General features: G+C 44.7%; 1 protein-coding gene across 1 annotated transcript; it reads right to left on the bottom strand.

Moving 5' to 3' along the window:
* Window positions 1–28323: 28323 nt before the first annotated feature.
* Window positions 28324–83417, bottom strand: LOC124545616 (L-dopachrome tautomerase yellow-f2-like; the record flags this gene model as incomplete). The annotated part of the gene is made up of 5 exons (XM_047124564.1): window positions 28324–28800; window positions 38104–38344; window positions 46415–46774; window positions 52266–52518; window positions 83204–83417. Coding segments are annotated over 5 exons (1287 nt in total), but the record flags the coding sequence as incomplete, so codon positions are not given.
* Window positions 83418–144179: the final 60762 nt, after the last annotated feature.

Here is a 144179-nt window from a genome sequence, read left to right as displayed (position 1 = left end):
TTTCACTGTCACTAATAAACTGTAGAACGCGGTCAGCTGAGCGCGTGTCATCTGCTAAAATCGACGATAGATCAGGCGATAGCTGTAGACGGGAGCGTAACGGATTAAAATAGGGGCATTCAATTAAAAGGTGTCTGACCGTCCACAGCTGAGAGCAGTGGGGACAGAGTGGGGGAGGATCACCGCTTAAAAGATGTCGATGACTAAAAAGACAGTGCCCTATCCGGAGTCGAGCTAAAATTACCTCCTCCCGACGACGCGTTCGGGAGGAAGAGGTCCAAGCGCAAGGAACGGCTTTCACTTCCCGCAATTTATTGTGGGGAAGTGTTGACCAATGCGCATGCCATAAATGAGTAACTTGGCGACATAAACCGCTCCGTAGATCGGTAAACGGAAGAGACTGAAGAGCTGGCCGAGGAAGAGAGACTGCAGCCTTGGCCGCTATATCGGCCGCCTCATTTCCACAGATACCAGCGTGTCCCGGGAGCCAGAGGAACGCCACTGAGACGCCCCCCAGGTGGAGCAAGCGCAGACAGTCCTGAATCCGGTGGACCAGAGGGTGCACAGGGTAAAGAGCTTGGAGACTTAGGAGAGAGCTGAGAGAATCTGAGCAGATTACGTACTGTATCCGCTGATGGCGGCGGATGTAGTGGACAGCCTGGAGAACAGCGTAAAGCTCTGCAGTATAAACCGAACACTGGTCGGGAAGCCGAAAGTGATTTGGGGTGTCGCCAACAATATAGGCACTCCCTACACCTAACGATGTTTTCGAGCCATCGGTGTAAATAAATGTGGCTTCCGTCATTTGTGCACATAGAGCAGCAAATGCCCGACGGTAAACAAGTGTAGGGGGTACCATCTTTGGGAAATTGACATAGGTCTCTGAGCAAGTCGATCCGGGGACGGTGCCAAGGCGGTGCTGTACCCCAAGTTGTCAAGAAGGTTTTAGGAAAGCGGAAGGAAAGAGAATGGAGCAGTTGACGGAAGCGGACTCCCGGGGGTAGTAGGGAGGAGGAGCGGCCTGCATACCCGACATCAAAGGAGGCGTCGAAAAAAAGGTTATGGGCTGGATTAGCAGGCATGGAAGACAGATGGCTAGCATAACGACTCAGAAGGACTGCCCGCCGATTGGACAGCGGAGGTTCAGCAGTCTCAGCATAAAGGCTTTCCACAGGGCTGGTGTAAAAAGCTCCAGACACTAAACGTAATCCACGGTGGTGGATAGAGTCGAGACGCCGAAGAATAGACGGCCGAGCAGAGGAGTAGACTATGCTTCCATAATCCAATTTCGAGCGCACTAAGGCGCGATAGAGGCGGAGAAGGACCACCCGGTCCGCTCCCCAAGAGGTACCATTCAGGACACGGAGGGTGTTAAGGGAACGCAGACAGCGAGCCGAAAGATAGGAAACGTGGGAGGACCAGCACAGTTTTCTGTCAAACATAAGACCCAAGAATTTAGCGACGTCGGAAAACGGAAGGTTGACAGGACCTAGATGTAAGGAGGGCGGAAGAAACTCCTTACGTCGCCAAAAATTAACACAAACGGTCTTACTGGGTGAGAAACGGAAGCCGGTTTCGATGCTCCACGAGTAGAGGCGATCGAGACATCCTTGAAGACGTCTTTCAAGAAGGCTGGTCCTTTGAGAACTGTAGTAGATCGCAAAATCGTCCACAAAGAGGGAGCCCGAGACATCAGGAAGGAGACAATCCATAATTGGATTAATGGCGATGGCAAACAGTACAACACTCAGCACGGAGCCCTGGGGTACCCCGTTTTCTTGGGAGAAAGTACGGGAGAGAGTAGTGTTCACCCGCACCCTAAATGTGCGCTCTGCCATAAATTCGCGAAGAAAAAGGGGCAGCCGGCCTCGAAAGCCCCAAGAGAACAGTGTGCGGAGGATGCCTGTCCTCCAACAGGTATCGTACGCTCTCTCCAGATCAAAAAATATTGCTACCGTTTGGCGTTTCCGGAGAAAATTGTTCATGATATAAGTGGAGAGAGCAACAAGATGGTCAACAGCAGAACGATGCTTTCGGAATCCGCATTGGGCTGGTGTTAAAAGACTGCGGGACTCCAGCCACCAAGCTAAACGGTAATTCACCATACGCTCCAAAACCTTACAGACACTACTCGTGAGAGAAATGGGGCGATAGCTAGAGGGGAGATGTTTGTCCTTTCCAGGTTTCGGAACGGGAACGACAATAGCTTCCCGCCATCGCCTGGGAAAGGTACTGTCGGTCCAAATTCGATTATAAAGGCGAAGGAGGTGACGCAGGCTATGGGTTGATAAATGCAGCAACATTTGGACATGGATACCATCCGGTCCTGGGGCGGAGGAGCGAGAAGTAGAGAGTGCATGTTGGAGTTCGCGCATGGAGAAAACAGTATTGTAGCTTTCGCGATTTTGAGAGGAGAAAGCAAGATGCCGCACTTCTGCTGCACGTTTCTTCGGGAGAAACGCTGGCGGGTAATTTGAAGAGCTCGAAATCTCAGCAAAGTGCTGACCCAATGAGTTAGAAATTGCGACGGGGTCCACTAAGGTATCATGCGCGACAGTGAGCCCAGAGACCGGGGAGAAACTAGGCGCGCCTGAGAACCGTCGAAGCCGACTCCAAACTTCCGAGGAGGGAGTGAAGTTGTTAAATGAGCTAGTAAAGAATTTCCTGCTTGCCTTCTTGCTATCGCGGATGACGCGACGGCATCGCGCACGGAGCTGCTTATATCGGATACAGTTGGCCAAAGTTGGATGGTGACGGAAAATGCGAAGAGCACGTCGCCGCTCACGTATTGCGTCACGGCAGGCCTCGTTCCACCAAGGAACTGGAGGGCGCCGGGGCAATTCGGAGGTGCGTGGTATTGAACGTTCCGCAGCTGTGAGAATAACGTCGGTAAAATGTGTGACCTCATCGTCGACGCTGGGAAAGCGACGGTCATCGAATGTCGCTAGAGACGAAAAAAGTGTCCAATCGGCTTGGGCAAACTTCCAGCGTCGCGAGCGCATATATGGCAGTTGAGGCTGCAGTCGAAGAACACATGGAAAGTGGTCACTCGAGTGAGTATCATCAAGGGCGAACCATTCGAAGCGCCGAGCTAGCGGAACAGTACCGACCGCAAGGTCCAAATGGGATAAATTTGCCGTGGAGGCAGACAAAAATGTAGGGACCCCAGTGTTGAGGCAGACTAGATCCGCTTGGTGGAAGACGTCTAGCAATAGTGAGCCACGTGGACAAGGATGTGGAGATCCCCAAAGCGGGTGGTGGGCATTGAAGTCCCCAACCAGCAAATAGGGGGGTGGAAGCTGATCAAGAAGATGAAGGAGATCAGCTCGTGCCATTGGTGTAGACGATGGAATGTATACCGTACAAAGAGAGAACGTGTATCCAGAAAGGGAAAGACGGACGGCGACAGCTTGGAAGGAAGTGTTTAAGGGGATTGGGTGATAATGGAGAGTATCATGGAGCAGAATCATGAGTCCTCCATGGGCTGGAGTGCCTTCAACTGAGGGGAGGTCATATCGGACGGACTGAAAATGAGGGAGAACAAAGCGGTCATGGGGACGCAGCTTTGTTTCCTGAAGACAGAAGATGACCGGCGAGTAGGATCGTAAGAGGATCGACAATTCCTCCCGATTGGCGCGAATGCCGCGGATATTCCAGTGGATAATGGACATAGGGTGAACAGAAAATGGAGGAACGGCACCAAGGGTGCTGTCAACTCAACGACTGCTCAGAGCTTGCGACCGACAGCATGGAATGGCATTCAGTCGAAGGCAGAAGATCCTGATCCATAGGTTGGTCAGGAGCAGCTCCTGCCACCAACGATCGGCCAGTTGACCGGCCACCAACAGTGCGCCTCGGCGACACAGAAGATGGCCGAGGGCGATTTCCGCCAGGTGGTGCTGTAGATGGGACACGCCTTGGCGGAGAAGGAGAGGAACTGTGTTTCTTCGTAGCCTTCTTGGAGGTATGTTTAGATGAAGGAGGAACCGATGGTTGTGAAGTTGCAGTACGTAAAAACTCTTCACGAGAATGCTCTTTTTTTGTAGACTTGGCGTCTGACTTTTGGGCTCGAGATTTAGCAGAACCCGACGAAGGGTGAGCCATAGAGTGGGCAGGCGAAAGAGGTGAGGTTGAACGGGCGATCTTTGCGCTGGCCGATCTGACGACTGTGGTACTAAATGTGAGGTCGCAAGTCTGCGTGGCCGCCTCCTTTGTTGGCCGAGAAGAAGCAAGGACAGCGCTGTATTTTCCTTTCTGAGGCACGGTGGGCTGTCGACTGGCGAGTAACTTTCGAGCAGCAAAGGTCGACACCTTTTCCTTCACTCTTATTTCCTGGATCAGCTTTTCGTCCTTAAAAACAGGGCAATCTCGAGAGGAAGCAGCGTGGTCACCCATACAGTTGATACAGCGAGGGGATGGAGGAGGACAAGCACCCTCATGGGCATTCCTGCCACACGTAACACATTTGGCCGGATTGGAACAGGACTGGCTGGTGTGATTAAACCGCTGACATCGATAGCAACGCGTAGGGTTTGGGACATAAGGGCGAACGGAAATTATCTCATAGCCTGCTTTGATTTTTGATGGGAGTTGAACTTTGTCAAAAGTCAAGAAGACAGTGCGGGTTGGAATGATGTTCGAGTCAACCCTTTTCATAACCCGATGAACAGCGGTGACGCCCTGGTCAGACAGGTAGTGCTGAATTTCTTCGTCAGACAATCCATCGAGGGAGCGTGTATAAACGACTCCACGCGAGGAATTTAAGGTATGGTGCGGTTCCACCCGGACAGGGAAGGTGTGGAGCAGAGAAGTACGCAGCAATTTTTGAGCCTGGAGGGCACTGTGTGTTTCTAACAACAGGGTACCATTCCGTAATCTGGAACAAGACTTTACAGGACCCGCAATTGCGTCGACACCTTTCTGAATAATGAAAGGGTTGACCGTGGAAAAGTCGTGACCTTCGTCAGACCGAGAAACAACAAGGAACTGTGGCAACGATGGAACAACCGTCTGTGGCTGAGACTCAGTGAACTTACGTTTGTGAGCAGACATAGTGGAAGGTGAGGAAACCATTGCGGAAGAATCCCCCATGATTACCGGCGTCTCCGATGGCGCGCTCCTCCCTTGTGGGGGCCCTCACCGAGGGCACACCCGCCTTAGGTGATTGTTCACACCTCAGGTCACACCTCCCGACATACGGACGGAGGGACCAATCGGCACTTTCGGAAGGTATCAGCTCGGGTAATCACCCCTCCCTGGGCCTGGCCTTTACCAGGGGGTACGTACGTGTCCTACCTGTCTACCCGGGGCGGGGAATTACGCGTTACCCCGTCACCGGCTACGCATGGAAGTGCGTGGGTCGGCCTTCAGACACGCACAGGGAGGAAGAAAGAGAAAGGGAAAGGAAAGAAGAGGGGGTCTCAAACGCCGCAGCGGAGAAAAGGGTAAAGAGAAGAGGTAAGGAAAGGAGATGGACAAAGGAAGGAAGAAGACATACAAGCAAGGAAGAAGAAGAATGCGGTACATTTACAAGCGTCCGTCTCCGGACGTAGGCGCAAACCATACTCCCAGAGGGGGAGAAAGGGAAGGAAAGAGCCAGAGGTGAGGGGGGGGGGTGAAGACAGGGGATGGGGAAGGATGCGGAAAGGGAAGGTATGCAGCCCGGAAAGGAAGGAAGGCCACATTAGCTCGGGGCCCCGTGCTCGCTACGCACATATCCACAAAAGAGTTGTGGATCCCCTGGGGGGATTTTCTTTCTTTGTGTGTGAGGAATGTTTCCTGAAAGTTTGGCCGTACCTTTTTGTAACACCCTGTATATTAAGAACAATAATGGACCCAAGACTGAACCCTGTGGGACACTATTCTTGATACCTCCCCTGTTAGAGGACTCTGCTGATTTTTGCAGACTATCTGTACCGTTAATTTCAACCTTCTGCATTCTTCCAGTTAAGTATGAATTAAACCATTTGTGCACTGTCCCACTCATACCACAATACTCAAGCTTATCTAGAAGAATTTCATGATTCACGCAGTCAAAAGCCTTTGAGAGATCACAAAATATCCCAATGAGTGATGTTCGGTTATTCAAAGCATTTAATATTTGAGCAGTGAAAGCATATATAGCATTTTCTGTTGAGAAGCCTGTCTGAAAACCAAACTGGCATTTTGTTGGTAATTCATTTTTACAAATATGTGATATTACTCTTGAATACATTACTTTTTCAAGAAATTTGGATAAAGCTGCGAGAAGTGAGATTGGGCAGTAGTTGTTAACATCAGACCTATCCCCCCCCCCCCCCCCGTTTTTTGTCAATGGATTAACAATAGTGGATATCAGTCTATCTGGGAAAATGCCCTGTTTCAATGAGCTATTATGTATGTGGCTGAGACTCCAACTTATTTGTTAGCAACAAGCTTTTACTTCTCTGTTAGAAATGCCAACAATTCCATGTGAGTGAATTTATTATTTTACTAATTTCAGTAGGAGAGGTGGGTTGAATTTCAATTTTTATCTAATTGCATAGTTACTGCCTCTTCCATACACTGCCTTGCATTTTCTAATAAATAACTGGATCATATTTTCACTACAACCCTTAAAAATTATTATTAAAAATGTTTTCTACTTCTGATTTCCTGTTAGCAAACTTTTCATTGTGTATGACAGAAATACAGTTTTCTTGTGCTCTCAGTTGCCCTGTTTCCCTTTCCACAATATTCCAAGCTTTTTAATTTTATTATCATATGTGCTAATCTAAGGTATAATGCACATACTTTTCGACTTTTTAATAACTTTCCATAACACAGTGCAGTAGTTTTTATAATGTTTCACTGTTTTGGGATCATCACTCCTTGTAACTATAAGATACATTTCCCTTTTCTGTTTACAAGATATTTTTATCCCTTTAATATGCCATGGCTTTTTAGATGATTTCTTACAATTATATTTCACTGTTTTCTTAGGGAAACTGTTTTCAAATATACTCGCAAAGGTCTCATGAAATACGTTAAATTTTAAATTAGCATAATGTTCCCTGTACACCTAATCCCAGTCTAAATGTTGCATGCTTTCCCTAAAAATTTGAATTGTTAAATGGTTAATTGAATGCATTATTTTGGAGGACTGTTTTGCATTATTATATGGAGCTATGTCATATACTGTAGCTAGCTGTGCATCATGATCATAGAAACCATTCTTAACAGGAAAAGTTTTTATTTGATTAAATTTATCTTGGTCTACGAAAACATTATTTATTAATGTGCTGCTTTCCTATACCACCTGATTAGGAAAATCAATAACTGATGTCAAATTGAAAGAACCAAGTTATACTTAAAGGTCAATGTTTCTATGGGAATCTTTCAGAAAATCTAGATTGAAATCCCCACAAACAATAATTTGGTTTCCTCTGTCTGAGAGATAGCACAACAAAGAATCGAAGTTCTTAAAAAATAGTTGGAAATTTCACGATAGAGACCTATCCACGGCTACAATTATAAAAGTACCAGGAGGAGGAGATCAGTGTTTAACGTCCCATCGACAACGAGGTCATTAGAGAGTGAACACAATCTCGGATTAGGAAAGCATAGGGAAGGAAATCGGCGGTGCCATTTTAAAGGAACCATCCCCGTATTTGCCTGAAGCGACTTAGGGAAATCACGGAAAACCTGAATCAGGATGGCCATATACAGGTTTGAACTGTCATCCTTCCGAATGCAAGTCCAGTGTGCTGACCACTGCACCACCTCGCTTTGTGGTTCACCGAGACAAATGGGAAGTGGCCTCTTGAGAGAGACAGGAAGCGAGTCCGGAATTTCCCGATTGACAGAACGTCGCTATTTGAAGCTTTGTTTGGAGATTATGAGATAAAAGCAGTCGATGTCCAGTCTGTTGTCAGTGTTATTTATTAAAGTTATCTTATAGTCTGGCTATTGAGCGCTTTTGAAATTTGCGGTGGCGCCGTGACGATTGGCATACATGCAGGAGACCCCCGTCGGTGGCTACTTTACCACACTTCATTTCATTATGTCATGTGGTAAGCAGGGGGTGGGGGAGGGATGCAGACGTGATCTCTACCCAGGTGGGGGAACCCTTTTGGGAATTCTATAATGCTTTAAAAACCCAATCATTTCTTCAAATATCCCGTCTATCAATTTATTGTTTCCGATAGTGGTATTGCGAGCGCACACACCTCTCCAACCCCTTTGCATATTGTTTAATGACGTAACACCCAACTGAGCTGAAATTTAAAATTTTCAGCTACCCTTGATGTAATTTATTTCCTACCAATTGACCTAACTGTGACAGTATCCACCGATAGGAGGCAAGGGAAAGAGAATCCAGAATACACGAAATGTATTCGTAATTGCGAATACGGTCAACTATCAGCTGTGTAATGGAATGACGACAGTGAAATTTGTGACGGCCGGGGACTGGAACCCGGATTGCCCTCTTATCGCAAGCGGTCGCCTTACCATTAGGCAACCCGTGCAAGATTCACAGCCAGCCTCATACTTCCATATATCGGCAACCATATGTCTACAATCTTTGCTCGTACATCCATTATGTTTATTCCCGCACAGGCGGGGTACTTTACTTGAAAGTCGCTTGTCCGGTGTCGGCAGATAACTACGACATTGCATTGTAATTCGGAACAACACAGACACTGCAATATCGGATGACTAAAATGTCGACATTGGCTACATTAGATTTATTATTTTAGAGATATAATATCAAACTAATTATAAATTTAAATTTATTATGGCAGATCAGTGTTGTGTCGCATGATCATGCTGGGCATCACGTTGTAGATACTGTTCATGTGACACATCAGTTCTTACAGTGTGCCACTGAAGATGGGCGTCTGGCCTCATACCGGCCTAACATAAATTTAAAAGAAATTCTCTGCAGCCGATCTTTATATTTTACTCATAAAAAATGATGTTCGTTACCTTCTCATTATCTGTTGTTTCGAACACGTTAGATGGGAGAGATACAGAAATCTTCAGCATGTATTGCTGTTTAATGGCAGAACTGGTTGCATAAACTTTGGTTGGTACTGCAGAGAAGACGAGAATACAACAATAGGTACTCACACAAATTCATGTGCTAATTTTTGTTGTGTTAATTGTACTTACCCACGGAGAGGGAGATCTGTCCCGTAAGCATACTTTCAATCCTATTGTTTGTTTCTTAGGTGTTGGTGGGTGTAGTGAGTGGGGTATTACAATGAAACTGTTTACGAGTGTTAGATCACTATACTTACTTATTTATGTGTATACCAGTGCTATCTTTATTTTTCTTACCATCGGTCCGTGCACCTGTCGTGCACGGTACAATATATCCCGAAAAACCGCGCACGGAAATGCGACTTTTCAGGGGGTCGTATCTTGGGTCCCATTGATCACAGAGATAATGATGCAAGTGTTTAGGACAGCCCTTGGCCTAGTTACCATCTGTGTATCCATCGGAAGAATGACATACTGTAGCTACCCCGCAGTACACGATCAAAACTTAAACGTTACACTCTTCCTCCAGCCCAGGTAATTTGAGCAAATCAGTTGCTCCTTTTGCATTAGATGTTGTTCAGGCTAGACATTAGGCAGCTTATAAAAACACCATTTGTTCAGTGGTGGTTTCTGAGAAAACCTCGAAAAACCATGATTTTTGGGCACGAAAAGCACCAATTGTGGGGATAGTCACTTCTATAATTTACATTCGTGGCAAACTGTCGATACTTTTACCGTATGTTTTTAACAAGCTGCGACATTGTCGCGAATAAAACAGTGACCCGTATATACAATAAGTTACCTTTAATTTACGTCTGACGTCACAACCTTTTTGTTAACAAATTGCCGGTTTCGGTCTATAATGACCATCATCACATCTGTTTTATGAAAACAAAGTACTAATGTACTTCAGCCATAGTGGCATCGTCAAACGTTAAATGCAAAATCAGCACCAGCATCGTCAAATATACCGGGTGATCAAAAAGTCAGTATAAATTTGAAAACTGAATAAATCACGGAATAATGTAGACAGAGAGGTACAAAATGACACACATGCTTGGAATGACATGGGGTTTTATTAGAACCAAAAAAATACAATCGTTCAAAAATGTCCGACAGATGGCTCTTCATCTGATCAGAATAGCAATAATTAGCACAACAAAGTAAGACAAACCAAAGATGATATTCTTTTCAGCGAATGCTCAATATGTCCACCATCATTCCTCAACAATAGCTGTAGTCGAGGAATAATGTTGTGAACAGCACTGTAAAGCATGTCCGGAGTTATGCTGAGGCATTGGCGTCGGATATTGTCTTTCAGCATCCCTAGAGATGCACTTGCGACTTCAGGTAACCCCAAAGCCAATAATCGCACGGACTGAGGTCTGGGGACCTGGGAGGCCAAGCATGACGAAAGTGGCGGCTGAGCACACGATCATAACCAAACGACGCGCGATCTTTCACGCGTCTAGCAATATTTTTTTTTTTTGGTTCTAATAAAACCCCATGTCATTCCAAGCATGTGTGTCAATTTTTACCTCTCTATCTACATTATTCCGTGGTTTATTCAGTTTTCAAATTTATACTGACTTTTTGATCACCCGGTGTATAAATAACATCATGTGCACGAGTCATGTTGTCAGCAGCACTACTGTTTTGAACAGGAGTTCTAGTGACAAAATCACTCGTGCATTTAACATTTGACGATGCCACTAGGGCTGCATGACATTAGGACTTTGTTTTTATAAAACAGATCTGATGGTGATCATTATAGACCGAAACCGGTAATCTGTTAACAAAACGTTTGTGGCCATAGACGTAAATTAAAGGAAACTTATTGTATGTTTTTAAGATAATATTCTCGGGTAACTCTGAAACTTTTTTCTTTATCATTATCTATTGTCGTGATCCAGAGGTTCGAAGTTACCGTACTTATGAACGTAATATCCGATCTGAGACGTAAATGTAGTTCCTAACCGCCACAATGAACACGTGGCAAGGGTCATGAGATCTCCAAACTGCGATTTATTCAGCATTATTTATCAATATAACTTAATGACGCGCTGTCTGTGTATAAGGGCTCTTCAGGCCTATACAAATATGCTCAAAATGCTACTGTAGTGATAAAATAAGGGTTAACAATAGATCTTAACGTGCCTGAAAAGTACTTAAAATGACTGCCAAAATTTATGTAAAAATGAAAAGACTGCGAATTCAGTAAAATATTTCTAATAACATTTTAACTCTTTTAGGATACAATGCATTAAAGCCAGGAGTTTCGATAAATTGTAGTCGGTGAGCAAAGTATCCAGAAAAAAAGTAAAATAAACAATTTTGTATTGACCTTATATCATAAAGGCAACGGCCTTGCCGCAGTGAATACACCGGTTCCCGTCAGATCACCGATGTTAAGCGCTGTCGGGAGTGGCCGGCACTTGGATGGGTGACTATCCAGGCCGCCATGTGTTGTTGCCACTTTTCGGGGTGCACTCAGCCTCGTGATGCCAATTGGGGAGCTACTCGACCGAATAGTAACGACTCCGGTCATAGATAACCATCATAACGATCGGGAGAGCGGTGTGCTGACCACGCGCCCCTCCTATCCGCATCCTCAGCTGATGATGACACGGCGGTCGGATGGTCCCGATGGACCACTTGTGGCCTGAAGACAGAGTGCTTATATCATAAACTGGCGTCCAACATTAAAGCAACAAAAGGAAAGTTTACAAGATTGCGTTTGTTTTGTTACATAATAGTATACACAACTGATAATAAAGTAGAAACAATGTAAAGAATATGAAACTTCCTGGCAGATTAAAACTGTGTGCACCGACCGAGACTCGAACTCGGGACCTTTGCCTTTCGCGGGCAAGTGCTCTACCAGCGAGCACTTGCCCGCGAAAGGCAAAGGTCCCGGGTTCGAGTCTCGGTCGGTGCACACTGTTTTAATCTGGCAGGAAGTTTCATATCAGCGCACACTCCGCTGCAGAGTGAAAATCTCATTCTGGAATGTAAAGAATACAGAACGAAATTAGCTGCAACATACATAACGGTGCACAAAAATGATGTTCTTTTTTTTTCAACTTAACAGGTTTGCACACATATTCTGACAACTGGTTAATGTGCCCAGAATGGGATGTGGCCGTATCTGGCACCAATACAGGCCTGACGTCGATGGGACATGCCTGAATGATGTCATCAATCTCATGCTGACACGGTAAACCCCATTCTTCCTGCAGAGCTGCTCACAAGTCTTGGAAAGTGGTTGGTAGATGTTGACGTTATGCAGCCTGCCTCCTCAGTGCATACCAGACATGCTCTATGGGATTCAAATTGGGAGAGCGAGCAGGCCACACCATGCGTGCAGTATCTTCCGATTCCATGGAAACATCAACCGCACGTGCTCTACGAGGTCGAGCTTACTCGTCCATCAATAAGAAGTCTGGGCCCACAGCACATCGCAACAACCGTGCATGAGATCCCAAGATCTCCTCACGGTACCTGACAGCATTCCATGATGTGTTCAGGTGGTCAGCATAATCCCTGTCCACACAAATAGGGATCCTCCTCGATATCGGCCTCTGTCTACAATGTTAGGGTCCTGGAGCCGTGTTCACATGCCCTCCAGATGCGAATCCGTCGAGAATCGCTCTCCAGACCTAATCGGGACTCATCTGCGAAAAGAACATTGCCCCATCGTCCAGTCGTCCAGATGTCATGTTGACGACTGTAGAAGTTCCCTTCTATGTACACACGCCAGAGGTAAACAGACAGCAGGCCACTCTGCTGAAGCCTTCTGTGCACCGTTTACATCGATACAACACGTGCAGGGGATGCTCTGAGGTCAGATGGCAGTTGCAGTGTAGTAGTAAGACAAATAACGGTCCACTCTTTCTGAAGTCACACGCGGTCGGTCCTGTTCTGGTCTCCAAGATACAGTTCCGGTCTCTATAAACTGTCACCTCATACGAGAAAAAACAGAACGATTCACATTAAGCCATAGGGCCACATGAGTTTGTCACTCTCCTGTTTCCATTTTTCCTATGACCCTTCACAGTAGAGGTAGCGCAGGCATCTTCTCTGTGCCATATTGCACAGTCTGTGACCGTGTACACAGCGATTGTGGATGTGGGACTACCATGCAAACACTCCCTTCTTGCTGGCGTTGTTGTCCGTTGATCGGAATGCTATATTCCGTGCAGAACACGACCGTAACGCCATCTGTCGACAATTTGTATGATTATATCGTGAATTAGGCACATACGGGGAAATAGCAGTTTTGCTGCTTTAATCTTGGACATCAGTGTATGTACTTATATGTTTATATGTGGCAAAGTATATACATGTCTGTAAGTTCACAAATAACCTGTCAAAACTTTACTGACCTATGGAATCAGTTTTATACAAGCAACACTATCTATGGTAGCAGGAAAAATAAGAGAACCAGTGGAAAAAGGGTCTTGTCAGAGCACAGAATAGGCAAATAGGTTCCTCTTTAAAAGACTTACAGAAAAGTGGTGAGCCGCCCTAAAATGTTTGACATGTGAACGTATCAGGATTCGGTCTTTTTTAACACGGAACATTCTAAATGCTTTTACGCAGTCTTTCGTTGTAGTCACGCCTTCATACTCAGCAGCTTCGTCTCACTGTCACTGTCCGTATGTGTCTCTCTCCCACTGCTTACATTTCCTCCCATTTATTTCCAATATTTCCAACTGCCAGTGCCTCCTCTACCACGACACTGTCTCCACCATACCTCAGCGCTCAAAAATTCTAGGGGGGAGGGGGGGATGGGAGGGAATCCCCTATATCCACGTGTTTAAGCTTTTGGTCCAAAATGCTTCCACCCCTACACCTGTGTGTTAAAGTTCGTTGGCCTAGGAAGATTCAAACCCCCCAAGCCTATGTACAGTCTCCTCTCATCTGTATTTTTCATTTCCACTATCTCTTCTCTCATTTGCTCCCATTGCTCGTGTCTCCAGCCATTTCTCTTTCTCTTTTACTGCCACTTTCTCACTGGTCAACAATACCTCTTCCCTCTTTGTCCCCCACTATCATTTTCAGCCATCTCTCTTTCTCTTTCTTTTGGGTTGAAAGAATATAGTAGAGAGTGACGGTGGAAGAGAGAGGAGAAAGTACCTATGGGAGAGAAAGAGAGAGGAGACAATGGAAATGAGAAATACAGTTGAGTGGAGACGATACCTGGGCTTGAGAGGCCTGGACCCGCCCAGATCGGCGAACTTTGAGACGTAGGTGTAGGAGGGGGCGCATTTTTAAATATGTGTGTAGAAGGAAAAAAGTTGGACAACCTGGAAGTTTTGAACGCCGAGGTAGGGTGGAGACAGTGGCAGTGGGAAAGAAAGACAAAAGGAGTCAATGTAAGTGATAGAGGAGACAGCGGCAATGGGAAATACTGGAAATCAAAGGGAGGAAAAGAAAGCAGTGGGGGAGAGGCATATATAGACAGTGGCAGTGGGGTAGACTGGAAATCAAAGGGAGAAAAAGGAAGCAATGAGAGAGAGAGAGATATATAGACAGTGGCGGTGAGAGGGAGATGGTGAGTATGAAGGCTTAACTGCAACGAAAGACTGCGTAACATGATTTACAACGTTGTGTTTTAAAAGAGTGCGAATATGATTGGATGCCAAAATTTTTGGTGAGGAAAGAGAAATGAGGATTGAGACAGTTAGTTTCCCGCTTTCAGAATGAGATTTTCACTCTTCATCGGAGTGTGCGCTGATATGAAACTTCCTGGCGGATTAAAACTGTTTGCCGGACCAAGACTCGAACTTGGGACCTTTGCCTTTCACAGGCAAGTGCTCTACCATCTTTTTTTATTGTCAGATTGACTTAGTATTTTCATGAAAATCAGACAACCATAGTCAAATCATCATTTGATATCAGCTACAAAAAGAAAATCAACAAATTAGTTCAAGCACAAACAATTATTAAATTCTGAATGGGAAGTCTAACCCATTATCCCACCCTTCTTGTCAATTTTTTTTTTTGGTATATATGTGGAAGAGAAAAAGTGACAAGACAAAGCTACATGGGAGGGGACTCAACCTCAGGGAAGAAACAGGGATCACAGGGGTGCTTAACCAACACCCTGACGGTTAAACACAAGAAAAAGCATATTCGCAAAAAGCTTTCGGTATCGTGGCAACCGCTGTCATTTTCAATGCGCAGTTGTCAGATGATGGTGAAAAACGCGGTGATCTGGGTCATTCCCGCCTTCAACGACATAGTGAACATGGTAACCCAAGAGTCAGACAATCGTGTTCGTTTTCCTTTGAGGAAAAAAGGATATGTCTTGGAGAATGTCGTCTGGGAAAGCGGTTTCAGGCCCTCGAGTATGGAAAGCTAACTGACGGCGGACCCAGAGCCAATGATCCCGTCCACAAGCAACAAGCCTGTGAAGTAAGGTGTCAGTTTGACGACATTCCTCACACTGATCAGTCGGACGAAGGCCAATACGAAAAAGACGATCACCAGTAAGTATCAGACGGTGAATGACCTTATATCACGTTGAAGCAATCTCCATCGGCAATGTAGGAAGACTAAGATGAGACCAGACCGTTTTCCAAGACGTTGACGGGAAAGCAAGTTCAACGGAAAAAATGGGACATGGTGCACCCCAACGGGGTGATAGCATGTTGGTATTAATATGCGTTATAGAAAGTATATCAGCACCTAGGATACCGATAATTAGAAAGTATTCACGAATGTGCCGCAATTTACGATTAATCCGTCCAAAATCAACAGGAGGGGTCAGACAGACCGGCCGGAGGCGGAAACGTAAACGAGAGGTAACTGAATGCGGAGCCCGCGTACAGGTTAAAACATTGCGACAGGCAAATAAGATGGATGTCTTCATTTTGATATCGGAAAGACCCAATCCTCCACTACTTTATACCGGACACGAAAGATATGGTGGTGCCACAGGAATCGACCAGACAGCTGTTTCAGTCTGCGGGCCATTATCGCGGGAAGCGGGAAGACCTGCGCAACGTGACATACTTTACTGAAGACATAGGTTCCTAAAGCCCGTATCTTGTGAAAGAGGCTAAGGGAACGGCGTTCATGTTAAAGGATCGCCATGTGAACACGAATCTTAACCTCACGCCAATTTAGTGTAGTAATTTTGATCGGATTGCGATCCACTAAGATCCCTAAGGTCTTATGGCGATTGACGACCGCCGCCCAATGAATCACGACATGATCGAAGCCTCTCATCGGTAGGAACGTGCATTTACGGTCATTGATGCGAGCACCAGCAAGACGACAAAATGGATCGAAGGTATCCTTAAGCCTCTGTATGTCCTCGACATGTCATACTAAAACCATGACGTCATCGGCGCATGCACGGACCGAAAAAAGTTCCCCCAATATAGTCCAGCCACGTAATTGCATGGCGAGGTGGCGAAATAAGGGCTCCAAGAACAAGACAAAAAGGGACATGGATAAGGGGTTTCCCTGGGGTAAACCCTGTCTGATCGATATCCGGGGGTAGTGTGAGCGTTCACAATCACCGCACTGATACAGACTCATATTCACCTACTCTACGGTGATTAATCGTCCTTAGAACAAGAAGCATAGTAGAGACAAAATAGGAAGCTCGCATATCTCTGTTAAACAGTTCAGCAATATGATAGGTACGATAAGCAATAATGTCTCTATCGTAAGAAGCCTCAAGTCCCTCAACTGTAGACACTGTCTCCTGGGTAACGTACAATTGCTACAGTCACCCATCCATTGCCAGCTCTATTCTGATCATTATTTTGTAGAGTGAAATTAAACACTCCTCCACAAAAAACAGAAGGGCCATGCAGAAACACCTGCCCATTAACGCTATTAACTTTCATATCAATATTGTCAATAGCTTTATAAACTGTCTGGCGTGAACGCCTCCTCCTCATGTTGTAGCGCGACGAGTTAAGACCTGTCGAGCATCATTATTAAAGCTGACAGCGGTGAGCACTCTCTTTAAAAAATCATGGCTGACACGATCAAACGCTTCTTGGAAATCAAGAAAAAGCAAAGCCCCTCGGATATTAGCTGCAGCCGCCACCGAAATTACATCGCGACATTTGAGAACAGAAGTCAGTATCGTGCGCTCAGGCACACTGCTTTGGTAGCCGGCAATAATGGTATCGAGCAGCTTAGAGAGACGGATATTAATTGCTCGAGCGACAATTTTATAATCGAAGTTAAGGAGAGTAATAGGACGGAGGGCATCAATCGCAGGTCGACCTGTAGATTTCGGGAGGATGGTCAGTTTGCCTTCTTGAAAAGAAGCAGGAAGGGAGACTCCCGCATCACTTCATTTACCATTGACGCTGTCACCAATGAGTGGCCAAAATTGAACACAAAACTCCTGAGGAACACCATCTAATCCAGGCGACTTGCGGGACTGAGATCCTGTAACAACATCCTATATATCAGCCTTGTGAAAGGGACGCAGAAAGGCGTCATTTAACTGAGGAGTGACGACGCGAAGCAGCAAGGATGTTAAGTCGTCGAGAGAGTTTTCAGCCGGGACAATGGTATCTTACAGATCAGTAAAATGCTTGTAAATAAAGTCGGAAATGTCGCGGTGAGAGATGAACATGTGGCCGTCAGCGGTTGTGAGGGGAGGCAAGGCACACACGTTTCCGGCGCGCCCGTAAAAGGGCTAGATGGTATAGTGACGTCATGTCGTCTTGTAAAAGGGAGCGTGGTTGAGACCTCGTCCGCAGTCTCTCCATTTGAATGCATTTAAGGCGCAGCAATTTGGATTTGATCCGCTGTAGATCAGTAATGTAGGGGAGCAGTACAGTTGATGTAAGACTGAGTAGAAAAATTCTTGCGTTCGTCGATCGTCTACCACCTTCGCAGCTCCAAAACGCATGAAAGCCTGACGTATTTGTGGTTTAACATAAAGTGTCCACCATGTCACAACAGACGAGTACTGGTCCATAGTACGAGAACAACGACCCCATACGTTCACCAGGACGATACCAAGAGAGGTATCTTGCAAATAGGCTTTATTGAGCATGCAGGGATGACGAAACTATTTTACCGGTTGCCGCTCGTAATTAAAAGTGACGGCTACGGCGCAATGATCAGTAAAAGAGGCTGGTATCACATCAACATCCAGAAGTTGCCCACACAAGGAATCGGGAAGGTAAAAGCGATCGAGTCGACTGATAGACGTAGGAGTAAAGTATGTATGTCGCACAAGGATAGCGAGAAACCCACACGTCACGCAGGCTCAAGGAGCGCACTAGGTCTTTACTGAAATTAAAATTAGGAGATCGATCCACAGGCCGTAGAACACAACTGATGTCCCCACCTAAGATAATCTTTGTCGGGAATTTACGAAGCAGGTAAATGATTTCTTCTTTATAGAAACTCGAACGTGCGGTAGTACGACTTGTGCCAGAAGAGGCATAAAGGAGTAAATTGAGATCACAAAACGGGCACCCGGCCCCCCATCCACTGTCGAGTACTTCGAAATTCAGGGCAGTGCCCGTGGAAAGTTCGGAAGCTACATTAAAAAGGGTTAACCCAGGAATAGAAAAGTGGTCGAATAAGACTTCCTGTAAAAAAACATCTGCCCCAGATTGATATATAAACTGTCGCAAAGCGGCAAGTACATATTCTGTTAATATTCAGAGTAAGAAATGTGTATACCTGCATGGAATTTCAACCGAGAAGGAAGAACAAAGAACGGTAGAGATCCGTCAGTTGACGGAGCAACATATAAGTAACCATACCAGAATCAATCGCCGAACCAGATAGAGAAGAACTACGAAACACAACCCTCATCTTCCCACTGTTTTTTCTTCGGCCGTGAAGCTGCTCTCCGTGGCTGTTTACGGATTCTACTGCGGCTCCGCGGCGCCTACGCTGCCGCGTTCGGACGCGAGGGACCATCATTTAGGTATTCCGTTTCAGATTGCAAGGGAGAGGCCTTTACATCCCACTCGTCCGCAGACATGAGCTCACGGCGGGACGGTTAGTGAATAAAAACGGAATCCACTGGCTCTTGAGAATCAATCAGTTGTTTCACGGGGGAAGGCTGTGACCAAGAGGGGGCGACAGAGGTCGCAGAAGGAGGATAGGAAACAGAGTCTAAAGGAGAAGTGTCCGAGAGCACCGGAGAAGACACGTGGGAACCGAAAGCAGGTTCCTTCACGGGCGTCTCCGAAGGGGCGGCCTCGACAACAGGAACAACGCCAGATAAGGTGTCTGGGATCTTCTGCACAGGCGTGAAAGCACCTGTTCTCATCCACGGTTTCAGACTGAGAAAGGGGGTCCTTTACTGCAAACCATCTGCCGCATTATCCTGTGTTCGGCGACGCTTGTTGTGAGAAATCATGGCGGGCACATCGGAATTAACGGCGTCAACATCCTGACGCAAGGACAGCGGGAGAAAATCACGGGCGTTGTCGGTCAACGGATCACTGCGTCCCTTAGTAACAGGGAGCGGAAATACGGAAGCGTCCGATCCCGCCCGTCTGGTTTGACCCATGACGGCACAAATATGGCGGAAACGACCATAAACCACGATTCCAATATGGCGCATATAAAGTCGGTACGTACACATTATGAGGTCGAAAATACATCGAAAAACACACACTTTCCACAAAAAGCCTAATGACACTAACGGGACAAGCGCGGGAAATGGGGTGTTTTTGGGTGGGGACAAACTAAATATAAACAAATTTAGACACCCACTCCCATACAAAACCACACAAAACGACGAAAAAATCCGACATCACAAAACTCTCCAAATACCACTAAACACATGATCATCTGGAATCGGACACTTCCCTTGACCTATATAGCTCAACAGCAGCTCCCGATCCCATAAATTAGGATCAAACACTTCCCTTGGCCTATATAGCTGAAAAATATCTCCCGATACCAATATCAACATACACAGCCACACATTGGGATCGAACACTTCTCGTGACCTGCGCACTGTTAATTTTATCAGTCATATCCATTCCAGAACAAAAACAACAACCGATTAATTTTACTACAATTACCACACGATATGCAGCGAACAACACTAAATTAACCATCACACAAAATCGTTAACTCACTGAAACGAATTCCACTACAAACACAGCCGACACTCGAACAATTCTGGATAATGAGCAAAAGCAAACTGAGCCCATTACAACACACAAACGAAAACCCTGAACATACCACCAGAGAGCACAACAAACCACAACACGACGACATCTACAAACACGCCACACTCACAAACCAAACTCCGCGCCGTCATGACGTCACACACAACACCCTTACGTCACGGGTCAAAACCGACGCCTGGGATCGGACGCCTCTGTCGACCCTTTAATATCACCACATGCCACGGACAATTAGTACTGAAATGAGCGGTTTGATTACAATAATAACATGTGCCTTCTTTGCCACTGTACGTAATATGGACCCTATAACCAAATACCTATAGATAAGAAGGAATATGTTTTGACCACCATTTCCACCGACCGAATACCACTATAGAACTGAAAGCGGTGCTGAGCGGAACAGCATTCCTTTCGAATATTACGTATTTCCCCATAAGGAAGCAAAACGGGCCTCAGAAAATTGTCCTACACCTCGGGCGGAGGGTTAAACACCCTGACATTCGTATATATCACTTCTGCACTTACCAAGAGAACCATACTAGTGGAAACATCACGGTGCGTAAAGGGTACCTGAGAACCGTGACGAGAAAGTATCTTATCAACCTAGAGCGAGTCAAGAAACAACAAAAAACACATATAATTCGCTGTCAAAATATGCAGTATGCACCTGATCAGCAGCGACTTAATTGTATCGACTAACCAGTCATGTATCTCCAAAGAACCGGGCTGGATGTGACGCGTGGGTTTGTCGAAAGTGAAGCTGACAGTAACTGCACGCGGAATTTTCGTAGGAACCGTGGTGGATATCACGGCGCGAGACGACGCCGCGACAGGAAGGGCCGCACGAACACCAAACACTAGCCGACAACCAGCGATGCGACGCGCACGGAGACCAACACGACACTAAACGGACACGAGGGAAACACGCAGCGCTACGGTAGAGGCGGAACTAAGAGCACAACCTAGTCGTCCGACGCGCGAAGCGCGAATGTGATACACCGAGAGCTACCCAAGCAAGACTCACGACCCGTCCTCACAGCTTCAATTCCGCGAGTACCTCGTCTCCTACATTCCAAACTGCACAGAAACTCTTCTGCGAACCTTGCTGAACTAGCACTCCTGGAAGAAAGGATATTACGGAGGCGTGGTGTCTCGGTCCGGAACACAGTTTTAATCTGCTAGGCAGTTTCATATCAGCGTACACTCCGCTGCAGAGTGAAAATCTCATTCTGGGAACATCCCCCAGGCTGTGGCTAAGCCATGTCTCTGCAGTACCCTTTCTTCCAAGAGTGCTAGTTCAGTAAGGTTCGAAGAACAGCTTCTGTGAAGTTTGCAAAGTAGGAGACGAGGTACTGGCAGAATTGAAGCTGTGCTTGGGTAGCTCAGATGGTAGAGCACTCGTCCCCGAAAGGCAAAGGTCCCGAGTCCGAGTCTAGGTCCGTCACATAGTTTTAATCTGCCAGGAAGTTTCAGTTTCCCACTTGCGTGCTGCTTATATAAAACGAATTCAATAGGTGAGAGTCTTTTAAAGAGGAACATATTCGTCTTTTCTGTTCTGTGACATGAGAATTTTTCCGCTCGTATACAGGGCGAACATTAATAAAACCGACAAACTGCAGGGCCGCATTCCTGTCCAGAAATGAAGGAAGAAAGCCCTGCGAACATATGTCCAGAATGCATCGTTGCCATGATAGGTTTCTCTGACCACGTGCCGTGTATTCTTTGTGTGTTACGGCCTGTGTGATCGAAGCAGCGTACTGTAAGCAGCGGAAAGGTCCGGTATTCACGTTGGGAACAAGCCGAGATTGTGTACAGCCAAGCAGACGGAAACGGTCTAGAGGCAGCATGGCTATGCGAAAACAAAACGTGCAAGTAGGCGTACACTAGATTTGGAGGACCAGGTTCTGCAAAATATTGATACGATTCCTAGTACAAGCTTCAGACAAGTGGCCCGCTAACATGGTGTAAGCCAAAGTACGTTATGTCTATCCTGCCTGACAACCGCTACTATCCCTATCATCTGCAATCCCATGGAGGTCACTTTGAACATCTGTAATGACGTGGATGCGATGCAGCTTGTGGTGTCACCGCCAGACACCACACTTGCTAGGTGGTAGCTTAAATCAGTCGCGGTCCATTTAGTACATGTCGGACCCGCGTGTCGCCACTGTGTGATCGCAGACCTAGCGCCACCACAAGGCAGGTCTCGAGATACGATATAGCACTCGCCCCAGTTGTACGGACGACATTGCTAGCGACAATACGGACGAAGCCTTCCTCTCATTTGCCGAGAGACAGTTAGAATAGCCTTCTGCTGAGTCCATGGCTACGACCTAGCAAGGCGCCATTAGCCTTACCTAGTTTGAGAGTTATCGTATAAATGTCTCAAGAAGAACGTTGTAAACCAACAAAGATTAAAAGTTAAGTATATTCCAAAGCTACGTATTTTCTTTATAGCAGTCATAACGTATCCTGTTCCAGAATTGACGCCAGTCGGCGTGTGTGTACGCGTGCCTTTCTTTCAGCTCCCTTCCCAGTGTGGCGTAGCAAGCTTGTTACGCCACAACAGATTGGCGGCGAGAGAAGTGTTCTTTCTGATTGCTTACATTTATTTGTGTCATGGCTTCGCCACAATCTCCAGATGTACTGTCCGAATTTTATCGCTTGCAGAATCAGCAGACGCAGGCGTTATTGGATGCCCTTGGACAGCTCGTCCAGGGTCAACATGCCATTCAAACCGATGCGGCAGCCGCCGCTTCACCGCTACCGCAGCCACAACTCGCAGTTGCACCGCCTTTTAGGCACTACGATCCAGCACAAGAATCGTGGCCAGAATGGTCCCGACAGTTTGGCTTTCATCTAGCCGCCTACAGAATTCAAGGTAATGAGCGGCAGCCGTTTTTGCTTCCTTGTGTCGGTGTGTCCACCCACCATGTGATAGTGAAATTGTTTCCCCGACGCGACGTAGCAACTCTGTCCTACGAAGAAATTTTGTCTGCTTTAGATGCCTATTTCAAAGAAACAATTAATGTAGTTGCAAAAAGGTATACTTTCTTTCGTACAAAATGTACGGCCGGTCAAACTAATAGGGAGTGGGTAGCAACATTGCAAGGACTTACTAGGGACTGTGCCTTTGAATGTGACTGTGGCCTTTCTTATTCAGATACAATGGTGCGTGATGCAATAGCACAGAACGTTTCTGATGTTCGCATTCGGGAGCAAATTTTGAAATTAGTTAATCCCTCCCTTCAACAAGTGATAGACATATTGGATAGGCAAGACACACTTGACTGTGCTCAGGAATCTTTTGAAACTTCGCCAGCCGTGTGTAACATTAACCGGCCCACTGGACGCGCTGCGCGGCCCGGTAACCTGCCCTCGTGCACTTCGACGCAGTTGCCGCCGCGCTCTAAACCAGGTGTGCCGCGCCAGCACACAAATGCAGTGAAATCATGCCCGCGGTGTGCTACTAGACATTTGCGTGAACATTGCCCGTCACGCCAAACTATTTGCTTTTTCTGCAATAGGAAAGGACATGTTCAAAGTGTTTGCCAGAAAAAGCTCCGATCAGACAATCACAACCATTCCAGGCCCTTTGCTTCACGCCGGAATCGAACCAAGGACACTCAGGCTCGTGGACCTTCGCCCATGGACATTCATGTAGTTAATTCCACTTCGTCCAGTGACACTTTCTCTAACAGTGACTGTGTTCGTCCCACAAACAGCGTGCGTCGACGTCGCCGGAAATCACGTCAATTAGCAAGTGATTCTGTACAAGTGTCTGTTCAAATTGCCCAAAACAGTCGCTCTTGTCGTCAGCAGGACAATAAACTTTTTGTAGATTTGGACTTTACTGGCAAGGTCATACCATTCCAGCTCGATACCGGAGCTGCAGTTTCATTGCTCTATCACGACACGTACAAACAACTGGGCAACCCTCCATTGCGTGCCGCAAATGTTCAGTTAAAAAGTTATTCAGGACAGCCGATCCCTGTGTTAGGACAGTGCACTCTTCTTGCAACATACCAGGGACAAACAAAACTTGTGTCATTTTACGTTCTTCGTTCTTCTTCTGCAGTGAACTTGTTTGGTTTAGATTTATTTCAGTTGTTTAACATGTCTATTGTAAATCAGGTCCTATCAGTGAATCAAACTGTGCCTTCAGACAGTGTTTCTCGACTGTGTGACGAATTTGCAGACATTTTTGCACCGGGCTTAGGTTGCGCTAAAAACTATGAAGCACATTTGGAACTGAAAGTCAACGCGCAACCGAAATTTTTCAGAGCGCACAATGTTCCCCACGCATTGCGTGATGAGGTCGCAAGAACATTAAACAATCTAGAATCACAGGGTGTAATTGAACGTGTGCAAGCTTCTCTCTGGGCCTCACCCTTAGTAATTTTGCCAAAACATTCCGGAAAATTGAGACTTTGCGTGGACTTCAAGGCCACAGTGAATCCACAACTAGTGACTGCTACTTTTCCTTTGTCCCACCCGGAAGATCTTTTTGCTAAACTGTGCCCGGGAAAATATTTTTAAGAGTTGGACCTAGCCGATACGTACTTGCAAATACCGGTGGACGACGAATCCCAGCGCGTATTGGTGGTTAACACGCATCTTGGATTGTACAGGTTCAAAAGACTGCCGTTTGTGTGTGCATCCGCCCCTGCATTGTTTCAGCAATATTTACAAACTATTTGTGAGTCGGTCCCTACTGCAGCAAAGTATCTGGACGATATAGTGATCTCCGGACAGACAGAAGAAGATCATCTTGCGAACCTACGAACATTATTTCAGGTCTTGTGACAAAATGGTCTTCGCTTGCGGAAGGACAAATGTGTGTTGTTTGCTCGTGACTTACCATACCTGGGACATGTCATTAATGCCCAAGGCATACATCCGAGTCCAGAGCACCTCCGTGCCATACAAGAATTGCCTTCGCCACAAAATATGAAGCAGCTACAGAGTGTGTTGGGTAAAATTAACTATTATCATAAATTTGTGCTGCGCGCTTCTTCCATTTCAGCTCCGCTTCATCGCTTACGCTGTAAAGGTGTTCCGTTCGTCTGGACGACGGAATGCGAACGCGCCTTTCGCCAGTTGAAATCAGGGTTGCTTTCTAATACTTGCCTCACGCCTTTCAATCCCCAGAAACCCCTTTTGTTGATGGTAGATGCATCGGATTTCGGGATCGGTGCTGTGCTTGTGCACAAAGTTGGCTCCCATGATCGCCCTATTGCCTTTGCGTCCAAATTGCTCTCGTCTGCACAAAGAAATTATTCCCAGATAGAGAAGGAAGCTTTGGCTCTCGTGTTTGGTGTTACTAAGTTCCATGATTTCTTGTATGGTCGTCACTTTACCATCATCACAGACCACAAACCTTTGACATCGCTTTTGCATCCGACCAAGCCTGTACCTCCACGTACAGCGCAGAAATTCATTCGCTGGTCTATTTTCCTCTCGCAGTACCGCTACGATATCTTGCATCGGTCCACTGCTAAGCACGGAAACGCCGATGCATTGTCCCGTTTGCCTGTTGCTGAGGATAAAGCATTCGATTCTTCCGAACTTGCTTGCATGTTCATTGATTCGGAAACCGATGAAGTGGTCGAATCGTTTCCAATTGATTTTCATCGTGTAGCTACAGCCACAGCTGCTGACCCTGTCCTTGCTACCGTTTTGCGTTTTGTTGCTACGCAATGGCCTTTGTCAAAGTCTCGGATCGAGGATCCGTTGGTTCGCAAATTTTTTGCTCACAAGGAGAGACTTTTTGTTCGACGTGGTGTTTTGTTGTTGCGTTCTGATAATGATCAGTCCAGAGTCGTGGTCCCACGTTCGTTACAGTCCTCTGTCTTATGGCTTCTTCACCAAGGACATTGGGGTATAGTGTGAACGAAACAACTTGCTCATCAGCACTGTACTTGGTTCGGAATCGATGCTGCGATTACGAATATGTGTTCTTCTTGCATGGCGTGTGCCGAACAACAATCCGCACCGCCACGGAAAGTCTTTGCATGGCCAAAAGCCACTTCCCCTTGGCAATGCTTGCACATCGATTTTGCTGGTCCATTCTGGAATGCTCGATGGTTGGTTCTGGTAGATGCCTTCAGTAATTTTCCTTTTGTTGTCCGGATGTCTTCCACGATGTCCTCTGCCACCATCCAAGCGTTGTCTGCTATCTTTTGCATTGAAGGTCTTCCGCAGACTATTGTTTCCGACAATGGCCCACAATTCATGTCCGCAGAATTTCAGTCATTCTGCCAGGCCCATGGTATTCAACATCTGACATCCGCGCCGTTTTCGCCTCAGTCGAACGGTGCCGCTGAAAGATTGGTCCGGACTTTCAAGTCACAGATGTTGAAGTTGAAAGAGTCGCATTCTCGGGAGGACGCGTTGTTGCTCTTTTTGTCTTCGTATCGCTCTCAGCCCCAAGAAGGTCGCTCGCCGGCTGAGTTGCTCCACGGTCGTCCTCATAGAACCTTGATGTCTTTGCTGCACCCGCCGCATCAGGTTCCTGTGCAGCGGCAGACTCCTGCTTTTGCTCCAGGCGACGTTGTATTCTATCGCAACTATCGAGGTTCACGGCGTTTGCTCGCAGGGCGCATTCTTCGCTGCCTCGGCCGCGCGATGTATTTGGTTTTGGGGGCCTCTGGTGAGGTGCGTCGGCATCTCAATCAGCTGCGCCTCTGTCGTCGCACGGGTTCTGCCGCTCCCCGTCTGCTTTCAGCGACGGTGCCGTCTGGTCAGCGCCCTGGGGACCCATCTACTGGCTCGCCTCATCCCCAGGTGTTACCGACGATGCCTTCCATTTTGCCCCATGGCGACGCGCCGCCGCAGCCGCCGCCGCCGCCGCCTGTTCTCCCGCCGGCGCCGCCAAGCGCCTCCCTGGGTCACGCGGCGCCGATCGCTTCCCGTGACCAGCTGTCCTCCGCCATGGAACTCTTGCCCGCTCCGGACCACATGATGTCATCGCGCGTCGGATACCCCGACGCAATGGAGGTCGACCCTTCGGCCCCTCCTGTCTCTTTCCGGGCGCATATGCCGCATGTTGACGTGCACCCTGGACTAGGTTTTCAGGCGTTTCCTAGCTCCCCTCGGACCGAATGGCCGGGTGCGGGTGGCACAGCCTCGCCTGTTGTTAGGCTCCCCACCTCATCGCATACGTCAACATGGGGTCCTCCCCACAGCGGGCGGAAGCCTTATCTCACGACCGTTCGCCGATTTGCGGGGGAGGAATGTGGTGTCGCCGCCAGACACCACACTTGCTAGGTGGTAGCTTAAATCGGCCGCGGTCCATTTAGTACATGTCGGACCCGCGTGTCGCCACTGTGTGATCGCAGACCTAGCGCCACCACAAGGCAGGTCTCGAGATACGATATAGCACTCGCCCCAGTTGTACGGACGACATTGCTAGCGACAATACGGACGAAGCCTTCCTCTCATTTGCCGAGAGACAGTTAGAATAGCCTTCTGCTGAGTCCATGGCTACGACCTAGCAAGGCGCCATTAGCCTTACCTAGTTTGAGAGTTATCGTATAAATGTCTCAAGAAGAACGTTGTAAACCAACAAAGATTAAAAGTTAAGTATATTCCAAAGCTACGTATTTTCTTTATAGCAGTCATAACGTATCCTGTTCCAGAACTGACGCCAGTCGGCGTGTGTGTACGCGTGCCTTTCTTTTGGCTCCCTTCCCAGTGTGGCGTAGCAAGCTTGTTACGCCACAACACAGCTCTGTTCTGTCTTCCAGTACGATAAGTTCTCGTTGCATGCCCTCCGTCCATCTCCAGACACATTGTCATAGGACCTTTTTTCCACCAGTTCCAATTAGAAATCCGTCGCTGCGGTTTGACAGTTTTGTTAGTGTTCGCCCTGTATGTTATTGTACCAATTTTTTTTATGACTGTTATGCTTCTGATATTGACATTTAAGATAAATTATATTGCTTACAAAATAAATATACTGAAGAGAGAGTAGAAAATGGTCGTGGGTGACGAAAGGATTTGGAGTTTACAGCTGTGAGATAGTGATGAAAAACCGCAACGTTTCGTCGAGTGTTGTATTCATCATCTTCTGGCGAAGACTTCAGTAGTATACGCTGGAAGTGTCTAAATACAAAGATTGTGGGTATCAGTTTAGGAGACCAATAGCAAGAGAAAAGCAGACAAAGATAGGCGATTAATAGCAAATATTTATAATCCACGGATGGGTGATAAAATGCTGAAGTGGTGATAGTATCTGATGATGATGAGTATGACATAACAAAACAAAGATAATGGTGACAAACAAGCTCAGTCGTCTCTACTCTGACACTGCAGGCAGATGTGGCATCAATGCACATTACACGAAAAAAAACCATACAAATTGTTCCGAAACTATCCTGGTCCTCTCGTCCATCGACAGACTTTCCAGCTTCCCGCACATTGATCTCGGCGCCTATCCAAAAGGCACGCTGATTAGGCTTAGACGTGCGGCGGGCGTCGGCGGCAGCTGCCATCTGTGGGCCGGGCGGTAAGGCTCGCAGACGGTGCCTCTGATGACGTCAGAGACGCGGCCCGTGAAGACGTGGTAGTTGTACGCCTTGCTGTCGACTTCGCCGTACAGCAGCACCGGCAGCACGTTGTTCACGAACCACAGGTCCCCGCGGGCGTCCACCTGCAACCAGGAGGATACGATGCAATTCTGTCTGTACAAATAGAGCCCTGACCACTGAAGAATAAGAGAACTTCATTTTGATAAGATGTGTTTCTGGTTTCCTCCTTCTTCAGGTTGCTTAATGTAATAACATACACTCTAAAAAAAAAAAAATTAAAAAATACCGACAAGGATAAGAGACAAGGGAAATGTCGTTACCAGGGCATAAAATCTTTGCGAATTTCATTCCGTGTTCTCAGCTGGTTCAAATGGCTCTGAGCACTATGGGACTTAACTGTTGAGGTCATCAGTCCCCAAGACTTAGAACTACTTAAACCTAACTAACCTAAGGACATCACACACATCCATGCCCGAGGCAGGATTCGAACCTGCGACCGTAGTAGCAGCGCGGTTCCGGACTGAAGCGCCTAGTACCGCACGGTCACAACGGCCGGCGCTGGACAGTAACTGTGCCTCGCAGACAGATGGGTGATCAACATATGTAGGTGTCAGAATTTGAGGGAGGACGTGTAGTTGCGCTCAAAGTAACCAGATGAATAATCGGCGGATCGCTCGATATTTGAATAGGAACGATGCCACTATTCGCCAATTTTGGCAGAAATGGGTCAACCACAGTGTCAAGAAGAAAGCGGTCGACCTAGAGAGACGACAGAAGGTGATGACCGACCAACAGCCAGAAGATGGAGTTGCATTCATTGAATCGTCGGAGAGTCTCTCAGAGACCCAGGTTCACCTTTACCATCGATCCTACGTGCAACTGGTGCTTGATTGACCACAAGGACCATTAATAGGCAGTTCACAGAAAGGGGGCTGACCTCATGGTGACCCTTGCGCCAACTACCATTGACATCAGTACTCTAACAAGACCATTTGCAGTCGTGTAGGGCACTTTCGGCCTGAAATCTCATTGACTGCAACTGAAATGTCTTCAGTGAAGAATCCCGTTTCGTAGTTTGCCCCGATGACTAGCGAAGACGTGCCTAGAGACGCCCTGGACAGCGGTGGGATACCAACCCGACTGCCGCCCAACATATGGTCCTACAACCAGGAGTGATGGTCTGGGGTGCCATTTCATTTCATAGCAGGACCCCTTTGGTTGTCATCTGCGGCATCCTTACACGTACGTCGACGATATTCTACGCCGCTTTTGTTGCCCTTCATGGCAACCCATCCTGGGCTTACATTTGAGCAAGATAATGCCTGCCCACACAAGGTGAGATTTTCAGCTGTTTGTCTTCGTGCTTGCCAAACCGTACATTTGCCAGCAGGGTCGTCGGATTTCTCTCCAATTGAGACGTTTGAGCGTTAATCATGGGCGGAGCCTTCTAACCTGCTCGGAATCTTGACGATCTAACGTGCCAATTGGACAGAGTTTGGCACTCCCTCAGGAGGACATACAACAACTCTATCAATCAAGGCTAAGCCGAACAACTACTTGCATAAGGGCCAGAGACCAGAAATGGAGACGGCCAGGATGGCCGAACGGTTCTAGGCGCTACAGTCTGGAACCGCGCGACCGTTACGGTCGCAGGTTCGAATCCTGCCTCGGGCATGGATGTGTGTGATGTCCTTAGGTTGGATAGGTTTAATTAGTTCTAAGTTCTAGGGGACTGATGACCTCAGAAGTTAAGTTCCATAGTGCTCAGAGCATTTGAACCATTTTGAACCAGAAGTGGACCAACGCATTATTGACTTGCTCCATTTGTGAAGCACTTCTTCTTGAATAAATTATCCAATTTTTTTCTGAAATTGTAATAATTTGTTTCTATGTACGTGAACATAACATTTACCGATATCCTTCCCATTCGGATGATTCCTTCGTGGTGTGTCGGTTACTGTTCAAAACATGTTCAAATGTGTGTGAATTCCTGAGGGACCAAACTGCTGAGGTCATCAGTCCCTAGACTTACACACTACTTAAACTAACTTTAACTTATGCTTAGAACAACACTCAGATCCATGCCCGAGGGAGGACTCGAATCTCCGGCGGCAGAGTCGGTTTCCGTCTTAGAGTGTTTTCGTAACTGCTTTGCTGACTTAAAGATGAATTAACAATATTTTATGACTTAAATAACTTCTTTAGTCATCATGTACAGAGACTGGCACAGTATGGATGTAGGTGTAGACATTATTTGTGTCATATTCATATGGATTTTAAAACCAATTTTTCTCCTTTTATTATGGTTGAAGTGTGCTTTGTTTAATGCTGCTGTCAACAGTTCTTTCACGAATATTAATCACTTTATACATGATGCTACACACACACTTTTACAAGGTGTTGTTTTTGCCCTTGAGAAGTGGCAGGGCGTAGGCACTCTCCGGCTTGCAAATGCAATGTGCGTTGCCTGTAATCCAGTCCTCTGTTTCGTGTGGAAAGGGGAAGTGTTAGCAAAATTAAGGTTCCTGATTCGCTTCCTAAACATCTGTCTCAGGTCAGAGACGCTCATTCTTCAGATTTTCTTGTTGGAATTCACTCTATCAATTTCCTGGGCTAGGCAATATGGAGAGTGCTCTTGTAGTGTTGCAGTGAATTGCCTATGAAAAATAAGCCTTAAGCACAGTTTCAAGAAAACTACCAAATGGCTGGCAAAGTCTGGGTTTCTGGTTTAAAAAATCCTAAAATAAGCTTAATAAAACCATCAAGCAAATATCAACCGAGATATGGACTTCAGGACAGCTGAAGTTGACTGCTTTTTTCCCAACTTCAACACCACTTTCGGAAAACATGCTGTGTATGTATTTTGATACATATTAAGACAGTGAAATATGTTACTTTCTGGGAACAGAAATTTTACTCTATTTGCATTGCATACTGCTGGTATTATCCTGCAATACTGGCGATGTTAGTATTCAATATTTTTCGATTTTTCTTGTACGGGTATAAGTCTAACATTCCTATGTCAAACAGCGTGTCATAGATTTTTTCATAGAAAAGAGAGATTAAAAAAAGAAAAAGCTCTTAAGATGACAGATGTCGGTATTCTTCCGGTCTCCCATACTGTAATCAACAAAGTAACCATATCCACTGAAGCGCCAAATAAACTGGTATAGACATGCATATTCAAATACAGAGCTATGTAAACAGGCAGAATACGGTCGGCAACTCCTATATAAGACAAATGTGTGGTGCAGTTGTTAGACCGGATACTGCTGCTACAATGCCAGGTTATCAAGATTTAAGTGCGTTTGAACTTGGTGTTATAGTCGGCACACGAGCGATGGCATTTCCGAGATAACGATGAAGTAGGGACTTTCCCGTAGGATCATTTGACGAGTGTACCTTGAATATCAGGAATCTGGAAAAACATCAAATCTCCGACATCGCTGCGGCCGGAAAAAGGTCCTGCTAGAACGGGACCAACGACGACTGAAGAGAATTGTTCAGCGTGATACCCAAATTGTGCAGTTTTCAATGCTGAACCATCAACAAGTGTCAACGTGCGAACCAATCAACGAAACATCATCGATATGGGCTTTCGGAGCCAAAGGCCCACTCCTGTACCCTTGATGACTGCATGACACAAAGCTTTACGCCTCGCCTGGGCCTGTCAACACTGACGTTGGACTGTTGATGACTGGAAACATGTTGCCTGGTCGGACGAGTCTCGTTTCAAATTGCATCGAAAGGATTGACGTGTACGGGTATGAACACATCCTCATCAATCCAAGGACCCTCCATGCCAGCAGTGGACTGTTAAAGCTGGTGGAGACTCCGTATTGATGTGGAACAGGTTCAGTTGGAGTGATACGGGACCCCTGATACGACTCTGACGGGTGACACGTACGTAAGTATCCTGTCTGATCACCAGCATACATTCATATCCGTTGTTAATTTTGACGGCTTTTGGAAGTTCCAGCAGGACAATGCGGCACCCCACACGTACAGAATTGCTAAAGGATGGCTCCAGGACCACTCTTCCGAGTTTAAATGCTTCCGCTGGCCACCAGACTCCCCAGACATAAACATTATTGAGCATATCTGGGATGCCTTGCAATGTGCTGTTCAGAAGAGATCTCCATCCCCTCATACCTTTAATGGACAGCCCTGCACAATTCATGGTTTCAATTTCCTCCAGCACTGCTTCATAAATTAGTCGAGTCCATGCCACGTCGTGTTGCGGCACTTCTGCGTGCTCGCGGGGGCCCTATACGCTATTAGGTAGGTGTACCAGTTCTTTGGCTCTTCAGTGTATATGTTCTGTGATACCGAGGTCCACATAATTTAATGGCAGTCTTTCAGTGTTTAAAAAAATGATCAGAAGGCCGTCATTTTGTGTAAACTAGTTTACCTATGATATGTTACATGTGCAGAACATAAAAGTAGTTTGATACAGTACGGGACATTAGAATATGTAGAGAGACTGCTATGAAAACTTTTAGCCGAGTGTTTCTACTTGACCATTACGAAAATCGGACGAAAATTTCAACTTGTTTCTGTGACGGTCTTGCATACTCACGGTTCCCGCTTATCTTCAGAAAAAAGAAACAGCCGTAAGTCTTTGTTAGTCAGAGAATTTCGAAAGGCTTTTCGAGCCGCCTAATGCCTTGTCCTATCAAGGCATCGCTCCTTCACAGCGTAAGAGCTGTTTCTCAGGTGTACCTCTTTAAAATGGAAGGCCAGCGACGAAATGCGCGTATCATGAAGGCATGAGACAAGGATGTAGTGGTTTGCCCCTGTTGTTCTGTCCCCGCATCGAAGAAGCGAAGACACACAAATCAAGGAGAAGTGGGTTTAAAGTGGAAGGAGATTAGCGAGAAACTTAACATCGACATTGGGGACCACATAGTTGATGGCGTGAAGGAATTCTACTACCTTTGTAAGGAATATTGCAAATGATGAAAGACGCAAGGAGGGCATAAAAAGCAGACTAGCATAGGAAAATGAGGGCATTCATTCGTAAGAGATGTCTACTAGGATCAAACGTCGGCCTTAATTTGAGGAAGAAATTTCGAGGAATCCATTGTTTAGACAAATTCAGGAAAAGAGGAAAAGAAGAGGATCGAAGTGTTTGAGATGTAATGAAACAGAAGGAAGTTGAAAATTAAGTGTACTGATAAGGTAGGAAATGAAGAGGTTTTCTGCAAAATCGGCGAAGAGAGGAACATGTGGAAAGCTTCGACAAGAAGAATAGACGGTACAATACGACATAAGACGTCAAGGAACAACGTTTATGGTACTAGAGGGAGCTATAGAGCAAAAACGGTATGTGAAGGCAGAGACTGGAATATATCCAACAAATAATTGAGGATGTAGGGTGCTAGTACTGAGGCGAAGAGACTGGTACAGGAGAGGAACTCTCGTTTTGAAGTGTACCGCATCAAACCAGTCAGAAGGCTGGTGACAAAAACAGGAAGACAGAAATTTCTGTGCAGCAATACAGTGGTTAAGTGACTTCAAGACAGCTACTACAAAAAAGGCACATCGTCTGGCAATGAACTCAACCTTATCCCCGTTGCTATCAGAAATTTTCGTGGGGAAGTAGGTGGCTGATTTTCTTAAAAGTGAACCAGTGGCAAAACACGTTGTGTATAGGTAAAGATATTCCGATGACATTCTTTTAATGGAGAAGTGTTCCATCAGACAACTCCAGAAGTTTCTGGAAAATATGAACCAGTAGCATACTAACATCCCGGGTTCCCGGGTTCGATTCCCGGCGGGGTCAGGGATTTTCTCTGCCTCGTGATGACTGGGTGTTGTGTGCTGTCCTTAGGTTGGTTAGGTTTAAGTAGTTCTAAGTTCTAGGGGACTGATGACCATAGATGTTAAGTCCCATAGTGCTCAGAGCCATTTGGACCATACTAACATAAAGTCAGGAGATTCCGCCACTAATTCTCTATATATCAACTAACAGACAGAAAATAGCAACTATAAGTTTAAAGTCTACCGGAAATACTCCTTCACTGACACATTCATCCAAACTTCCTCTCAACATCCAACAGCCTACAAACATGCAGCATTCTATCATAGGGATCACCGTCTCTTTGCTGTCCACTTATCCTCAGAAGACTATGACGAGGAACGTAGTATAACAAATCATTTGCTAGAAGTAATGAATCTGAATCCAAAATTATTGAGAACATTGTGAATAAAAAACTGAAGAAGCAAGCCAGATACCTACCGTACCCAGTGAACAACGTACAAGGATCGAAAAGGAAGTGGTGCCGTTTATCCTCTACAGATGAAACGTCTAAAAGGCCAAGCAACATTTTCAAGGCAAAGGGTTTCTCTCTGTTTCCATATGTCCGACAGCCATTAGGTACATCTTGCTTCAGTTCAAAAGATAAACATCCGGTCATAATGAAAAGAGGGATTTACAAGTTCATCTGCAAGTGGTATACTGGAGAGACTTGGATGTCGATGTGTACTAGGCTCAAAGAACACCACAGAAGCTGGAGATTAAAGAAATCAGATTCAGCCTTTGCCGAACAGTGCTTAAACCAAAATCACAAAAACATAATAGATGTAGAAGTCCTACACGCGGAGGGAAATGTCGCAAGGCTCACTCAATTCGAAATCTTAGAAATTAAAAAAAAAAAATTATCTTTTCCCGCAATTGCTATTGAACGAGCAGATTTTATTCAGTTTCTCATCCCTTTTAGAAAATGTTACATCTACATAGGAGCAAAACGTGGATGTCTTCATTCACGAGTAGATAACGACACAAATGTCCTTATTCCACTGTATGTTGTCCATAGTTATTATAAATGATTTCCTAATGGATGTGGTAGAAAAGAAATGTTACTGTGTCAAGACTTTCAACAGAGATAACATTTATAATTTAAGTCAGGAATCCATGAAAGTATTATAAGGGAAGATGATACTAAGGACTTAAGCTGTAAGTTGCTTTGAAGTCGGGGACGCCACGCTATATGCCGCAAAAAATTAGCAGACCGCTGTTTATGATTGCTTTTTGTTCTTAACTTCTGTCGTGTGCACAGAACAGTTGCTTCAAATAGAAAGTCTTGCAGTGCTTTAGCGAATAACATACCGTCGACAAGGCATTTTAAGACATTGTTAAAAGCATATTTGATCGAATAATACGATGCATTTCACCTTAACGTAACTTTCTCCTTTTTATACGTTTGGAATGACCAAGAAGAGAAGTGAACGATATGAAAAGGCTTCCCTTAATACGGGCAGGCGAAACTGATGTTTGGTTTATTTTACCCTCCCGAAAATGCTGAGAACTTATATTGCTATGTTTGGACGGTTTCCAGTGTTTCCTTCTCACAGCGTTCACCGAGAGAGCTTTTCGAGTAGACTGATAGGAAGTCAAATGACAGAACTAAAACTTCTACAGTAAAAGTGAACAGTGCAATCAAATTTCATGGAACGGCATGTAAAAGAAAATCTCTCTTCAATGAGCCCACTTACGACTGAAATTGATTCATTTACAAAATTAGAGTGTAATCAGGATGATTAGTATAACCGTAAATGACGCAAGTTGGCGTTTCTGATAAAAATATTTCAACAGAAGCTAAAGTTTAGGGCAGCTAACATGGCGGGCGTCGGCTTCAAGTTTGTGACATCATAACGGCTCTCTTTAATCTAATAGAAGCCAAGAATCAATAGCTGGCCGCTGTGGCCGAGTGGTTCTAGGCGCTTCAGTCTGGAACCGCGCTGCTGCTACGGTCGCAGGCTCGAATCCCACCTTGGGCTTGGGGTTGGGTTGTTTGGAGGAGAGACCAACAGCGGGGTCATCGGTCTCATCGGATTAGGGAAGGAAGTCGGCCGTACCCTTTCAAAGGAACCGTCCCGCCATTTGCCTGGAGCGATTTAGGGAAAGCACGGAAAAGCTAAATCAGGATTTATTGCCAGGCACTTACAAAATGTAACAGACCTACTAAGGATATTGCCTACACTATGCTTGTCCGTCCTCTTTTAGAATACTGCTGCGCGGTGTGGGATCCTTACCAGATAGGACTGACGGAGTACATCGAAAAAGTTCAAAGAAAGGCGGCACGTTTTGTATTATCGTGAAATTTGGAAGAGAGTGTCACAGAAATTATACAGGATTTGGGTTCAAAAATGGTTCAAATGGCTCTGAGCACTATGGGACTTAACTACTGTGGTCATCAGTCCCCTAGAACTTAGAACTACTTAAACCTAACTAACCTAAGGACATCACACACATCCAAGCCCGAGGCAGGATTCGAACCTGTGACCGTAGCAGTCGCGCGGTTCCGGACTGCGCGCCTAGAACCGCTAGACCACCGCGGCCGGCGACAGGATTTGGGCTGGACATCATTGAAAGAAAGGCGTTTTTCGTTGCGACGGAATCTTCTCACGAAATTCCAATCACCAACTTTCTCCCCCGAATACGAAAGTATTTTGTTGACACCGACCTAAATAGAGAGGAACGATCACCACGATAAAATAAGGGAAAGCAGAGCTCGTACGGAAAGATATAGGTGTTCATTCTTTCCGCGCGCTATACGAGATTGGAATGAAAGAGAATTGTGAAGGTGGTTCGATGAATCCTCTGCCAGGCACTTAAGTGTGTTTCCCAGAGTATCCATGTAGATGTAGATGAGCCGTCGTCCTCCAGAATGCGAGTCTAGTGTGCTATCCACTGCGCCACCTCGCTCGGTACCTTGGGCTTGGATGTGTGTGATGTCCTTAAGTTAGTTTGGTTTAACTAGTTGTAAGTCTAGGGCCAGATGACCTCAGATGTTAAGTCCCATAGCGCTTAGAGCCATTTGAACCAAGAATCAATAGATTAAGAAAGTTTGCACTTTTATCCTTGTTTGGTCGCCATCTTTGGGATCAGTTGTGTAGTAGGAAACGAACTTATAACTCGAAATCTAATTCGTGCAATAATAATAAAGCTCCTGAAATAAGTCTAAATGTTTCGTAATAATAAAATTATAAACAGCCGACCAGTTGCAATGGATAAAGAAATTTTTTACCTAGGTTTCGACAAATATAAATTTGTCTTCTTCAGAAGGTAGCAACTTTACATTAGTAAGGACTAATGTACCATCGCCGTTTTTACAATTGTCGGGATAGTTCCATCTGTCAAAAATAAAATACAGCCCTAGAATTAGGGTTTGTCACGTAAATATAAAATAGCTCATGGATCCTGCAGAGCTCACAACCGAGCTCATATTTGTTTAAAATATTAAAATATCTAAATACTTCGTTTAATTATTAGAATTTTACCTCACTTGTTTTGTATTTTTCCAAGTAACTAGCATTTTTGCTGTTATTGATTTTTATTGAACATTGTGTATGTGAAGCAACTTTGTGAAGACGCTGCTAAACAATTGCGGCAAGCAGGAGCGCAGGTGCCGGTTAGTTACCTTGATGTCGCTGGGGTAGACGAAGGAGCGACCGTCGTCAGGGGCGACGACGCCTATGGTGGCAGGGGACATGGGGAGGCCGGTGCGCGAGTTCCAGCAGGTGACGCGGTGGTTGTTCACCTCCATCTGGAAGAGCACGCCCGTCTCCTCGTCCAGGAAGCTGCCAGTCGACTGGCCGCTGGGCCCGCGCGATCCCACTGCCCGGAAGGAGCGGAACCAGGGCGTCGTGCCAGCCGCGGTCCTGCAAACGCCGGCCATTCTGAAGTACTCTCATGGCTGCGACATCCGTACCAGGTCGGGTTGACAGAGGAGATAGAGAAGATCCAAAGAAGAGCGGCGCGTTTCGTCACAGGGTTATTGGTAAGCGTGACAGCGTTACGGAGATGTTTAGCAAACTCAAGTGGCAGATTCTTCAAGACAGGCGCTCTGCATCGCAGTGTAGCTTGCTGTCCAGGTTTCGAGAGGGTGTGTTTCTGGATGAGTTATCGAATATATTGCTTCCCCCTACTTATACTTCCGAGAAGATCACGAATGTAAAATTAGAGAGATTCGAGCGCGCACGGAGGCTTTCCGGCAGTCGTTCTTCCCGCAAACCATACGCGTGTGGAACAGCAAGTGCCCTCCGCCACACACCGTTGGGTGGCTTGCGGAGTATAAATGTAGATGTAGGTGTAGTTTCGGTGCATAACCATCTGACACAAAGCTTACAGGACAATTGGGATAGCCACCAGCATGCCACTGTTTAACACCCAGCTGAGGGCCGATGACGGTGGCGAAGTTCAGAGATTTTCATATACATCTGTACTCCGCAAGCTATTTTATGGTACGTCGCAGAGGGCACGTTGTCTACCACTGTCGCTTCCCCCTTTGCTGTTCCAGTTGCGGGTGGTACGCGGGAAGAAAGATTGTTGTTAAGTCTCTACTTTTACCTTCACGGTCTCTTCGCGAGATATATGGAGAAGGAACAACTACGCTGAGTGATTCTTCCAGGAATGTGCGCTCTCGGAACTTGAACAGCAAACCACACCACGCTGCAGAACACCTCTCTGGTAGCACCTGCCATTACAGTTGGCTGAGCAGTTTCGTGACGCTTTCGTGCTTACTGAATGAACCTATGACAAAACGCGCTGCTCTTCTTTGAGTCTTCTTTATTTCCTCTATCAGTTTGTACACATGAAAAAAAGTTTTGCATCACCCCGGTTCTAGGCGTTACAGCCTAGGGCATGGATATGTGTGATGTCCTTAGGTTAGTTAGGTTTAAATGGTTCCAAGTTCTAGGGGACTGATGACCTCAGAAGTTAAGTCCCATAGTGCTCAGAGCCATTTGAACCACTTTTTTTTCACCCCGGTTCCAAGAACTCCTGAAGATAGACGTTGACAGTGAATATTGTATCACAGACACAGAGCCTTTGGCTATTCAGAGATGTCACTAAACCCACCCAAAGACTTAAACAACCATGGATGAGGAGCGCCTATTAGACGGAGGGGGTCCGACAGCCGATCAATTCCAGTCATTCCACCAGGAAGGAGGTACACAGCTCGTGTCGTCTGTAGTTCAACCATGCCTAGACGGTCAATACCGCAGTTCGATCGCGCCCGTATTGTTACTTTGTGCCAGGCGTCTCTGAGTAAACCAAAGTGAAGCCCGCCCGGTTGGCCGTGCGGTCTAATGCACGGCTTTCAGGGCGGGAAGGAGCGCCTGGTCCCCGGCACGAATCCGCCCGGCGGATTTGTGTCGAGGTCCGGTGACCCGGCCAGTCTGTGGATGGTTTTTAGGCGGTTTTCCATCTGCCTCGGCGAATGTGGGCTGGTCCCCCTTATTCCGCCTCAGTTACACTATGTCGGCGATTGCTGCGCAAACAAGTTCTCCACGCACGCGTACACCACCACTACTCTACCACGCAAAGATAGGAGTTACACTCGTCTGGTGTGAGGCGTTCCCTGGGGAGTCCACCGGGGGCCGAACCGCACAATAACGCTGGGTTCGGTGTGGGGCGGCGGAAGGGGTGAAGTGGACGGCGGTAGTCGTCGTGGGGTTGTGGTGCGGCAGCGGCGGGGACGTTTCTAGGTCCCCGGTTAACATACAATACAACACGATAGAAACCAAAGCGATGTTGTTCGGACGTGGAGGAGATACAGAGAGACAGGAACTGTCTATGACATGCCTCGCTCAGGCCGCCCAAAGGCTACTACTGCAGTGGATGACTGCTACCTACGGATTATGGCTCGGAAGAACCCTGACAGCAACGCCATCATGTTTAATAATTCTATTCGGGCAGTTACAGGACATCGTGTTACGACTCAAACTGTGTGCAATTTTTTGCATGATACGCAGCTTCACTTCCGACATCCATGGCGAGGCCCATCTTTGTAACTACGACACCATGCAGCGCTTTACAGATGGGCCCAACAACATGCCGAATGGACCACTCAGAATTGGCATCACGTTCTCTACACCGATGAGTGTCGCATATGCCTTCAACCAGACAATAGTCTGAGACGTGATTGAAGGCAACCAGGTCAGGCTGAACGCCTTATACACACTGTCCAGCGAGTGCAAGGTTTCCTGCTGTTTTGGGGTGGCATTATATGGGGCCGACGTACGCCGCTGGTGGTCATGGAAGGCATCGTAACGGCTGTACGATACGTGAATGCCGTCTTCCGACCGATAGTGCAACCACATCGGCAGCATATTGGCAAGGCATTCGTCTTCATGGACGAAAATTCGCGACCCCATCGTCCACATCTCGTGAATGACTTCCTTCGGGATAACGAAATTGCTCGTCTAGAGAGGCCAGAATGTTCTCCAGACATGACCCTATCGAACATGCCTCGGATAGAATGAAAATGGCTCTTTATGGACGACGCTTACCACACCAACTCAATCGCCGTTGAGGAGTGGGACAATGTGGACCAGTACCTTGATGAACTTGTGGATAGTATGACACGACGAATGCAGGCATGCATCGATACAAGAGGACGTACTGCTGAGTATTAGAGGTACCGGAGTTTACAGCAATCTGGACCACCACCTCTTAAGGTCTCGCTATATGGTGGTACTACATGCAATGTGTGGTTCTCATGAGCAATAAAAATGGCGGAAATGGTGTTTATGTTGATCTCGATTCCAATTTTCTGTACAGGTTCCGTAACTCTTGGAACCGCGGTGATGCATAACTTTTTTTGTTGTGTGTAGTATGGATCTCGGAACGACGAGCAACAGTCAACAATTATTTGAACGAAGGTTTAGTAAATTCTCTCCTTCGTAGCGGCAACCCCTGCCCCAAGCGTCGATATACTATACGTCTCTCTTGAACCGTATCGTTCACCACAGTTCCTGTTTTTCACTTGGTCTTCTCGTGTTTGGAGTTTCCGAGCTTTCCTAGAGGGCAACCCCTGCCCCAAGCGTCGATCCTCTGCAGGTCTCCCTTGAACCGTATCGTTCACCACAGTTCCTGTTTTTCCCTTGGCTTACTCGTGTTTGGAGGGAGGAGGCGCAGTGTGCCGTGCTGAGGGCGGACGAGGCAGGTGAGACGAGTGTTTCGCCCTGGACGACCGTTCTGCAGGGCTTTTTTTTTTTTTTTCGTTCATGGGCTGGGGAAGCTATAAAGTCCGCCTGCGGCTGCCAATAACCTTCAGAAGGTGGTGTCGTCACTGAAAGTAAGATTTTTCATCTAGTTAGTGCAACGGTCGTCGTCTGGCGGGGCCAATCTCCCGGTGTTGTGGGAGCTATTAATAACTGTGTGGCAACGTTTCTCTGTTTTGAGTTTGTGATTGTAAATTGCCTTACGTGTGTGTTACTGCCCCCTTGCATGATCGTACATTTGAACATCATGCTGAATTAAAGGCGCACGTTGTAAAGAAACAAAAAAAAAGAAAATTTTTTTTGGCTGTGGACCTTGTGCAAGCCGCTGTTTTCCCATCGACGGCGTAGCTCACTGTTTGAATAAGCACATTGTAAAATGTTAAGTAACCTTGTACTGTTGGTTGTTTGGGTTCATAATATTTTGTACACTTTTATAGGGTAATGTTTATATCGTCAAAACATTTATAATTTTTTTATTGTTGTTGCCCTTTTCCTGTTCCCATTTTACACCCAAAGATTACTTGCAGTGCAAATGTCCTGACCGTCTGACTCATTATCGCCCAGCCCAAGCCGCTAAGGATAGAAACCAGAAATTTGGAGAGGGTGTTGATATCATACTGTAGGTGTCGTTTAACAAAGGATTTTTTGAAATTTCACCCTTTAGGGGTAAATTAGGAGATGAAAGGCTTTTTGAAAATATGGCGCTATTAACGTAATTTTGAAACTAGATCGACGAAAATTGGTATTTGATCTCTGAAGAAAGATGTATTTCAGCGTTTTTGGAAATTTAACCCTCTGTGGGTGTGAAATGGTGGGCGAAAGTCTTTTGTGAAAATAGATCGTTATTAAAGAAGAATTGAAATATTGTTAAAGATACAACAATGAAAATTGATATTTAAATTCTCTGTTCAATTCGCCAGGAAAATTTTAGAATTCACATTTAAATTCTCGGTTGCAGATAAAAAAAATGTTTAAGCGTTTTTGGAAATTCAAGCCTTAAGGGGGTGAAATAGGGGATGAAAATGTTTACCAAAATGTGACATTACGAAAGCATTTTGTAGCTAAACCCAAGAACACTTGTATTTGGAGTCTCAGTAATACATAAAAAAACACGTGTTTCACTGTTTTTGGAAATTCACCCCCTTATGGCAGTGAACAGGCGATGAAAGTTTTTATGGAAGTATTCCGTTATAGAAGCATTTTTGAAGCTAAACCTATGAAAACTTGGCTCCTCTGTTAGAAATAAAAAAGTTTGTTTCACTGTTTTTATAAAATAAACCCATAGGAGGGTGCAGCAGGGTCTCACTGATTCACTGACATATCAGTGCCCAGCGAAAACTGCTATGAATATAAACTTAAAATTTGAAGAGGGTGTACGTAACTACTTGAAAGTAATCTGGATATTTAAGAAATTCTCTGTAACGATTTCAGAAAAAAATGGAATATTTCATAAATGAAATGTCAATAAATTCGTTTCTCCACGGTGTAGAGCTATATTTCCCGTAAAAAGTTCAATTTACGCGATATTTAACGGTTAAGAAACAATTCTGAAATGACTTTTTTTAAACCGTGAAATATTTTGTGAAATGATTTGTCTACAAGTAATCAATGAAACGGACTAGAGAAACGCTTGACGTGTCATAGAATGGTGCTCGAAATTTTGGGGTGTGAAATAAGCAATGCAACACTTTTTTCCTCAGCTAATTTTGGTTGAAAAACCCGAAATTTGTCGTGGGATATCGTGGAATATTCCCTCTTCAGCCCGTAAGGTTTCATAATGTTGCAATAGGTGGCGGCGCTACGGGTAGCCTACAAAATGGCGTCTGTGACAGAGGTGCTTTCCAAGCACAGATCTGTCAATGAGTTTCTTTTGGCAGAAAACGAGAACATCGCAGATATGCCTAGGCACCTGAAGAATGTGTATGGAGACCTGGCAGTGAACAAAGCCACGGTGAGTCGTTGGACGAGACCCCTGTCTTCATCGCAGCGAGATAACCCATCTGATCTCCCTCGTGCCGGCCGGCTGACACAGCTGTGACTCCTGCAACGTTGGAACGTGCGGACACTCTCATTCGAGTTGATCCACGGATCACAATCAAACACCACTCGCTGCACAATTGGACGTCTCTGTTGGTAGGGCTGACACATTTGTCTTCTAGTTGGGGCACTCAAAGATCGGTGCCCTCTCCGTCCCTCAACAGAATGCGATAGAGAGCAATGGACAACCATTTGTGCTAAACTGCTTGCACGTTACAACGCTAATTGTGAGAATTTTTTGGTGACCATTATCACCGGCGATGAAAACATGGGTTCATAATATCGAACCGAAAACAAAACGGCAATCCATAGGGTGCCGCCACACTACCTCTCTCCCGAAAAAGAATTCAAAACCACACCCTCTGGTGGTAAAGCCATGCCGGCGAGCTTTTGGAATTCTGAAGGGGTTATTCTATTTGATGCGCTCCGTCATGGTACAACGCTAAACTTTGAAGTCTGTTGAAGTGAAAGTGAAGAAACGATTTCAGCGTGTTCGTCGCCAGAAAAGTTCAAACGAACTGCTCCTTCTCCATGGCAGCGCAAGCCCCCGCACAAATATAGGCCCTCGAGAGGAGCTCACGAAACTTCATTGGACTCGTCTTCCTTATCCGTCCTACAGCCCAGATCTCACACCTTTCTGTTTGGGCCAATGCACTCTGCAGGAAGAAGTACATGGATGATAGGAAGGTTATTGATGAAGCAAGACGTTGGCTTCGATGTCGATTATTAGAGTGGTACCGTGTGGCATAGGAGCCCTCCCCGGAAGGTGAAAAATACGGTTTTGCATCCAAAGGAGTGGGGAGATAATGTGGTGTATTGGAATCCTAAATAAAAGGAACCGCTTGCATTACTTACTGAACGCCCCTCTTATGTACAGCAAATGAGGTGCCACTAGCTGGCAGCGGTGGCCCGAGCGGTTCTAGGCGCTTCAGTCCGGAACCGTGCGACTGATACGGTCGCAGGTTAGAATCCTGCCTCGGGCATGGATGTGTGTGATATCCCTAGGTTAGTTGGCTTTGAGTAGTTCTAAGTTCTAGGGGACTGATGACCTCAGATGTTAAGTCCCATAGAGCTCAGAGCCATTTAAACCATTTTTTGAGGTGCCACTTGAAAATTTAAACTTCAGTGTTAGAATCACGAATAGTATTAGGGGATCTTTGTCGGTGTTGCATCATTCAAATGTTTCTGTAACCTAGCCATTACAATTGCTACACCAAGAAGAAATGCAGATAATAAACTGGTATTCATCGGACAAATATATTATACTAGAACTGACATGTGATTACGTTTTCACGCGATTTTGGTGCATAGATCCTGATAAATCAGTACCCAGAACAACCACCTCTGGCCGTAATAACGGCCTTGATACTCCTGGTCATTGAGTCAAACAGATCTTGGATGGCGTGTACAGGTACAGGTGCACATGCAGTTTCAACACGATACCGCAGTTCATCAAGAGTGGCGTATTTTGACGAGCCAGTTGCTCGCCCACCATCGATCAGACGTTTTCAGTTGGTGAGATATCAGGAGAATGTGTTGACCAGGGCAGCAGTCGAACATTTTCTGTATCAAGAAAGGCCCGTACAGGACCTGAAACATGCGGTCGTGCATTATCCTGCTGAAATGTAGGGTTTCGCAGGGATCGAATGAAGGGTAGGACCACGGGTCGTAACACATCTGAAATGTAACGTCCACTGCTCAAAGTGCCGTCAATGCGAACAAGAGGTGACCGTGACGTGTAACCAATGGCACCCCATACCACCACGCCGGGTGATACGCCAGTATGGCGATGACGAATACACGCTTCCAATGTGCGTTCACCGCGATGTCGCCAAACACGGATGCGACCATCATGATTCTGTAAACAGAACCTGGATTTATCCGAAAAAGTGACGTTTTGCCATTCATGCATCCAGGTTCGTCGTTGAGTACACCATCGCAGTTGCTCCTCTCTGTGATGCAGCGTCAAGGGTAGCCGCAGCCGAGGTCTCCGAGCTGATAGTCCATGCTGCTGCAAACGTCGTCGAACTGTTCGTGCAAATGGTTGTTGTCTTGCAAGCGTCCCCATCTGTTGATTCAGGGATCGAGACGTGGCTGCACGATCCGTTACAGCCATGCGGATAAGATTCCTGTCATCTCGACTGCTAGTGATACGAGGCCGTTGGGATCCAGCACGGCGTTCCGTATTACCCTCCTGAACTCACCGATTTCATTTTCTGCTAACAGTCACTGGATCTCGACCAACTCGAGCAACAATGTCGCGATTCGATAAACCGCAATCGCGATAGGCTACCATCCGACCTTTATCAATGTCGGAAACGTGATGGTACGCATTTCTCCTCCTTACGCAAGGAATCACAACAACGTTTCACCAGGCAACGCCGGCCAACTGCAGTTTGTGTATGAGAAATCGGTTGGAAGCTTTCCTCATGTCAGCACGTTGTAAGTGTCACCACCGGCGCCAACCTTGTGTGAATGCTCTGAAAAGCTAATCGTTTGCGTATCACAGCATCTTCTTCCTGTCGATTAAATTTCGCGTCTGTAGCACGTCATCTTCGTGGTGTAGCAATTTTAATGGCCAGTAGTGTATGTTATTTCTTGCTTTCAGACAATTCGTTTCTCAAATCGTTTCGCCATTTTTAATGTCTCTCGAAACACGTAATGGACTGTGGGGCAGAGTGAACCAACCTGTTGCGCAGGAGTCTGGTGGAGACGGCATACTCGGTGGTGGCGGACAGCGCGTGGAAGTAGAGGGTGCGGAAGCCGCCGTCCGCGGGGTCTGGCGCCGACAGCGCCGCCGAGAAGACGCCGTCCGTCCACTGGAAGTCCAGCCCGGCGATGCGGTAGTCGCCGTGCTGCGGCTCGAAGAAGAAGAAGTGGTGCTGCACGCGGAACGACGACATGCGCGCCAGGTCGAACACCACCATGGCGTAGGATCCCAGGTCCGGCAGGTAGGCGAACGCCTCGGCGCACCTGTCCGCCGTCACGTCCACCGCGATGTGCGCGAAGAACGAGTTCGGTCGGTAGTCCGCCTCCTTCAGGTAGTAGCTGCGGGCACACGGCCGCGCGTCGGCACGTAAGGCAGTGCAGGTCCACAGTATCTGCAATATCTAAATCGATAAATGTAGGGTAATTTACTTGCGATTGTACAGACTACCACTGTCAGGGACACCAAAAGACTTATAATATCAAGTTTGTTTGTGTGGCCATCCTCCGCAGCAAGCATATAAATACTGCGACATAAAAGTTTTCTGGATTTGGTACCGCGTCGTAATGTAAAAAACTACTGCTGCTATAGAAAAACCAACGTTTCGGCCACGATTGCAGCGGCCTTCTTCTGGGTCTAATGGTGCGTTCTAGCTATGCAGTGTCCTTCATATTTTATTGTTAATGTTCACTGCGCATGGAATTACATCATAATTTTAAAAAGGTAGATAGTTTCATTGGTCACTTAAGGAAGAAGGAGAGGGAACTTTATTTTTCCAGGTGGTTATTTTAATAGGTTATTACTAAAATAAAGTTCCCTCTCCTTCTTCCTTAAGTGACCAATGCAACTATTTACCTTTTTAAAATTATGATGTAATTCCATGCGCAGTGAACATTAACAACAAAATATAAAGGACACTGCACAGCTGGAACGCACCATTAGACCCAGAAGAAGGCCGCTTCAATCGTGGCCGAAAACGTTGGTTTTTCTATAGCAGCAGTAGTTTTTTACATTATGACGCGGTACGAAACCTAGAAAACTTTTATGTCGAGTGACTCTGGCCGCGGAAGCCTACGCAATTATATAAATACTTGTTTTGCAGGCCGTGCAGTTCTAGGCGCTGCAGTCTCGAACCGCGCGACCGCTACGGTCGCAGGTTCGAATCCTGCCTCGGGCATGGATGTGTATTATGTCCTTAGGTTAGTTAGGTTTAATTAGTTCTAAGTTCTAGACAACTGATGACCTCAGAAGTCGCATAGTGCTCAGAGCCATTTTGAACTTGTTTTGCAAATCAAATTGCCTTTTCCTGCTGCTAGTTACATTATATCTCCCATACGCTTTTCGCCTTCTCCTGTTCTAAGGTATCATCAGCGGGATCTATAACGATACAGTCTTGTTAGTTATAGATTATAAAACAGTTCAGTTCGCGATTTTTTGTAAAAAAAGTAATTACTTACGATTTGCTGATTTGCGTTTCCTCACATCTGGTCTGGAGGTCGCACTACCACTTTTATCAAATGGGTCTGAGCACTATCTACATCTACATCTACATCCATACTCCGCAAGCCACCTGACGGTGTGTTGCGGAGGGTACCTTGAGTACCTCTATCGGTTCTCCCTTCTATTCCAGTCTCGTATTGTTCGTGAAAAGAAGGATTGTCGGTATGCTTCTGTGTGGGCTCTAATCTCTCTGATTTTATCCTCATGGTCTCTTCGCGAGATATACGTAGGAGGGAGCAATATGCTGCTTGACTCTTTGGTGAGCGTATGTTCCCGAAACTTCAACAAAAGCCCGTACCGAGCTACTGAGCGTCTCTCCTGCAGAGTCTTCCACTGGAGTTTATCTATCATCTCCGTAACGCTTTCGCGATTACTAAATGACCCTGTAACTAAGCGCGCTGCTCTCCGTTGGATCTTCTCTATCTCTTCTATCAACCCTATCTGGTACGGATCCCACAATGCTCAGCAGTATTCAAGCAGTGGGAGAACAAGCGTACTGTAACCTACTTACTTTGTTTTCGGATTGCATTTCCTTATGATTCTTCCAATGAATCTCAGTCTGGCATCTGCTTTACCAACGATCAGCTTTATATGATCATTCCATTTTAAATCACTCCTAATGCGTACTCCCAGATAATTTATGGAATTAACTGCTTCCAGTTGCTGACCTGTTATATTGCAGCTAAATGATAAGGGATGTATCTTTCTATGTATTCGCAGCACATAACACTATGGGACTTAAGACCTGAGGTCTTCAGTCCCCTAGAACGTAGAACTACTTAAACCTAACTAACCTAAGGACATCGACACACATCCATGCCCGAGGCAGGATTTGAACCTGCGACCGTAGCGGTCGCGTGGTTCCAGACTGAAGCGCATAGAACCGCTCGGCCACACTGGCCGGCCACTTTTATCACTGCCATATATTCACATCTTGGTGTTCTCGCCATCCACACACTGTTCGTCATGTTTCTCACCACACAGCGCGCATCTTATTTGTAGGTCCGTGTGTTTTAGTGTGCATGTCCTTGTGTCATGGGCCTCGGCGCATTTTCTGCACCTTACTGCCATGGTGCAGTGTGCTGCAGTGTGATTCAGGCCCTGGTACCTGAAGCACTGCACCATCTTGTTTTTGCGGCGCAGTGGTTCAGTCGTCACAGGGACAGCCAGGATTGTATTTCCCTCTTGTTTTGCGGGATATCTGGCAGTGTGACCTGATATAGGGGCCATTTGCTCCCTGTGTTGCCCATCTGCTGGACCGCCTTGACGACGTACCCCTGGGCAGTCAAGTCTGTTTTGATCGCCTGGAGGGACAGTCGCCTCGGGAGGTCTCGGATCACAATGTTCTTGTTACGTGTCTTTGTTGTGGGGAATGTGTAGTGGGGTATGTTTTTGTTGTTAAGAAGTGTTTTGATTGTGGTGTAGTGTTCAAGTGTGCCTACTGTTATTTTGATTTTGTCACCACCAGGAGGTTTTGCCTGGAAACTGCCTCCCCCGATTTCTGTTTTTAGCATCTCGAAAGTTCCTCATAGTTCTGGGTAAACTCTGCGACAGTCGGAGGGAAGTGGTGGGTGACATGGTTTTGGGTTTGTGTTGTGTCGTGTGATGTCTCTGGCTCATCAGCCACCGCCTGAAACCTGTTCGGGGTGGGTCCCACTCCCCGAACCGCCGGAAGCCTCGGGTGGCGAAAGGTTTTCTTCGCCAGCACGAAACCGTCCGAGTCTTGCCCGTTTACGTGGTTCCCTTCCATTGCCGTTGTTTCCTGGTCCCCTCCCAGGCCGACGAAAGGTGCTGTCGAGGCGCAGGTTCCTCACAGTGTGCTGGAGTGGTTGGGGTGGGGGTGGTGGAGTGCTGCTGAGTGCTTCTCCTTCCTGTCCTTCCTTGCACGCCGCTGTTTTGATGAGGTGGACTTGAGTCCAGGGATTTGAGGAACTGAGATCGGGTAGGGGGTTGGTTAGCAGTTGCGCGTTTGGGAAGGATTTTGGTCGGTTGACGGGACATCTGCTTGCCACTTAGTCGGAGGATGTGTTCGGCGAGGCGATTTTGGCCGTTGGCAAGCAGGAGCGGTCTAGGGGGGAAGGGGGGGGGATCGCAAATACTAACAAGTATTTCTTTGTGATATGCGTGTGTTTGCCATGTCTGGAGCGGAAAGGGGGTTTGCTGCCAGGTGATTGTCAGTTACAACTTTAGTTGTCACCGTTGGGTTTTCCGGTTGCATTGCTGACCCTAGGAGAACGATGGTAGACGCGGAATTCTGGACGGAGGCTGCGGAAAGCCTTTCTGTGGCTCCGCGGCCTGCTTCCAGGTCCTGGCCTACTTTTTCCCTATTCTTGGGGGGAGCAGAGACTAACTGTGAGGTAGCCGAAGCACTCGAAACGGCCGGCGGCGCGGCCAGCGGCAACAAGAAAATGCGCCTCGTGTCGTCAGCGGAAAGAGACCGTCGCCACTCCAAGGCACCACCTCGACGAGAAGACACGACAATTCTGCTGTCAGGCGACGCCATGCAAAACTTCCCAAGTGCTGTTCTGCTGAGCTGCTAGACCTCGGTGCAAGTGCCTGTCAGTGTTTTAATAAAAACTGAGCCCTAAAACACTTCTGTTTGTACTCCCGTGCAAGCGGGGGCCTAAGGCTGACAGTGCGCGAGAAAGAGGAGCAAGCTCAACCCTTCAGTGCCACTCAGCGAGTGTCAGGTTCACGTCTCGTCCTGATCTTTATAGCCGCTGGAGCACAGGTTTCTCTGCATCCTCGGTGCCAATTAGGCGCTAGCGGAATCGGCGCGGCAGCGGGTGGTGGTGGTGGGGGGGGGCAGCTGCGGGCGTCGAGTCCTGGCGTCTCGTCTCGATGTGGCCTGTTTATTCGATCCACCGCCACCGAACTGCCTCCAACGGTGCGCTCTCGTCTTGTTCTCGCTAATGTTGTGTTCCGTGCGGTGCTGAGTTGTGTGCCGCCATCGCGGTTGACCAGGTTATCACTGACCTGTATCTTCACTGCCTCTTTAATAATAGAGTCCCAGAGACGCTTCGCTCTACACAGTCTCTTCTGAGAAAAATAGGGGTAAGCTTTAGGTTCAAAATGGCTCTGAGCACTATGGGACTTAACATCAGTGGTCATCAGTCCCCTAGAACTTAGAACTACTTAAACCTAACTAACCTAAGGACATCACACACATCCATGCCCGAGGCAGGATTCGAACCTGCGACCATAGCAGTCGCGCAGCTCCGGACTGAGCGCCTAGAACCGCGAGACCACCGCGGCCGGCTAAGCTTTAGGGAAAGACAGGTAACGTACTGTGTGTACAAGATCCAAGAGGGAAAAATAAGAGTGGAAGACCAAACACGAAGCGCTCAGGTTAGAAAAGGTGTCAGACGTTGCTATCTTCAGTGAAAGTGAAGAAGAACTACAGGATCTGTTGAATGGAATTTTTTTAATGAGTGAAGAATATGGACTGAGAGTAAATCGAAGAAAGACGAAAGTAACGAGAAGCAGCAGAAATGAGAATAGCGAGGAACATAACATCATAATCGGGAATCACAAAGCACTCGAAGTTAAGGAATTCTGGTACCTAGGCAGCAAAATAACCAATGACGTACGGGGCAAGGAGGACATGAAAAGCAGACTAGCACTGGAAAAAGGACATTCCCGGGAAAGAGAAGTCTACTAGAACCAAACATAGCCGGCCGGTGTGGCCGTGCGGTTCTAGGCGCTTCAGTTTGGAACCGCGTGACCGCGACGGTCGCAGATTCGAATCCTGCCTCGCGCATGGATGTGTGTGATGTCCTTAGGTTAGTTAGGTTTAAGTAGTTCTAAGTTCTAGGGGACTGATGACCACAGATGTTAAGTCCCATAGTGCTCGGAGCCATTTGAACCTTTGAACCAAACATAAGCGTCAATTTGAGGAAGAAATTTCTGAGAATTTACGTTTGGAGCACAGCACACATGGACCGTGGAAAATATGAACAGAACAGAATGGGAGCATTTGAGGCATGATACTACAGACTAGTTTTGGAAATTCAGTGGACTGATTAGGAAGGAATGTGGAGGTTGTGCGCAGAATCGGAGATGAAAGGAATACATGGAAAACACTGAAAAGAAGAAAGGAGAGGATGATAGGACATGTGTTAAGACATCAGCGAAGAACTTCCATGGTATTAGAGGGAGGTGCAGAGGTTAAAAACTGTAGAGGAAGGCAGAGAATGGAATACATCCAGTAAAGAATTGAGGATGTAGGTTGCAACTGCTCCTTGAGATGAGAGGGTTGGCACAGAAGAGGAATTCGTGGCGGACTGCATCAAATCAGAAGACCAATGAGGAAAAAAAGAAGAAAGACTGTACTTGAAGATGGGCCGGTCGTTGAGCAGGTTGAAAACGAGGATCTGCGGTGCGGTGATGGTGACGACAGTGCCGTTGCCAGGATCGGCGAGCCCGGTGTCGACGACCCAGAGGCGGTCGCATGGATCCACCCAGACGCGGTAGGTGGAGGTGATGCGCGGTGCGCTGCCCCTGCTGGTGGGCCCCCTGCCCAGCCGGTTCGTCTCCCAGTTGGGATAGGGCCGCAGCGCAGGCGACCGCCGCGCCGTACTCTTCCCTGTGGACAAACCAGGCCACGCTGCATCTTAGCACGTTGCCTCTTTCCTTAGACACAAGTACACTACTGGCTATTAAAATTGCGACACCAAGAAGAAATGCAGCTGATAAACGGGTATTCATTGCACTAATATATTATACAAGAACTGGCATGTGATTACATTTTCACGCAATTTCGGTGCATAGATCCTGAGAAACCAGTACCCAGAACAACCACCTATGGCCGTAATAACGGCTTTCATACGCCTGGGCATCGAGTCAAACAAAGCTTGGATGGCGTGTATAGGTACAGCTGCCCATGCAGCTTCAACACGATACCACAGTTCATCAAGAGTAGTGACTGGCGTATTGTGACCAGCCAGTTGCTCGGCCACCATTGACCAGACGTTTTCAGTTGGTGAGAGATCTGGAGAATGTGCTGGACAGGGAAGCACTCGAACATTTTCTGTATCCAGAAAGACCCGTACAGGACCTGCAACATGCGGTCGTGCATTATCCTGCTGAAATGTAGGGTTTCGCAGGGATCGAATGAAGGGTAGAGCCATAGGTCGTGACAAATCTGAAATGTAGTGTCCACTGTTCAAAGTGCGGTCAATGCGAACAAGAGGTGACCGAGACGTGTAACCAATGGCACACCATACCATCACGCTGGGTGGTACGCCAGTATGGCGATGACGAATACACTCTTCCAATGTGCGTTCGAGCGATGTCGCCAAACACGGATGCGACTATCATGTTGCTGTAAACAGAACCTGGATTCATCCGAAAAAATGACATTTTTCCATTCGTGCACCCAGGTTCGTCGTTGAGTACACCATCGCAGGCGCTCCTGTCTGTGATGCAGCGTCAAGAGTAACCGCAGCCATGGTCTCCGAGCTGATAGTCCATGCTGCTGCAAACGTCGTCGAACTGTTCGTGCAGATGGTTGTTGTCTTGCAAACGTCCCCATCTCTTGACTCAGGGATCGAGACGTAGCTGCACGATCCGTTACAGCCATGCGGATAAGATTCCTGTCATCTCGACTGCTAGTGATACGAGGCCGTTGGGGTCCAGCGTTCCGTATTATCCTCCTGAACCCACCGATTCAATATTCTGCTAACAGTCATTGGATCTCGACCAACGCGAGCAGCAATGTCGCGATACGATAAACCGCAATCGCGATAGGCTAAAATCCGACCTTTATCATAGTCGGAAACGTGATGGTACGCATTTCTCCTCCTTACACGAGGCATCACAACAACGTTTCACCAGGCAACGCCGGTCAACTGCAGTTTGTGTATGAGAAATCGGTTGGAAACTTTCCTAATGTTAGCACGTTGTAGGTGTCGTCACCGGCGCCAACCTTGTGTGAATGCTCTGAAAAGCTAATCATTTGCGTATCACAGCATCTTCTTCCTGTCCGTTAAATTTCGCGTCTGTAGCACGTCATCTTTGTGGTGTAGCAATTTTAATGGCCCGTAGTGTACCTTGGACTGATTAATCGTCTCCTTTACCTAACACTCGAATTCACTGAACAATTAAAATTAACAAATTACTATATACTTGCTGCGACCTTTACCCCTGTCCCTGTAAGAATAATGTTATTGCGCTAGCGGAAAAATAGAACATGTATGCAGATGAGAAAGAAGTTTTGTTCATATAATATTCAAATTGCTCATTGTGTGTGTAGAAAAAAAAAAAAAAATACAGTGGCATCCAATAATCGGAAAGTTTTCAGAACAAGTAATTCATTATATTCAGAGCCTAAGCTGTACTCCTTGCATGTTCGCAGCATGCAGAGCCCAGTAATCACGAAGTCAACAATTATTTCACTTAGCCATATTAGAAGGGCCAAAAACACTGTGTCAAATATCTGTACTGTAGTGTTATTCATCGAAATGAATTCAAAAATTTGCATGGAAATGGTTACTCGTTTAGTTTACAGATGCTCAGATAGCTTTTTACATATAAACGGTGCAGCTAAACTAATACTTTTGGTTTAAATACAGTCTAAGTGTTTCGATTTTTTCGTTCACTGCTTTATGTTTACAACTGACCTTTTCTCTGCTGCTTTGCTCCTCTATGCACCTCATCCTTTTCCACAAGTATAGCCCCAATAAAACAGGTTGATAGAGCAAGCTAATACTACTCCCAGAACATGCATGTCGTGCTGGGCAGTCTACATGTCAGGAACTTGAAAACAGTTTTTTTGCCTCTGACATAAAGGGCCCCCAAAAGCAGGTCGATAAGGCAGGTCGACACTATTCCCGCTAAATATGACTGTTGTGTAGGGCAGTCTGTACAGCATGTGTCGGAAAAAACACATTTTTGTCCTTATCTGCGCTCCTAATGGAGCTAGGAGCCCACAGTGCTGATACTAATGTAGCTAGCTGTTTATGTCCCAGATTTGGTTGAAATCGATCTTGGGGTTTGGGAGCAATTCTGAATATAGGTGCATGTTGCTTCATACGTATATATGTTAACGAAGAGCAGTGCAAGGGAAAGATTGTGGATCAAGGCTTGTAAGAAAATGCAGCAGATCAAGTACAGCACGACGTTTTCAGAGCATTGCTGTGAAGCTGACATTGATATACCTTCGATGTCACGTGTACACATTGGAGATCGCCCAGTGCCTAGCATTTATATTATAGTTTCTGTAACACATGGAGATTGTAAGTTGCAGTAGATGTTTCATAAATGAGTGTAATGTTTAAGTGCATGGTAACTGTTAGACAAAATACGATGTTATACTTGGTTTCCTTTGCTGTTTACAGCTGGTGTCAAAGAAGTGTGCATGCATTGTGCATTTTATTTAAATGTTTTGATTTGTAATACTTTGCTGCAAGGCACTCAGGGTATGAGGGGTGACTAAGCCACCACCAGATATGGATCTCTTAACCAAAGTGTTTGCTACACTTGGATTCGGTTGCACCGTTTAAAGTCTGACCAACAGCAAGAGGGATGCTGTCGACTCACAAACATCTGGAGACAGGTGAGAGAAGCAAGTGAGTTTGTTGCTGTCTCTCTACGTTCTTGATAAGTTTGGAATGCAGAGAAAATCCTAGCGGTGTGCAATACTCAAAGAGCCCAGCAGTCAGAGTTGGATAAGGCCACAACGAGGCAAACCTTAAAGCAATGCAGGAGTTTCCAGGTTACAAGCCAGCCATAGAAAGTTCGAAATCTTAATCTTGTATGAAGTATGGGATGCGTGGTCACTTAACATCGTTTGTTCACTGAGTGGGATAGTAAATTGATCCCACCAATGACAAAGATGTACAACGGAAAATTCAGCACCCTCGCGGAAAGAGTGGGGAATCATGGTAAATGTGGTGTCACCGCCAGACACCACACTTGCTAGGTGGTAGCTTTAAATCGGCCGCGGTCCATTAGTATACGCCCGACCCGCGTGTCGCCACTGTCAGTGATAGCAGACCGACCGCCACCACACGGCAGGTCTAGAGAGACTTACGAGCTCTCGCCCAAGTTGTACAGCCGACGTTCATAGCAATGGTTCACTGACAAATACGCTCTCATTTGCCGAGACGATAGTTAGCATAGCCTTCAGCTACATTTGCTACGACCTAGCAAGGCGCCGTGTTCAATTGATATTGAGATTCTAAATGTATCATCAAGAGCGATGTTCTACAAATGTGGATTAAAGTTAAGTATTCCAGAAGCTACGTACTTTTCTTTATAGCATTCATTACGTATCCTGTTTCAGACCTCACGCCAGCCTGCGTGAGTTTGAGCGCGTGCCTTTCGGCTTCCTCTCATTGTGTCTGGGCTGTCTTGTCTAGACACAACAGTAACAACACTGCGGCAGAGGGTAGCCAAGCGGGCAAACATAAACAGTGAGTGATCAATGACACGAGAAATCAGAGATCCATCAGTCATCCTGAAGTGAATCAGTCAATGAGCCAGCAATACAGAGAGAGAGGAATCGGACAGGAGAAGAGAGACAATGTGTTTGCCTTGTGGAAGCACACCAAACTATAGTCGAGTGAGTCTTCAGACATTAAGCCAGATCACTGCATTCATTCTGACGTCAATCGTCACTTTCCACTTCATACTAAATAAACACTCTTTGCTGCCTGATGCTCGAATCTTTAAGCATCTGTCTGCACTTCGTCGTCTTATCTCAGCATCCAAATATCTGTACTACACTGTCACCGCTTGTGTGAAATAATCCCTGCAGACAACAGACTCCATCGCTGGGTCGGCAATATTGCATTGGCTTCCAGGCTATACCATAAAGAATTTAGGTCGGCAATCAGCCAGCACAGATAAAGGAGTTTGAACCACAGAACACGGAAGATGAAAACTGCCGTCTGTCAACCAGCAGTGAAACAAATGAGGTGGGGTGACTGACACATTCTATCGATCTCATATTTGTCACACATTGTTTCATGGATAATTAACTTAGTCGAGTGGTGAGGTGAGATGGTCCATTTCCTTCTTACTTTTCCAATTACTGAGTGGTGTTCATGCCCAGTAAGCAGGCCGCGAGAACGATATTTGTGTTGTCAATATATAAATAAATATAAATGTTTCCATATATTAATCTTTCAGTCAATTTAACTCACAACATTTTTGGTAGCCAGATCATTCCCTCTGTCATTTTGAATTCCAATAGAGATTTGAGATAATTCAGACAGTGAATTTTGTTATCAACCAACAATGATTTAAAATTTTCGACATATCAGTTTTTCTTCTTGTGCATATATGTTTATAGTGCTTGCGTTAATTGTTATGATGGAAGATATTCCAACATTTCGGGCACTGCTTTTCCTGTGCAACAAAAACGACATGTTATGTTTTTTATTATATATAAATGAAAGGCACAATATTGTGTATGTTCTACAGATCAATTTATTTAGTTAACCAATTTAAGGTTTGCAGTGCCATCACCACACTTTAATTATCATCGTCAAAGAAGTTAGAATATTTCTAAACAGCACAGTAAAAATATGCTGCTCATGTAAAATGGAGCAAAAATACACATTAAATTTTGTCCTTGACAGTGCAGTGGTAATTTAATTACAAAGGCAAAAAGTTGAAAAGTAAATAAAGGGAGTAAACATTAACTCTAAACTAGAAAAACAGTGCTTACATAACGGTCTCTATATATAAAAGGCATAGCCGTATAGCGTCCCCAGTGCCATATTACGAAAAGACTTTAAATTATTTATAAAGAAGACATTCATAATTTGTAAGAGATTTTTTTTTTTCATGTAGCCTTAAAATAATAATTTCTCTGTGTAGGTTTAGATTGCAAAGAAATAATTTATGACAGAATGATCTAAAGAGACGCCCAGTTACACTCTTTTGTTAATTTTTTAGTCGACCTTACTTCCTCTTTTGTCTTGAATGTGTCTAGAGGGACATCTTGCGTGTGCTGACGAATGTAAGCATATTTGTATGAGTTAAGCATATAATATACTGATTTAAATTTATTGTGCACTTTTAATTTGTAAGAGGTGATCCCGATTTCATGTCCGCCTTCCTTGAATTAACCTGCATTCAAGTAATTTACAGCTCAACAATCGCAGCGGCCGATGCAGCCAACGACGCCATTACGTGGCGATATTAACTTATGAAAATTTAACGGAAGCTGAAAACTCGCCCGCTATTAGCATAATATCAATTTTTCTCCACAGCCGCACGAAGTTGCAGAAATACTTAGCTTTAAGATTCTTATTTTCAGTACCATAGCCGAGACCCAGAGCCAGGACTCTGACTACAATACAATGGTTAACGGAGGTAAGAAAATACTCTCGCGCGTGTGTGGGCCGCAATTGTAATTAATAACTAAAGATCTTTTGCTTTAACGTCAACTGACCAGCCGAGGAAATTTATATGAAAAGTTTATTACATTGCTCAACTTAAATATCATTTTTATGAAGGCCCCCCACGCAAGTCGGCAACAATCAAAAAATAATAATAACAATAATAATATATACATTAAATTACGACGACCGACGGACGCGAGATTGGCGCCGCAACTTTGGGGCCCGATTAATATGATTCTATTGTAATGAATGTAATTATGTATGTGTCTAATTGTTGTAAAATATTAATGCTTGTATGAATTCTTTTACATGTACAACAACAAAACCACACCCTGAGGAGATCTGGAGAGGAAAAAGTGTAGAAAAGAAAGAGGATTGCGAGAAAGAAAAATAAGTAAGGTAAGGCCTATTGTGCAAGTATCCTGTGTAGCTCTGTGCGGAATATCGAACCCATATGCACATGAGATACCTTCGGTGTTTTGTGTATTTATGTGTTTATTTTTGGAGGGGATAATTAATCGTGTGTGTATCAGTGTTAAAGATTCGTCAGTGGCTTAAAGTGAATTTAGTATGGGTAAGATAGGACAACCTAAAGCATCCGTACCAGAAGAACAAAATTCTGTTAATATGGAAAGTGAGGATCATTTGCAATATGTAAACGAGTCCCAAGCCACCGCCTCGGATAACATAATTTCCGGAGCGGGGGGCGAGGATCTGTGGACGGTGAATGACGCTCCACAGCGGAATGGGAATAGAATAACAACTCCACTGCCTGGGCAGGGGGGCCAATCGAGTGCTAGATTAAGCGGGGCACCAGTATGCTCACCGATTGCAGACCCATTTGCAGAATTTCTGCGCAGGTTAGAAGAAAGAGATAGGGAAAGAGATCAGAAACTGGCTCAGATGCTACGTGAGCAAGAGCAGCGCAATGAAGCGAAACTAGATAGGATCCAAAGCGAACTTGCCGAGATGCGGGACGCGTGCAAAGAAATACCCGATCTTGTGCAAAGCTTAGCCGGAGAGATGCAAAAATTACAGATATCGCAGGCTAGGCTTGAAGACAATGTCCAGACTTTAACCAACCGCGTGGATAGATAGATGCACGGAAAAGTATTGACGCATATTTGAAAGTGCAAGCTCAAAAAGTAGAAAAAGAATTAAATGAATGGCTAGAAGTAAAGGATCGCGAGATATCTGCAAAGATTGAAAGCGATGTAAAAACAGCCGTAGAACAAGCGACTGCGGCCGCGAGTGTAAATATTGACGCCAGCGCTGCCGCACTACATGCCGAATTAACACAGATTAAGTCCCGTGTGACTGCGGAGTTGCCAAATTGGCAACAGGAGGTCGCGCGGAGACTGTCTGCGTTGGAAAGCAATGTAAACAGTGGCGGACAGATCATGAATCCGACTCCGCGTACTGATTACTATAATAACGCTGACGGTAGCCAGGGTGCGAGTGGGCAACCGCAACCTAATGCGAATTATGAGCACGAACAACATGCGATACCGTGCAGCGTACATCACGAAGTGATGAATGTCCCAGAATGTAGCAATCAGATATGCAAAAAAGAGGACAATGTAATAAAACACAGGACATTCCAACCCTTCAATAGCGAAAAACGAAATGTCCACCCTGTTGTATTTATTAAGAGCTTTAGGAATGTGTTTCCCAGGACATGGACGGAAAGACAAAGAATACAGTTCGTGGTCTCCTTTATTCAAGGTGACGCGGCACTGTGGGCCACCGACGTGTCCGAAAAATGTCTAACGATGCAACAGTTTGAAGGTGCATTCTTGCAAAAATTCTGGTCCGATAGCGTCCAAGAAAGACTACGAAAGGAGTTGTACAGTCCAGAAATGTACAATCCTAAGATGGGAACGTTACGCAAATATTTCGAAAAGTATATAAACAAAACCAGGTACTGGGACGAGCCAATGTCCGATCGTGACATAATCAGATTAATAAAAATGAAGTTGCCCAGTGAAATTAAAAGATATTTCATCAATGTGCCGGAATACGATATAGAACAATTCATGGAAATAGTGGATTCTGTTGACCTATTGATCGAAGATATGAAAACCGAAAACAAGTGGAACCATGCAGGCTATAATCAACACAAAGCCGATTACAATAGCAGCCACAGTAACGGTAGTAACTTAGTACCAAATGGTAACGGGAATAGGCAAGAGCACCGGCAACAGAATCAAGGCACAAACAATGGCAATGGTTATAACGGCAACGGTTATAATCGTGAAAATCGAAAGAGACATCATGATGGACGCATGAGTAATGGATATAATGGTAACGGCAATCCGCAATGGCGGAACAACCGAAACCAGTGGCGTGGTCGTAACGAACCGACACCACAGTGGCAACAAAACACAGCGCCACAATGGAACGCCAACCCAGGTCCATCACAGAACATGTCAGGAAGTTACAACCGACCACCGCAAAACCAGAGCCATACACAATATCAAAATACACCATCGGGGAGGCAGGGCGGCCAACCCAACAGTAGCAACAACAACAACCAGAACCACAATGTGAGGTTAGTGGAAGTGACAGACAACTGTCAACCCACTAATGCTCATCCGTTAAACTAAAGACAGCCACAATACGCTCTCCGTTGTTGGCTGCAGGATGGTGTAGTGAGGGCACATTCACAGATGACAGCCATAAACTTTGTATGCTGAGATACAATGAAGGAACAAAAATAGAAAAGGAACTTGTAGACATACCGCAGACATGTAACCGAACCGACAAAAGTGTTGTGCAGGCTATATTGCAAGCAGATATGTATGGAGCACCAATACACATAATAGTCGATACCGGTGCGTCAACCAATGTCATGAGCGCAAATTTTTACAAGTACTTGAGTCAAAATAATAGAATACCAGTATTGCCAGTGAAGAATTGTCGTGTTACAGGTGCAATAGGTGCACAATCTCATATCATAAAGCACCAGGTGCAGGTCGAGTTTACGGTAGGAAATGAAGCAATGAAAAGCTCGTTCCTAGTAGTTAAGGGATTAGGTGTTGCTTGCATCCTGGGGATGGAATTTTTACGCCAGAGGGACGCAAAAATCGACCTCTTGTGCGGGGAAGTAAGCCTTATGAATGAGGATAGACGTGTAGTTTTGCCGTTGTTGAGGACACGGGAAGTGCACGGTAAATATTGCCGGAGCTTTCAAACGAGATTCGAAGGAATACAGGTAATGAATTTATATTCTGACTTAAGTACAAGACAAGCATGTTATAAGGAGTTTATTACTGAAGACAGAGAGGAAAAAAGGAAACTGATAGCCATGAAAGTTAGGGAGTCAGAACATTTGACGGAAGCACAACAAAACGAATTGACTCAGCTACTTACAGATTATGAGAATGTGTTTTCGGAAAAACCCGGTGTTATCGAGGGCTACACCTATAACATCGAAGTGGTACCTCACGATACTTTCTGTCACGCAAACTACACCATCCCGTGGTCAAAGAAGGAGGCAGTTACGAAGGAAATAAGAAAAATGCTTGATTGGGGGATAATTGAACCATCTCTATCCCCGTACAGCAGTCCGCTCGTGGCCGTAGCGAAAGCGAACGGCAGTATACGTCTCGTGCTTGATGCGCGCGATATTAACAAAATAATTGTACCTGTCAGAACGCGACCAGAAAACCTGGATGAACAGATACAGAAGTTTTATGGAGTTAAATATCTGACCTCTGTCGATATGCGTTCGTCGTATTGGCAAATCCCACTAACTGAATCATCAAGAAAGTACACTGCCTTTGTGTTTGCCGGCAGAAGTTACCAATTTAAAGTTTTACCATTTGGATTAAATGTTAGTGCAGGTGTCTTCATTGCAGCGCTCGATAAAGTATTAGGACCAGATTTGTTGGACCGAGTAACGTTGTATGTCGATGACTTATTAATAGCTACTCCCGATTGGGAAAGCCACATGGACACGCTGAGATGCGTACTAAAAAGATTTTCTGAGGTAGGCGTAACAGCAAACCTCGCAAAATCCAAATTTGGCAGGGAGAGAATAAAATTTCTTGGTCATGTAATATCACCTACAGGTATTGTGCCCGATCCGAAGAAAATGGCAGCAATTGAGAACTTCCCTCCTCCTAGAACCAAGAAACAGTTAAAGGCATTTCTGGGTCTAGTGTCATTTTTCAGACGATTCATACCTGACCAGCTTTTAAATGATAATACCCTGTTAAACTTGTTGAGAAAGAATACACCCTGGATATGGAATGAACTGTGCCAGCAGTCATTTGAGCAAATACGACAAGCCCTTCTAAATGCTAATCTACTGTCACATCCTGACATGTCAAAGGAATTTTGCCTTGCTACAGACGCCTCCACTGTCGGACTAGAGGCGTGTTTATTTCAAATCGATGAGGATGGTGGAAACAAGAACGTAAGAATAATCGGTTTCGCAAGCCGAGTATTGTCAAGTTGTGAACGATCATATACAGTCACCGAACTCGAAACACTAGCAGTAGTATGGGCCATGAAGAAGTTCAGATACTATGTGTACGGAAAAAATGTAAAAATTTTCTGTGATCATCAGGCCTTAAGTTTTTTGCTGACATGCAAGTTAATGCACGACAGGTTGACTAGGTGGGTGCTGGCTCTGCAGGAATATCAATTTCAAATAATGTATATAAAGGGTTGTGACAACGTAGTGCCTGATGCTTTGTCACGGTTGCCACAAGGTCTGCCTGAGTTAACAACAATACTAGAACAGGCAACAGAGTACAAAATTTTAGTTGTGAAAGACCCTACTTGTCGAAAAAAGTTCCTGCAGACGTGCAAGCAACTGCCTAGTTTGCAGGACGAAGATACAGCTTGGGGAAAAGTCAAACGAGAACTCCTATCTTCGGGTGGAAATCAGATAGGTAGCCATTATTCTGTGCAAAATGGGGTATTATATTACCGGAAGGATGTTAACACGGACTTGTGGTGTATCTGTGTACCGGAAGTATGTATCAGTGATTTAATCTGGCACGTGCACCTTTCGTGGGGACACGTGGGTATTGAAAAATGTAGAGCACTTCTCGCAAGACAATGTCATTTTAAGAATATGAAAAGAATAATTCAGAATGTTGTAAGGACATGTGTAGTTTGTCAAAGGACGAAACCTACAAATCTGCCCACTGTAAGTGAATTGCATCCTGTTGTTCCTAACAAACCATTACGACTAGTTTCTGTTGACATTCTAGGGCCACTGCCCACTGGCAGAGGTGGTGTGAAATATGTATTTGCTGTATATGATGCCTTTTCCAAATTTCTAAAATTGTATCCTGTAAAAGCTTCAACGGCCACACCCCTCATTCAGAAATTACGAACAGATTATTTTGTTAATGTTGGCAAACCACAGATCATATTATCCGATAATGCCACCTATTTTACTGGTCTCAAATGGAAAACGTTTCTACAAGAGCAACGTGTTAAACACATTTTTGTAGCTCGATTTCACCCGGAGAGCAGTCTTGTAGAGCGTACCTTTAAAGAGTTGAACAGGTTCATGAGAACTTACATTCCGAATCGCCACACCAAGTGGGCAGAATACGTTTCGACTTTTGAGGAACTCCATAATAGATTGCCACATTCAGCCACCGGTTATACTCCACTAGAAGTCATGTTTGGAAAGAATGAAACCGACAGCTGGCTGTCACCATTACCAACTGTACCACGACAAGTTGTACCTCACGAACAAATTATAGCTGAGACTCTAAATAACTTAACGAGGTGCGCGGAGCGCCGAAAGGAAAAGCATGACAAGAAAATAAAGAAGGTAACAGTGTATCAACCAGGTGACTTGGTTCTAATAAGGACTCATCCCAAGTCATCTCTGTTAGCGAAAAAGAATAAAAAATGGCAACTGGTGTATGCCGGGCCCTACAAAATCATAGACATACCACATGGATGTAGCTATTTGTTGGGTGACGTAGAATCGGGAGAGATTAAAGGACTCTATCCATACAAAGACTTAAAGAAGTTCGCTCAGTAGAGCAACGTTTACATATGTGTAGTAGGTTAAGTTTAGAGTGTATTTTTTTCTGTGTGTAAATGTTAAGATTTTAGTGTAACATTTAAAGACAATGAGGCACACAAGATTAGTGCGATTTAATTTTGTAGACGTTAAGGAATAATAGTATTTTTAAGCAATTGCATTTTGAAAAAAAAATGAACGTAGGTTTAAGAATATTTTACAAATGTCATGTTTAAAAATGCTTTAAAAAAATGTTTAAAAAAAAAGTCAACAGCATGTAACGATGAAAGAATTTTTCATTAGTGTGTCATGAATATTTTTGAACTGTAGTAGTAATGCAACTTATGAAATTCGAAATTATAGTGTATAAGTCGTTTCATGTATTTATGTCTATACCGATCTTGAAATATGCTCAATCATAATTTACTAAACAACATGAGTGCAGGGTGTACATCACCCAAGGTACCTCATGTGTTATGGACAAGGTACAAAGCAAATCAGTAAACGCGACTACCGCTAAGCACTGTTAAAATATATTGCCATCTGCTAAGGCAGAGATTTGCACGAATTTGTAGTGCAAACAAAAGTCACAAATCTAACATTAATCTAGGAACTTGCACGCTAGGCCTAGATTATAAAATGTCTTCAATAATGCGAGAGGCAAAGTTTTGTAAAGTCGAGCCTGGCTCTGGAGAGCAAGTACGCAATGAGTGGGCAGACATGACATGGGGACTTACCTCAGATGAGACGGAAATACAATTGTATAGTCAAAAAATCTGAAGGCAAGTACGACTCTAAGTGGAAAATGAAAAGAGACAATTAGTGCGAGAGACTGGTAAAATCCAGCACTAGCCAAAATCCAGTTCAGACTGAACGAAATACATTAGTGTTTGTGAACTAATCGAAACAGTTACTTTAAGCAGTGTGAAAAACTGTGAAGGTGAAACTGTGATATGGACAGTGAAGTGCTAGTATTGAACGTTCAACAGCGGTGAAGACGCCAAACGCCAATATTACGCACGAAAAACTGTGAATTTACTATAAATGTGAACTGTTAACGTGAAGTGAACCCACAGTCAATATTTTTGGGACAGACTGTAGTTTCAGTGAGCACAATAATGCGAAATTGGAATACGATGCGTGGACTGTTGCAAAACAGCGACCGCAGAAACGGCGAATGTTTGTGCTAAGCTCGTATTGGGACACTCACCAGTGCCTGCGAGTGCGGCGAAAACAATTTTGTCAAGGCAAAAACTGACGTTGTAATGGAAATAGTATTGCATCAAAACTGCATTCACGGGAGAAGGTCCATGTCATGTTTTCTGCAAGACAGGGCTAGCTTGACACTCGGAAACTGGCGAAAACTTAACAACAACTGCCGCACTAATAAATGCTCCTTTCCCACTAGCGTAACCATCTGCAGCGGGAAACAAATATTACGTTGGTTGTGTGTGTGTTTCATGTACTACGTCGGAGATGCGTAGCAGAGCTGACTCCTGCCAACAAGAGCGGGGGGCGGATATCATCCCACTCCGCCACGCCCGGCCGAGACAGAAGCGCATTGCCAACGGTGCAGCCGATCAGCTGATTCTGACGTTTCGCGACGGCGAGACACACGCTGGCGTCGAGCGGGCGTTGACCTCTCCGCAGTCGCCGCGAACGCCGAGCACCGAACACACCAACCGACGCCGTCGCGAGCCAAACGTCGCGGCGTAGATCATCAACGACACCGCAATCAATTGTTATAATGACCTCATTTTTTGCATAGTGCAACAAAAATATTTGTATGCACATCCTGTACTCCAATGACATTCCAGAAACAATTAAGTGAAAGTGACAAAAGCAGTTAGTCTGTCGCTCCGCCGAGGTTTTCCCCAGGTTTCCCTACGGCCGCGCCAAATGGGGAGCGAACAGTTGACACCCCTGGGACTTCAAATATTCCGGACTAACTCGTGGTTGTATACCTTGAACCTCATCTGTATTACACTTTGTGTGCAACGCACCTCAGTAATTACAACATACGATGTGACATATGTAAACTGTGAAAGAAAAATCTGCGTGTGGACACTATGGACATGAAAGAGGAAATATTTATGTCAAAAAACACGAACATTTTTTATGACATAAACATTTCGGGGGGCAATATAGCGTCCCCAGTGCCATATTACGAAAAGACTTTAAATTATTTATAAAGAAGACATTCATAATTTGTAAGAGATTTTTTTTTTTCATGTAGCCTTAAAATAATAATTTCTCTGTGTAGGTTTAGATTGCAAAGAAATAATTTATGACAGAATGATCTAAAGAGACGCCCAGTTACACTCTTTTGTTAATTTTTTAGTCGACCTTACTTCCTCTTTTGTCTTGAATGTGTCTAGAGGGACATCTTGCGTGTGCTGACGAATGTAAGCATATTTGTATGAGTTAAGCATATAATATACTGATTTAAATTTATTGTGCACTTTTAATTTGTAAGAGGTGATCCCGATTTCATGTCCGCCTTCCTTGAATTAACCTGCATTCAAGTAATTTACAGCTCAACAATCGCAGCGGCCGATGCAGCCAACGACGCCATTACGTGGCGATATTAACTTATGAAAATTTAACGGAAGCTGAAAACTCGCCCGCTATTAGCATAATATCAATTTTTCTCCACAGCCGCACGAAGTTGCAGAAATACTTAGCTTTAAGATTCTTATTTTCAGTACCATAGCCGAGACCCAGAGCCAGGACTCTGACTACAATACAATGGTTAACGGAGGTAAGAAAATACTCTCGCGCGTGTGTGGGCCGCAATTGTAATTAATAACTAAAGATCTTTTGCTTTAACGTCAACTGACTAGCCGAGGAAATTTATATGAAAAGTTTATTACACTGTTCAACTTAAATATCATTTTTATTAAGGCCCACCACGTAAGTCGGCAACAATCAAAAAATAATAATAACAATAATAATATATACATTAAATTACGACGGCCGACGGACGCGAGAGCCGCTACCAAGCCCGGTTGAGAAAGGAGGAGGGGGGTGAGTCGCACCTCGTAAAAAACGTTGGTTCACTTGGCTCGGGTCATAGTACCTTGAGAGGGCCCCTTGCCAGGGTAACGGTGAAGACCTCAACGGCAGTGAAGGCGGAGATAAAGATCATCAGTACGGCGGAACTGGCGGAAGAGGCAGCCATGCTTTTAGGGTTAATATAAAAGCTAACGATAGCAAACCCAGACGCGTCTGAACCCATAATGGGCGGTTTTCTGGTCAGTGTCTGTTCCCTATGTTAGGGGCGACTGCATTAATTGCTCCAGGAACTAACAATCCCTGATTCTAATATGCCAGTGGAAACATTGGACAAACGCGAGAAGCTACTCAATCCACCCGCCAACAGGCGGTAACCGGGTCTTGAGAGTAGGAGTTCTCTGACAGACTTCCAGCCAAAACTATCTTATCTAGGCACATTTACTATCAACGCTATAATTCAACCGGAAAAATTACACATCCTAGTACAGGAGTTAGATCTACAAAAAATTCAGATTTTAGGCCTTTGAGAAACATGATGCACAGATGAAGCCACAGTACATTATGGAAATTACTGCATATTTAAGTGTAAAACAGAAAAACGTATCACTAAAGGTGCTCCGCTTCTGGGAATGACTTTTGTCATACAGTATAATGTAACAGACTCCATTCGAGATATGTGCCCCCTAAGAAGTCGCCTTACGACAATGCGCATGCAGAGCGCTAACACGAAATATATCTTAATTAATGTTCATACACCCACCAACATTGCTAACAAAAAGAATTCACAGGCTGTGGAGAAATTCTGGACCGACCTTGAGAAAGTAATGACTAAATTTCCAAAGCAGAACATCAAAATCTTATTGGGTGATTTCAGTGCTCAGATAGGCAAAGAAAAACATACTGTAAATCTGTGGGAAAATATCCCGCCGATAAATTTACCAACAAAAACGGGAGAAGGCTTATCGAACTATGCCAATAAAACAACGTTAAAATCATGTCAACATCATTCAAGAAGAATCCTCGAAAACAGAGGACCTGGAGATCCCCCATTAAAGAGCTCGTTGATTATCAGATTGATCATGTTGCCATCTCGTATTCTCTACAGAAGGAAGTTCATGACATACAAGTCCGTAGAGGTGCAAACGTAGCCGGCCGTGGTGGCCAAGCGGTTAAAGGCGCTACAGTCTGGAACCGCGCGTCCGCTACGGTCGCAGGTTCGAATCCTGCCTCGGGCATGGATGTGTGTGATGTCCTTGGGTTAGTTAGGTTTAAGTAGTTCTAAGTTCTAGGGGACTGATGACCTTAGAAGTTGAGTCCCATAGCGCTCAGAGCCATTTGAACCATTTTGAACCAAGGTGCAAACGTAGATTCAGACCAATATCTAACACGGTTAAAAATGAAATTTACCCAAAGAGAGTCCACTGCAAGAAAATGCACCAGTAGAAATTTGACTCCAGGAGAATCAAAGAAACTAAGCTTGGGAAGAACTGGAAAAAGGCCGGGCAGATACATGGAAAAATTTCACCCAGGAAAACTGTAGGGAATTTTTCGACACTCCTTGATTGTCCGGAACCACCTTCGAGATTACATAAAGAAAGGCCTACTTAGACGCACCTTGAATCATTCCCACCAACACAAGAAGAAATTCACAAACGCACTATTAAATTAAGAAAGAGTAGAACATCTGGTGAAGATGGGATTATAGCTCAGCTACTGAGAACTATAGGACCAAATTCTCTCAGAGAATTAACCCAAATCATTGCAGGTATTTGGGAGACAGAAAAATTAACCCAGGAATGGAAATGTGCACTTATTCATCCATTACACAAAAAAGGAGACAAATTGATGTAAATAATGATCGAGGTATATCCCTACTTCAGCTCGCTTACAAAGTTTTATCAGCCTGTCTTCTTCAAAGAGTGCAGGAGCAACTGCAAAATAAAACTGGTGAATACCAAGATAGCTTTCTCCCCAATAGATCCAGCACAGAACAAATTTTTCAGTCTAAAAGCAGAGGTAAAATACAAAGCAGTCAGAAACAGCCCAATAATTCGCACGTTTGTTGACTTCAAAAAGACATACGACAAGCACTTTTCGATATACTTGAAGAACAAGGGTTAGATCCAAAAGCCGGCCGTTGTGGCCGTGCGGTTCTAGGCGCTTCAGTCTGGAACCACGTGACCGCTACGGTCGCAGGTTCGAATCCTGCCTCGAGCATGGATGTGTGTGATGTACTTAGGTTAGTTAGTTTTAAGTAGTTCTAAGTTCTAGGGGACTGCTGACCACAGATGTTAAGTTCCATAGTGCTCAGAGCCATTTGAACCATTTAGATCCAAAAACCCATAACCTCATTAAAGATACATTGAACAATACTATCTCCAAAGTGAAATTCATGGGTGAAATATCTGAGCCCTCCCTGATCAAAACTGGCGTCCGACAAGGTGATGATCTGTCTCCTCTCTTATTCAACCCTGTGCTGGACAAGATCATCCGCGAATGGGAAAGGGTATTGAAGAATAAAAACTGCTGGAAACCTATACAGATGGGGCGAGTCAATGATGACATAAAAATTTCATGTTTAGCTTTTGCTGACGACTTAGCCGTACTAGCGAATGATAACGGCAGTCGAACAGGTTGAAACCCTTAAAGAATGTGCAGAGAAAGTTGGTCTGCAAATATCTTTCCTAAAGTCTGAGTTCATCGGCACAAAAACTAACACCCAAAACTTGACTAAAAAATACGGTCATATCAATAGAGTCCCATATTTGAAATACTTAGATACTTAGGTGAAGTCCTTGAACCTACGCGGAGAGAGAAAATAGCACAAAACATTCGCCTCCAAAAACTAAAGAGGGCCTGTGAAAGAACCTTCAAGGTGTTCAATAAAAAATGCATGTCCAAAACTACTAAAATTAGGCACTGTAATACAGTATTAAAACCTAAAGTCCAGTATGCCAGTGAAACCCTGACACTCCACATAAAAGGTGACCTAAAATACTTGTTAAAGAAAGAACTAAAATAGTCAGAAATGTACTAAGGGCAAAGAAAACAGAAGAGGGCTATAAATACAGTCTCGTCAAGTAACTGAGAAATTGTCCAACCTTGCAGCAGACATTAGAGATAACCGATTAAAATTTTATGAGCTCGTCTCTAGGCTTCCGAAAAGAAACCTTAAGCACGAAATTCTTAAATACACAGACGGACTTAAAACTATACCCTGGATACAAGAGGTCAAAAAGGACCTACAAAAAGCTCACATAAATTATTCAGATATTTTGGACAGAAAGGTATTTAAGCGGAAAGTTAACAGATGGGAACTCAGAATACGAAGCTCTGAAAAAAGCAGAAACAAAATGGACAGAGGAAAGGAAGAGAGTCCATGGAGAAAAAATGGGAGCAATGTGAAAAAAAGGGAAAAGAATCAAGAAGGTCTGCGTTATCCAACAGGGTCTAATCGCACATAACAATAATAATAAAAAGCAATGTCCTCACTGAGTGACTGACTCATCATCCCCAGCCCAAATTGTTAGGTATAAAATGTTGAAATTTGGAGGAGATACAGATCTTATACTGTAGGTGTCGTTTGAGAATGGATTCTTCGAAGTTCCAACCTTAAGGGGGTGGAATATGGGATAAAGATTTTTTTGAAAAATGGCATTATTAAGGTAATTTTGGAGCTAGACCTACGAAAATTGGTATTTGGTTCCTCGGTCAGAAATAAAGAAATACCTGTTTCAGAATTTTTGGGAATTTAACCCAATGTGGGTGAACCAATGGGTGAAAGCTTTTTTAGAAAATATACCCTCATTATGAACTGCTAAAGTATTTTTGAAGCTACATCTATGAACATTGGTGTCTGACCTCTCCGTTACAAATGAAAAAAATCGGCAGAGAGGGCTACACCTGGGGGTATGAAGCGCTTTTAATATTTTGGAAGACGAATGGGGACTTGTAAACCGCCATACAAAGTTCCAGTTCCGACCCTTTAAAAACCCTGCGCAATTTCATGTTTTAAATAATTTTCTTAAAATAAAAACTTCTGACTACGTGATATTTTTTCCTTTCCCTGAGAGCTAGTAGGAGGGTGGCAGGGCGGGGGGGGGGGGGGGGGGGGGGAGCAGCCTTGCGTTTGCGGTTTTTACAGGATCTAAAGCCTACAGACTGCGGTTTACAAGCCAACTTTGCAAACGCGTGACTATAAAGATTTTCTGGATCGTGTCGTCTTCAGTGGTAAATCGAAATTTTGCCTAAGTAAAAATGTGAACATACACAATGCAAGCATCTGGAAGTCAAAAAATCCCCACGTGTCTCTCTTAAAATGAATGTTTCTGTGCCAAATACTCGGCGGAAAGTTTATAGGTCATTATTTTTCGGTGAAACAATTGTAACTTGTGTTCTTATCTTAAATTCAACCACAGATCTTTATTTGGCAGCAAGATGGTGGCTACCTCACTGGCATAACGTTGTACCCGACCACTAGGAGCCGGGTGACAGAACTTGTTTTACATGACCTCCATGTTCAGACACGACCAGATGTCATTTAATTTTTACCTTTGAGGGTTTATAAAGGATAATGTGTATGTGCTTCCTCTACCAGCTGATCTACTTGACACATTTGAAACAGCATTGTTGCAACAGTTACTCCAGACACACTGATTAAAGTTTGGGAAGAAACCGCCTACCGACTCGCTGTGTAACGAATAGTGCTCACACTAAACACTTGTAAGACTGTTTGAGATGCTCTTTCGTTTGCTGTATTCTTTATAATAACTGTAATATGAATGTATAAATGTTAAAATGCGTTAAATTCCGTATATTCGTTTCTAAATACCCTGTATGCCACTTTTAAGGGAGAGTCAGCATTCTCCTGAAGTCATGTGTATCCCACTGTAGCTGGTTACCAATAAAGGCAATAGTCATTCGCCAGCCACTTCTGCTTCCGGTACAGCAACCGTAACTAGCGGGTAGTCAGGTTCCAGTGCCACAGGCGTTTCTCCGCGTCTGGCGGTGGAATGCAAGTACGGCAAGTGATTAGCTACGACAAGGCGCCAGCCTCACCGCCAGCAGCTTGTACTACTTCGACGATAGTGGCGCTGCAGTCGCAGCACTGTGTTACACCCACCATCAAGCGCCGCACATGTCCTTCCGCCTGCTGCCTGTTTTTACACTGCTGGACACCTAGCAGGCAGCTTATGCACACGTTACAGGCTTTATTTATTTATTTATTTATTTATGCATTTATTTTACCTGGCAAGATTAGGACCTTCAGGCCCTCTCTTACACCTAACCAGGCATACTCAGATTCAACAAATTTCAGTGTCTACAGAAAATTAGGACATATAACATGTTATACAGTATTAATGTTAGAGAAAAAAATAGAGATTATAAAAGTAGTACAATGATAATTATAACAATCAAAAAATAATTATAACAATCAAGAATAATAATAATAATAATAATAATGATAATGATAATGATAATAATAATGACTATGTATATGAAAGTAAACATATTTTTCTTTTATTAGTGTCAGTCCTATTGCTAGTTGGGAATTTTCTCGTTATATTCTCGCAGCTTGTGAGTTATTCTCATCAAGCAGAGACATAAGACGATGGAATGGGGTGAAAGAGATATAGAAGAGGTAGATAGGTTAGAGGAAGAGAAATAGAATGGTAAAATTCGATGCTATGATGGAGAGGAGAAAGAAAAAGATGAGGTGGGGCACAACAATGGTGGCTATACCGTCCCTAATATGTAAGTCTCAAGTTCCCTCTTGAATGTTGAGTGGTTTTGGATAAGACGCAGATCACAGGGGAGCGCGTTCCATAGTCGTATGGCTGAGATGGAGAATGACACGGAGAAAGATTTAGTGTTATGTAAAGGTACAGCCAAGATGCTAGACGTATCCGATCTGGTATTGCGGTTGTGGAATGATGATAGGTGTTTAATGTGAGAAGATAAGTATTGGGGGCACCAGTGGCTAAGAAATCGATGAAGTAAGCACATCGTGTGGAGATCGCGTGCCTTATGTGGGCGTATCCAACCTAGCTGGGAGTATGAAGGACTGATATGATCATACAACCGTATGTTGCATACGTATCTAACACAAGCATTCATCACTAGCGGGGGCACCAGTGGCTAAGAAATCGATGAAGTAAGCACATCGTGTGGAGATCGCGTGCCTTATGTGGGCGTATCCAACCTAGCTGGGAGTATGAAGGACTGATATGATCATACAACCGTATGTTGCATACGTATCTAACACAAGCATTCATCACTAGCTCGAGGCATCTCGAATTTTCATTATTTGTGCCATGTTGAACTACATCACAGTAGTAAAGATTAGGCAAGACTAGTGTTTGGACTAATTTTTGTTTAACATGGGTTGGAAATATTTTTCTAAATTTTTGAATTGCGTGTAGGGAGGAGAGCGATTTCCGGCAAGCTGTGACTGTTTGTTCTTCCCAGTTTAGGTGTTCATCCAAGATTATTCCAAGGTCTTTTACTGTAGCCTATTCATTGGAGATCTTGTTAAGCTCTCGCCGGCCATGCACGGCAGCTCTGTCCAACTGAGCCCAGCCTCTGGATTTGCGCCGCGCCGCAACGATCCTCCAGCAGCTACTAGGGAAGATACTCCACAGCAGCCACATCGAACTACCAGCCATCACCCCTAGAGCCGTAGCCTCCTCAGACGCTAGCCTTCCCCAGATTCGATGTCCCAGGACTTGTCTACTTACGTGGAACTAATTGTGAATCTGTAACAGGTAGTTTCCGTCACGATGTATGTCACGGCGGGCATTGACTTCGTTCAAATGGCTCTAAGCACTATGGGACTTAACATCTGAGGTCATCAGTGCCCTAGACTTAGGAACTACTTAAACCTAACCAACCTAAGGACATCACACACATCCATGCCCGAGGCAGGAGTCGAACATTCGACCGTAGCGGTCGCGCGGTACCAGACTGAAGCGCCTAGAACCGCTCGGCCACACCGGCCGGCCCATTGACTTCGTCAGATTTCTAGCAGACCAGGAATTTCTTTCAGTTTATGTCTATGAGAATCAATATTATGTCAAAAATTAGTTTTTAAGTGTTTTGCTAATACAGTAAGACTTACACACGAACTTGGGAAACATGAATCGTTGCACATGTGCCACACCACTGAGGATACAAAACTGTGTTGTGCAAATAACATCAGACACCGACCTTCATACTTGTAGACCACTGTAATATTCGAGATCGCTTTGGGGCTTGAAGTAACCCCTGAGCACTCGTGCTTATACTTTTACCTGTAATGTTGTCTGTGTACTACACGTCCGTACTACTCAGGTCTTTTGTACACGCTCATTATGTAGATACTACGGCCCCACTACTTTCATGTGGTTCCCTATCGGCAGCTTCTACTCTTGGTTGGTAGCTAAAGCTGTTTTTGTTAGTGGTTTAACAGAGTGATTTTTCGGGGTTAGTCTGTGTGTGTGTGTGTGTGTGTGTGTGTGTGTGTGTTTTGTGCGCAGCTGGCGGAAGGTACCCTTAGATCAGATTTATTTCCTATACTTATTGGAAGAATCCTTTCACAAGTCTGCTGGCACCATCAAGTTATTATTCTGGAACAGGTTAAAAAATAACAATGTAAATTCCTTTGAAAATTTCTCGAAAGCTGTATGTTTGTTCCATTATTACTAAAGAGACTTAAGAAATGCTTATCCAATAATATTAAAGGTAATCAGCAACTGAATGTCCTGTATAAAAAGAGAACAATACTAAAAAAGTTAATAAATACTAATGACACTGCATATCAAAAGCCTTGATGTATATTTGCTTGTACAAAAAAGTCTGACTGTCAGTGCATCTTAGCAGTTGAAGTACATGGGCCGTTCGATAAATAACAAGAAAAGTTGTATAAAAAAATACAAAACTTCGACAAAGTTTGTGATTCTTCGGTTGGTGGTGTCCTATAACTGTTATGAGATGGGGCTGGCTCGCGAACTTTGAGAACGGGATGCTGGGAATCACTGAAACAATCGACTGTGCGCACGCCGGTAACGTGGGACGGGCGAGTCAATTTGCTCGGAGGTAAGGTAGGTATGTCAACAACGTGTGCTATCAGCGGCAATAGTAGATTCCATTGCATAGTGTCTCCACAGAAGTGTTGCCACTATTTAAGTTCCAACCTACGTATATATATATATATATATATATATATATATATATATATATATATATATATATCGTACCAAGAGTGACGTGTTTGTGATAACTCTTCACTGCGCCATTGCCTTGAAACGGCGTACTGTCATAACACGCAAGTTGCTAGGTTAATGTATATGTTCGTAGCGTTTTTGTTTTGCATGTTGGTATCCCTGTTGGCCTGGGTTTATTTATCGATTGTCATTTTTTTTTTTGTAGATCACTCTTGCTATTTGAGTTTACATATTGTCATTTGGAGATAGTGAGTGGAGTTGTGGACGCTAGACAATGGAGTGCCAAGTGGAGAAATCGGAACATTTCCGACACATTCTTCTGTTTCAGTTCAGTAGAGAAGTGACAGCTGCACAGGCAGCCAGAGACATTTGCACCGTCAATGGGGATAAAGCCACTGGACAGGATACGCAAGAAAATGGTTTTTTCGTTTTAAGGAGGATCGTTTTCACATTAGCGACTCTCCACGTTCAGGAAGACTTTCAGGGTTTGATAAAGATCGTTTAAACGCATTAATGCACAATGATCCACGTCAGTGCACCCGGGAACTGGCAAATGTGATGAACTGCGATAAATCCACCATCGTGCGACATTTGCATGCAATGGAGACGGTTCAGAAATCGCGTGTATGGATACTGCACTCTGCTAGGCTAAATCACTTGAATCAACGGCTGGCAATATGTGCATCTCTGCTTGCTCATCATCAATTGGCTCTTGATCAACACAGACCATTCCTATCCTGTATCGTTACTAGTGACGAGAAATGGTGTTGTGCCGTATTAAGACAGCCACGCCACTCGGAAGTAGGCGAAAGGCACGCGTTAACTCACGCAGGCTAGTAGATAGGTCTGAAACAGGATACGTAATGAATGCTATAAAGAAAAGTACGTAGCTGCTGGAATACTTAACTTTAATCCATCATTGTTGTACATCGCTCTTGACGATACAAGTGAGACTCTGTAGATACATGCAATGTTACTAATGGCGCCTTGCTAGGTCGTAGCCATTGACTTAGCTGAAGGCTATTCTAACTATCTGCTCTGCAAATGAGCGAGGCTTCGTCAGTGTGCATCGCTAGCGAAGTCGTCCGTACAACTGGGGCGAGTGCTAGTAAGTCTCTCGAGACCTGCCGTGTGGTGGCGCTCGGTCTGCGATCACTGACAGTGGCGACACGCGGGTCCGACATGTACTAATGGACCGCGGCCGATTTAAAGCTACCACCTAGCAAGTGTGGTGTCTGGCGGTGACACCACAAATGGCGTCTTTATGCTAACATAAGGAAAAGAGAGGAATGGTTGAGGCCAAACAGAGACCTGCACAAATCCACAAAAGATACTAGGAATTGCTTCCCTGAGGTGTAACCATCACTATTAACATTTATTGTCAAAAACTGAGACGTCTTGCAGATGCAATCCCAGAACAATGACCAAGAAAGCTGTGTGGTGTGATGTTACTTCACGATAACACCCACCCCCATTCTGCTACACTGAAAAAGAAAATGTACAACAGTTGAGTTGGGAAGTCATTCCACACCCACCTTATTCACCTGATCTTGCGCCCTCAGATTTTCGCTTTTTCCGCTCTCTATCGAGCAGTCTTCAAGGGACTTCCTTTTTGGATGAAAATGCTTTCCGAACATGGCTCGACGTGTTGTTCGCCTTAGACCCACAACAATTACACTGCTGGCCTACAACGTGCTGACATGAGGAAAGTGTTCAACCGATTTCTCATACACAAACCGCAGTTGACCGGCGTTGCCTGGTGAAACGTTGTTGTGATGCCTCATGTAAGGAGGAGAAATGCGTACCATCACGTATCCGACTTTGATAAAGGTCGGATTGTAGCCTATTGCGATTGCGGTTTATCGTATCGCGACATTGCTGTTCGCGTTGGTCGAGATCCAATGACTCTTAGCAGAGCCGGCCGGAGTGGCCGCGCGGTTCTAGGCGCTACAGTCTGGAACCGGGCGACTGCTACGGTCGCAGGTTCGAATCCTGCCTCGGGCATGGATGTGTGTGATGTCCTTAAGTTAGTTAGGTTTAATTAGTTCTAAGTTCTCGGCGACTGATGACCTCAGGAGTTAAGTCGCATAGTGCTCAGAGCCATTTGAACCATTTGAACTGTTAGCAGAATATGGAATCGGTCGGTTTAGGAGGGTAATACGGAACGCCGTGCTGGATCCCAACGGGCTAGTATCACTAGCAATCGAGATGACAGGCATCTTATCCGCATGGCTGTAACGGATCGTGCAGCCACGTCTCGATCCCTGAGTCAACAGATGGGGACGTTTGCAAGACAACAACCATCTGCACGAACAGTTCGACGACGTTTGCAGCAGCATGGACTATCAGCTCGGAGACCATGGCTGCGGTTACCCTTGACGCCGCATCACAGACAGGAGCGCCTGCGATGGTGTACTCAACGACGAACCTGGGTGCACGAATGGCAAAATGTCATTTTTTCGGATGAATCCAGGTTCTGTTTACAGCATCATGGTGATCGCATCCTTGTTTGGCGACATCGCGGTGAACGCACATTGGAAGCGTGTATTCGTCATCGCCATACTGGCGTATCACCCGGCGAGACTGTACAGAGTGCCATTGGTTACACGTCTCGGTCACCTCTTGTTCGCAATGACGGCACGTTGAACAGTGGACGTTACATTTCATATGTGTTACGACCCGTGGCTCCACCCTTCATTCGGTCCCTGCGAAACCCTACATTTCAGCTGGATACTGCACGGCTGAATGTTGCAGGTCCTGTACGGGCCTTTCTGGATACAGAAAATGTTCGACTGCTGCCTAGGCCAGCACATTCTCCAGATCTCTCACCAACTGAAAACGTCTGGTCAATGGTGGCCGAGTATCGAGCTGGTCACAATACACCAGTCACTACTCGTGATGAACTGTGGTATCGTGTTGAAGCTGCATGGGCAGTTGTACCTGTACACGCCATCCAAGCTCTGTTTGACTCAATGGCCAGGTGTATCAAGGCCGTTATTACGGCCAGAGGTGGTTGTTCTGGGTAATGATTTCTCAGGATCTATGCATCCAAAGTGCGTGAAAATGTAATCACATGTTAGTTCTAGTATAATATATTCGTCCAATGAATATCCGGTTATGATTTGCATTTCTTATTGGTGTAGCAGTTTTAATGGCCAGTAGTGTAGAAATATTATGCGACCAGGAACATTAGCAGTACGATTAGCCGCAAACATAGTTGGACATTTCATGATTTCTACAGTCACGGAATTGAGAAGTTAGCCTATAGTTGGCAGACTGTCGTAAATAGTCCACGAGAATTATTGGTGACTGAAATCTGTATTATGTGAATCTGCATGCGAATATAAATAAAACGTAATACCCTCAAGATTGGCGAACTTGTAAAGAGGCTCGAAATTTAGCGCGAACTTCAATGCAGTGGCAAGACGGAATCAATAGAGGTAATGTTACTGCTGACAGCACTGCTAAGGCAGAATTACTAAACACGGTCTTCCGAAATTCCTTCATCAAAGAAGACGAAATAAATACTCCAGAACTCGAAAGAAGAACAGCTGCCAATGCGAGCAACTTAGAGTCAGGTATACTCCGTGTAGCGAAGCAGCTTAAAACATTTCAGAAAGGCAAAGCTTCCGGTCCAGATTGTGTACCAGTGAGGTTCCTTTCAGAATATGCTGATACAATGGCTCCGCACTTAAAATCACATACAACCTCCCACTCGACGAAAGATCCGTACCTAAAGGCTGGAAAGCTGCACAAGTCACATCAGTACCAAGAAAAAAATAGAGTATTCCGCTGAATTACGGACACATATTACTAACGTCGATTTTCTGTAGGATTTTGGAACACACACCGTGCTCGAACATTATGAATCACCTTGAAGAAAACGATTTATTGACAAATGGCCAACACGGATCCAGAAAATATTCCTGTGAAACACAACTACCTCTTAACTCTCACGAAGTAATGACAGGGGATGCCAAACTGATTCCATATTTTTAGATTTCCAGAAGGATTTTGACACCGTTCCTAAACAGCAATTTCTAATTAAAATGCGAATCTATAGGGTATCGTCTTAGTTATGTGTCTGGGTTCGTGATTTCCTGCCAGAAAGGTCACAGTTCGTAGTAAATGGCGCGAAGTCGCCGAGTAAAGCGGAAGTAACATCAGGCGTTCCCCAAGGAAGTGTTATAGGCCTTCTGCGGTTCCTGATGTACATAAACGATTTGGGAGACAATCTGAGCAGTCCTCTTGGATTGTTTGGAGATGATGCAGTCATTTACCTTCTTATAAAGTCATCAGATGATCAAAACGAATTGAGAAATGTTTTAGACATAATACCTGTTGTTGTTGTGGCCTTCAGTCGGAAGACTGGTTTGATGAAGTTCTCCGTGCTATCCTATCCTGTGCAAGCAAGCCACTTTATCTCCAAGTAACTAATGCAACCTACATCCTACTGAATCTGCTTACTGTATTCATGTCTAGTTCTCCCTCTAAGATTTTCCCCCCTCACACCTCACTCCATTAATGAGTCACAGAATGTGTCCTAGAAACCGATCCTTTCTTCTAGTCGCGTTGTGCCACAAGTTTCTTTTCTCCCCAGTTCCATTCGCTACCTCCTCATTAGTTACGTGACCTATCCATCTAATATTCAGTATTCTTCTCAGCAATACATTTCAAAAGCTTCTATTCTCTTCTTGTCTACACTGTTTATCGTCCTTGTTTCAATTCCATATATGGCTACAATCCATACAAATATTTCCAGAAAAGACTTATTGGCGCTTTCCTTGTCATTGCTAGTCTACATTTTATATCCTCTCTGCCGCAACCATCATCAGTTATTTTGCAGCTCAAATAGCACAACTCGTCTGCAAGCCGACCGCTGTGGCCGAGCGGTTCTAGGCGCTTCAGTGTGGAACCGCGCGACCGCTACGGTCGCAGGTTCGAATCCTGCCTATGGAATGGATGTGTGTTATGTCCTTGGGTTAGTTAGTTTAAGTTTTTTTAATGTTGTAGGGGACTGATGACCTCAGATGTTAAGTCCCACAGTGCTCAGACCCATTCTTTTTTCATCTTCAACTTTGTCTCATTGCCTAAACTAATTCCGTCAGATCATCTGATTTAACTCGACTACATTCCATTACTCTCGTTTTGCTTTTGTTGATGTTCATCTTATATCCTCCTTTCAAGACAATGTACATTCCGCTGAACTGCTCTTCCAAGACTTTTGCTGCCTCTGACAGAATTACACCATAGGCGAAACTCAAAGTTTTTATTTCCTCTCCCTGGACTTGGCAGAACAGTAATAAAATGTACCGATCTACTAAAGAGATCTCTTACAGTACGCTTGTCCGTCCTCTTCTGGAGTAACTGCATCAGGCAGGATTGACGGAGGGCATCGAAGAGTTCAACGAAAGGCAGTTCATTTTGTCCTATCGCGAAATGGGGGAGATGGTGCTACGGATGTGATACACGAATTGGTGTGGCTGCCATTAAAACAAAGGCGTTTTCCTCTGCGGCAGGATCTTCTCATGAAATTTGTCGCCAATTTTCTCCTCAGAGAGTGAAAATATTTTGTTTGTGCCCACTTACATTGGAAAAAAGATCATCGTAATAGAATAAGAGAAATCAGAGCTTTTTTTTCCTTTACTGGATTTCGATTTCCCTCCGCGACACCCCCCCCCCCCGCCCCCCTACCCCCACCCCATCCCCCCAAGAGGGAGGGGGCAGGTTGGCAGCAGCACAATACGCTATTCTGCACCCTAGAGAAAAGCTAAAAATTAGAATTAGGAGATAGAACAATAAAAGCAGGCGACAAAACGGTGACTGTTAAAAAGTGAAACAAGGCGAAAAAGTTGCGAAGAAAATACAAAAACAAAAGATCGGTGATACTGATTGAAACACATAGTAAGTAGACAGTCACAGTTAAAAAACACATCGACAGTCTGGTTTTTATTCGCAACTGTTAAAAACACACCTAGTGACAGTATGGTGGCTCATTGTAACACTGAACACCCACTTTAAACAGCACTATAGCGGTGACACGGAGGCAGATGGGGGCGGGGTGGGGGGAAAAGGGGGGAGGAGAGGGAAAGAAAAAGGGGGGAGGCGATGGAGGGAGAGGACATAGAAAAGAGTGGGGCTGGGTGGACGTGAGAAGGAGTGGGGAAGGTTGTGGAGGGGAAAGCAAAAGGACTTGGGGGAGAGAAGGGAGTCAGACAGAGGATAGGCAGGGAAAAACAAAACAGTGTGGTAGGGGGGGGGAGGAGAGGGAGCCTTGGAAAAGGACAGAGGGCGGGAGGGGAAGGTGAGGATCAGAGTTGAGAGGAGGGATAAATGGAGGGAGAGAGGGAACCATCCAGGAGGGGGAGTAGATGGAAGCAACCTTAGGAGAAGGATAGGGGCGACGCAACGGTGAAGGTGTGGCAGAGGGCAGGGGTTGAAGAGGAGAAGAGAAATCGGGGGATGAGGGGGATCAAGTCGGCAGGAGGTGTAGAGGATGTGGATACGTTCTACGAAAAGCAGCAGATGGGGGAAAGGAATCAGGTCATAGACGATCCACATGGGGGATGGGAGGCATGTACCAAAGGCAAGGCGGACTGCTTGGTGCTCGAGGATGTGGAGGGACACATAGAATTTGGGGGGGGGGGTGGATATCCAAGTGGGACTGGCATAATGGAGGATGGGATGGATTAAGGATTTGTAGGTGTGGAGGATGGTAGAGGGGTTCAACCCCCATGTCCGGCCAGAGAGGAGTTTAAAGAGTCAGAGGCAGTTGTGGGCTTTGGATTGGATATGAGATGAGGGATCCAGGTGGGGTGACGGTCAATGGTGAGGCCAAGGTAGGAGAGGATGGGGGAGAGGCGGACAGGAGGGGCGCAGATGGTAAAAAAATCAAGGAGCCAGAAGGAGCGAGTGGTATAAGCTACAATGATTGCCTGGGTCTTGGAAGGATTGATTTTCAGGAGCCATGCAGTAAAAAGGTCAAGATGATTCTGGAGAAGGTGGTGGGACCACTGAAGGATAGAAGCGAGGTCAAGGAAGGCGGTGTCATCGGCATACTGCAGGAGGTGTACTGGAGGGGGTGGTTGGAACATATCTGCCATGTACAGGAGGTAGAGGAGATGGGAGAGGACAGAGCCCTGGGGCACACCCACAGAGGGATGCAGCAATCAGAGTTATAGATGGTAACGTAGGAAGGGCGGTGGGAGAGACAATCATACGGACATAGTTGATAGGAAGGGCGTAGGTCTGGAGTTTAAACAGGAGAGTGGGATCCCACACGCGGTTGTAGGCCTTTTCGAGGTCGAGGAGGACAAAAATGGCAGAGGAACAGAAGCTGGAGGGAGAGAAGATAAGTGAGGCGTAGGAGCTGGTCATCGGCAGAGTAGGATGGTCGAAAGCCACATTGGGTGAGAAATCAGAGCTTTTCGAGAGAGAACGGTAGAAAGTAACTTGAAGGTGGTTCGATGAACCCTCTGGCAGGCACTTAATTGCGAGTTGCAGAGTAGGCATGTAGATGCAGACGTGAATGTAGAACTTATGCACGAACATAGTAGAATGTGGAAACAACGAAATACGGCGAAATCCAATATGGCGTCTCCAAAGTAACGAGTGGAGGACGTCACGTGACCCGACGGGTGTAGCTTGGGCATTTTATCAGTAGTGCGGTCGGTGCGCTTGCTGGAACACAGCGGTGCGACTTACGGTCGATGTCGACGTATCCGAGCGTGGCGGGCACGCCGGCCTTGCGGCGCGGCACGGTGAGGAAGAGGCGGTCGCGCCAGACGGCGAGCCCCAGCGGCAGGTTGTTGCGCGGCTGGTAGTCGGCGCCCGCGGGCGGCCCGCCGGCCGGCCACGTCCAGTTGATCTGCCGCCACGAGAAGGCCTCGCGCAGCGCGTGCGGCCCGGCCGCGCCGCGCGCCTGCGGCGTCACCGTCGCCAGCAGCACCGCCGCCGACGTCAGCAGCGTCGCCGCCGTCGTCAGCAGCGCCGACGTCGTCATGGCGCGCCGCGTCTGCCGGCACCAGTCGCGCGCTCACTCTGCTGCAGTCGCCGTGGGCGCTTTGGAAAGCGCAGCCTTCGTCGACAAATCTGCCCGATGGCCGTCTTCATCGTGTTCCAAGCACGACGACGTCGACGAGCGGAGGCGCGAGGATGGCAGGGTAGGAGTAGGGGTTGCAGGTCGCAAGATGCGATGACGCTGACGTCTCAACTCCTACACTACTGGCCATTAAAATTGTTACACCAAGAAGAAATGCAGATGATAAACGGGTATTCACTGGGCAAATATATTATACTAGAACTGACATGTGATTACATTTTCACGCAATTTGGGTGCATAGATCCTGAGAAATCAGTACCCAGAACAACCACCTCTGGCCGTAATATCGGCCTTGATACGCCTGTGCATTGAGTCAAACAGAGCTTGGATGGCGTGTACAGGTACAGCTGCCCATGCAGCTTCAACACGATACCACAGTTCATCAAGAGTAGTGACTGGCGTATTGTGACGAGCCAGTTGCTCGGCCACCATTGACCAGACGTTATCAATTGGTGACAGATCTGGAGAATGTGCTGGCTAGGACAGCAGTCGAATATTTTCTGTATCCAGAAAGGCCCGTACAGGACCTGCAACATGCGGTCGTGCATTATCCTGCTGAAATGTAGGGTTTCGCAGGGATCGAATGAAGGGTGGAGCCAAGGGTCGTAACACATCTGAAGTGTAACGTCCACTGTTCAATGTGCCGTCAATGCGAACAAGAGGTGACCGAGACGTGTAACCAATGGCACCCCATACCATCACGCTGGGTGGTACGCCAGTATGGCGATAGCGAATACACGCTTCCAATGTGCGTTCACCGCGATGTCGCCAAACACGGATGCGACCATCATGATTCTGTAAACAGAACCTGGATTCATCAGAAAAAATGATGTTTTGCCATTCGTGCATCCAGGTTCATCGTTGAGTACACCATCGCAGGCGCTCCTGTCTGTGATGCAGCGTCAAGGGTAACCGCAGCCGTGGTCTCCGAGCTGATAGTCCATGCTGCTGCAAACGTCGTCGAACTGTTCGTGCAGATGGTTGTTGTCTTGCAAACGTCCCCATATGTTGACTCAGGGATGTGGCTGCACGATCCGTTACAGCCACGCGGATAAGATGCCTGTCATCTCGACTGCTAGTGATACGAGGCCGTTTGGACCCAGCACGGCGTTCCGGTGTACCCTCATGAACCCACCGATTCTGCTAACAGTCATTGGATCTCGACCAACGCGAGCAGCACTGTCGCGGTCGCGATAGGCTACAATCAGACCTCTATCAAAGTCGGAAACGTGATGGTACGCATTTCTCCTCCTTACACAAGGCATCACAGCCACGTTTCACCAGGCAACGCCGGTCAACTGCTGTTTGTGTATGAGAAATCGGTTGGAATCTTTCCTCATCTCAGCACGTTGTAGGTGTCGCCACCGGCGCCAACCTTGTGTGAATGTTCTGAAAAGCTAATCATTTGCATATTACAGCATCTTTTTCCTGTCGGTTAAATTTCGCTTCTGTAGCACATCTTCGTGGTGTAGCAATTTTAATGGCCAGTAGTGTAGAACTGTCCTTAGCGGCCGGAATACTGCACATCATGCAGAATTGTTCGACACCACTGACTGACAGTGTGATGACAAGCAAGGGCATTCGGGGTAGGGAGTGGGTGCATGAGGAGCGAAGGACCGGTGCACAAGGGGTTGATGCTGATGCCAGGATTCCGGGAATAGCTGTGGTGCACTTGGCTAGATGCGATGAGGGCAGTAAATTACTGATGCTGACGTCAGCCAAATATAACAAACACAAATACCTGAACACTGGAATGATCTCCAGGCCGGGGGCCGAGGCTATTTCGTATGCTCAGTTATCCACTACTCTAGCATTGCTGCCCGCCTCAAAATCGACAGTGCCTCTCCCGATAGTGTGGGGTGTGACTGTTAAGGTGTCCAGCACGAGTCTGTGGTATGGGTGCCACGAAACTTACTGGACGCGTGCTCTACAAAACATCTACATCTACATACATACTCCGCAATCCACCATACGGTGCGTGGCGGAGGGTACCTCGTACCGCAACTAGCATCTTCTCTCTCTGTTTCACTCCCAAACAGAACGAGGGAAAAATGACTGCCTATATGCCTTTGTACGAGCCCTAATCTCTCTTATCTTATCTTTGTGGTCTTTCCGCGAAATATTAGTTGGCGGCAGTAAAATTGTACTGCAGTCAGCCTCAAATGCTGGTTCTCTAAATTTCCTCAGTAGCGATTCACGAAAAGAACACCCCCTTTCCTCCAGAGACTCTCACCCGAGTTCCTGAAGCATTTCCGTCACACTTGCGTGATGATCGAACCTACCAGTAATAAATCTAGCAGCCCACCTCTGAATTGCTTCTGTGTCCTCCCTCAATCCGAACTGATAGGGATCCCAAACGCTCGAGCAGTACTCAAGAATAGGTCGTATTAGTGTTTTATAAGCGGTCTCCTTTACAGATGAACCACATCTTCCCAAAATCCTACCAATGAACCGAAGACGACTATCCGCCTTCCCCACAACTGCCACTACATACTTGTCCCACTTCATATCGCTCTGCAATGTTACTCCCAAATATTTAATGGACGTGACTGTGTCAAGCGCTACACTACTAATGGAGTATTCAAACATTACGGGATTCTTTTCCCTATTCATCTGCATTAATTTACATTTATCTATATTTAGAGTTAGCTGCCGTTCTTTACACCAATCACAAATCCTGTCCAAGTCATCTTGTATCCTCCTACAGCCACTCAACGATGACACCTTCCCGTACACCACAGCATCATCAGCAACCAGCCGCACACTGCTGTCCACCCTATCCAAAAGATCATTTACGTAGATAGAAAACAACAGCGGACCTACAACACTTCCCTGGGGCACTCCAGATGATACCCTCACCTCCGATGAACACTCACCATCGAGGACAACGTACTGGGTTCTATTACTTAAGAAGTCTCTGAGCCACTCACATATTTGGGAACCAATCCCATAGGTTCGTACCTCAGTTAGGAGTCTGCAGTGGAGCACCGAGTCAAACGGTTTCCGGAAGTCAAGGAATATGGCATCCGTCTGATACCCTTCATCCATGGTTCGCAAGGTATCATGTGAAAAAAGGGCGAGCTGCTTTTCGCAGGAGCGATGCTTTCTAAAGCCGTGCTGATGCATGGACAGCAACTTCTCTGTCTCAAGGAAATTCATTATATTCGAACTGAGAATATCTTCGAGAAGCCTGCAACAAACCGATGTTAAGGATATTGGTCTGTAATTATGAGGATCCGTCCTTCTACCGTTCTTATATACAGGCGTCACCTGCACTTTATTTCCAGTCGTTCGGCACTTTACGTCGACCTTTGCGTTGCTAAAAATGGCTAAAAACCTTCAAGTGTGTAATTTCCACATTCGTTTGTTCTGTTGGCGTTGTAACTATCAGCCGCACTGTGTCAGTTACGGAGTCAACAGACATGGGCTTGTTCCACGTTCGACTCACGGTCCGTCACACAGTTTAAATCAGCCAGCTCTGAAATCCTGACCCAACGTGTTCGGAAGCCCGCCAGAGCGCGTGGACCTAGACCGCAGCCGCTAGGCGGCGCTCCTAATATTTGCGAGCGCTGCGCTCACCGCCTCGGCGCTAGTCACAGGCCACACACGACGCGCCTGCCTACCGGCGCCTGTTGCCACGCTACAAGGCTAGCAACTCAGGGGCCCGCACCTCCGTTGTGCTTCGGCTGGGCCTCTCGTATCATTCCTTGTACCAGGTGTATAAGTATGAAACTGGAATTTGGTTGCAGTACTTACATGTCTGTTGTTTGAAACTGATAAACAATATTTTATTCAAAATAGTCTCCATTGCTATCTATACAGTTCTCTCCCACCTCTTCGGCAGGCCATGAACGCCACGCAAAAAAAAGAACAGCTCTTCTTTTGAAGCGAACCAGTGAGGGAGCGGCTTTCGTACCTTTTCACACAAATTGAAGCGTTGTTCAGCGACAGCTTGTCCCAGTGATGCAAACAGATGATAATCGAACGGAGCCAAGTCTGGAGAATAAGACGGATGTCCTAGTATGACCCAACTGAACGCCTCGATCGTTTACCTGGCGCGTTTTGCTGTGTGATGGGGCGTCATCATAGAGCAATATGAGTCTGTATTGCCTTTTTCTATATTCCGGTCGTTTTTCACTTAATGCTCGATTTAAATCGATCATTTGCTGTTGGTAGCGAGCAGTGTTAACGGTTTCTCCAGGTGTTAGCAGCTCATAATAGATGACAACTTTCTGATCCCACCAAACATAGAGCACTGTCTTCTTTTCAAAGCGGTTTGGTCTTGCAGTGGATGTCAACGATTTACGACCCTTAGGATTCTCAGTTTTCACTACATGTCAGTATTCGGGGGAGAAACGACTTTCTTCTGTATCTGGCGAGCAGAATTTCACAAGTGGTCTTTCGATTTGCTTTCTACCTTTCATTCAGTTCATGCGGAACCCATTCTCCTACTTTCTGCACCTTTCCCATACCTTTCAACCGAAGAGAAACGGTTTTTGCGTCACATTCAGTTGTTCCGCGAGTTCCTGTAGAGTTTGGGTATCATCTTCATCCAATAAGGCCTGCAATTCGTTGTCTTCGAATTTTTTCGGTGGTTTCTCGCGCAAGTCGTTTCTCACGTCAAAATCACCACTTTTGAACTGTTTGCACTACTCGAAACACTGTGTTTTCCCAAGAGCGGTTCTCGCATCCCACGCCCGGGTTCCCGGGTTCGATTCCCGGCGGGGTCAGGGATTTTCTCTGCCTCGTGATGGCTGGGTGTTGTGTGATGTCCTTAGGTTAGTTAGGTTTAAGTAGTTCTAAGTTCTAGGGGACTGATGACCATAGATGTTAAGTCCCATAGTGCTCAGAGCCATTTGAACCATTTGAACCCAAGAGCGTGTTCGCTTTGACAAGCATTCGATGCGATTCTGCAGCAATTTACTTCAAATGAGAATAGAAAACCAATGCTGTCTGCAAATCGTAGTTCGTAGGCACAAAACTCGACACGTTTACGGGTTTCAAACAGGTACCGATGTATGGAGCGTGTTTTACTGTGTGTTGACATTTGTTGTCAGCCGTTACATGAAGCAGATGACGCTGGTGACGCGGTCTCACGGGTGCTACACGACGTCCAGCACCATCTATAGGGAAATTCCGTTTTCATACTTCTACATTTGGTATGCAGCGTTCCTCGATTCCAAATGTCGCTACGTCTGGGCTCTCGACTTTGGTTTACGCTCCGGACTTGTCACTCTATCCTGTTGTTGGTCGTCCATCGCTGTCGTTGTCTCTCGTATTTTTCGGTGACTCACCGCCAACGCTCTCGGCGGGTCGGCCACGGTTTCCTGGTAGTGTCCGATGACAGTAACTATACCAGGAATTTTCCAATTATTGCGCACTCAGCTGTGGAGAGAGAATTCATTCTGGACTCAGGGAATTGTCCATAAGGAGTTTGTTTCATTTGGTCATATAGTCACAGGAAACTGCTACTGCGATGTTTTGAAGAGATTGAGGAAATATGATACACGCAAACGGCCTGACAGATTGAACAGCAAAGACTGGTTGCTGCACCATGATAATGGACCTGAACGCACCATGCTCATTCTGACGTACCTCGTGAAAAAGAAAACCTCCAAGTGTCCCCCCCCACGCACCTTTCTGATCTAGCTAAAAAGAGAGAGAAAAAAGAAAAAAACAGCTTCAAATGTCCCCCACGTACCTTACTGATCTAACTCCTTACGATTTCGTCCTCTTCATGAAAATGAAACTGAAGTTGAAAGAGTCGCGTTTCGACTCCATAGAAGAGAATCAAGCGAAATGGCAATTAATTCTGAATACGATTCAGTCAACAGAACTCTATCGTTGCTGCCAACAGGGGGAAAATCGCTAGAAGTATTCCATACACCAGGAATACTCGGAAGGACATGTGTAAATTAAAATTTACTGTAAGGTTTATGATTTCTACGACGTTTTTTATTAAAATTTTGCTAGCCCCATCTTACGTAGTAGTTCTTATCGCATTCATGAGATCTGCACTTGCGGCTGGTTACGGCGGAGGTTCGAGTCCTCCCTCGGGTATGGGTGTGTGTGTTTGTCCTTAGTATAATTTAGGATAAGTAGTGTGTAAGCTTAGGGACTGATGACCTTAGCAGTTAAGTCCCATAAGATTTCACACACACACACACACACACATATATATATATAGATCTGCACTGTTGATTTCCACTGTGCGTCGACCAGATGTGACATCTGACAACTATAGTTCTAATAACCTCGCAGAAAGTGTTGTCATTACTAAAATATTACAGGACTGTGAACGCAAGTAAACAGGAAATAATATATGAAGGGGAGCCTTGATGGAAGACACCTGTCTACGGCTATAGGTAATGGAAATTAGAGGAAGAGACCTCCTGATGAACTGCTTTCTGAAAAAATACAAAGAGTATGCTGCAATCTGGCAAATAAACTATCACTGAACTGTCCAGAGCTATGAAACTCTAGGGACTACTATGAAACACGTTTCTGGCGCAGAGGCCGAAATTCTGGAATAGTGTCATGAGAGAGGCGACTGAGATTAGGTTGCATGAAAACATCAATCGAGATGCCCGGTACACAGTTAGCAATGTTTGGGATTCTGCCTCAGGCCAGGAGTTCCTTGCAGGGTGGGGGAGTGGCCATGTACGTAAAAAGCAGTATTCCATTTGAGTCCATAGACGTATCATGGCACTGCACTGAACAGATATTTGAATGTTGTGCAGGGACAGTTGAATTTAGTGAAACTATACTTTTAGTTGTTGTTGATTATAGGTCCCTGACTCTGACTTCAGAGTATTTCTACTTAAGCTAGAGAGGGTTCTTCAAAAATGGTTAAAATGGCTCTGAGCACTATGAGACTCAACTTCTAAGGTCATCAGTCCCCTAGAACTTAGAACTACTTAAACCTAACTAACCTAAGGACATCACACACACCCATGCCCGAGGCAGGATTAGAACCTGCGACCGTAGCGGTCGCGCGGTTCCAGACTGTAAGAGGGTTCTTGATTCACTTTACAGGAAGTATCAGAAATTAGTTGTATGTAGTGACTTCAATATTAATTTTGTATATGATGGTGCAAGAAAAAGGATGGTGGTAGATCTCCTAAATTCAAATGATCTGATGCAGACTGCGTTTTTTCCAATGAGGGTGCAGGGGAACAGTAGCGTAGCCATAGACAATATTTTTATTCATGATGAGCATTCTGTTAGACCGGCCGCTGTGGCCGGTGAGGTTAGTTAGGTTTAAGTAGTTCTGAGTCTAGGGGACTGATGACATCAGATGTTAAGTCCAATACTGCTCAGAGCCATTTGAACCATTTTTTGAAGACATGCTCTTTAAAATTAGAACCTTTTAGATAAGCACCAAAACTCTGTGTCACCAGTTTCAGGTTGTAGCTCTCCGTAAAGACAGGACTAGGTGATTTGTAATGTTTCAATAAGGTGATGTTAAACAGGCTTGAAGTATTTCATAAAATGCATATTAACCATCCGCTGTTTATTTGTCCACACGGTTTCAGTATTAACTGTGATGTCACCGCCAGACACCACAATTGCTAGGTGGCAGCCTTTAAATCGACCGCGGTCCTTTAGTATACGTCGGACCCGCGTGTCGCCACTATCAGTGATTGCAGACCGAGCGCCGCCACACGGCAGGTCTAGTCTAGAGAGACTCCCTAACACTCTCCCCAGTTGTACATCGACTTTGATAGCGATGGTTCACTGTCTACATACGGTCTCATTTGCAGAGACGACAGTTTAGCATTGCCTTCATCTACGTCATTTGCTACGACCTAGCAAGGCGCCATATTCAGTTACTATGTCTTCTGAACAGATAATATTGTGACTCACGTACCGTCAAGAGCGACGTTCATCATTAATGGATTAAAGTTAAGTATCAAACTAATTACGTCCGCTTTCTGAATTCTCATTCCTTGTCATGTTCCAGACCTCACGTCAGTACAATTCTTACCTCCTCACGCTATCCTGCTTGAGCTAAAACGCGTGCATTTCGGCCTCCACTCATAACACGGCTCTTCTGCTAACACAGGATGTAGGGTACATCAGAGTACTTAAAAGCATCCCATATCCCTTTGTAGCTTAACAATATCGAAATTACCCAGAGAAACTGTACAAATCATGTCAGGTGTTTGCACAATTGCTTTTAACTAATCTATTGTATCCTGCATCCGGATGGTGGTTGATAACTGAAACAGTAGGTGACTGATGGGACAAATAAGCCAGGTGACTATCTGGGGAGCGGCTGCTGCGTGTTGATAGCCGCTGGCCTGACCAGCCGCCGCCCTAGTTGCATTCTCAGCGCGACTGGCCGCTGTCCAAGATGTCTCGCAGCCGCCGAGCTGGCTGCAACCGGTGCGTGCTGGCGTGTGCGCGAGTGTCGGTACACAAAGCGCTCGCAGAGCACAACTCTCTCAGACTTCCTACCTACTCATGTAACTGCCACGGAGACTGCATTTAATTATGTTACACACCTGGCTCACAGACGTAACTAGGGTCTTTCTACCACTTGAGCAAAAATCATATCTGCAGCAGCATATACGGCATGAATGCTCGTTACTAAATATTATCGTAAGTGTGTGTGGAGAAAAGTCTGTCAGTCTTGCCCGGTGTGTTTCTCCTTACGCGCGGTGGGAATGCTGAGGTCAGTTTCAGTGGCACCGATGTTCCTCCCGCTTCTACACTGAGGTGTCGAAAGTCACGGATAGCGACACGCAGGTATACGGATGGCGGCATTATCGCGTGCCCAAGATACACTACTGGCCATTAAAATTGCTACACCAAGAAGAAATACAGATGATAAACGGGTATTCATTGGGCAAATATATTATACTACAACTGACACGTGATTACATTTTCACGCAGGTTGGGTGCATAGACTCTGAGAAATCAGTACCCAAAACAACCACCTCTGGCCGTAATAACGGCCTTGATACGCCTGGGCATTGAGTCAAACAGAGCTTGGATGGCGTGTACAGGTACAGCTGCCCATGCAGCTTCAACACGATGCCACAGTTCATTAAGAGTAGTGACTGGCGTATTGTGACGAGCCAGATGCTCGGCCACCATTGACCAGACGTTTTCAATTGCTGAGAGATCTGGAGAATGTGCTGGCCAGGGCAGCAGTCGAAGATTTTATGTAGCCGGAAAGGCCCGTACAGGATCTGCAACATGCGGTCGTGCATTATCCTCCTGAAATGTAGGGTTTGGTAGGGATCGAATGAAGGGTAGAGTCACGGGTCGTAACACATCTGAAATGTAACGTCCACTGTTCAAAGTGCCGTCAGTGCGAACAAGAGGTGACCGAGACGTGTAACCAATGGCACACCATAGCATCACGCCGGGTGATACGCTAGAATGGCGATGACGAATACACGCTTCCAATGTGCGTTCACCGCGATGTCACCAAACACGGATGCGACCATCATGATGCTGTACACAGAACCTGGATTCATACGAAAAAATGACGTTTTGCCATTCGTGCACCCAGGTTCGTCGTTGAGTACACCATCGTAGGCGCTCCTGTCTGATGCAGCTGCGTCAAGGGCAACCCCAGCCATGGTCTCTGAGCTGATAGTCCATACTGCTGCAAACGTCGTCGAACTGTTCGTGCAGATGGTTATTGTCTTGCAAACGTCCCCATCTGTTGACTCAGGGATCGAGACGTGTCTGCACGATCCGTTACAACCATGCGGATAAGATTCCTGTCATCTCGACTGCTAGTGATACTAGGCCGTTGAGATCCAGCACTGCGTTCCGTATTACCCTCCTGAAGCCACCGATTCCATATTCTGCTAACAGTCATTGGATCTCGAACAACGCGAGCAGCAATGTCGCGATACGATAAACTGCAATCGCGATAGGCTACAATCCGACCTATATCAAAGTCGGAAACGTGATGGTACGCAGTAGTTCTCCTCCTTACACGAGGCATCACAACGTTTCACCAGGCAACGCCGGTCAACTGCTGTTTGTGTATGAGAAATCGGTTGAAAACTTGTCTCATGTCAGCACATTGGATGTGTCGCCACCGGCGTCAACCTTGTGTGAATGCTCTGACAAGCTAATCATTTGCATATCACAGCATCTTCTTCCTGTCGGTTAAATTTCGGTTCTGTAGCACGTTATCTTCGTGGTGTAGCAATTTTAATGGCCAGTAGTGTGTAAGACGACAGCATTTTGACGCAGCCGTCATTTATACTCAGGTGACACATGTGAAAAAGTTTGCGACGTGATTATGGCCGCACGAAGAAAATTAACAGACTTTTAACACGGAACGGAAGTTGTAGCTAGACGCATGGGACATACCATTTCGAAAATCGTAGGTAGAGCCACAGTATCAAAAGTGTACGGAGAATACCAAATTCCAGGCATTACCTCTCACGAGGGACAACGCAGTGACCGACGGCCTTCACTTAACGACCGAGAGCACCGGCGTTTGCGTAGAGTTGTCCGTTAACAGACAAGAAACACTGCGTGAAATAACCACAGAAATCAGTGTTGAACGTACGACGAACGAATTCGTTAGGACAGTAAGGGGAAATTTAGCTTTAACAGGCTATGCAGCAGACGACCGACAAGAGTGCCTTTGCTAACAGCGCGTCATCGCCTGCAGTGCCTGTTCCGCGCTCGTGTCCGTATCAGTTGGGCCCTAGTCGAATGGAAAACCGGGGCTGGTCAGATGAGTCCCGATTTCAGTTATTAACAACTGATGGTGGGGCTGGAGTGTGGCACAGACCTCACGAAGCCGTGGACCCAAATTGTCAACAAGGCACTGTGTTTACATGGAATGGACTGAATTCTCTGATCCAACGGAACCGATCTTTGACTGTAAATTGTTATGAAATTACAATCAAATCAATACCATCAGCTGCTGACAGGCGTTGATATACATCAACGGGGACAGTTGAAAATGTGTGCCTCGACCGGGACTCGAACCCGGGATCTGCTACTTACATGGCAGACGCTCTATCCATCTGAGCCACTGAGGGCACAGAGGATAGTGCGACTGCAGGGATTTATCGCCGGTACGCTTCTCGTGAGACCCACATTCTCAACTTATAGTCCACACACTACATTCGTAGTGCCCCTGCCATTATACCCATTACTCGCGGCAAACAATCCACCGAGTCCCGTAAATCGTGTGCAGCCGCACTGAAGGAGGTCATCAGCCGGTTAGCCTTAAACGATATGAAGATGGCATCTGTTCTTTCGGACGTCTTCATATCGTAAATTGTTATGTACGGCTACTTGGAGAACCTTTGCAGCCATTCATGGATTTCATGTTCTCAAACAACGGTAGAATTTTCATGGGTGACAATGCGACATGTCACCGACCCACAGTTGTTTGCAACTGCTTTGAAGACTATTCTGGACAGTTCGAGTGAATGGTTTCGCCACTCAGATCGCCCGACATGTATACGATTGAACATTTATGGGATATAATCGACAGGTCAGTTCGTGCACAAACCTTCAGTGCCAACACTTCCGCAATTATGAACGGCTTCAGAGGCAGCAAGGCTGAATATTTCTGCAGGGAACTTCCAACGATTTGTTAAGTCCATGACACGTACAACTGCTGCACTGCGCTGGGCAAAAGTAAGTCCGAAATGATTTCAGGCGGTATCCTGCGACTTTCGCCACCTTAGCGTAAACTTCCAATGAAGGACGGCAGAATATTTAATTTCGACGATTAGGTCATTGCAGATCATGGTCGAATAGGACAAGGAAACCGAGTCCTCCTGAAAAAAACAACTCTTTCACCCTAATCGAGTCAGGAAAACCACAGAAAATCGAAATCAGGATGGCTGGAAAGTTGTATGAACGTATATCTTCCTCAATGATATAAAAACAAAATAAGAACAATTTTTTTTTCTTGTGATGTTTTCCGTTTTAGATGTGCTGAGTGTGAAGGTAAGCAGGCTTAGGAAAATTCTAATTTTTGATTGGAAAAATTGTCAAAATTGTCCCACAAATAAATCTAAGTTAGTTCCAAGTTCCCGGCGCGACCACAGTTTTTGGGTAGTTTCCCTTGGTTCTCAGTTTGATGCTGGAACCGGAAGTCCTTGTTAAATAGATACTGTTTCGGCTCACCAATGTACGTCCAGAAAAAAATACCAGAGCTTAGAGTGTCTATGTAGACTCTCCCGGCGTGTTAGTATATCAAATTCCTGTCGGGTTTCCAGCCGGATCAAACTGTCATCTGAGCACAATATTTGAGCGGTCCACCTGGCCGCCATCATCAGGTGAGAAAAGCTACGCTGCTCTCGCCGATATCTTATTCCACTCGCAAACGACTGCACCTTTACATGCATCGTAAGTACAACAACGCATGCGCTAGATACTGTGTGCACGCGCTCAGTCACTCCTGCTGCCCCCTGGCGCAAAAAGAGTTGCAGCGCCTCCGGTGGTGAATACTGTTGATTGGTTGGTTTTGGGGAAGGAGACCAGACAGCGTGGTCATCGGTCTCATCGGATTAGGGAAGGATGGGGAAGGAAGTCGGCCGTGCCCTTTCAGAGGAACCATCCCGGCATTTGCCTGAAGTGATTTAGGGAAATCACGGAAAACCTAAATCAGGATGGCCGGACGCGGGATTGAACCGCCGTCCTCCCGAATGCGAGTCCAGTGTCTAACCACTGCGCCATCTCGCTCGGTAATACTGTTGAAAACGATATATCGTTACAAATGATTATTCATAGCCGGCCGATTCAGATGTCGTTGTTTCTGCATGTCTGATAAAACAGGATTCCACGTTTCCCTTAGTGGGTATCCGTTGTCACGATTAATGATATTATCTGCTAATCTGATTTCAACAGATTCTTTTAAAACACAATCCCAATACCGAAAAACATTTGAAACTACTTGCATCTCATTGTATAGCATCCTTTGCCCCTCTGTAAGGCAATGCTCAGCCACCGCAGATTTATCTGGTTGTAATAATCGCGTATGGCGATGATGTTCAATACACCTGTCGTTGAGGTACAAATAGTTTGTCCAATGTAAATTTTCCCACACTCACACGGTATTTTGTAAACCCCAGACTTCCTCAAACCTAAATCACCTTTGACAGAGCCAAGAAGTGCTCGAATCTTAGCTGGCGGACGAAAAACATATCTGATCTCGCATTTCTTCAAAACTCTACCTATATTGGCGGACACATTCCCAGCATATGGAAGAAAACCCACAGACCTAAAGATGTCTTCAGAAGGTTCAGGTAGAGTTAAAAACTCAAAAGCACTTCGAATTTGTCGGTCCGTATAGCCGTTATTATTGAACACGTCCTTAAGACGTTGCAGCTCCTGTGGTAAATTTTCAGCATCCGTGACAGCATATGCTCGTTTAACCAAGGTCCGAAGAACTCCTGTACTTAGGTGGATGGCAACTGGTAGCATGTAAATACCTGTCGGTATGAGTCGGTTTCCTGTAAACACTGTGTCTAAGAGTTCCGTCTTCTTTTCTGTAAACTAGTACATCCAAAAAGGTAACTTTCTCCCCCCCCCCTCTTCAATTTCCATCGTGAATTTGTTGTTCGGATGAAAGTCAAAATGGTCCAATAACTGGTGCAAAGAGTCTATTCCATGTGGCCAAACAAGAAACATATCATCAACTTATCTCAGAAAACACGAAGACTTCAAAAATGATGTTTTCAGGGCCATATCCTAAAAGTCCTTCATAAAAAGATTAGCGACTATGGAGGATAAAGGACAACCCATAGCCACACCGTCGGTTTGTTCAAAACTTCAAGAGGGACCCGAGTAAAAAGTGACACCACATCAAAAATAACAAGTAAATCAGAGGGACCAAGCCGAAGCAATTTTAAACGCTGAATAAAATCCATGGAGTTAAGAATATGGTGTTCACATTTACCCATATGAGGGCTGAGAACCGACGCTAAATATTTTGCCACGTCGTAAGTTGGTGCCCCCAAATTAGAAACAATTGGGCGCAATGGGACCCCATCCTTATGGATCTTTGGCAAACCTTATAATCTAGGTGAAACGGTCGCACCAGGTCGTAGATTTTTGGTAGTGTTCTCAGGTAAGGAACTCTTCTTCAGGAGAGAAATCGTAGTCCGTTTTATGCGATCCGTGGGATATGACGGATCCTTAAGTAAATCATACATTTTATTCACATAATCTGCCTTTGAGATTGAAACGGTCGCATTACCTTTATCCGCTGGTAAAATGAACAGTTCAGGGTCCTCTCTAATAGACAGAATGGCTGCTCGTTCAGCTGAAGAAATGTTATTTTGTGGAGGCCGAGCCCGACGCAAAAGGTGAGAAACCTCCTGTCTAACCTCTTCTGCCAGTTCTTCCGGAAGATGAAACACAGCTTGCTCAACAGAAGAAATGAATTCCATGGTGGGAATGCTTCTAGGCGTGGATGCGAAGTTTAAACCTTTTTCCAACACTGAAACCGTGACGGCATCCAGTTCCTTACTTGTAAGATTAATCACAGTCCGTCGACAAGTATCATTTCCCGGTATCAAGTGTTGACGACAAAGACGTTGAAATTTAGAGCACTGCCTACTAGAAGCACTCTTGTGCACCCAATCTGATAAAGCCCAGGAAGAGAGATCAACCCACCCCCCTAGATATTGTAGACAGCAGTGAAGAAATCTCTAAGTGAAGATAAAATAAATCTTCGGATATAATATCCAATCGTCTACAAGTAAAACGTATTTGAGCAGAGCTTAGACTATGTATCGATTCATTTATGCACAGAGCTTTCTTTTTTATATCTTTTATCTTTGAGCGAGTCGTTGTAGAAGTGCGGCAACACTCATTTAGAATCAAACAAGTTGACAGCACGGCACAATATCTTCTACAATATTTTACACAGTATCTTTATTAGTAGATCTGTAAGGATCGCAGTGTCTGCGCATAAACAGTGGCGGTACGGAGACTTTCCGACTTCATAAATTCAGAAATATAGATCCCAGACACTAAGAAAAGGCCATTCAGTGCGCCTACGTAGCGTCTGTCATTGGGCGTACAATGTGATGTAACTGGCTTCAGACGTGCAAAGCTCACCCTGTGAAGTAAGTGGAGGAATTTACGGGTCAACAGCAGGTTCAACAATAGTGGAAAATATACCGGACTGCAAGGAATTCACGAAAATACTCTGAGCGAAACAGCATCGTGACAGATTCAGGTTACTGGAGTAAATAAGTGAAGGAAATAAATAACTTCCACATTCGGAGCAGACATTCCCAGCCACCTATAAAGCTGTTTGATTGCAGTGGACGAAGCCTTTCGTTAAAAGTCGTGCTTCACATCATTTATTTTTGTACGATGTTTGAACTGCTAAAGTAAAGCAGAACATTCTGTACCTGAGTTATGGAGTGCTAATCATAGTACAGCCTTGGCTGGCGATCTGTAGGTGTATGTGCATAGTGGTCCAATCACGGGGCACTAGTTTGGTGGAAACACACTCCGCTAGACAAAACCATTCTGTTCTGTTTCGTGTGCGTACTCGTTCTGGATCTCCATTCTTTTTGGGACTGCTTTGAGGATATTGTGAGCACTGAGTTGATGTTCCGAAGATCATTCCCATACTGTAATCTACAACAGTTATGCTGAGGATGTGGCTATGCTACCGCAAATTGGCGTAATATTTTGTTTGGAATACTTTCAGGGCTATATGTGTTCATTCAGTCCTGTCCAGATTTAACATCCGCTATTAAAACAGAGAGATGTTGTTCCATGTTCACTGAACTATATCGATGTTTCAATTGTCCATCCTTGAAATTAGAGTATGACATTCATCACTTTCCCATTGTTCTGATATTTTGTCGAGTATGTTAATGTGTATGGAGTGTCCTTTCATTCTCTTTCCACATGGTTCATCAAAGGACTGATGTAATTTTGTTCTTCCTACTGTTTATTGAGTCAATGATTAATGAGAACGAATTGTCCTGAAGTACTTTCGGTTTATTCGCATCGCCTAGTCATTTAGAAAGCTCACCCTAGTTCTACGCTATTTCCATATGCTCTAACATTTTTTAAGGGAGACAGTATCTGGTCTGAGAACAAGTTATCACGTACATTCTACCTTCAGCGGAATTATTACTAAAAAAAGAGCTGCCAAAATGTTCTGAATTAATTGCATGCACACTACGGCCAGTAAGGTAAGTCAGAGTTGACGAGACTTCAAGACTTCACATTGCTCCCGATTATGTTAGACGTGACTATTTTATTCCATGTTCTGTCTGTGAACAGCATTAGGCTTACAAAGTGTGGTCTCACACCCTCGTTGCACGTAATCTGCTTATAAGGGATTTCATAACCTCACTTGCAGATAACGCCAGGAAGTCAGAGTGTGTAACTATGGTTCTGCATTCATTCAAATATTTGTTCAGGCTCCCCTTTATTCTTCATTGCGCAATGAGAGCTTTTCCTACTTCTGAACATTTCAGTTAAATAGAGGTCAGATAGCATAAGTGATTATTCTTGAGTCAAAATATTGTATAAAAGGGAATATTTTCAGGGCAGTTTACTGCAATCACTTCTCTTACGTACTAAGTTTACTTCTAAAAACAGGAGGCTTTCAGTGTTGATCGAAGACATCAGGGAATCTTCCTGGTGATGTGAGGGATGATACAAGCTGTATGAACTTATATGTTGTTAGTAGATAATAATGCCGCAATGAGTCATCTGGCTTGCTACATCAAGTCGAGCTTCTGGACGACCAGGTTTCATTGTTTCCTCATCACCTTAACGATGAGCGTAAGATTAACAGCCTTGTGTTCCTGAATAGCCATATGATCCTGTACGTGACATTAACAGTAACTGCTTAACATTTAGAACTCTTACACACCTGAAAGGACTCATAAAGTACAGGGCTTTGAATCTTAATACAAATATCTGGAACAGCCTTAAACAACACGCCAACCATCAGAAAAGACGAACACGCCATACGGCCTGCTTGAGCTAACTGTTTATGTCTCCTCATGCAGTTCATGCTGCGGGGAATCAGTGTTGTTTTGCGCACTCGCAGATGTGATGCGCGTTCATGGTGACGAATTTTTCATCCAGTGAACTTAATTATGTTGTGTTACGGTCGGTCTGTAGGTTGACGTAAGCGAGCAACTAGAGTCCTGAAAGGCGAAGAAACGATCCCGTGCGACCATTCCAATTTTTAGATGGGAATCTTTCACGAGCAGTGAACAGGTGAGAATAATCCAATTATAAGAGGCGATCGACATGTAGCTGTTTTTGGTGTCCAAGTCAGAGAGCTTGAAGCTGAAAGGTTTTCAGTATATTCAAAGCACACTATTACTTTCTTTTTCAAGCCAATGTTTTCGTCACTACCACTCTCCTGCCGAAACAAATGAACAATGCTGTTTTAAAACTTAAAACTTTCTGATATAGACCAGACAACAGATTTCTGAAAAGTAAGTCAGCTACTGTGCTGGTCAACACAGTAATCTCAAATAGGAGTAAGCTGACTGAACTCTGATGTAGAAGGACTTTTTGTCAGTAATATTTAGTCACGTTGGTGGTGTACAGCTGTTGTAGATCACCAGATCTCGTACTAATATTCGATGTTGCTCCACAATCATTTATGGTGTGAGAACGTGAAACTGTTGAGAGGTTCCATTTGTTAAATGGGGCTGTTAAGCTTGGAATTCCTCTTAGTGTAGGTCAATATGAATATGGTATGTGGCTGCAGTTTCCTACCTAATAGTCTCATTTGATACTCATCCATGACAAACATGTATGTATCACGTCCATGTATCAGGTCGGAGGAAAGCAACGACAAACCACCTACACTACGACCTCATCTAGAACAGCAAACTGGACGCATGTGTCAGTGGTGGGTTAAGCTTTGGCTGATGGAACAACTGATACGTGTATGACTTTCTGGCTGCTAAGGTGGAGAGAGGTAATTTTAATGCACGTCTGGATAGCCTGGATGTCTCCCTCAGAAGGAATTCACACCATTTCACAGCGTTGTGGCGCACAGGTATCACTACACCATAAATTAATACAATGTTTCTTGAAAAGAGTGACAAGAGGAACATCAATAACAGTAAAACAAGTGGTGACTGAGGTCACTACAAATCGTTACAGCAGTCACCATTTGAAAGGAGCCGAACACCCAACTGTTGGAATGGTGGTGCCCAAGCTGTCACTGCTTGGAATTAACGGTGAGTGGCTTGCTTGGCGAGCTTCAAGGGTTTCTGTGGATTGTAATTCACCACCATGATTACATAGAACCTTATTTTGGGTAGTGAGCAAATTGTTAGCTGTAGAGTGTCTTGCTTTATTACAGGCGCAAGTAATGATATTCATTGTTCTATTCAAAAGCTAATCAGCAAGTACATGAAAATTTAGTTTTTTGGTGTGTGATTCACCTGTTCACTCAGATCATTGAATTGCCTTGTTTCGAGTGAACTTTTGCATTGATTCATTAACCCATCTGTTACACGTTATTTGATAGGCAAATTATATAATTACAATATGTGAATTTTAGGCCATCACTTAGCTCATTTCTGTTGTGTAAAGGAAAGTTGATCAAATGTTGCCTTTGACTGGTAACAGACAATAGACAGTTGTGCAAGGCCGTTGGAGTTATAATATTTAAACCTCATCTTCAAGGTTGATTAGTAAGCTTGAAGGTGGCGTGTACTGTGCATGAACTGATTTCTAATATTGGTTTGTCTTACAGGTTAAAACGTGATTGTTCTAGCTTTCAGTAAATCATCTATTAAAATTAGGGAAATCTGTTCTGGGAGTCTACTGTCACCACTTTTTTACCCATCTAGTAGTTAATGAGTTCAGTGAGTAAGCATTATTTAATTCAATGATGGATACCACTGATAGTGGGCACCTGTGAGTCACATTAAGTCGTCTTTACTGGATTGTCTTTCATGTACCAGTCTTTGCTAAACCTGAGTTAGGCTCGTTTCTATCTTCAGGTCGTGAATCATAAACGTTATTTTTCTTCTTCTGCTGCTTCATAAGGTTTCTAATACCACTATTTGCTATTTGGCTGTTTAAATAAAATTTTTTGAAGTGTGACTAGCTCCACCATGAACTACATCTCAACTTTAAAAAATTTATGTCACTGTTTATTGTAAAGGAGTAATTTCATCATTTGCTCTTTCTGCCCATTTTTTAAATAATTTCTGTGGACAGTTGAAGAGTTGTTCTACCATTATCTTTTTTAGTCCCTTTAAAATTTAATGTGATGGACTATGAATTATATAAAAAATAAATTAATTTCATTCACCTCAAATTTTATGTGATGAGTTAAGAAGAAGTCTGTTTTTTAATGGGACTCTGACAACTGTCATAATCACTTGTCTAAACTTATTCATCCATTCCAATTATTGTTCGAAATTGCTAGTGTGTTGGGTACTCTGCAGTTGTAACAAATTCTTAATTGGTTCAAAGAGCTGTGTATGTCTCTAACGACTATATTGTCAAAGTTTTGGTTAATTAAATTGTATTGTCATTCATCTACATCTTCACGATTACTCTGCAGTTCACAGTTAAGTGCTTGTCAGAGGGTTCATCAAAACACCAGGCTATTAATCTATCGTTCCACTCTAACAGCTCACAGATAAAACGAACCCTTAAATCTTTCCATGCTAGATCTGATTTCTCTTATTTTACTATGATGATCATTTTTTCCTATATAGCTGGAGCCCACAAAATATTTTCTTATTGAAATTTCATAAGAAGATCCTGCCATAATGAAAATCACTTTTAATTCAATGACTGCAACCCAAGTTCACGTATCATATCCACGGCACTCTCTCCCCTATTGCGCAATAATACAAAACAAGATGTCCTTCTTTGGGCTTTTTTGCTATCCTTCGTCAATCGTATCTGATGCAGATCCCATACCGCAAAGAAGTACTCCAGAAGACGGTGGATAAGCGTAGTGTAAGCAGTGTCTCTAGTAGTCCCATTGCATTTTTTGAAAATTGTTCTGCCAATAAACCGTAGTTTTTGGTTGTTTACCTACGACATTATCTATATGAGAGTTCCAATTAAAGTAATTTGTAAGTTAAAAACCCAAGTATTTAATTGAATTGACAGCCTTTAGATTTGTGTAATTTATGTGATTTATCGTGTAACAGTGATGTAGCGTGTTTAGTGTGGATGATTTCACATGTTTCATTCTTTAGAGTCAGTTGTCATTTTTCACGCAATGGAAATATCTTGTCTAAATCACTTTGAAATTGGTTTTGATCCTCTGATGACTTTACAAGATGGCAAATGACAACATCATCTGCAAACAATCTTAGAGAGGTGATCACATTGTCTCCTATATCGTTTACGTAAATCAGGAACAACAGAAGGCCTGTAACAGTTCCCTGGGGAATGCCAGATATACTTCTATTTCACTCGATGACTTTTCATCAGTTACTGCGAACGATGACTTTGCTGACAGAAAATCACGAATTCGTGCGCATGCAGAGACGATACTCCATAGACTTGAAATTTGATTAGAAGATACTTATGAGGAACCATGTCAAACGTCTTCTGGAAATCTAAAAATGTCGAATCAATTTGAGATCCCCTGTCTATAGCACTGATTGCTTGGTGAGGATAAACAGCTAGTTGTGTTTCACAGGAACGATATTTTTAAAATCCGTGTTGGCTGTTTGTCAATAAATCATTACCTTCGAGGTTCAAGCGGTATATATGTTCCACGTTAGCGATATGGGTCTGTGATTCAGCGGATTACTCCTATTTTCTTCCTGGGGTGGTGGTGTGACTTTGGCAACTTTCCAGTCTTTAGGTAAGGATCTTTCGTTGAGCGAGCGGTTGTATATGATTGTTAAGCATGGAGTTACTGTACCAGCATACCCTGAAAGGAACCTCACCGACATACAATCTGGACTGGAGGCCTTGCTTTCTTTAAATGATTTAAACTGCTTCGCTTCGCCGCGGATATCTACTTCTAAGTTAGTCATTTCGACAATTGTTCTTCATTTGAAATCCTGAATATTTATTTCGTCTTTTTTAGTGAAGGAATTTCAGAAAACTACATTTAGTAATTCTACTTTAGTGGTACTGTCATCAATAACGTCAGTGAAGATAAGGAGTGCGTCTTGTTGCTGGTGTACTTTACATATGACCAAAATATTTTTGGGTTTTCTGCAACATATCGAGACAGAGTTTCGTTGTGGAAAGTTTTAAAAGAATCTCGCATTGAAGATCGCGCTAAATTTAGAGCTTCTGTGAAACATAACCAATCTTGGGTGTTTTGCGTTCATTTAAATTTCGCATGCTTTTTCAGTTTCTTCTGCATCAGTGTGATGACCTATTTTAGGTGTGATGAGGATCCGGTACCATCTCTTATTAATTTATTTGGTATATATCTCTCAATCTCCGTCGAAATTGTTTCTCCGAATTTAAACCACATCTGCTCCATGCTTATATAGATTGGAAGGAGCTGAGACTCTCTCTTACGAAGGCGTAATTTTGATATTTATATCTTGTATGATGCTGCCTTTTGTTTTGGCAAATAAAGATTTTAGTGGCACAGCACCGTACTACCCTCCGCGCCCGTTCCCCACTCCTTGAATCAGGAAATGAGATTCTAAACATAGTACATTAATTTTGCTGTCTGAGCAGCAAAATTAGTGACGATGGTTGAAGTACAGAGGATATAAGGTGGATACTGGCAATCGTAAGAAAAGCGTTGAAGACCACAAAAAACAGCAACTTTTTGTCATGATAGGAAGACAAACTGGCTCAGCACCTAACAGTCCTTCATTTTACGAGATGAAATAAGTATGGTACGCTGTTTTAAGATTCTGAGTAACCACAGCTCTTCCAAATAAATTATAACGAGTTAATATAAGATTACAACGTGTTTTCAGGTTGGTTGGTTTATTCATTTTTTCCAATGACCATCCAGTCACAGTGCTATGTTATATCACACTAGCTGACAAAAAAGTGGGATTTAAATTTATTCCATGTGATATGGATGTTGTTTGAGGTCTGCGACTGTATTATAAGATTATGTGGAATAATTTATACTGCTGCAGTAACTTTTAATTAATATTTTATTAGCACAATGCATTTCGGCATCATGCTGCCATCATCAGGTGCATTATACAGTTAATTATACATCAGCTGATAGGTTATGTACATTAGCTGTGTGTGCCTGTGAGGCTAAGAATCGAAAAATAAACTTTTGTGGAGGGATAAATCTGTTACTGTGTGTACATTATGTGAATAGCGCGATTAGGTAATATATTAATACGTTTACTTAGATTTCTGTTGGCGACTTCATTTTCTGACACACAGAGCACAGTAATAGGTAAATCACAACTTAGGATTTTCACAAACATCTGTTTACATCTTTCCAAAGAGTTTTAAAAATCAAAGATAAACTACTTGCAATTTTAAAGACTGTTAACATCTTTCCAGAGAGTTATAAAATCTAAGCTAAACTACTTACAGTTTCAAACACAGTAATATATACCTGTAGTAAAGATGAGGACTTTTATCTAGATGTATAGGCAATATGGAGAATTTTACATGGAGACTTAATGAAAACTATTCTGTCAATGCACCTGATGATGGCAGCATGCTGCGGAAATGCATTGTGCTAATAAAATATTAGTAAAAAGTGACTGCAGCAGTATAAATTATTCCACATAAAAAAGTGGAACTCCTAGATGGGGAGGAAGAAACAAAAAAATTTACAATTTGAGAGAGTAGTTGACGTTAGTTCAGTGATTACAGGCTAGAGTCAAATTTACGACGAACTTGGCAGTTTGAGCCCTTTTGTCAGAATAACTTTGCAGCCACTCTTTCTTGAACGCATGGTCTGATTCTGCTGAGAATGGTGTCATAAAACCATTGTATCCTCTCCTGGGGCAAGCTGACCCACAGCTGTTGTAACTGGTCCTTTATATCCTGGATAAAGGCACTGCGCCGCAGTTGACGCCCGAGAGTGTCCCACATGTGCTGTATTGGGGACAAATCTGTCTTGTGACAGCCAGAGCGAGAGCACCAGCAGCAGCGAGTACTGTTTGTATAAAGCGTTTATTTTGCATTTTGTTTACGACCTTCCACTAAAGAAGGGATTCTATTTGTGTTTACCTGCTCTGCATAGTAACTAACAGTTCTTAATAAAACTTTACGTAGTTTTCGTGTTAGATTTCTTAGTGTTTTCTTGATCGTTTAGAACAGAAAGCGCCCTAAAACCGTCATTTGTTTGTTTCGCGGCCGTTAGCCACTAGTCACTTGAATCAGCAGTTGTCTTGTGACAGCCAGAGCGAGAGCACCAGCAGCAGCGAGTACTGTTTGTATAAAGCGTTTATTTTGCATTTTGTTTACGACCTTCCACTAAGGAAGGGATTCTATTTGTGTTTATCTGCTCTGCATAGTAACTAACAGTTCTTGATAAAACTTCACGTAGTTTTCGTGTTAGAATTCTTAGTGTTTTCTTGATCGTTTAGAACAGAAAGCGCCCTAAAACCGTCTTTTGTTTGTTTCGCGGCCGTTAGCCACTAGTCACTTGAATCAGCAGTTGTCTTGTGACAGCCAGAGCGAGAGCACCAGCAGCAGCGAGTACTGTTTGTATAAAGCGTTTTTGTACTTATTTGCTGCGCTTAGCTTTTAAATAGTTTTTCTGGGAAAACCTAGCGTAGTTTTCGCGTCTCGTATTTCAGTGAGTGTTTCTTGATTATCAGAGTAGCTCATCAGAAGATTATCTTGGGAATTTGTCACCGTATAGAGTAGGGTAAACATAGTCATGTGTAGGGACTGTGGTTGTTGTGAGCGGACGCAAGGAGAATTGGCCACTCTTCGGGGGCAGGTGGAGGCTTTGTCTGTTAGGCTCATCGAGCTCGAGGCGCAGGCGTCGGCTCGTAGTGGCGTTGGGGCAACTGTGGTGAGACCTATGCCTACTTCGGTGGCCTTGGAATCACATGGAACCCCTGATGTCGCTGCGTCTTCCGGCAGTGAACATCTTACCGGTCAGCCATCACTCCAGGGTGAATGGCGGACAGTGGTGGGCTCGCGCGTGCCTGGCCGAAAGGCGAAGGTGGGATCTGGCCGCGTGGCAGCTGCCTTACCCCTTTCCAACAGGTACGGGGTGCTTCCTAGTGGTGATGACATCGTTTCCGAGCCACCACAGGATGCCTCGCCTGTTGGGCCAGTGGCCGATTCTCCGGCAAGGTCCCGACAGTCACAGAGGGCGGGCCTATTAGTTATAGGGAGCTCCAACGTTAGGCGGGTTATGGAGCCCCTCAGGAAAATAGCGGGTAGGTCGGGGAAGAATGCCAGTGTGCACTCGGTGTGCTTGCCGGGGGGTCTCGTCCGTAATGTGGAGGAGGCCCTTCCGGCAGCTATTGAACGCACTGGGTGTGACCGGCTGCAGATAGTAGCACATGTCGGAACGAATGACGCCTGCCGCTTGGGTTCTGAGGCCATCCTTGGTTCCTTCCGGCGGCTGGCTGATTTGGTGAAGACAACCAGCATCGCACGCGGAGTGCAAGCTGAGCTTAATATCTGCAGCATAGTGCCCAGAGTCGATCGCGGTCCTCTGGTTTGGAGCCGTGTGGAGAGTCTAAACCAGAGGCTCAGACGACTCTGCGACTATAATGGTTGCAAATTCATCGAACTCCGTTATTGGGTGGAGAACTGTAGGGCTCCCCTAGACAGGTCAGGCGTGCATTACACACCGGAAGCAGCTACTAGGGTAGCAGAGTACGTGTGGCGTGCACACGGGGGTTTTTTTAGGTTAGAGGGACCCCCCCTTGGGCGAAACGATAAAATACCTGACGGCTTACCAGAGAGGACAATATCATCGTTGATAAAGAAGTCCGTCCTCAGAGACCAAAAACAGGAAAAGTTAACGTAATATTGGTAAACTGCAGGAGTATCCAGGGCAAGGTTCCTGAATTAGTATCTCTTATTGAAGGAAATAGTGCGCATATAGTATTAGGAAAGGAAAGTTGGTTAAAACCGGAAGTGAACAGTAACGAAATCCTAGACACAGAATGGAATATATACCGCAAGGATAGGATAAACGCCAATGGTGGAGGAGTATTTATAGCAGTAAAGAATTCAATAATATCCAGTGAAGTTATTAGCGAATGCGAATGTGAAATAATTTGGGTTAAGTTAAGTATCAAAGGTGGGTCAGATATGATAGTCGGATGCTTCTATAGACCACCTGCATCAGTAACCGTAGTAGTTGAGCGCCTCAGAGAGAACCTGCAGAACGTCGTGAAGAAGTTTCGTGATCATACTATTGTAATAGGGGGAGACTTCAATCTACCAGGTATAGAATGGGATAGTCACACAATCAGAACTGGAGCCAGGGACAGAGACTCTTGTGACATTATCCTGACTGCCTTATCCGAGAATTACTTCGAGCAGATAGTTAGAGAACCAACTCGTGAAGCTAACGTTTTAGACCTCATAGCAACAAATAGACCGGAACTTTTCGACTCCGTGAATGTAGAAGAGGGTAGCAGTGATCATAAGTCAGTGGTTGCATCAATGACTACAAGTGTAATAAGAAATGCCAAGAATGGAAGGAAAATATATTTGCTTAACAAGAGTGATAGGGCACAAATCGCAGAATATCTGAGTGACCACCATCAAACGTTTATTTCTGAGGAAGAGGATGTGGAACAAAAATGGAAAAAATTCAGAAACATCGTCCAGTACGCCTTAGATAAGTTCGTACCGACTAAGGTCCAAAGCGAGGGGAAAGATCCACCGTGGTATAACAATCATGTACGAAAGGTACTACGGAAACAAAGAAAGCTTCATCATAGGTTTAAGAGTAGTCGAATCATAGCTGATAAGGAAAAGCTGAACGAAGCGAAAAAGAGCGTAAAGAGAGCAATGAGAGAAGCATTCAACGAATTCGAACATAAAACATTGGCAAACAATCTAAACAAGAACCGTAAAAAGTTTTGGTCATATGTAAAATCGGTAAGCGGATCTAAATCCCCTATTCAGTCAATCGTTGACCACGATGGCACCGAAACAGAGGACGACCGAAGAAAGGCAGAAATACTGAATTCAGTGTTCCGAAACTGTTTCACTGCGGAAAATCGTAACACAGTCCCTGACTTCAGCCGTCGCACGGACGCCAAAATGGAAAATATTGAAATAAACGATATCGGAATTGAAAAACAACTGCTATCACTTAGTAGCGGAAAAGCATCCGGACCAGACGAGATACCCTTAAGATTCTACAGTGATTATGCTAAAGAACTTGCCCCCTTTCTATCAGCAATTTATCGTAGATCGCTGGAAGAACGTAAAGTACCTAGCGACTGGAAGAAAGCGCAGGTCGTTCCCATTTTCAAGAAGGGTCATAAATCAGATGCGAATAATTATAGGCCTATTTCGCTTACGTGAATCTGTTGTAGAATAATGGAACATGTTTTGTGTTCTCGTATTATGACGTTCTTAGATAATACAAATCTCCTTCATCATAACCAACATGGATTCCGCAAACAGAGATCATGTGAAACTCAGCTCGCCCTATTTGCCCAAGAAATTCACAGTGCCGTAGACACTGGCGAGCAGATTGATGCCGTATTCCTGGACTTCAGGAAGGCATTTGATACGGTTCCGCACTTACGTTTAGTGAAAAAAATACGAGCTTACGGAATATCGGACCAGGTTTGTGATTGGATTCAGGATTTCCTAGAAGAAAGAACACAACATGTCATTCTTAACGGTTCAAAATCTGCAGATGTAGAGGTAATTTCGGGAGTACCGCAGGGAAGCGTGATAGGACCTTTATTGTTTACAATATACATAAATGACTTAGTTGACAACATCGGTAGCTCCGTGAGGCTATTTGCAGATGACACGGTTGTCTACAAGAAAGTAGCAACATCAGAAGACTCGTACGTACTCCAGGAGGACCTGCAGAGGATTAATGCATGGTGCGACAGCTGGCAGCTTTCCCTAAACGTAGATAAATGTAATATAATGCGCATACATAGGGGCAGAAATCCATTCCAGTACGATTATGCCATAGGTGGTAAATCATTGGAAGCGGTAACGACCGTAAAATACTTAGGAGTTACTATCCGGAGCGATCTGAAGTGGAATGATCACATAAAACAAATAGTGGGAAAAGCAGGCGCCAGGTTGAGATTCATAGGAAGAATTCTAAGAAAATGTGACTCATCGACGAAAGAAGTAGCTTACAAAACGCTTGTTCGTCCGATTCTTGAGTATTGCTCATCAGTATGGGACCCTTACCAGGTTGGATTAATAGAAGAGATAGACATGATCCAGCGAAAAGCAGCGCGATTCGTCATGGGGACATTTAGTCAGCGCGAGAGCGTTACGGAGATGCTGAACAAGCTCCAGTGGCGGACACTTCAAGAAAGGCGTTACGCAATACGGAGAGGTTTATTATCGAAATTACGAGAGAGCACATTCCGGGAAGAGATGGGCAACATATTACTACCGCCCACATATATCTCGCGTAATGATCACAACGAAAAGATCCGAGAAATTAGAGCAAATACGGAGACTTACAAGCAGTCGTTCGTCCCACGCACAATTCGTGAATGGAACAGGGAAGGGGGGATCAGATAGTGGTACAATAAGTACCCTCCGCCACACACCGTAAGGTGGCTCGCGGAGTATAGATGTAGATGTAGATCGAGCATACAGTTCATAGAGACACGTGCTCTACTCGAAAAGTGCACCACGATACTGTTGCTTGAGAGGTAATACACGAGGACGCAGGATGTCTGCGCTGCGTCGTTGCGTCGTCAGAGTTCCCTCAGTCAGGACCAAAAAACACACCCGACGACTTCCCACACCATTATGCCGGGAGTAACACCGCTGCGCCTCTTCAAAACATTGGAAGAATGGGATTTGTCCGCAGGTCGCCGTCATACCTACCGCCATTGGCCACCCGGGGCAATACAGAATGGCGATTCATCCCTGAAGACAATGGGACGTCATCCAGCAACGCCCCATGCTCCCCAGACATGGCATCACTCAAAAGGTAGCCGTTTGTGTTGTGGTGTTAACGGCAGCCTACACACGGGATGGTAATTCCCTAGTATGACAGCTGTTAGTTTTTGGCCAATAATGCGGGATGACACAGAGTGTTGCACAGATTCCGTTACTTGTTCTCGAATGCCAGGCGCAGATCTGAAGGGGTTACTTTCTGCTTGTTGTTGCAAAATATAGTGATCTTTCCTTGTGCTGGCCAGAGGTAGTTGACCGGAACATTGATGACGAGCATTCCTGCTCTCAAGTTCCTTCGCAGTCCAACATCGGACCACTGTCACACAAATCTCGATATCGTACGTCCCGAACAGTCGTTCAAATGGACAACCTGCACCACGCAAGTAACGAGCAGCCCTTAGTGGTTCGCCATCAGTTTTTTTATCTTAAATTTCTTTGTGGCTAATGCCCTTTTGGCATATCTATTATTTTATAAATGATATATAAGTACTGCCAGTCTTTCACGATAATTCCGTACTTATAATTGTATCATACGTTTTTAGTCATAATTCTATGACCATGTTATAGACCATTCTTTGGTTTAAATTCTGGGGATGACACTCCTAGCAGTGTCGAAACCCGGTTAATTCGTTAAAAATTAGTGACCGAGGGCTGTTTTCTTTTAATTGTATCTCTAATACATTCTGGCAACCGTTCTACCTGCCACAGAGAATTATTACAACTGTAATCATTAACTTACCCCATAAAGGTGTATACGTATGCGAAGTCATATTGACATCCGACCATGTCATCGGTGAGCTCCACTTTTTTGCTAGGCCGTGGATTTTAGTGTCAGTACAGTCATTGTACGTCAATTTTAACGGCTGGTTTAAAAGGAAATGCGAGAGGCAGTCAAACAGTAATGCCTCCTATATTTTTTCTCATTAAATAAAGTTGGTCAAGTGAAAAATTTGAGTTTGGAGCTATTCTGTAAAGCTTCTTCCCCAGTCCATTGCAGTAGTATGTTTGTGTCAACAGACGCCAGTACTGCAGCCGCTTACAAAATGGCCGACATCGATGTTAACATTAGCGGTCTGTTGTAGTATTCTTAAATGCAATAAGTGAAACGCCCATTCGCATTCATGGAAGACTGAAAAATGTGTACAGTGGTAGAGAAGTGGATATCAGCACTGATAAACGATGGGTTCGTCGCTGTAACGAAGCTGAAGGGCAACCACCGTTGGCTGACTAAACACAGAGTGGCAGACTGGTTGGGACTGCAGTGACTCTCCAACAACATTCAGTGGTGGCGGTAGATGATTTGCATCGCATTATCTCCCTCGATAAGGTCAGTGGATGACTATTATTCAGAAACTGGGATTTTGAAAAGGTTTATGTGACTTGGGTACCAAGAACGTTAACCGATCAGAACAAAGAGGCAAGATAAACAACTGCCTCTCAACTCCTGCAGCTCTTCCGTTTGGAGGGAGAGGAGTTTCTGGAAAAAATACCTGTGACTGGAGACTAAATATAGAGGCATTTTTTGAACCAGTATCAAAGAGGCAGCCAATGGAATAGCCTCAAAGGAACTCACAGAAGGAGAAAAAGTTCAAACGTGTGTGAATGGCTACAGTATTCTAGGATGCAGAGGGTGTGATTATGGTTGATTTTTAGGAATAGGGGTGCAAAGTAAATTCAGTCCAATACGTCAGAGCCCTCAAACAGCTTAAAGAACATCTTCAGAGAGTTCGTCCAAAAAAAGCTATGACAGATGTTATTCTTTTGCTTTACTACGCGAGACTACACTCCAGTCGTAACGCCGCTGAAGGGACTGTGAAAACTGAATTGGAAGCCTTACCTGGCACCATTGTACGTCCATCTGTTCGAGCCGCTAAAAGATCATCGTGGGTTCAAAAATGGTTCAAATGGCTCTAAGCACTATGGGACTTAATATCTGAGGTCATCAGTCCCATAGATTTAGAACTACTTAAACCTAACATCACACACATCCATACCCGAGGCATGATTCGAACCTGTGTCCACAGCAGCAGCGCGGTTCCGGACTGAAGCGCCTAGAACCGCTCGGCCACAGCGGCCAGCGATCATCGTGGGATTCACTTTGAAGATGAGAAGGCCGTAATTATGATTGTGCGTCAATGACTTCAGAGGCAAGACTATATTCACTTGAATACATGCTCCTGGTAAAAAAATGGACCAAACCTGTAGAAATGGACGAAGATCATATTGGAAAGTCGTATATTAATCGTCGGTGTTGTGGTTTTCAGCCTACGTGGTTGCAGCTGAAATTCTCGACAAATAAAAGGAAAAAAAGGCATTACTTTTTGACTGACTCTCATATATCCTGAGCTCATATTTTTTTATTTCGTTTCGAAGTTGTATAAGAACGGAATCCAACTGCGAACATTTTAACTATATTCGTTTGAAATGAATTTATTTTGGCTGCTCATGACTTCTTTGGTCAGCGCCTTATTCATAGAAGCAACAACAGGAACAGTTCCGCACAATCCCCAACGACCACAACTTAAGGCAACAGGAAGAGTGTTCATTTGAAAACAAAGTCTGCTTTTGTGTTTTTATCCATTCCGAGCATGTTGTTCGTATGCAGTGTGATTGTTGTGCGCCTGGTATTCGCCTTTGATTACAGGAATGACATTTTTCGAGAAGATGGCTTCTCCTTTTAGTCCACTCATTTTGAGCCACAAGGGGGGATCTGTGATGATAAACTTTGTGTTCTACCTTACAGCAAGTCTTGTTATGGGTGAAGCCCCGTCAGAGAGGTCCACTGCATGAGCGTCTAGGGAAGTGATTCCAGTGGTGCTTTCCCGTTGCCTTCCACTGATGATGATGAAATGATAATGAGGACAACACAACACCCAGTTCGTGAGCAGATAAAATCTCCGACCCAGTCGGGAATCGAACCCGGGCCCCTTGGCGTGACAGACCGCCGCGTTGACCACTCAGCTGTCGGGGCGCTGTTACAATAGATTAGAGAAAATGAATTTATTTGCCAAGATCGTTGATAAATAACCTTTATTCATGACAATCCGTTATGGTAATCAATGTTACCATCTTCAGATCTAGACAGTTATTAATGGTCTTGGCAAAGAAGTTTATCTTCTGCAACCTAATTCTTTTAGTTTTATTGCCATTCCTGCATATGATCGTTTCTGACGTGGGAGCTGTTTTGGCCAGAGGTCCGGCTCCACATGTGGGGAGTCGTTGGGTGCGCGCGCCGGCTCTCCTTATAACCGGGGCTATTAATAGCTGTTCCAGCGCCGTGACCGCGCGATCGCTGCGAGGTGGACGCGGAGGCCGCCGAACCCTGCACAGAGCTGTCCTCCACATGTCACAATGTACCTTCGCAGTCGAGAAAGGCCGGTTCAAAGATGTGGCGCAGCCATCACAGCGTTAAATCTCTCTGTGGCGATGGAAAATCCCTTTGATGACCATCTCCTACAACAACCACGTAAAAAATCTGCAGATCTGCAAATCACTTTTGGTGTAGACCTTTGGGGTATGTCAAAAATCCTTACTTTTAATCAGATTCAATGAAGTGTCAAAACACTTTGATCACCTGCGATTTCAGTCTTTCTCGGCGTATTCCACTGATGAATTATTCTCGTGTTATCAGCCGAGTGGGAGCGTCGTCTTGTCGCTACGTTTCAGTGACTTGCCATGGGTTCCCCCCTGGTCCCAGGTATTGCCAACTTGTACATGGAGCACTTTGAAGATGTGGCACTGAACACCGCCCGCCATAAACCAAAGGTGCTTTACAGATAGGTAGACTATACTTTCGTAGTGTGGCCCCAAGGCAAGGAAAAAACTACAGGAGTTCCTACGCCACCTCAATGGCATACATGAGAGCATCAAATTCACAATGGAGGTAGAAGAGAATGGCTGCCTTCTCTTCTTGGATATTTTGATCAAGAAAAATCACGACGGTACCTTGGGACACTGTCTACAGGAAGAAGACGCACACGGACATATCTCAATGCTCGGAGTTGCCACCATCCAGAATAACGTAACTTAGTACTGAAAACCTGAGTACAAAGAGCTAGGTCGGTCTGCGACAGCGAGAGACTGCCGCGTGAGTTAGCACATCTGCGTGAAACCTTCCTTAAGAATGACTACACCGAGACACAAATAAGACACGCCTTGCGTGCAGACGAAGCAAAACGTGTTGCGTTTCTGCCGTTTGCTGGACCGCTAACATCCAAGATCGCAAGAATATTAACGAAGCACGAAATAACGACCATCTTTCGCGCACCGAAAAAAGTCAAAGATACACTTGGCTCAACCAAAGACCAACTGGGGCTACAGACGCCGGGCATTTACAGTATTGAGTGCGAATGTGGGATGGAATGAATCTCCCAACGCTGTACTGAACACATCAGGAACGTACGACTAGGACTGACAAACAAGTCCGCTGTAGCAGAACATAGCATTATCGAATTCGGAAAAGAAGCTGTGCAGCGCCAACGGTTTCTGGGACTCGATCTTCAAAGAGGCAGTGGAGATACGTCTGCAGAATAACAGGGATGGCGGTTTTCAGCTGAGCGCAGCGTGGGATTCCCACAATTGACCAAATATTTCAGGGACGCTCCGAAGGTAGCGACGTCCGCAGACAGGTTGGATAGCCACCGGGTCTCGACGGCGGGCCGCCCTCAACCCCCCCCCCCACCCCCCCACCCCCCGCCCTGACCACCACCGACGTGGTATTCCATTCCGGAGGAATGTGATTGGCAGGCCTACAGAAGCGAATGCGGCCAAGCAGCTATGTATAGATATGCAGAACACAGCACCCCGACATTCCCACAAAGTGGCGGTTGAAATTCAACGCCACAAAGAGCCAGGCAGTCGTCTTCACTCGAAGACTTCTGCCGCCAGGGCTTACGCCGCTCGAAATCCTGGGAGAACCTATCCCATGGAGTGGGACGGCGAAATTCCTAGGGGTTACCCTACACCGCGGGCTCACCTGGAAGCATCACATCCGTGATGTGAAAAGGAGAGCAATAGGACGCCTCCGCGCCCTGTATCCGCTGCTAAATCTGCAGTCGTCATTGCCACCGCAACACGGCATCACGCTTTGGTTTGCCCACTGTTAGAGTATGCAGCCGTGGTCTGGGGGAAAGCCGCAGATGCTCACATTGTGACTCTGCAGCGGATACAGAACCGCGCCCTGAAGACTGCTATGCATTTTCCGAGGCGTTTTTCGACGCGCCAACTTCACGAGGACATCGGGATCCTGCCTCTCCGAGACAGGTTCCGCGCCATCGCCAGGAAGTTCTACGAGAAGACGGGACGCTCCCGCAACCGGCTCATCCGTGGACTGGGCCAACCACCTCATCACAGGCCAACCACGCGTTGGCCTGACCTGCAGAGGGATTAAGTTTTACTAATCCCTCAACAGAGTGTGTCATTCTCTTTTTCAGGTTACACCAGACAGGACCAATCGACAAGTGTGGTAATATATATTTCTCTCTCTTACAGGAACCGCAGGAATGACAAATTTTTGTCTAAACTGCACCGCCACGAGCCAAGGGCAGGCTCGTCATTCCAGCGTCAGCGTCAGCACCCCGACATTCCCGCTCACGCTGCGGAGGGGTAAGCATCGCTGTTGTCGCTGTTGCTACTCGAGATGTCGGGACGCGGAAGGGGACCAAAGCTGCAACCCTAGCGGAGTTGCTGCTCACGCTGGCAGGAACGTCCGGCAACAAGAAGAAGAAGACTGCAGCGCAGTGCTTTCGCTGCCAAAAGCTTGGCCACGTCGCCAAGCACTGCAGCGCCGCAGTTGAGTGCTTCAAGTGTGGGCAAGCACATGACACACGCGACTGCAAGAAAGAGAAGGACACCCCTTGTACCTGCGTCAACTGCGGCGGCGCACACGAGGCGAACGCCCGCTCCTGCGCCTACAAGAGGAATTGGCGCGGACCGGACAAGAAGAAGACGCAGAAGCAAGTGACCACCACACATGAAGAGGCGGTCTCTTGTACAGAAGAAGTCGTTTCCAGGCGTCTAAAGGACGCTGTGCAAGAAGCCATGTACGCCTTCAAATCCGCCATGGCGGAAGAGAGGGCGGCCACGTTGGCGGAACTGGGCGAGGCTCGGCGTCAGATTGCTGTGCTGACGCAGGAACTTCGCTCAGCCAAAGAAGACTCCGCCACCAGAGGTGACACCGCCACCCACACGACTCCTGCACGAGAGAGGGAGTTCGTAACGGTGGCCACGCAAACCGGCGAGCCTGCCGAAGGGGAGGCGACACAGCAAAAGGACACCGAAGCAGCTGCACAAGAGGAAGAAGAGAGGGAAGAAGTACCACTCGTCCCGCTTCCGGACATGTACAGCGCAAGTGCTATAATGAAGAAGATTGATAGTTCGCTTCTCGACGGCACACACCCCCACCACGAAAATCCCTATCCTTTTGTCCCACCAAACCATCCAAAACCACCACCCCCACATCAACCAGTTGGTTATCCAGAAGGCCTTGTAGGACTTTCCAGGGAGGATTATGAGCTGATCCTACCCTATCTTTACCACTCTGCAGATGCATTGTGTAACCATTTCTCTGGTGTACGGAGAAAAACTGAAGACGGAATACGTTACGTATGAACCCAACACCGAGGAACAGTACTCAGTCACTAGTAAGAAGAAAAAGAAAAAGCGTCACATCGACAAGAACAAGAAATAGATTTTCGGCACTCCTTGCCAGTTCGAGATATAACTAAACAGTCCAGAAACAAGTCTCAACAAATTCTTAGGGGAGTAAAGGCCAACAGGTCACAAACTTCCACTCGACCTTCCTCACAGTGAGCAAAGTCAAAAAAGAGCCGCCAGCCAGCATCCCGACACTTCGCCAGAAGATGATGGTTACGAAACCCACTGTAACGTTGCGACAAGACGACGCCACCACTCGGTTGATAAGCCGAGGAGAATTCATCACTATGATCACCTACTTTGTAGCGTGTTGGTCCACCTTGAGAATAAAAGCATCATACCATTTTCTGGATAGTGTGGGTTCGAGTCTTTTGTAGGACTTTTTTATTTGGTGGTCTCAGAGCCAATTTTTGTTTTCTGTGGCATGAATTTCGAAATAAAAGGGCGATGAAAAACATTTATTGGTGTCGTATTACAGCAGTCCTTTCTTTTACTGATTATTTCTGCATTTCCTTCTTGCTTCTATCACACTGGAGATAAGATTAGTCACCCTAAGGGGACGTCACCCTAATATGGTGTAGCACCAACTTCAGCCCCATTTATGGTCTCAAATCAGACAAGGACGAAGTCCATAAGTTTCTTCAGCTATGCCGCATCCGGCTGACACCACTCGATGGCGATTAGATCCCGCCGAGTCGTTGTCATAGCGTCAGAAGATTACAGCGAAATGTAGCAAGATCTGCGGAGGACTGAAGATATCCGAAACGAGCTAAAGTGCAATGGCCACATAAAACTAATTGTAGGCTAATCAGACGCGAGGTTGAGTTTCATTAGAAAAATCTTAGGAAACTGTAATTTATCCACGAAAAATTAGCTTCCAAATCACTTGTTCCATCGATTCTTCTTAGCCCAGGCCAAAATTCCAAGGCAATCGCTGTTCCATTGACAATGCTTGGGGTAGTGTATGACTGTTGTAACTTAACGCGACCGACTGAGCGTGGCTGTTAATCAGCACTCTGTCGAGTCTGGTTGAGACGATGTGCTTGTGGGCGGTGTTCAGATGTAGCCGCTAATTTGACATGAACATCCGCGCCGCGTGTTGTACGCTTTAAAGTTCCAGTGCGAAACGATCAATGTCTTATGGTGCAATGTGGAGTACAGTGACACCCCGATTAACGTACCTGGTTATGCGCAAATCAAGAGTTACGTAGTTACGTGCTTTTTTTTCTTTTCTTTTTAACACAACTATTCCCCCATTCCGCTGACACTGTGTTCGCCTTACGACAGGTTCCTACGTGTTTCGAGCGTAATCGTTTTAGCTACGAAGCTGGGTTCATTGATAGATTCTATGTCGTCCAAACGAAGTAGAATTGATTCATTCCCATCAAACAAAAAAACAAAATCATGACCCTCGCAACTTAATAATATTATCAAAGACTTCGATGCAAAAATTAAATTTTGTGAATTGGCAAAGAACTTCTACCGGAATCAACAGTCAGAACGATTATTACGATTGTTATAAAAGACAAAGAAAAAATTTTCTAAGGTGTGGAAAATGCTCATTTTTGAATGTGATAACCAAGTAAGATTCAAAAATTGTCGTGCTGATAAGAACATGGAGTGCTCTCAAGATCAGCTTTTTGAGGAATTGAAAGAACAAGTTGGGAAGGCGACCGAAGATGAAACGTTTAAAGCTAGTAACGGTTGGTTTAGCCGAGTCAAAAGTCGCTGTAATTGGCATAGCATCCCAGAAACTGGAGAGGCTGCAAGCGCTGATAGAGACTGCATCGCTCTATCCAGAGTGTCAAGATAACTAGGAAAATTATGGGGATTGCCTTTGATTTATATTTTAAGACCGTGCACTAGACCACGAGGCTATAAAGGAACGAGAGTCTCCATCCATTATTATAAACGTCAGCCAACAAAGATCCTACATTTATGCACACATATTTTGTTTATTACGATTTTTGTGACTCTCCTCACACTACCCAAAACAGTTTTGACCATAATCTCTGAATTAATAAAAGCAAACAAAAGATTTTTAATTTCAGTTAAACATCAACTTTTCTTTCAGTACATGTAAACTGAAGGTGGAGAAGGGAGAAAGGAAAGGAAAAGAAGCAAGAATCAGCAGAAGAAATTGCAAATTATATCTTTCAGAAAATTATTATGTGGTTCTCTGCAAATGGACTACCACTAAATTTTGAGAAAACACAGTTTATACAACTCTGTACAGTAAATGGCATAACTTCATTGATAAATATAGACTACGAACGGAAATATGTTGCTAAGGCAGGATACTCAAAATTTCTTGGTGTGTGCGTTGATGAGAAATTGAACTGGAAGAAACACATCGATGATCTGTTGAAACGGTTAGGTTCAGAACTTATGCTATTAGGGTTATTGTTCACTTTGGTGATAAACATATCAGTAAATTAGCCTACTATGCCTATTTTCATTCACTGCTTTCACATGGCATCATCTTTTGGGGAAATTCGTCAGTAAGAGAGAAAGCATTCATTGCACAAAAGTGTGTGATCAGAATAATAGCTGGCGTCCACCCAAGATCACCTTGCAGACATTTATTTAAGGAACTCGGGATATTCACAGTACCTTCGCAATACATACATTCATTTATGAAATTTGTCATTAATAACCTATGCCAGTTCAAAAATAACAGCAAAGTGCATAGCAACAACACTAGAAGAAAGGATGATATTCACTATTCTGGATTAAATCTCACTTTGGCACAGAAAGGGGTGAATTATGCTGCCACTAAAATCTTTGGTAATTTGCCAAATATTATTATAAGTCAGACAGATAGCCAACCAACATTTAAAAGCAAATTAAAACAATTTCTGAATGACGACTCCTTCTACTCAATAGATGTATTCTTAGATATGTAAAAAATTAATTAATTATTTTGTGTAAAGAAAATCTATGTTAAAGTGACACGTTTCACATCATTACGAAATGTCTTATTCATGATCTATGGAACAAGCATTAATGTATTTATGTATGTATGTACTACTGATGTCAGCTGCTTCGGGATTTGACGTGGAATCAGCGGCGAAGAGTGAAATGTGTGCCAGACTGCGGTTCGAACCCGGGATCTCCTGCTTACTACGCAGTTGTTTTAAGCACTGCGCCACCCAGACACAGCGTTTATGGGAACTGCACAGACCATCTCGACAATCCCGCGTCCGGCCATCCTGATTTAGGTTTTCCGTGATTTCCCTACATCACTCCAGGCAAATGCCGGGATGGTTCCTATGAAAGGGCACGGCCGACTTCCTTCCCCATCCTTCCCTAATCCGATGAGACCGATGACCACGCTGTCTGGTCTCCTTCCCCAAACAACCAACCAACCAACCATCTCGACACGCCTCTCGACCGAACCAAATTCCCACCAACGCCATCTATTCGCCAGTCCTTGTGCATGTTCTCCATGCTCGATACTGTCTGATTCCCGCAGGAGGTCGGATGTAATCACGCATCCGCATTGAAGAAAATGGATTCGTTGCCCATCAAAGCGAACCAATTACGTTGTTGTTGTTGTGGTCTCCAGTCCGAAGACTGGTTGATACCGCTGTCCATGGCACTCTATCCTCTGCGAGCCTCTGTATCTCCAAAAACAGCTGCAACTTACATCTTTCTGAATCTGCTTACTGTATTCGTCTCTTGCTATCCCTCTATAATTCCCCCCCCCCAACCCCACCCCTTACACACACACACACACACACACACACACACTTCCCTCCAGTACTAAGCTGATGATCCCATAATGTCTCAGAAAGTCTGCTATCAAATGATCCCTTCTTTTGGTCAAGTTGTGCTACAAATTTCTTGTCTCCCCAGTCCTGTTCAGTGCTTTTACATTGGTTGCGTGATTTAACCATCGAATCGTCAGCATTTTTCTGTAGGACCACATTTCGAAAGCTTCTATTCTCTTTTTCTCCAACCTGTATACCGTCCATGCTTCTTTTCCATACATGGGTACACTCCAGACAAATACTTTCAGAAAAGACGTCATAACACTAAATACTATATTCAATGTTAGAAAATTTCTCTTCTTCAGAAACGCTTTTCATCCCACTGCCAGTTTACATTTTATATCTTCTCTACTCCGACCATCATCAGTTATTTTGCCGCCCGAATAACGAAACTCATCTACTGCTTTAAGTGTTTCGTTTCCTGATCTAATACCCTACATTTCCCCTGATTTAATTCGACTACATTCAATTAACCCTTTTTTGCTTTTGTTGATGTTCATCTTATATTCTCCTTTCACCGTCCATTCCGTTCAACTGCTCTTCCAAGACCTTTACTGTCTCTGACAGAATTACAACGTCATTGGGAAATCTGAAAGTTTTTCGGTTGTAGAAAAATATCCGCTACCAGTCACAATAAAAGGTTATTTATTTGTCACACGACCGGTTTTAGGCTTGCGTCCATCTTCAGGTGTTTATACATTCATTTACATGTTTATACTGTTGTAAATGAATGTATAAACACCTGAAGATGGGCGCAAGCCCGAAACCGGTCGTGTGACAAATAAATAACCTTTTATTGTGACTGGTCGCGGATATTTTTCTACAACCGATAAAGGAACAGTCACGGAGTTCGACAGCATCCCCTATGGATAAAATTCACTCAAAGTTTTTATTTCTTCTCCCTGAAGTTTAATTTCTACTCCAGTTTTTTCTGTGGTTTCTTTTACTGCTTGCTCAATATACAGATTGAATTACATCGGCGATAGGCTACAACCTTGTCTCACTTGCTTTTGAACCACAGCCTTCCTTTCATGCCCATCGACTCTTGCTCAACTGCCATCTGATTTCTCTACAAATTGTAAATAGCTTTTCGCTCCCTGTATTTTATCGCTGCTACCTACAGAATTTCATAGACAGGATTCCAGTCAACATTGCCATACGTCTACAAATGCTATAAAGGTAGGTTTGCCTTTTCTTGAACTATCCTTTAAGATAAGACGGAGGGTCAGTACTCCCTCGTGTGTTCCCACGTTTCTCTGGAATCCAAAATGATATTCCCATTTCGGCTTCTATCATGTTTTCTATTCTTTTGTAAGGAATTTGTGTAAATATTTTGCAACAATGTCTTATTAAACTGATAGTTCGGTAATTTTCACGCCTGTCAGCAAGTGCTTTCTATGGAATCGGAATTACTACATTATTCCTCAAGACTGAGGGTATTTCGCCTGTCTTATACATCTTGCATACCAAATGGAAGAGTTTTGTCATGGCTAGCTCTCCCAAGGCTGTCAGTAGTTCTGACAGAATGTCGTCTACTCCCAGGGCCTTGTTTCGACTTCGATCTTTCAGAGCTTTGTCAAATCTTTCTCGCAGTATCATATCTTCCAGATGACCTTCATGTACGTCCACTTCCGTTTCTGCACTATTGCTTTCAAGTTGCTCTCCCTTGCATAGAGCCTCTACACACTCCTTCCGTCTTTCCTTCCTTTGCCTAGGATTGGTTTACCATCTGAGCTCTTGATTTTCCTGCAGCTGCTTCCCTTTTCCCTAAAGGTCTCTTTCATTTTCCTGTAAGCGGTGTACCTTTCCCCTCGTGAAATATTCTTCCAAATCCTTACATCTGTTCTGTAGCCACTTCTGTGTAGCAGTTATGCCCTTCCCGTCAGTTTCATTTTTTAAACGTTTGTATTCGTTTTCGTGTGCTTCATTTGATGCCTTTTTCAATTTTCTCCCTTCGTCAGTTAAATTCAACATCTCTTGTGTTATCCAAAGATTTCTACTAGGCCTTGTCTTTTTACCTATTTGATCCTCTGCTGCTTCACTATTTCATCTCTTAAAGCTACCCATTCGTCTTCTACTGTATTCCTTTCATCTGTCCTAGTCAATCGTTGCCTAATGCTTCACCCGTAACTCTCAACAAATATTCATATAAATTGCTTTCAGTCTTTTAAAAGCAATGTTTTGGAGAGGTTTACTTAGAATGTCAGCAACGTGTTCTCGATTTGGGTAGTATTGTATGTTGAACCATCCATGATTAGTTCATCACTGATGAAATGATACTTCACTTCAACGTGCTCAGTTATTCTTGACATTTGACCAGATTTCGTCATTGCTATTGCACTTTGGTTGTCCACTTAAAGTGTAATTTTTATATCTGTATTCAACAATTCTCCCATGAAATTCTTCAAAATTTTCTTCTTTTGACAACACTGAGCTGCAGATATGTATTCTGTGGATAGTTCAACATCACACACTTTCCTGTAGAACCAAGTGATTTGAGCAAATTGTACAAAAGTATACAATCTCTAGTACTTTTTCTATCTTTCCTGTCGCCTTCGGAATTTGCATCGCAGTAAGCCACTATTTCTTTTTCTTGTATTTCTGATGAGTAGAATATTCCACTCCCTGTCGTTGAATTCACGTATCTTAAAGTTCTCTTCAGATTTTGGACGTATAAGTGATATGGGTAACTCACTGCTCTGTTTTCATAGTTCACTGCATATGCTAAGTCCAGCGTAAATACAACAAACTGCCTGTAGTTCCACGATATGGAACGTTTCACTTTGCTGCACTTATTTCTCCTGTTTCTTCTTGTGGTGAAATTGGGGTTGTTAATTTTTCCATTCTGTATCTTTTCACAACTTCTTTAGGATATTTTTCTTGCTGAATATAAACATTTTCTTTCGTTCTTTTGATTTAAAGTCCAAAATACAATATTGGTTCTTCATCGACTGTAATGACAATATTTTTCTTAAGTTTTTGGAGGAGATTTTTCATTTGACAGATGTCTTCTCCAAATGGGTTCCCATTGTCAACATTTGTAGCAAGATACGTTTTCTTGTCAGTATCTGATATGTAAAACCAATGGACAGATTTCAGTTGGATGAAGTTTTCATTCTTAAGAAACTTGTTCAATTCCTGACTCCACTGACTTGTTTCAAACCATACAGTGCCTTTTTGAGCAGGCAAATTTTCCCAGGTGCCTTGCATCCCTCTGGAATTTCTGTGAAAATTTCCTTTTAGATCACCATTAAGAATTATGACACCAATTGTTGTAATTTTCAAATCTTCTTGCTCAGCAAGTGCAAATAAGAATCTCAGGAAATTAGTTTGTACAACAAAACTAAAAATATTTGCTTGATCTTTTTGATATCCTCGGGCAACCAACCTAACTTTGTACTTTCCATTATCCTTTTCCTTGAAAATCCATTTTCATGTAGTTACTCATTTTGCACGAGCAATTTCTTTATCCACCAGAGTCCGTGTTTCTTTCTTCAATGATTCTATCTCTTCATTTATAGTCTTTATCCAGTTTTCCTTGTCTTCAGCCGGCCGCTGTGGCCGAGCGATTCTAGGCGCTTCAGTATGGAACTGCGCTACCTCTACGGTCGCAGGTTCAAATCCTGCCTCGGGCATGGATATGTGTGATGTCCTTAGGTTAGTTAGGTTTAAGTAGTTCTAAGTTCTAGGGGACTGATGACCTCAGATGTTAAGTCCCATAGTGTTCAGAGCCATTTGAACCATTTGAAATTTGTCTTCACCTTCAATGCATTCCTTGTATGTGAGCATGACATAATCATCAATTTTCTTTCGCAAATGTATTTGAGGTCTTTTTTTCTGATAGATCTTTTTCTAGGTTGTTCTTATTTCTTGCGTCATAAAATTTCCAGTCTTAGGATTCCATGTGACAAAGCCACAGTCTGTATATCCTACAAGAACACTTCTTTCATCTCTTATACTCAATTTTTAAATACCCAAGTCATTTTGTGAATACCACAGAAAAAATTAAATCTTGATAATTTTGTCTTGTACCATACCACATTTGAGCTGCAGTCACGTCAATAGTTGTAGCATGACTTTGTTCATGAGATAAACTGCAGTCATAACAGTATAGCCCCACATTGGATTTCCAATTCTTTATCCAAACATCATGGTCCTTAATTTGTTCATGATAGTACGATTTATTCTTTCTGCCTTACCAGGAAGTTCTTTATTAGCGCAGTAAATCACTGTAGCTTTCTTTTTACATCGTTCCTTGAAGTCAGCACTTCTATATTCTCCTTCTTTGTCATATCTTATTTTTTCGGCCTTCACATTGAAATGAGTTTAACTTTCACTTGCGTATTCATTGATGTAGCCTTCATTTTCATCTTTTGTGTTCAGAAGATATACCCTGAAGAAATGTGTATAGTCATCAAGACACGTTAAAAATTGTTCTTCATTGAGGTAAGTTAGGGGATTATCTTATCACGTACACTAGAGAGAATAATCTCAAGGAATCTCATTGCTCTGTATGACACAGTGTTGAATGGTTTTCGTACTTGCTTTGCCATCATACATGTTTCACAACAAGGTGTGTCACATCATCACACAGTTTTGGTGTTTTCTTCTTTAGATGTGCTAGTTTTTGTGCCACTGTTTTCTTCTTTTGTGTCATTAGTACTTCTTTTTTACGGTAATTTCCGACGTTAATGATCTACAGTCCATTTTCTGATTTGTTGCCCTACAAAATAACATTTCCATCTTTCACAATCTTCACCTTTGCAGAGATGACATTTACTGACAATAAATTTCTTGACAATTCACGGACTTCGGGCGTATTTTCAACAACACCTGTTATGATCCAGCTTCACAAACAAGATAAGAACACATGAAATTTCCGTTTGCAAGCTCAGTTTTAGTATTTTTGCAGCTATTCAAACGTGACATAATTTTCCTTTCACATGTGCTCATTACTTCCACTCTCTGTCTTATCAGTATTCTTTTCTTGCATCAGAAAGAAAAACTGTCTTTGGCGCTTTCTTTATCTTCCCAAGTTCCTCTTTGTAAGAAAGGCAGTTCCTATATTGCCCAGCAGTTTCCTAGATGATATTTACCACGTGGAAGGCACTGTGTTTGGTTCCAGTTTTTTAACACTCGATTACATGGTGACCTGAACCTCCATATCTAAAGTATTTCACCGATTTGTCATTTTTCTTATTCTGATCTTTCTTCTTGTGCATGCGGATCTGAACGCAACACCTAATTCTTCTTTATTTTTCTTCATTTTATCTTCTTCTGATTGAAGTCTTGATTTCAGATGACGATGTCTTGGTCTCTTCTCAGATCTGATAGTGCAGTTCGTTCAGCTGCGGTAATGTTAAAGCTGGTCCTCTTAGGTGGCGCCCGAGTCAGGATACGGCATGAATCACGCCTAATCTCTTCGGCAGCTTCCGTAGGAAGTTTCAGAACAGCCTGTTCTATTCCACTAATCACATCTCGGATAGGAATGGTCCCAGGTGTAGGAGCAAGATTCAGACCTTTCTCTAGCACCGAAACTGCAGCGTCGTCCAGCGTTTTTTCCGTGACATCATCATCTTACCTGCTGACAAAGGAAACGCTACTGTTCTCCTCTCACGCACAGAATATAACAGCAAGATGCACAAACTGCTCGACGATCCTGCATAGAGTAAATTAAAAAGTGATCCGACGGGTAGGATCCAGAGGAAGACTTTGGAACTCATCAGGAAGAGCTCGATCCCAGCGCAAGTCGCTAATTGTTTAGGTCAACAAGCTGCAGTTCCTCCTAGACTCTATGGCCTAACCAAGATTCATAAGAATGGGGTGCCTCTGTGCCCTATCGTGAGCAACACTGGAGCACCTGCCAAATATCTGACGTCACTACTAGGATCTCTCGTAGGCAAGTGCGACCATCATATTCGCAACACTGAGGATTTCATAGGTCGCTTGAAAACTCTTAGACTGCAATCATCGGATCTCTTAGTAAGTTTCGATGTTGTGTCTTTATTTACAAGGGTCCCCTTGCAGGACTCTTTAGAGCTCATTAGTAATAAGTTTGAGGAGGACATAGTGGCACTATTTAAACATGTGCTTACTTCAACATACTTCTTATTTCAAGACCAATATTTTGAACAAGTGGACGGTGTCGCCATGGGGAGCCCTCTTTCTCCTGTGGTGGTCAATTATTTTATGGAAGACTTTGAAGATAAAGCACTACAGTCAGCCACTCTCAAACCCTCTTGTTTTCTGCGGTATGTTGACGATACGTTTGTGGTGTGGCCACACGGACTGGATACTCTACCTACGTTTCTTCAACATTTAAATTCACTCCATCCGAATATTAACTTCACTATGGAAGTGGAAAAAGATGGCATTTTACCTTTTCTTGATGTTTTGGTACGAAGGAAAGCAGATGGAACCTCGGGACACAGCGTATACCGCAAGCCAGCGCATACAGATCTATATTTGCAGGCCACAAGCTGCCATCATCCGGCACAACGCGGTAGTGCATTACGTACGCTAGTTCATAGAGCGCGTGTGGTATCTGACTCTGAAAGCCTGCCGAGTGAGATGCAAAATTTGAAGAGTCTTCCGTCAAAACGGTTATTCTGAGAGACAGATACGTAATGCATTCAGGTCCAAACGAGTTCAGTCTATGGAGCAGAATGAAGATACGAAGACACCCACCACCTTGGCCTTCTTGTCGTACTTTGGTGCCATGTCGTCAAGAATAGGAAGAGTCCTCGAAAGATATGACATCAAGTGTGTTTTCCGACCATCTGCAAAACTGAGGAACCTGTTAGCGGTCGCGCGGTTCCAGACTGAAGCGCCTAGAACCGCTCGGTCACAGTGGCCGGCTTACTTTGGATCAGGTGGTCGAGTAGCTGCTGGGGTATAGCCTCTCATTCTTGCACCACTGCCTGTTGGAGCTCCTAAAGTGTCGTAGGGGTTTGAAGATGTGCAGCGATACGTTGACCGAGAGCATCCCAGACATGCTCGATAGGGTTTATGTCTACAGAACAGGCAGACCAATCCATTCTCCTGATATCTTCTGTTTAAAGGTACTCCTCCACGATGGCAGCTCTGTGGGGCCGTGCGTTATCATCCATCAGGAGGAAGGTGGGACCCACTGCACCCCTGAAAAGGCTGACATACTGGTGCAAAATGACGTTCCGATACACCTGACCTGTTACAGTTCCTCTGTCAAAGACAAGTAGGGGTGTACGTGCACCAATCATAATCCCACCCCACTCGATCAAACCACGACCTCCATACAGGTCCCTTTCAAGGACATTAAGGGGTTGGTATCTGGTTCCTGCTTCATTCCAGATGAAAACCCGGTGAGAATCACTGTTCAGACTATACCTGCACTCGTCCGTGAACATAGCCTGGGACCACTGTTCCAGTGACGATGTACTGTGTTCTTGACACCAGGCTTTACGGGCTCTCCTGTGACCAGGGGTCAGTGTAATGCAACTTTCAGGTCTCCAGGTGAATAAACCGTGTCTGTTCAGTCGTATGTAGACTGTGTGTCTGGAGACAATTGTTCCAGTGGCTGCGGTAAAGCCCAGAGCAAGGCTACCTGCAGTACTCTGTGGCCGTCTTCTTCTGGTGTTGAACACTGTGGACGTCCCGTACTGTAGCGCCTGGACACGTTTCTGTCTGCTGGAATCGTTGCCATAATCTTGAGATCACACTTTGTGACACACGGAGGGCCCATGCTACGACCTGCTGTGTGTTCAAAATGGTTCAAATGGCTCTGAGCACTATGGGACTCAACTGCTGAGGTCATTAGTCCCCTAGAACTTAGAACTAGTTAAACCTAACTCACCTAAGGACATCACAAACATCCATGACCGAGGCAGGATTCGAACCTGCGCCCGTAGCGGTCTTGCGGTTCCAGACTGCAGCACCTTTAACCGCACGGCCACTTCGGCCGGCCCTGCTGTGTGTGACCAGCCTCCAGTCGCACTGGTATTCTACCCTTCATAAGGTCATCAATATGTGTTCTTTGAGGCATTTTCAACACAAAGTCACCATTAGCACGTGTGAAAACGTCTGCACACTTACTCGCTGCACCGTACTCTGACATGCACCAACACACCTCTGCTTATGTGGACTACTGCCAGCGCCACCGTGAGACGACCGCAGGTCAAATGCACCGCATGGTCATACCCCGAGGTGATTTAAACCAGCAAACCGCTCACCAGAGCGTTGTTTCACCATGTATCAGCATTATCCTTAATTTATCAGCATGAGTGTAGAAATGCGTAAACAAGAACAAAACATTGAACAAACTGATTCTTTAGACCAAGTTCAGTCAGAAGATCACATAAAGGTTACAGACTTGACAGAAGGCCTCAGTTTAGTTAAAAAAGGTTTACAAATTTTAGAAAAAGTAGGATTCAACAAGATACTTACTTCCACGATAAAACGGGACATAACAATTTTATTAATGCGCTAAGAGGATATTTTGCGTGAGAATTAAGAATGACTCGTCAAACTACATTGTTAAATTTTAGGAAGCCGTCTACGTCACAATAACTTCGGTTTATATTGTTGCAGTGAATAATACTGTACTGTAACATGATTTGTTTTACTGTTGAACATTTTAATAAGCGTTTTTCTCGCAATTACATCGTTTTCTTTAGTCTCTGGTCCCAGTTGAACATAATTTGTATGTAGGCCTATTTATACGCAAAATTGGACCCCGACTTACGCGAATTTGCCTTATTGCGGTATCGTTCGGCCTACCTAGTCCGGGGTATTAATGTATTGCTAAACTGAGTGTATTCGAAAGTGTATTAGATAAGTAAGGCTTTCAGTAATCTGCTAAAAACCAATGTTCTTAACCGAGCTCGTCATTACCCCCTTCTTCGAAATATCAGTAAATGAAATAAATACATCGTAATCTCCTTGAAGTGGAGAGTTGATGTTCTAAGAGTCGAGCAATGTGTTACTTTCAGCCACATACGTCTCGCGTAGTGACCACTAAGAGATAGTGACAGAAACTGCAGTTCATAATGGAGGCTTAGCGATTGTTGTCCTTCCCGTGGATGATTCGTGAATGGGACAGGGTACGGGGAAAAAGATTGAAGTACCCTCCGCCAAACATCATAAGATGGCTAGTGAAGTGCAAATGTAGATGTAGATGTAGGCGCTGTAATCTGACGCCAATTGAGCAAGGACGTCCGTTGGCTTCAACCAGGGACAGCCAGCGTAAATCCCTGAGATTACGGACATCGGACAGGGTTATGTAAACTGGTTCCGGAACTGGAAATCGCTCGCTTTAAGTGTGAATGGAAATTACGTCGGAGTGTTTGTTACAGTTAGGTACGTGTCGCCCGGAATGTCTGGACCATTTTAAGGTCGCACTTCAATGTCAGCACGAGGACAAACCGGTTCCGTATGCATATGATATTATGATTAATCGTTATAACCTTCCGCTGCGGAATTTAATAAGACCTAGGTTTCTTTCAAGCAGTAACAGTTTTTCGCTTTGCAGCTCAGGTGAAATATATCTGTTTGTGGGGTGTATCCTGAGGCTGGTTTTAGACATGTGTATTGTCCACAGAATTTAACATAGGGGGCCGACAAATGTGACATAAACAACACTGCTTCAGACGAAACGCGTGTTCTTTGTTTAATCAATATGCCATTTGAATAGCTACTGGTTGGTAAGCTTACTGAAGATCAAGTACAGTCTTATGCCAACAGTTACTGAAGTAACATTAAGCCTCAGATATCCGCAAGGAAGACAGCAGTGTGATAGCTGTCCGTTAGACTCAACCGCAAGTACACCAGATATTATTCGGCATCAAATGCTGATACAGTACAAATCTGATACGCGGGAGTCGACAATGGTTCAAATGGCTCTGAGCACTATGGGACTCAACTGCTGAGGTCATTAGTCCCTTAGAACTTAGAACTAGTTAAACCTAACTAACCTAAGGACATCACACACATCCATGCCCGAGGCAGGATTCGAACCTGCGACCGTAGCGGTCTTGCGGTTCCAGACTGCAGCGCCTTTAACCGCACGGCCACTTCGGCCGGCTAGGAGTCGACAGTGAGAGTCGTTTCTAGGTTATCTGGTTAAGCGCATGTTCCCCGAAGAGTCGTGGGGAGCTAGTTCATATCAAATTGTAAATGATAATATGATGCGCATTGGTGTTATTTCACGTGTGTCCAAGATTTCCGTTGTGTTCTTCCCATTTCCAGTAGTATCAATGAACAACTACCCGTATACAGATCAGCGGCTTACAGTCCGACTGTCGACAGTCACGAAATGTGGCAGGACAGACAGCAACAACGATGAACGGTAAGTAGGCAGACGGTTGGTACAAGTTTTTGTAGGGGCAATCAAAGTTAAAATTGCATTGTTTCCTTCATCAATTAAAGCCTATTGCGTAGTACTATATGCCCGAAAACAGTCTTGAGTAGTGGTCGAGCCGTCTGGCACACTGGATGCTCAAGAGGCCCAGAATTATTTCCAGACTTCTGGAACAAATAGGGTGATTTAACCTACGATTCTTCAAAATTTTGATGGGACTGGATCCATAGCCATTATGTTATTTTTTAGTATATTCAGTCTACTTGCAATTGTGATTTCTACATTCTCCCATTTTCAAGCATAAAGGGAAGTAAAGGCTCACTACACACAGTTAAGACGTGACACGCAGTACCATGGTTTCCAGCAGCCTGAACAGATTACAACAGGCCACCACGGTGGCTGCACGAACTTTTATATATATACTGTAGATGAAGCTACTGTTGGAATGTTATTTATGTGCTCGCCATATGACTCATTGTCACTCACTGTGTGGGAGCACGCGTATACTTATGCCATCATACGTATTTGCTTTCAGACTGCTGGAAACCGTGTTCGAGCATGTCACTACTCAGTAGGGGTAGAGGTGGGGGAGAGGGACGAGTGGGAGGGGTGTGGGTTGGAGGGTTTTTTTTTTTTTTTTTTTTTTTTTTTTTTTTTTTTTTTTTTTTTTTTTTTTTTTTTAAGTCTTGTGTTGCTTATATAAAGTCTGGAGTTGCTGATTATAAGGCATCAGTAAAGTTGTTTCGCCCATACACAACTTTCAATAGTCCGCAAGTGGGTTGCCATGGATGGATGTCTAATACTGCAGAGATCTTTCCGGGTTTCCAGGCTACCGCAGCGGTTTTGGAAGTGCGCACATGATTCCTACGCAGAGGCCGTATAGTAAGCCGTGGATCCAGTAACTAGCTGGAGGTGGTGCTCAATGAGAAAGCGGACTAGGCAATATTCAATTTGCAGACATTAAATTCCCTTTGTTTCCGTGGAAAATTGAGTGTGGTATTAGTGTAAACTGCAGGAAGTTGCCAAGGAGTTAGGTGCAGGTAGAGTGTGAACTGTTGGCTGTGTACATATTCTAGTTCAGCTGTTTTATCTCGGAACCCTTGTGGAATTGATTAGATAGCTAAATGCCTTTAATTATTGAATTTGGGCTGGATATAAGTTTATCCCGGTCAAGCGCGTCAAAGCGGAGGAAGAGGATATTGGTGTTTAACGCCCCGTCGACAACTATGTCATTTGTGACGGACAGCAAGCTTGGATTAGGAAATGATGGGGAAGGAAATCGGCCGTGTCCTTTGCAAAGAAACCAACCCTGCATTTACCTGAAGCGATTTAGGGCAATCACGTAAAACGTAAATCAGGATGGCCGGACTGGGGTTTGAACCGTCGTCCTCCCGAATGTGAATCCTTTATGCTAACCATTGCTCCACCTGACTCGGTGCCCCTTATTTAGACAGATTTTAATAGTGTAATGGTGCTGATAATTAATTCAAGCCCTCCAATAACTGTTGCCGTGTAAATGTGCGCGCCACACATCGCTGAAGGTGAGATTCCAATACGGCGGCTGTCATGACGCAAGCCATGCGGCAGTACCCGTGCGCTTGTCGAGCGGCACTCCTTTCGTGTAAATGAATGCCGGTTCGGTCGCGTAACCGAAGACTTGCTCTCAGTTGCGTTGAAGTGCTGTTGCGCGCGTGCATGGATGTGGTTTGTGTCGCCACAGGCGCCGCACTCATTTATGGTATCCAGTAGTAACACACTCAATTTCAGTGATTCACTTAAGCAATAAGGAGATCGTTGCTCTTCAGTATTTTTCCCCGATTGCATCTTGAGGCTGACTCTCCGTGCAAGTGCACTGTTTATGATGACGAGCTACATACCAGCCAGAGGGTTGTATAGCTGCGGCCCCCGGAGTTCATCTGCTCCGATTCACTCAAATTATTACTCGTACAAGCCATACAATGCGATTAACCAGCAAGGAAACCTCTTCAGTCCATACAGGAACCACACCGTCGTCTACAACACCTGAGGAAGAGTGTGATATTCTCCTGGGCACCGAGGAAAGCGATAATTACGGGCAATGAACTGGCAGTCAGAGCAGCCAACGAAGCCTGTAAAGTGACAGATCATTATAGTCCTCTCGGCTGCTGTACCCTGCATATCAAAACAGCACGATGATGCTTCATTGCAGGTGGTCGCGGATTGATTAAAGTAGCCCAGCTGATTTCAGTTACTGGAAACCTGTTGACTCGTTCCCAGAGAGTGCACAGCGCTTCGCTGCACTGTTTTCCCATCCACAGAGAGGATTCACCAGTGTATAGTGCTTCTGGTTACATTTATCTCTAAGACCAGATTGCACTAGAAAGGCTTGCCCATAATTTGAATATTAACTTGCAATTTTTTTGAGCGGTAGCACAATGTCACAATGTCCCAAAAGTTTAATACGTTTTCATTTGTCTACTCAACTAGGGAAACAACGGAAAAAAATGCAAATAATAACATTTAAAAGCATCGAGAACAAAAGACTGGTAGATCAAGTTGAGGGCAAAGTTAAACCGATTTAGCTAGACCTCAGATCGGCAGATTATGGCTGTCTTCAGGTGCCCGGCAGCCAAACAACAGAACTAGGGAGAGAATGAATTATTTTCTTGTGATTTCGACGTGCTGGTAACTATCCTCTCTGATCAATCACTGACTTGCCTCGACATTAATCGACTCAAACCCTTTCGTTCTAACCCTGGTAGCCAAGTTTTTGACAATCGGGAAAGCCCCTAAGTAGAAGCACAATGATGGAAAGCTAAATTCTGCCTCCGAAAATAATACTACCGCACAAGTCACAGCACAGTTGCCATTCACAAACGCTAAAATCACTGCCACAAAACCTTTCTCTTAAAATTACAAAAACTGTTCCGCACTATTTCGAGTGTTAGACGAAATGTACTAATGATCATACCCGCAAGTTGGCAGTTGTGCAGGATCTAGTCATCAATTAGTGGCTTTAGCTGAGTATAGCCTACCTTGTAAAAGGTGTGAACTACGAGGGTTGCCCAGGAAGTAATGCATTGCATTTTTTTTTCTCATCCGAAAACAATGCTACGAATGTAAAACGTTACGTATGTATTTGAAGTCTCCTGTGTGAGCTCACCAAGTTTACGCCACTTCCGACAGATAGCGTAGCTGCAGGACAGTTTCAAAACGGCGACTGTAGGTGATATACGTTACAAACAACGTGATGTCATTGAATTTCTCACTGCAGAGGAAGAAACTGTGGGGAATATTCACAAACGCTCGTGCGAAGTCTATGGAGCTCCTGCTGACGACAGAAGTACAGTTAGTCCCCGGACACGGAAGGTGAGGCCATCAGGAGGCGGTTCGGCGGAGCTCCACGACCTGCAGCGGTCGGGGAGACCATCCACGGCTGTCACAGCTGTCACAACTGACACATCTGACCTAGCCCCCTCGGACTTCCACTTGTTTGGGCCATTGAAGGATACCATGCATGGAAGACATTTTGAGGACGATGAGGAGGTGATTCACACAATGAAGCACTGGCTCCGCCACCAGGACAAGGATTGGTACCGACAGGGCATACACGTCCTTGTTTCGCGCTGGAGGAAGTCCACGGAACGGGATGGAGATTACGTGTAAAAGTGGGGTGTGTAAATAAAACACCTTTCTTTCGTTTGCGTATTTCTCATTATGTTCAATAAAGAATTGTTGAAGAAAAATGCGGAGCATTAGTTTCTGGGCAACACTCATATTTTCTTCACCGAACTCAAACCTATATCATACCTAGAGGCGGTGTTACACGGTATCAACATGCTATCTCCTGGGGGACGGTGAGGGGGAGGGTGTGGGGTGTGGTGGGGTGGAGACACATTACTCTATTTCCAGTATGGTGATCGATCGATAATAATGTCTGCTACGGACGTAAGTCAGGACTAATTATGATAAAAGATTTCTGGGTATGTAATATAACTGTCAGTAAAATAAGCCGACGAATAGCCCGTGGATGGAGTCTAATAATTTGAAGAAGCCCATTGCTCACAACAATCTCGCTAACTGCACTACTGGCCATTATAATTGCTACACCACGAAGATGACGTGCTACAGATGCGAAATTTAACCGACAGGAAGAGGATGCTGTGATATGCAAATGATTAGCTTTTCAGAGTATTCACACAAGGTTGGCGCCGGTGGCGACACCTACAACGTGCTGACATGAGGAAAGTTTCCAAACGATTTCTCATACACAAACAGCAGTTGACCGGCGTTTCCTGGTGAAACGTTGTTGTGATGCCTCGTGTAAGGAGGAGAAATGCGTACCATCACGTTTCCGACTTTGATAAAGGTCGAATTGTAGCCTATCGCGATTGCGGTTTATCGTATCGAGACATTGCTGCTTGCGTTTTCGAGACCCAATGACTGTTAGCACAATGTGGAGTCGGTGGGTCCAGGAGGGCAATATGGAATTCCGTGCTGGATCCTAACGGCCTCGTATCACTAGCAGTCGAGATGACAGGCATCTTATCCGCATGGGTGTAACGGATCGTGCAGACACGTCTCGATCCCTGAGTCTACATATGGGGACGTTTGTAAGACAACAACCATGTGCACGGACAGTTCGACGATGTTTGCAGCAGCATGGACTATCAGCTCGGACACAATGGCTGCGGTTACCCTTGACGCTGCGTCACAGACAGAAGCCCCTGCGATGGTGTACTCAACGATAAACCTCGGTGCACGAATGGCAAAACGTCATTTTTTCGAATGAATCCAGGTTCTGTTTACAGCATAATTATGGTCGCATCCGTGTTTGGCGACATCACCGTGAACGCACATGTGAAGCGTGTATTTGTCATCGCCATACTGGCGAATCACCCTGTGTGTTCGTGTGGGGTGCCATTGGTTACACGGCTCGGTCACCTCTTGTTTGCATTGACGGCACTTTGAACAGTGGACGTTACATTTCAGATGTGTTGCGACCCGTCGCTCTACCCTTCATTCGATCCCTGCGAAACCCTACATTTCAGCAGGATAATGCACGACCGCATGTTGCAGGTCCTGTACGGGCCTTTCTGGATACAGAAAATGTTTGACTGCTGCCCTGGACAGCACATTCTTCAGATCTCGCACCAACAGGAAACGTCTGGTCAATGGTGGCCCAGCAACTGGCTCGTCACAATACGCCAGTCACTACTGTTGATGAACTGTGGTATCGTGCTGAAGCTGCGTGGGCAGCTGTACCTATACATCCCATCCAAGCTCTGTTTGACTCAATGCACAGGCGTATCAAGGCCGTTATTACGGCCAGTGGTGGTTGTTCAGGGTACTGACTTGTCAGGATCTATGCAACCAAATTGCGTGAAAATGTAATCACATGTCAGTTCTAGTATAATATATTTGTCCAATGAATACGCGTTTATCATCTGCATCTCTTCTTGGTGTAGCAATTTAAATGGCCAGTAGTGTATATCCATAAAACGTGTGTTAACTGACACTGTGTGCAGAAGTCTATGTGATTTGAGTCAGGGCTACGTCCATTAGTAAGTTAGTTATTTTAGTAACTACACTGAGAAGTCATGGGATAGTGATATGCACATATGAGGAAGGCGGTAGTATCGGGTACACAAAGTATAAGAGGGCAGTGCATTGGTGGAGCTGTCGTTTGTACTCAGGTGATTTACGTGAGAAAGTGTCCGACGTGATTATGGTCGCGCGACGGGAATTAATAAATCTCGAACGCGGAATGGTAGTTGGAACTAGGCGCAGGGGACGTTCCCCTTCTGAAATTGTTAGGGAATTCAATATTCCGCAGTGTCAAGTATGTGGCGAAAATACCACATTTCAGTCATTACCCATCACCATGGGCAACCAAGTGGCTGGCGGGCTTCACAAATGACCGAGATCAGCGGCGTTTGCGTAGATTTGTCAGAGCTAAAAGAGAAGCAACATGGCGTCAAATAACCACAGAAATCAATGTGGGACGTAGGACGAACGTATTCGTTAGGACAGGGCGGCGAAATCTGGCGTTAATGGGATATGGCAGCAGACGATCGACACGAGTGCCTTCGCTAAGATAACGACGTCGCATGCAGCTCTAGTGCAATCGTGACCGTATCGGTTGGACAATAGACGACTGGAAAACCGTGGCTGGTCAAATAAGTCTCGATTTCAGTTGGTAAGAGCTGATGGTAGGGTTCGAGTGGGGAGCAGTCCCCATGAATCCATGGACACAAGCCCTGTGCAAGCTGAAGGTGGCCCCTTAATGGTGTGGCTTGTGTTTATAGGAACGTAATGGGTCCTGTGGGCCAACTGAACCGATAATTGACTGGAAATGATTATGTTCGGCCACTTGGAGACCATCTGCAGCCATTCATGGACTTAATGTTCCCAAACAAGGATGGAATTTTCATGGATGACAATGGTCCGTGTCGCCGGGACTCAATTGTTCGCAATTGGTTTGAAGAACATTCAGGATATTTTGAGGGAATGATTTGTCCATCCAGATCACTCGACATGAATCCCGTCGAACGTCTATGGGACATAATCGAGAGGTCAGTTCATGGACAGGGTCCTGCACCGGCAAAAATTTGCAATTATGGACGGTTATAGAGGTAGGAGGGCTCAGTATAGCTGCAGTAGAATTCCAGCGACTTGTTGAGTCCGTTCTACGTCGAGTTGCTGCAATATGCCGGGCTAAAGGAGGTCCGACACGATATTAAGAGGTATCCCATGCCTTTTCATTTCGTTTCCTCCTCCCAAGTGTGGTTCACGATTTTTGTCAGCAGTGTAGTTTTTGGTTTGTAGATGTGAAAGTGATTCGTAACCTTACTGTTGGACACTCTCTTTGCACCCTGGAGAAGTCTTTCTTTCAAATGAGGCTAATATTTCAACATTTGAGGCAATAAATCTTTCATGGTGTTTTTCGTCGACTGACTTGGGTATATTCACGTAACTCTTCGTAATACTTCGACGAGTCACCTGATCTCATTGCCCTTTAGCTTCATCTGATGGTTGAATTTAGTGACTTCTGCTGAATATCTGCGCTTTAGCTAAGTGTCGCTGTTTTCTGTACTTGGCGCCTGAGAAGTGGAACTCTCTTTTAGCTAACAGCTGTGGCGAATTCTGGCAACTTGCCGCGACGTTGCCTCTGGTGTAGATGAGTGGTTTCTCGTTTTGTTATATGCTATCTCTAAGATGACTCGATTAGCGACTGAGTTACTCATGCTGTGACTGATTTCTGATGTCGTGGAAGCAAAGCAAAACAAAAAAAAGAAAGATTCAAATGGCTCTGACCACTATGGGACTTAGCGTCTGAGGTCATCAATCCCCTAGAACTTAGAACTACTTAAACCTAACTAACCTAAGGACATCACACACATCCATGCCCGAGGCAGGATTCGAACCTGCGACCGTAGTGGTCTCGCGGTTCCAGACTGAAACGCTTAGAATCCCTCGGCCACACCCGCCGGCGGAAGCAAAGCAAACACGATTGATTTAGAACAAGTGAACATTTAGAAAAATTCACTACACGTCAGATACTGTGGTCAGGTGAATACAGGGTTATCAATAAAAAATCAAATAGAGGTAATGCAGGAGTAGGTTTAATACTGAATAAAAAAAAATAGGAGTGCAGGTAAGCTACTACAAACAGCATAGTGAACGCAAGATAGACACGAAGCCCATCCATGCCTACTACAGTAGTACAAGTTTACATGCCAACTAGCTCTGCAGAGGATGAAGAAATTGATGAAACGTATGATGAGATAAAAGAAATTATTCAGGTAGTGAAAGGAGACGAAAATTTAATAGTCATGGGTGACTGGAATTCGAGAGTAGGAAAAGGGAGAGAAGGAAACGTAGTAGGTGAATAGGGGTTGGGTTTAAGAAATGAAAGAGGAAGCCGTCTGGTAGAATTTTGCACAGAGCATAACTTAATCATAGCTAACACTTGGTTCAAGAATCATAAAAGAAGGTTGTATACATGGAAGAATCCTGGAAATACTAGCAGATATCAGATAGATTATATAATGGTAAGACAGAGATTTCGGAACCAGGTTTAAATTGTAAGACATTACCAGGGACCGATGTGGACTCTGACCACAATCTATTGGTTATGAACTGTAGATTAAAACTGAAGAAACTGCAAAAAGGTGGGATTTTAAGGAGATGGGACCCGGATAAACTAACTAAACCAGAGGTTGTACAGAGTTTCAGGGAGAGCATAAGGGAACAATTGACAGGAATGGGTGAAAGAAATACAGTAGAAGAAGAATGGGTAGCTCTGAGGGATGAAGTAGTGAAGGCAGCAGAGGATCAAGTAGGTAAAAAGGCGAGGGCTAGCAGAAATCCTTGGATAACAGAAGAAATATTGAATTTAATTGATGAAAGGAGAAAATATAAAAATGCAGTAAATGAAGCAGACAAAAAGGAATACAAACGTCTCAAAAATGAGATCGACAGGAAGTGAAATATAGCTAAGCAGGGATGGCTAGATGACAAATGTATGGCTGTAGAAGCTTACCTCACTAGAGGCAAGATAGACACTGCCTACAAAAAAATTAAAGAGACCTTTGGAGAAAAGAGAGCCACTTGTATGAATATCAAGAGCTGAGATGGAAACCCAGTTTTAAGCAAAGAGGGGAAAGCAGAAAGGTGGAAGGAGTATATAGAGGGTCTATACAAGGGCGATGTACTTCAGGACAATATTATAGAAATGGAAGAGGATATAGATGAAGATGAAATGGGAGATATTATACTGCGTGAAGAGTTTGACAGAGCACTGAAAGACCTGACTCGAAACAAGGCCCTGGGAGTAGACATAATTCCGTTAGAACTACTGACGGCCTTGGGAGAGCCAGTCCTGACAAAACTCTACCATCTGGTGAGCAAGATGTATGAGACAGGCGGAATACCCTCAGACTTGAAGAAGAATATAATAATTCCAATCCCAAAGAAAGCAGGTGTTGACAGATGTGAAAATTACCGAACTATCAGTTTAATAAGTCACAGCTGCAAAATACTAACGCGAATTCTTTACAGACGAATGGAAAAACTGTTAGAAGCCGACCTCAGTTTGGATTCCGTAGAAATGTTGGAACGCGTGAGGCAATACTGACCTTACGACTTATCTTAGAAGCTAGATTAAGGAAAGGCAAACCTACGTTTCTAGCATTTGTAGACTTAGAGAAAGCTTTTGAAAATGTTGACTGGAATACTCTCTTTCAAATTCTAAAGGTGGCACGTAAAATACAGTGAGCGAAAGGCTATTTACAATTTGTACAGAAACCAGATGGCAGTTATAAGAGTCGAGGGGTATGAAAGGGAAGCAGTGGTTGGGAAGGGAGTGAGACAGGGTTGTAGCCTCTCCCCGATGTTATTCAATCTGTATATTGAGCAAGCAGTAAAGGAAACAAAAGAAAAGTTCGGAGTAGGCATTAAAATCCATGGAGAAGAAATAAAAACTTTGAGGTTCGCCGATGACATTGTAATTCTGTAAGAGAGAGCAAACGATTTGGAGGAGCAGTTGAACGGAATGGACAGTGTCTTGAAAGGAGGATATAAGATGAACATCAACAAAAGTAAAACGAGGATAATGGAATGTAGTCGAATTAAGTCGTGGGATGCTGAGGGAATTAGATTAGGAAATGAGACGCTTAAAGCAGTAAAGGAGTTTTGCTAGTTGGGGAGCAAAATAACTGATGATGGTCAAAGTAGAGAGGATATAAAATGTAGACTGGCAATGGCAAGGAAAGCGTTTCTGAAGAAGAGAAATTTGTTAACATCGAGTACAGATTTAAGTGTCAGGAAGTCGTTTCTGAAAGTATTTGTATGGAGTGTAGCCATGTATGGAAGTGAAACATGGACGATAAATAGTTTGGACAAGAAGAGAATAGAAGCTTTTGAAATGTGGTGCTACAGAAGAATGCTGACGATTAGGTGGGTAGATCACATAACTAATGAGGAGGTATTGAATAGGATTGGGGAGAAGAGGAGTTTGTGGCACAACTTGACAAGAAGAAGGGATCGGTTGGTAGGACATGTTCTGAGGCATCAAGGGATCACCAATTTAGCATTGGAGGGCAGTGTGGAGGGTAAAAATCGTAGAGGAAGACCAAGAGATGTATACACTAAGCAGATTCAGAAGGATGTAAGTTGCAGTAAGTATTGGGAGATGAAGAAGCTTGCACAGGATACAGTACCATGGAGAGCTGCATCAAACCAGTCTCAGGACTGAAGACCACAACAACAACAAGCATCGTTGTACCACTCACAGACGAAATCTTATTTCGTCGGCAATAAGGGAGATGATTATCAATATGAACAACTATAACTGTTAATTTGAACAACACAGCCTTCTACGTAATTAAGCTGTTGCCTTAAAAAAAAGCTAGGCACATAAATAGCACTCAATGGAATGGCGACAGGGAAGGCATCCGGCCACACCTTAACCTGGCCATAGCAAATTTGTTTATAACTGTACTGACCCTGCGCCGAAGCCGGAGAATGGCATGAAGAAAAAGAAGGAAATAATATAGTAAATGTGCCAGAGTGGCTTCTAGTAGAAATATCAATTGTGAAAGATGATATTTATCAGTAGGTATGATTAGCGCCCACAGGTTATAATGGGGCATAACAGATAGTGGAGTGCTACGCTGTGTGAACGGTACTTTTTGCCTGTGTATAGTTTTACTTTCGGCGGAACTATGTATAATGTGCTGTATATTCTGCACTATAATGTAGACGTGTCATGAGTGCTAAACTCGTAATGAAACAAAATTTATAACCAAAAAAATTTTTAAGCTCAGAAGATGTTTCAACTGTTGAAACCGATCGTCAATAATAAATATTGATTAATGCGTTCCTGCATATATAAAGTTCTTTCAAGTGAAATAGAGATCGCTCCTTTCCATTTTCTCAACATGAGAAACTTCAGTTGTAAGAATATTCTCATTCAGTCTGGATACGCTAATAGCATATTTTCGGTGATTTTCAATTTGCAGAAATCAACGTCAGAAGCAACTGGACTTCTTTTATTTTCCTGTTGTAGATGACAACCAAGTGTTCCCTGGTTAATTATCCATCCTGATTCTGCAGAATGTAAAAGAGGAAACTATTACTAGTGTGGTTATTCTATAATCTTCTTTAGTCTACAATCTGTGGAAGTCGTAGTTCAGGGCGAAGGTGGTTCTGTGATGTTTTGGAGGTGTTGCGATGACTTGGGCTCATTCATTCAGGTTACGGTGAATCTCAACAAGGACACTTATTTTAACATTCCCGGTGACCAGGTATTGCCCTTTCTTCGTGATCAATAAGTTCCGTCATCCAAGATGACAACGGCTGTGCTCAGAAGGCAGCACGCATACTGTCACGGTTTTACGAACGTTCGAGCACCCAGTCGCACTTCGACCGGTCCGCTGAATCAATCGCTCTTAATCTCATAGGAAATGTGTGGGACTAAAACTGAGGCTGAAGTGTAGCGATTCACACCCCGTAGTCTGGTAGCTCTCAGGATCTAATTGTCAGCGAGTAACCATCGACTGGAAATTGTATACCTGAAGGTGTATATTGTTGTTTTTGGCAAAATGAGGCCATTATCAAAGTTAGAGATGATGTTATGGCGTATTAGCGTGATGCCTCTTGGTGGTGATTTGTTTTGTATGGTGAGTGAAATTACATCTTTGATTTAACTATTATTATCACTGCCACGTAAAACTACGATATCTTTTTATGGAAGCGTTGGAGAATATTGCTAACACGTACGTAATAACTGGAGAAATAATTACTCTGTAGCTTACTTGTGGGCACGAATTCAACTGTGTTGTGTGTCTGCATTATTTTCTT

Source organism: Schistocerca americana, chromosome 8, assembly GCF_021461395.2.
Source record: "Schistocerca americana isolate TAMUIC-IGC-003095 chromosome 8, iqSchAmer2.1, whole genome shotgun sequence".
Taxonomy (NCBI): domain Eukaryota; kingdom Metazoa; phylum Arthropoda; class Insecta; order Orthoptera; family Acrididae; genus Schistocerca; species Schistocerca americana.
Note: the sequence above shows the minus strand (reverse complement) of the source record. Positions and strands in the feature narration are given on the sequence as shown.